This window comes from Bufo bufo, chromosome 11, assembly GCF_905171765.1.
Source record: "Bufo bufo chromosome 11, aBufBuf1.1, whole genome shotgun sequence".
Taxonomy (NCBI): Eukaryota; Metazoa; Chordata; class Amphibia; order Anura; family Bufonidae; genus Bufo; species Bufo bufo.
Window position 1 is genome coordinate 100675394 of NC_053399.1, and position 144179 is coordinate 100819572.

At 46.7% G+C, this 144179-nt stretch overlaps 7 protein-coding genes across 13 annotated transcripts; 5 read left to right on the forward strand and 2 right to left on the reverse strand.

Annotated features, from left to right (window-relative positions):
- Positions 1 to 8291: 8291 nt before the first annotated feature.
- Positions 8292 to 23550, reverse strand: LOC120982201. Its single transcript, XM_040412199.1, has 5 exons — positions 23457 to 23550; positions 22915 to 22969; positions 22281 to 22561; positions 21457 to 21628; positions 8292 to 8896 (listed from the first exon to the last, which is right to left on the reverse strand). Exons 2-5 carry the CDS (start codon positions 22963 to 22965, stop codon positions 8741 to 8743), a joined length of 660 nt encoding a protein of 219 aa, XP_040268133.1. The 5' UTR covers positions 22966 to 22969; positions 23457 to 23550; the 3' UTR covers positions 8292 to 8740.
- Positions 23551 to 55678: 32128 nt separating this feature from the next.
- Positions 55679 to 76583, reverse strand: LOC120982558 (protein S100-A13-like). Of its 4 annotated transcripts, none has more exons than XM_040412801.1 (3): positions 76480 to 76583; positions 56109 to 56267; positions 55679 to 55920 (listed from the first exon to the last, which is right to left on the reverse strand). In XM_040412801.1, exons 2-3 carry the CDS (start codon positions 56256 to 56258, stop codon positions 55789 to 55791), a joined length of 282 nt encoding a protein of 93 aa, XP_040268735.1. In that variant the 5' UTR covers positions 56259 to 56267; positions 76480 to 76583; the 3' UTR covers positions 55679 to 55788. The 4 variants fall into 4 exon arrangements, with proteins under 4 accessions (XP_040268735.1, XP_040268733.1, XP_040268736.1 ...); XM_040412799.1 differs by lacking the exon at positions 76480 to 76583 and adding an exon at positions 58598 to 58754 and having other exon boundaries at positions 56109 to 56264; XM_040412802.1 differs by lacking the exon at positions 76480 to 76583 and adding an exon at positions 58236 to 58248 and having other exon boundaries at positions 56109 to 56264.
- S100A1 (S100 calcium binding protein A1) lies at positions 63172 to 67115 on the forward strand. Of its 2 annotated transcripts, XM_040412804.1 has the most exons (3): positions 63172 to 63436; positions 65644 to 65815; positions 66891 to 67115. In XM_040412804.1, the coding sequence occupies exons 2-3, from the start codon at positions 65675 to 65677 to the stop codon at positions 67032 to 67034; spliced, it is 285 nt and encodes a 94-aa protein (XP_040268738.1). In that variant the 5' UTR covers positions 63172 to 63436; positions 65644 to 65674; the 3' UTR covers positions 67035 to 67115. The 2 variants fall into 2 exon arrangements, with proteins under 2 accessions (XP_040268738.1, XP_040268737.1); XM_040412803.1 differs by lacking the exon at positions 63172 to 63436 and having other exon boundaries at positions 65186 to 65815.
- Positions 76584 to 76637: 54 nt separating the features above from the next.
- LOC120982557 (chromatin target of PRMT1) lies at positions 76638 to 83276 on the forward strand. 2 transcript variants are annotated; one of them, XM_040412798.1, is made up of 6 exons: positions 76650 to 76805; positions 79087 to 79168; positions 79801 to 79951; positions 82071 to 82254; positions 82329 to 82460; positions 82546 to 83276. In XM_040412798.1, exons 2-6 carry the CDS (start codon positions 79104 to 79106, stop codon positions 82746 to 82748), a joined length of 735 nt encoding a protein of 244 aa, XP_040268732.1. In that variant the 5' UTR covers positions 76650 to 76805; positions 79087 to 79103; the 3' UTR covers positions 82749 to 83276. The 2 variants fall into 2 exon arrangements, 1 of the variants encoding a protein (XP_040268732.1); XR_005774941.1 differs by lacking the exons at positions 82329 to 82460; positions 82546 to 83276 and having other exon boundaries at positions 76638 to 76805; positions 79801 to 80287; positions 82071 to 82190.
- Positions 83277 to 93750: 10474 nt separating this feature from the next.
- On the forward strand, positions 93751 to 103316 carry LOC120981775 (mothers against decapentaplegic homolog 4-like). Of its 2 annotated transcripts, none has more exons than XM_040411481.1 (13): positions 93751 to 93769; positions 94930 to 95044; positions 97248 to 97496; positions 99472 to 99646; positions 99725 to 99745; positions 99831 to 100055; positions 100968 to 101123; positions 101231 to 101335; positions 101455 to 101508; positions 101593 to 101776; positions 101858 to 102026; positions 102135 to 102273; positions 102473 to 103316. In XM_040411481.1, the coding sequence occupies exons 3-13, from the start codon at positions 97260 to 97262 to the stop codon at positions 102682 to 102684; spliced, it is 1677 nt and encodes a 558-aa protein (XP_040267415.1). In that variant the 5' UTR covers positions 93751 to 93769; positions 94930 to 95044; positions 97248 to 97259; the 3' UTR covers positions 102685 to 103316. The 2 variants fall into 2 exon arrangements, with proteins under 2 accessions (XP_040267415.1, XP_040267414.1); XM_040411480.1 differs by having other exon boundaries at positions 93759 to 93799.
- A 5680-nt stretch (positions 103317 to 108996) lies between these two features.
- Positions 108997 to 112940, forward strand: SNAPIN (SNAP associated protein). Its single transcript, XM_040411793.1, has 4 exons — positions 108997 to 109134; positions 112048 to 112094; positions 112179 to 112297; positions 112377 to 112940. Exons 1-4 carry the CDS (start codon positions 109031 to 109033, stop codon positions 112461 to 112463), a joined length of 357 nt encoding a protein of 118 aa, XP_040267727.1. The 5' UTR covers positions 108997 to 109030; the 3' UTR covers positions 112464 to 112940.
- Positions 112941 to 133517: 20577 nt separating this feature from the next.
- On the forward strand, positions 133518 to 137861 carry ILF2 (interleukin enhancer binding factor 2). Its single transcript, XM_040412087.1, has 15 exons — positions 133518 to 133638; positions 134801 to 134857; positions 134947 to 134989; positions 135064 to 135168; positions 135295 to 135372; positions 135474 to 135576; positions 135676 to 135741; positions 135822 to 135938; positions 136382 to 136460; positions 136760 to 136847; positions 136923 to 136984; positions 137064 to 137178; positions 137272 to 137362; positions 137441 to 137607; positions 137706 to 137861. The coding sequence occupies exons 1-14, from the start codon at positions 133634 to 133636 to the stop codon at positions 137596 to 137598; spliced, it is 1167 nt and encodes a 388-aa protein (XP_040268021.1). The 5' UTR covers positions 133518 to 133633; the 3' UTR covers positions 137599 to 137607; positions 137706 to 137861.
- Positions 137862 to 144179: the final 6318 nt, after the last annotated feature.

Sequence of the window (144179 nt, forward strand, 5' to 3'; positions counted from 1 at the left end):
AGGGGCTGCATGCTCCTCAGATCTACAACACCTTGTCATGTATTTATAGGGGGATAAGATGTTATGAGTGGTATGGACGGTCTCTCAGGTAAGTGTCGGGTCCCTGCTCTCACTACTTCTGTTCTGCACCCTGAGATCAGAATCTTATTTCTGGGTGGAGAAGTCTTATATTCAGCCCCCAGCAGAATATCTCTCCAGAATGCTCAGCTTTGTATACACAGCAAACAGACTGCATTATGATGACTACCACAAGCATTACTACTACTACTACTACTATTAGCACTATTACTACTACCACAATTACTGTTACTACTACCACCACCACTATTACGGAGTACTGTGTGGCTGGCACTGTTATGGTGGCATTCTGCGGTCACTTCCTGGGGTGCACTGGGAGCTGTTAGGAGCCCTACATGTTGACACCTCACACACCTATTAGTACATACTGTCCAAATACCAATAATGTATCAGATCGGCCCCTTGCACAATCTGACTGTGGCCCTCAGACCCCCGATATACATACAGCAGGGTCAAATGGATGACCCCTGCTCATACACTGCTTGATCTTCTGCCTGTGGCTCTGGGATGTAGGATTCAGGTTATTAACAGATCACAGGGAGCCAACGCCCGTCAGGGAGACACCCAGAAGCTGTCCCCTGCCACTCCTCGCCCTCTGGCCTCCTATAAGAGAAGTCAGCTGGGGGCGACTATACCGGGGTAAGGTTACTGTTAGGCTGGTTTCACACGGGCGTTGCGGATTGGGGCCGGATGCGTTCAGTGAAACTCGCACTATTTTGCAAGCAAGTTCAGTCAGTTTTGTCTGCGATTGCGTTTAGTTGTTCAGTTTTTTCCGCGCGGGTGCAATGCGTTTTGATGCGTTTTTCATGCGCATGATAAAAAACTGAATGTTTACAAACAACATCTCTTAGCAACCATCAGTGAAAAACGCATTGCACCCGCACTTGCTTGCGGATGCAAAGCGTTTTTCCCGCAGCCCCATTCACTTCTATGGGGCCTGGGCTGCGTGAAAAACGCAGAATATAGAACATGCTGCGATTTTCACACAACGCAGAACTGATACGTGAAAAACAACGCTCATGTGCACAGACCCATTGAAGTGAATGGATCAGGATTCAGTGCGGGTGCTATGCTTTCACGTCACACATTGCACCCGCGTGTGAAAGGGACCTTAGGGGTCTGGTTATACTGGGGTATTGTCACGGGGTTCCGAAGGTGCACTCGGTCCCCCATCGCCCGCAGACCTGTTGCTTAGCTTTTGGAATGAGGTTCTGTGTTTGACCTCATTCCCAGGGCGGCTTTACTAGCTGTGTGGCTCCCTGCTCCTAGTCTGCCTTGAGCGCCGAGCTGATCACTCGGTGCTCGACTGGTTGGTCTGTCGGTCATGTGACGCTGGCCACGTCACATGACCCTCACTCCCCACTATAAATACAGGCAGCCTGCTGGCTACAGGTTGCCTGTTAATTTCTAGGTTCCTGGCTATTTGTTGGACTGCTGAATACTTACCAGATCCTGTTCCATGACCATCCTTTAGCCTGCTCCTCCTGTACTGCGCTTCCGTCCTGGTATTGTGACCTCGGCTCCCACCTGACTACTCTCTTAGGACTCATCTTGTACTTCTCTGCTCTCCTGGTATTTATGACCCCGGCTTCTCCTGACAATTCTCTGCTTTCTCCATTTGTACTTTGCAGCTTTCCTGGTATTGACTCGGTCCGTTCACGTCCTGTTGTTTGTCTGTCTGTCATCCCTGCACTTATTCCAAGTTAGGGATTGCCGTCCAGTTGTCCCCTGTCATTAGGACTCGCGAGGCAAGTAGGCAGGGCCAGGGGTAAGGGTGGAGCGCAGTGGTCACTTCCCTCCCCCCTGTGTGTGTGTGTACGCGACCGTTACAGATTAACAGGCCCAATAACCACTGTATTATGAATCCTCTGGTGACCCTGACTGACCATGTCTCTAATCTGACGCAGAGGGTGCAGGAGTTAGGGGAAAAACTCAGTTCTTTTGAGTTAGGGCAAGGTTTATCCACTCCTCAGCCCTCCAGTCCGCATTTTGAGCCCCAGATTAAGCTCCCAGAACCCTTTTCTGGAGACCGGAGGAAGTTTCTCTCTTTTAAGGAGAGTTGCAAACTTTACTTCCGTTTGCACCCCGTGTCCTCTGGCCCCGAGAGTCAATGCGTGGGCATTATCATTTCCCGATTACAGGGTGATCCCCAGGACTGAGCGTTCTCTTTACCTGCTGGCACCAGTTGTTTATATTCTGTGGAGGGGTTCTTTCAGGCCTTGGGTACCCTCTATGATGAACCAGACAGGGCTCTAGTAGCCGAGACGGCTCTAAAGGCACTGGTCCCATATCTTGATGGACTTTATAACTGACCTACCGCTGGCGGAGGGTAAGACTGTGGTTTGGGTAGTGGTCGATAGGTTTAGCAAGATGGTTCATTTCATTCCCCTGTCTAAACTTCCGAATGCTAAAACCCTGGCATCTATTTTTGTGAGAGAGATTGTTCGTTTACATGGCATCCCGGAAAATATTGTTTCTGACAGGGGTGTGCAGTTTGTGTCCAAATTCTGGAGGGCCTTCTGTCAAAGATGTAAAATTTCATTGTCTTTTTCTTCCGCCTACCATCCTGAGAGTAATGGGCAGACTGAACGCCTTAATCAGTCTGTGGAACAATTCTTGAGGTTGTATGTTGCTGATGACCAGCAATTATGGGTCAAATTCCTTCCGTTGGCTGAATTTGCTTTGAATAACCGTGTCAATTCTTCTGCTGGGGTCTCCCCTTTCTTTTGTAACCATGGTTTTCATCCCCGTTTTCATTCTGGGTCGTCCGTCTCCTCCTCTAACCCTGAAGCGGATAAACTCTCCTCCGAACTGTGCACAGTTTGGGCCCGGGTTCAATCGAACCTAGAAAAGGCTCAATGTTCTCAAAAACTCAAGGCCGATAGGAGACGTTCAAGGGGGGTAAACTTTCAGGTTGGGGATAAAGTATGGTTGTCCTCCAAGAATCTATCTCTCAAGGTAACTTCTAAAAAATTTGCTCCTCGTTTTATTGGACCATATAAGATCACGGAAGTGATTAACCCGGTATCTTTTAGGTTGGAGCTGCCTGAGTCATTCCACATTCATAATGTGTTCCATAAATCTCTGCTTAAAAAATATTTTGAACCGGTAGTACCATCAAAAGCCTCGCCTCCGCCGGTTCTTGTTAATGATGCTGTCGAGTATGTGGTGTCTAAAATAGTGGATGTCAGGAAGGTGCGTAATTCCTTGCAGTACCTGATTCACTGGAAGGGGTATGGACCTGAAGAGAGATCTTGGGTACCTGCCAGGGAGGTTCATGCTCCTAGACTTGTTCGTAAATTTCATTTAGAACACCCTGAAAAGCCATCGCCTGAAGTCTTGGGTCCGGTGGCCCCTCGTAAAAGGGGGGGTACTGTCACGGGGTTCCGAAGGTGCACTCGGTCCCCCATTGCCCGCAGAACTGTTGCTTAGCTTTTGGAATGAGGTTCTGTGTTTGACCTCATTCCCAGGGCAGCTTTACTAGCTGGGTGGCTCCCTGCTCCTAGTCTGCCTTGAGCGCCGAGCTGATCACTCGGTGCTCGACTGGTTGGTCTGTCGGTCATGTGACGCTGGCCACGTCACATGACCCTTACTCCCCACTATAAATACAGGCAGCCTGCTGGCTACAGGTTGCCTGTTAATTTCTAGGTTCCTGGCTATTTGTTGGACTGCTGAATACTTACCTGATCTTGTTCCATGACCATCCTTTAGCCTGCTCCTCCTGTACTGCGCTTCCGTCCTGGTATTGTGACCTCGGCTCCCACCTGACTACTCTCTTAGGACTCCTCTTGTACTTCTCTGCTCTCCTGGTATTTATGACCCCGGCTTCTCCTGACAATTCTCTGATTTCTCCATTTGTACTTTGCAGCTTTCCTGGTATTGACTCGGTCCGTTCACGTCCTGTTGTTTGTCTGTCTGTCATCCCTGCACTTACTCCAAGTTAGGGATTGCCGTCCAGTTGTCCCCTGTCATTAGGACTCGCGAGGCAAGTAGGCAGGGCCAGGGGTAAGGGTGGAGCGCAGTGGTCACTTCCCTCCCCCCTGTGTGTGTGTGTACGCGACCGTTACAGGTATGGTTACTGTTAGCGGTCTGGTTATACTGGGGTATGGTTACTGTTAGGGATCTGGTTATACTGGGGTGTTGTTACTGTTAGTGGTGTGGTTACTGTAGGGGTCTGCTTATACTGGGGTGTGGTTACTGTTAGGGGTCTGGTTATACTGGGGTATGGTTACTGTTAGGGGTCTGGTTATACTGGGGTATGGTTACTGTTAGGGGTCTGGTTATACTGGGGTGTTGTTACTGTTAGTGGTGTGGTTATACTGGGGTGTGGTTACTGTAGGGGTCTGGTTATACTGGGGTGTGGTTACTGTTAGGGGTCTGGTTATACCAGGGTATGGTTACTGTTAGGGGTCTGGTTATACCAGGGTATGGTTACTGTTAGGGGTCTGGTTATACTGGGGTGTTGTTACTGTTAGTGGTCTGGTTATACTGGGGTGTGGTTACTGTTAGGGGTCTGGTTATACCGGGGTATGGTTACTGGTAGGGGTCTGCTTATACTGGGGTATGGTTACTGTTAGGGGTCTGGTTATACCGGGGTGTTGTTACTGTTAGGGGTCTGCTTATACTGGGATGTGGTTATTGTTAGGGGTCTGCTTATACCGGGGTGTGGTTACTGTTAGGGGTCTGCTTATACTGGGATGTGGTTATTGTTAGGGGTCTGCTTATACCGGGGTGTGGCTACTGTTAGGGGTCTGCTTATACCGGGGTGTGGTTACTGGTAGGGGTCTGCTTATACTGGGGTGTGGTTACTGGTAGGGGTCTGGTTATACCGGGGTGTTGTTACTGTAGGGGTCTGCTTATACTGGGGTGTGGTTACTGTTAGTGGTGTGGTTATAGTGGGGTGTGGTTATTGTTAGGGGTCTGGTTATACCGGGGTATGGTTACTGTTAGGGGTCTGCTTATACCGGGGTGTGGCTACTGGTAGGGGTCTGGTTATACCGGGGTGTTGTTACTGTAGGGGTCTGCTTATACCGGGGTGTGGCTACTGGTAGGGGTCTGTGGCGAAACCAACCTCGCCACTGGGTTTTGGAGAGGCCTGGCTGCTGGCCTCTTGCCCCAGGATTATGGGCCATATACTAACTTTTAAACCCCTGAACCTATTCAAGTGAATTTTGGATAGGTTTGTCCCTAAGTTATACTGTTTAAATTAATGTAAGTTATATGTATGGCCAATGTAAACTCACAAAGTTGTAACAATTTATAATAAGTGTAACTTGTCAGCTTGGGAGGAAAATGCTGGGTGTGTTTCTATTGTGCCATTGTCCCATTGTGTGTTTAAATGGTGATGTCTGTCCTGTTGTCTGCACATGTGTATTGGTGACTTCTCTTTGTCTTGAGAGATAATTGGATTACGCCTCGGGTGTCTCCAGGGCAGAGAGGAGGAAACCATGATGCATTGTGGGGATGTGTTGTGTCTGTGTGTCCTAAGTGCTGTTTATCTGTCCTATGTCACAGTCTTCATTCTGGTCCCCTAGGGGCGTGTACACCAGATGGGCTTGGTTGTTTTATACCTCCCTGTGGGCGGACCTGTAATTGCAACAACTGTAATAAAAACCAGGCTGGGTGTGCCAGCACCTGAGACCACTGCTTGACCCTCAACACGGAGCCTTGTCTCGTTATTGGGGGGATCCGCTGTATGCTGTTAGAGACTGATTGCCAGGAGTGTAAGCTGATTCCTGTTCGTCTGCTAGCAGCTATTCGTGAGGTTCCAGTTTGGAGTGCTACTTTGTATCCAGTTCGGGACATTGGTGTTCTGCAGTAGCGGGGCCTGTCTCTCAAAAAAGGGGCATATCGCCTAAACGGATTTTAACCCCTTGTCTGCTGAAACGGTCCGTTACAGGGTCTGGTTATACCGGGGTGTGGTTACTGTTAGTGGTGTGGTTATACCTGGGTGTTGTTACTGTTAGTGGTGTGGTTATACTGGGGTATGGTTACTGTTATGGGGTCTGCTTATACTGGGGTGTGGTTATTGTTAGGGGTCTGGTTATACCGGGGTATGGTTACTGTTAGGGGTCTGGTTATACCGGGGTGTGGTTACTGTTAGTGGTGTGGTTATACCTGGGTGTTGTTACTGTTAGTGGTGTGGTTATACTGGGGTATGGTTACTGTTAGGGGTCTGGTTATACCGGGGTGTGGCTACTGGTAGGGGTCTGGTTATACCGGGGTGTGGCTACTGGTAGGGGTCTGGTTATACTGGGGTCTGGTTACTGGTGGGGATCCGGATACTGTTAGGGTCTGGTTACGATTAACGACCTGGTTATCATTGGATGTGCAGTTATTATTGGGGGACTGATTACTATTGGGGGTTCAGTTGGTATTCTTGGTCTGGTTACTTTTGGGGATTGCTCAGTTTTGGGGGTTCGCTGTTAAGGGCCTGGTTACTATTGGGGATCCATTTACTATTAGACATCTGGTTGCTAGAGGAAAGAGGGACATGAACGTGATTACGCGCCGGTCCCTGCATAATGGGGGTCAAGGGCTAACGGCAATTGGCCAACTGAAGACATTGGCCCCACCCCTGACTCTTCTTAAGCAGGACTCCTTCAACTGCGATCTCTCTCAGCTCTGATGAGTGGCTGGGGGGACTCGCAGAGGCGGGGGCCTCATGTGACAAGCTATTTCTAGACTTTGGGGATCACTTTGGGCGCAGTTACCACCACTTAGAGATGACTTGAAAGGCCCGATCCTGGCAGTGAGCTCACCTTAAGAAATGGCAGACAAGTAAATATTGGAAGCATATAAGTCAGGGGTCAGCTCCTGTCCTACCAGAGACCCCTGTGTAACCCCTAATGTACATGCTGCACCCTCCATTCCTGAGGCACCAAGTAGAAGAAGCGACTGCTAAGCAAAGCAGGGATTTGTGTTGGCAGCAAGGTGCGGCCGCATTGTGCCCGCTGTTTACTCAGTATTCCGCAAATAGATTAGCTAATCCCAAACAAGTTTATCCTGAAATCGGAGCTGATCCTGAGATCAGGGCGACGCACAGAGGATACAGACCACACGAAAACCCCAACCTCATCAGTGGAGGCTCACCTCTACTGTAAATGAAGCAGAAAGGAAAATGAGCGGTTACTCAGGGGCGTAGACTCAGGAGGGTGGGCTATAACACAGCCACGCCTCCCAGGGGATTTCCTCTCTTAATAACCACCCCTGAAATTCTTTTAGGTGGGGCTCCAAGACTGAAAGAGGCACTGTAGTGACTAAACAGAGGCTGGAGCGAGGGCCCACATGAATTTCTTACACAAGGGCCCCAACTGCCCCTCAATGTATAATGAAGAGTAGACCCTAGTGTGTTTTAGAAAGTCCCGTATACAACATTCAGTGACGATATTTCTCCCTTTATTGACATGATGTACATTCACGCCACTTGAGAAAACAATCGCCAAATGGATGCTAACAGGGGGCCCTGACCATGGTGGCACTGTTACTAAGTGATAAGCCCCATATAGTGGCCCTCACCATGACTGCGCTGATCACCTTGTATGAGCAGCAGAATCCCATGAGTTGTCACATGCTCGGGGCAACGTATAATGTATAGGTATAATCTGACTGTAATCTGTGGTATTACAGGTTCTGCGGCTTCTACATCATTATTAGGTCAGTAAATTAACATATCTTCCCTGGAAACAGCGGACAGACGGTGTGGCGCTCTACACAACAGCCACACACCCCTGACAACACCCCAGGGCTCCAATACCGAGTAGGTGGCTCCATTTCAGGTAGTAACCATTCTGCAGTGAACTGGTTAACTAGAACACAGCAGAGCCACCTAGTGGTTACAGTCAATATGAAGCTGAACACTTGCTCCACCCAGTGGTCATATTATAGAGTGCACTATACTACTTGAAAGTAGCTAGGAACAACAGCACCACAGAGTGGTAACTATAGAGAATGCATGATACTAAGAAACTTCAGCTAAGAACACTAGTGCCCCCAGTGGTTATATTGTAGAATGCAGGATACTGATTAATTACAGGGCGACACACACAAAAAGAAAGAACTTTCTACCATGACTTCCAGCTCTGCATGTGAGTGCTGAGCCCGGTGACTCCATACGATATGTGGGTTACATTCAGGGATTGTAGCACCACCAGTGGTGACCACATAAAATTGCATCCTGCCAGGTACACAGCGCTAAACACATCAGCACAGCATCAATTACAATATATTTATATATTAACGTATGCCACAGTCATGTTCTACCACAATTCCCCACTAGGTGGCGATGTCCTTTGGCTTACAATTTAAACATCAAAATACAGTAAAAAAAAAATTGGTCAAAATGATGTTTGTTCATACAATCGGATACACAGGACATAGTACACATAAATTCAGCATACTGGTTACTCCCATCATCTGCTGAGAGGAGGAACACCCAGCGTGGCACTGGCAGCACAGGATGGATTCCTGACACCATGTCCGCTGCAGCGAGGCCTCCCACATGTAGTCACCTCACACATTTGTTCCTTGGCTCAGATAACACAGTTTGTGAAGGATTCTAGGAGTAAGACGGTTATAACATAACAGTCAGTGCTGTCCCCTAATACGTGGCTTCATCTCATCAGTCGTCTGCCCCCTGCTGGACGGATGGCAGAACAAGCCTTCAGTGTCGCTCCTGGTACTGCATCGCCATCTGTTGGCTCAGCTTCAGGGCGATCTCCCCGATCAATGTCCAATACTCATCAAAACTAATCTTCCCATCCTCGTCCAAATCCAAGGACTGGATCAGCTTGTTCGCTGCCTCCTTGTTCTGTGTGTTCTGGAGTGAAGAAGAGGAAATATGGAAAGAACTGCCATTAGTATCTGCAGTGTAATACTGATGGCGAGAAATCCGCACATACTGTATTACATCTCGTACATAGGAGGCAGTATTATAGTAGTTATATTACTGTACATAGGAGCAGTATTATAGTAGTTATATTCTTGTACATAGGTGCAGTATTATAGTAGTTATATTCTTGTACATAGGAGGCAGTATTATAGTAGTTATATTCCTGTACATAGGAGGCAGTATTATAGTAGTTATATTCTTGTACATAGGAGGCAGTATTATAGTAGTTATATTCCTGTACATAGGAGGCAGTATTATAGTAGTTATATTCTTGTACATAGGAGGCAGTATTATAGTAGTTATATTCTTGTACATAGGAGGCAGTATTATAGTAGTTATATTCTTGTACATAGGAGCAGTATTATAGTAGTTATATTCTTGTACATAGGAGCAGTATTATAGTAGTTATATTCTTGTACATAGGAGCAGTATTATAGTAGTTATATCCTTGTACATAGGAGCAGTATTATAGTAGTTATATTCTTGTACATAGGAGGCAGTATTATAGTAGTTATATTCTTGTACATAGGAGGCAGTATTATAGTAGTTATATTCCTGTACATAGGAGCAGTATTATAGTAGTTATATCCTTGTACATAGGAGCAGTATTATAGTAGTTATATTCTTGTACATAGGAGCAGTATTATAGTAGTTATATTCTTGTACATAGGAGCAGTATTATAGTAGTTATATTCTTGTACATAGGAGCAGTATTATAGTAGTTATATTCTTGTACATAGGAACAGTATTATAGTAGTTATATTACTGTACATAGGAGGCAGTATTATAGTAGTTATATTCTTGTACATAGGAGCAGTATTATAGTAGTTATATTCTTGTACATAGGAGGCAGTATTATAGTAGTTATATTCCTGTACATAGGAGCAGTATTATAGTAGTTATATTCCTGTACATAGGAGGCAGTATTATAGTAGTTATATTCTTGTACATAGGAGCAGTATTATAGTAGTTATATTCTTGTACATAGGAGCAGTATTATAGTAGTTATATTCTTGTACATAGAAGCAGTATTATAGTAGTTATATTCTTGTACATAGGAGGCAGTATTATAGTAGTTATATTCCTGTACATAGGAGCAGTATTATAGTAGTTATATTCTTGTACATAGGAGCAGTATTATAGTAGTTATATTCTTGTACATAGAAGCAGTATTATAGTAGTTATATTCTTGTACATAGGAGCAGTATTATAGTAGTTATATTCTTGTACATAGGAGGCAGTATTATAGTAGTTATATTCCTGTACATAGGAGGCAGTATTATAGTAGTTATATTCTTGTACATAGAAGCAGTATTATAGTAGTTATATTCTTGTACATAGGAGCAGTATTATAGTAGTTATATTCTTGTACATAGAAGCAGTATTATAGTAGTTATATTCTTGTACATAGGAGCAGTATTATAGTAGTTATATTCTTGTACATAGGAGCAGTATTATAGTAGTTATATTCTTGTACATAGGAGCAGTATTATAGTAGTTATATTCTTGTACATAGAAGCAGTATTATAGTAGTTATATTCTTGTACATAGGAGCAGTATTATAGTAGTTATATTCTTGTACATAGGAGCAGTATTATAGCAGTTATATTCTTGTACATAGGAGCAGTATTATAGTAGTTATATTCTTGTACATAGAAGCAGTATTATAGTAGTTATATTCTTGTACATAGAAGCAGTATTATAGTAGTTATATTCTTGTACATAGGAGCAGTATTATAGTAGTTATATTCTTGTACATAGGAGCAGTATTATAGTAGTTATATTCTTGTACATAGGAGGCAGTATTATAGTAGTTATATTCCTGTACATAGGAGCAGTATTATAGTAGTTATATTCTTGTACATAGGAGCAGTATTATAGTAGTTATATTCTTGTACATAGAAGCAGTATTATAGTAGTTATATTCTTGTACATAGGAGCAGTATTATAGTAGTTATATTCTTGTACATAGGAGGCAGTATTATAGTAGTTATATTCCTGTACATAGGAGGCAGTATTATAGTAGTTATATTCTTGTACATAGGAGGCAGTATTATAGTAGTTATTTTCTTGTACATAGAAGCAGTATTATAGTAGTTATATTCTTGTACATAGGAGGCAGTATTATAGTAGTTATATTCTTGTACATAGGAGGCAGTATTATAGTAGTTATATTCTTGTACACAGGAGCAGTATTATAGTAGTTATATTCTTGTACATAGGAGCAGTATTATAGTAGTTATATTCTTGTACATAGAAGCAGTATTATAGTAGTTATATTCTTGTACATAGGAGCAGTATTATAGTAGTTATATTCTTGTACATAGGAGGCAGTATTATAGTAGTTATATTCCTGTACATAGGAGGCAGTATTATAGTAGTTATATTCTTGTACATAGGAGGCAGTATTATAGCAGTTATAGTCTTGTACATAGGAGCAGTATTATAGTAGTTACATTACTGTACATAGGAGCAGTATTATAGTAGTTATATTCTTGTACATAGGAGCAGTATTATAGTAGTTATATCCTTGTACATAGGAGCAGTATTATAGTAGTTATATTCTTGTACATAGGAGCAGTATTATAGTAGTTATATCCTTGTACATAGGAGCAGTATTATAGTAGTTATATTCTTGTACATAGGAGCAGTATTATAGTAGTTATATTCCTGTACATAGGAGCAGTATTATAGTAGATATATTCTTGTACATAGGAGCAGTATTATAGTAGTTATATTCTTGTACATAGGAGGCAGTATTATAGTAGTTATATTCTTGTACATAGGAGGCAGTATTATAGTAGTTATATTCTTGTACATAGGAGCAGTATTATAGTAGTTATATTCTTGTACATAGGAGCAGTATTATAGTAGTTATATTCTTGTACATAGGAGCAGTATTATAGTAGTTATAGTCTTGTACATAGGAGCAGTATTATAGTAGTTATATTCTTGTACATAGGAGCAGTATTATAGTAGTTATATTCTTGTACATAGGAACAGTATTATAGTAGTTATATTCTTGTACATAGGAGCAGTATTATAGTAGTTATATTACTGTACATAGGAGGCAGTATTATAGTAGTTATATTCTTGTACATAGGAGCAGTATTATAGTAGTTATATTCCTGTACATAGGAGGCAGTATTATAGTAGTTATATTCCTGTACATAGGAGGCAGTATTATAGTAGTTATATTACTGTACAGAGGAGCAGTATTATAGTAGTTATATTCTTGTACATAGGAGGCAGTATTATAGTAGTTATATTCTTGTACATAGGAGGCAGTATTATAGTAGTTATATTCTTGTACATAGGAGCAGTATTATAGTAGTTATATTCCTGTACATAGGAGCAGTATTATAGTAGATATATTCTTGTACATAGCAGGCAGTATTATAGTAGTTATATTCTTGTACATAGGAGCAGTATTATAGTAGTTATATTCTTGTACATAGGAGGCGGTATTATAGTAGTTATATTCTTGTACATAGGAGCAGTATTATAGCAGTTATATTCTTGTACATAGGAGCAGTATTATAGTAGTTATATTCTTGTACATAGGAGGCAGTATTATAGTAGTTATATTCTTGTACATAGAAGGCAGTATTATAGTAGTTATATTCTTGTACATAGGAGGCAGTATTATAGTAGTTATATTCTTGTACATAGGGTAGTATTATAGTAGTTATATTCTTGTACATAGGAGCAGTATTATAGTAGTTATAGACTTGTACATAGGAGCAGTATTATAGTAGTTATATTCTTGTACATAGGAGCAGTATTATAGTAGTTATATTCTTGTACATAGGAGCAGTATTATAGTAGTTATATTCTTGTACATAGAGGCAGTATTATAGTAGTTATATTCTTGTACATAGGAGCAGTATTATAGTAGTTATATTCTTGTACATAGGAGCAGTATTATAGTAGTTATATTCTTGACAATTTTCTTTTTATTGAAAAGTAGCAAAAAGTTGTTACATCAGTGACCTTGCATCATAGTAATAAGGCAAAAAGAATGTACCTTTGCTAAACCAGGGTGGATAGGCACATCCCCCAAACAGGTTTAAGCAGTATTAATAATGCAATTAAACAGACCAGAGATATAGCATGAGGCAAAGATAATACAGCATAACATCCATATGATAGGCCCTAGTTGATCCTTGTGGGGGCACGCCTTGGACATACATTAGTGTGTACTTGTGTCGGTCACATGGTTTACAGGGACGATTTATCTAATTGGTGAACAGCAAGGCAACGGCCTCACAAAAAACATTCATAACCGTAACGTAAATCTCTAAGCACATCTTGTAGAAGTATAAGGCAATCTGGTGTTGGAGGTAAAGTGAAGTAGTTCAGATCGTAAGGGTCAGATGACCTTTATTGAGTAACTGATGTTTGTGACAAGCGATAACGTAACCAAGGGTTCCACATTTTAGCATGCTTCTCATGAGATCTATTCTCCCAGCTGGCTAGTTCCTCCAGGCGCTGTATATGATCTACCTTATTCATCCAATGGGTTAAAGTGGGGGGGTCTGCGCTCAGCCACCTTTGTGGAATGATCAACCTTGCCGCTTGAATCAGTTGAGTGGCTAAGCTATTCTTAGAAGGGGAAAGATCTTTGGTGGGTAACCATAGAAGGACCAACTCAGGAGACAAAGTTATCCTCTTGTGTGTAATAGAGTTAATGGCCTTAGATACCGTCGCCCAAAACGGCTGTATCAGCGGACAGGACCAAAAGATATGTGAAAGTGTACCCACACCATCTTTACATCTCCAGCATTGATCACTGGGGCTCAAACCCCTGAGGAACAACTGTTTCGGTGTCATATACCATTGGGTGAGTACTTTAAAAGAGTGCTCTTGTACCTTGACGCACCTGGAGAAGCCGTGTGAGTGTGCATATAATCTAAGAACCTCCGTCTCAGTGAAGGACCTATTTAATTCTGACTCCCAGGTTTTCAGAAACAGAGGAGTGTCATTAGCTCTGGGAACGTTTAGGCCTAAATAGAATAGGGAGATCAATCTACTGTGTGGCGAGCTGGAGGACAGGATTTTCTCGAACCATGTTTGATCCTGTTTATGGATCTGTTTATCTATTAGAGTCTTACTAACTGCCTTAAAGTCAGCCAAGCTCAGAAAGTTAGAGGACTGCATGGCTAGGTGAAAGGGATGGTCAGCTGGTAGACTGCCTAGAGCAGCATCCAAAAACTCTTTGATAGTGAACTCCCTCAGGGAACTCCACGCTGGGGAAGTGCTTGCTAATGTAGGTCTTGCTGCAAAGGGGGCTAAGTCTGCTGGCATAACTAGTGAGGGGGCGCCTAACAAGCCGCGATCTTTGTTAAGTTGCTTAATCACCATACTTGTGCCTTTAAGTAGTGTATGGTTATGCAGAGATGTGGTAGTCAGACCCCACAATGCTGCTCTTTGTGGTTGAGAGAGTTGGAGTAACTCCAAGGCACCACCCAACGTTGAGCAGTTAGAAGCATGTAATTGCATCCAGCGTCTAAGGTGGATTGCCCTATAGTATAACTGAACATCCGGCAGTGCAAACCCACCCTGAGTCTTCCTCAGAATCAGTCTACTGTAAGCTATCCTGGCTCCCCTCCCCCCCCACAGATATGTAGAAAATAATCTCCGGATCTGCGTGAAAAAGGAGGAGGGAAGGAAGACAGGCAGCATCTGCATGACATATAATATCTTAGGTAACACAAAGGCCTTCAGCAGATTCTTTCTCCCCATCCAGGAGGTGTAGGGGATGCGGAGAGATCCTAATAATCTTTGTATATCGGATAAAAGGGGGGTATAATTCAGCTGGAAAATGTTCTCCAGTTTAGACGGAATATTAATTCCCAGGTAAGTGATGTGAGAAGTCTGCCATATAAAGGGTGTTGTAGCTTTGAGGGAAGATACACTTTTTGATGGGGCTGTAATATTCATAACCTCCGACTTAGTGTAATTTACCTTGTAATTAGAGACCGCACCGAACAGTTCAAATAAGGAGAGGAGATGCGGGAAGGCCTCGACCGGGTTGGACACCATCACCAAGAGGTCGTCTGCATAGGCGACGTTAATATATTCAATTGTGTCTTTCTTGGCCCTAACCCCTCTTATACCAGGGTGGTCTCTAATGGCTTGGAGAAGGGTCTCCATCACTAAAATATATAGCGCAGGAGATAATGGACAACCTTGCCGGGTGCCATTATAGATGGGAAAGGAAGGTGAAAGGGTGCCGTTTACTCTAATTTTAGCACTCGGATTGGTGTAGAGAGTCATAATGGCTTTCTGAAATTGATCAGGGATACCAAACCTCTGCAATGTTCTCTCCATGAAGCTCCATTTAACCCGGTCGAAGGCCTTCTCCGCATCTACACTTAAAAGGATTAGTGGAGTACTATGCTTCTTAGCCCACTGGATTGCCGTGACGACTCTGCAGGAGTTATGGTTCCCCTCCCTTCCTGGTACAAAACCAGCTTGGTCAGGGTGGATCAGTTTGGGAAGGAAGGAACTAAGCCTGGTAGCCAAGATTTTGGCCCAAACCTTTACGTCGACGTTCAGAAGAGATATGGGCCTGTAACTCCCGCAGAGCGTGTGGTCTTTCCCAGGTTTAGGCAGTATGGTCACATTAGCTTCTAAAGATTGAGCAGGAAGATGCCCACCTGTAAGGAGAGAGTTGCACCAATTCGTGAGATGAGGACATAAAATATCCGCAAATTTCTTGTAATATCCTACCGGAATTCCGTCCGGTCCTGGGCATTTTCCCAAGGGCATTGACCTCAGCACTTTCCCTACCTCTTCCTCTGTTACCGGAGCAATCAGTGAGGACCCCTCTTCTCTACTAAGTTGAGGCAAATTTAAGTTAGACAGAAAATCCTCCATCATAGAATTTGCTATTGGGTCTGGGCTAATAGAGCTTTTATCTAACCCATAGAGCTCCTGATAGAAATTTTTAAATTCCTTTGCTATGTCTACAGTTCTATGCAGTAATTTACCATCCGAAGCTTTTATACTGGGGATAAACATAGAATCTTTCCGTTGTTTTATAAGCGATGACATCAGCTTCGAACCTCTGTCCCCATGAGAAAAAAACCGAAACTGCGCATATTGATACGCTTTGGCGTGGCAAATGTTTAGATGGTCCTTCAGTTTCGTTCTCAGGAGGAGGAGTTCTTGCTGTATTTTCAGAGCTTTAGACCTCTTATGAGTGGCTTCAAGATCTGAAATCTGCTTGAGTAAGGAATGGAGTGTTTGCTGTCTCTCCCTTTTAATTTTACACCCCAGGGCTATAAATTCTCCTCTCATGACAGATTTATGCGCCTCCCACACTATAGTCTGGGAAACCTCTGGAGTTAGGTTTTCTGCAAAATACCATGACAGCTTCTTTGATAAGGCCTCTACTGCCTCCCTTCTATCTAGTAAGGTTTCATTCAGTCTCCACTGCCTGCACTGGGAGGGTAGACCGGCAATATGTATAACCATCGATACAGGGGCATGATCAGAAATAGTGATAGGGTCGATCACCGTCTGTTCCACCATGTCTATGCAGGAATTTGATATCAGAAGATAATCTAGTCTTTTGTAGACATTATGTGCAGCAGAGTAAAAGGTGTAATCCCTGTCTGTGGGATGCGTCAGACGCCAGGCATCAGTTAAGTTAGCATCAGCAATGTGTGCATTAATGCAGCCCAAGGTCCTCTGTGTTTGCTGAGTGGATCCGTCCGAGGTATCAATACTGGGATTCAGGGCCACATTAAGGTCTCCACCTACAATACAGATCCCCTCAGCAAAAGCCTTAAGTACCTGCATTGTCTTAGAGATCCATTCTTTCTGACCTCTGTTGGGACTATATAAACTCGCTAAGGTTACAGGTTGGGTGCCTATTAGCCCTTTCACCAAGATGAATCTACCTTCAGCATCTGTCTGGGTGGCTGTCATCTTAAAAGGTATACGTTTTGCTATGGCAATACCAACCCCTCTTTTGGCTTTGTCAAAAGTGCTCAGGAACCAATTATTAAAGTATCCCTTCTGCAGCGTGGGGACATTCGTGGTTCTGAAGTGCAGCTCTTGAAAAAAGCATATGTCTGTGCGGTACTTCCGTAGCAAACGAATGACTTGTGATCTTTTTTGCGGAGTATTGAACCCCCTTACGTTAAAGGATGTACATTTAATCAGCGACATCTTTTATGTGTGCATAACCCTCCTACAGCAGCCCAATATATTGTGCACAAGAGATTGAAAACTGTACATAACTGAGTATAACTGAACCCGGCCATTATTCCTTACAGAACTTAGGAACATGGCCACAGAACAGAACTTGGAGTGGGTACATCTGACAACTCCTAACAAGGAGCATACAGTCAGTATGCCGTCCACCCAGCTAATGCGCTGACACCAGGACTGCGCTAGTTTACCCCTGATGTAAGATATATGGGGGGGACCTACAGATCTTGTACAGAACATAGGTAACCAGCAGATCCAGCTAACCTGGTGCAGTACAATTAAGAATCTGGATGACATAACTCATCATACGAGCTTGTATACATTTTGACCACATATATGGGGACATGTATAACCGGAGCGAGACAGGAGCGTGACCGGAGCATATATATCAGGTTAACACACACAACCTCATCCTGTCAGCAAATATACAGAACATAGTAATACTTGCAGGACTGATAAAACAGATATATATATTCGCCTCAGCTCAATATATTACTCACGGCTTAAACAAATGTGAATTTAAGGCAAGCACTTAAGTCACAATATTCATGTGTCCCTGGATCTAGGGCCAATCTTCCTTCTTGGCATTGCTTTGGACCATCTCTGTACTCCTGGCAGGTCCGGCAATGGGACTCCGACCTCAGACGATGGCAGCCAGGACGGAATGTCTAACGGATCGGTCTGGAGTAGCTCCCAAGCTGCTGCTAGGTCTCCTGGAACCCGGATGGTGCATCTTCTGCCCCCGACCGCAAACGTAAGACCAAAAGGAAATAACCATTTATATGGGATCTTGATGTGCCTCAGATGGTCCGTCAGGGGTCGGAGGGCTCTCCTTTTGTTTAGCGTCGTTGGCGCCAAGTCCTGAAACAGCAGGATCGTAGCGCCCTCATGAGTGAGGTTTTTCTTTTCTCTGGCCGCTCTCAGTATGGCTGCTGTATCTGTGTATTTCAGCAGGCCACAGATGACATCCCTAGGGTTTTCACCCTCTTTTGGCTTTGGTCTGAGTGACCGATGGATGCGCTCTATTTCAATTCCTTCCGTGCTCTCTGCTCCCAGGAGACTGGCAAAGATGGCCGCCGCTGCTTCAGGTAAATCCTCGTGTTGGAACTGCTCTGGGAGACCGCGCAGCCGAATATTTTTCCGCCTGCTGCGGTTCTCCTGGTCCTCGATGAGTGAGAAGGCATTATCCAGGGAATCCATGCAAGCTGCTGTATTATCTCCTAGCGTGCGTGCAAAGGAAATTATGGCTGCTTGATTCCCCTCCAGCGTCTCCACTCGGTGCCCTATTTGCTTAATATCTACTTTTATCTCCTGGAGCTCACTTAGTACTGGGGCAATAGCTGCTGAGAGAGCCTGCTGGAGAAATTTCTGTGATATAGGGGCTATGCCTGCCGGTTGCAGCCCTTCCTCTAGATCTCTGGTGGCACTTTCAGCTTCTTGTGACCAGTCGTCTGGTTCATGCGGCGCCATCTTAGCTGCCTCCCACACAGCACCGGAGGTCTTCTTTTGCAGGTATTTCTCCATATCTGATGAACCTCTGTCCGGCTTCGGAGAGTCGGTCTTATCTTTAGGGAGGTATCTGCCAACTTTCCCCATACTTTGATGAGTTATGGTGCAATATAAACCAGGATGCTGGAATGCATGCAGAGGAGCTTCTCCTACATGCGTCTGCTCAGGTCAGCAGTCAGACTCCGCCCCCTCTAGTAGTTATATTCTTGTACATAGGAGCAGTATTATAGTAGTTATATTCTTGTACATAGGAGGCAGTATTATAGTAGTTATATTCTTGTACATAGGAGGCAGTATTATAGTAGTTATATTCTTGTACATAGGAGCAGTATTATAGTAGTTATATTCTTGTACATAGGAGCAGTATTATAGTAGTTATATTCTTGTACATAGGAGGCAGTATTATAGTAGTTATATTCTTGTACATAAGAGCAGTATTATAGAAGTTATATTCTTGTACATAGGAGCAGTATTATAGTAGTTATATTCTTGTACATAGGAGCAGTATTATAGTAGTTATATTTTTGTACATAGGAGCAGTATTATAGTAGTTATATTCTTGTACATAGGAGGCAGTATTATAGTAGTTATATTCTTGTACATAGGAGCAGTATTATAGTAGTTATATTCTTGTACATAGGAGGCAGTATTATAGTAGTTATATTCTTGTACATAGGAGCAGTATTATAGTAGTTATATTCTTGTACATAGGAGGCAGTATTATAGTAGTTATATTCTTGTACATAGGAGCAGTATTATAGTAGTTATATTCTTGTACATAGAGGCAGTATTATAGTAGTTATATTCTTGTACATAGGAGCAGTATTATAGTAGTTATATTCTTGTACATAGGAGCAGTATTATAGTAGTTATATTCCTGTACATAGGAGGCAGTATTATAGTAGTTATATTCTTGTACATAGGAGCAGTATTATAGTAGTTATATTCTTGTACATAGAGGCAGTATTATAGTAGTTATATTCTTGTACATAGGAGCAGTATTATAGTAGTTATATTCTTGTACATAGGAGCAGTATTATAGTAGTTATATTCTTGTACATAGGAGCAGTATTATAGTAGTTATATTCTTGTACATAGGAGCGGTATTATAGTAGTTATATTCTTGTACATAGGAGCGGTATTATAGTAGTTATATTCTTGTACATAGGAGGCAGTATTATAGCAGTTATATTCTTGTACATAGGAGCAGTATTATAGCAGTTATATTCTTGTACATAGGAGCAGTATTATAGCAGTTATATTCTTGTACATAGGAGGCAGTATTATAGTAGTTATATTCTTGTACATAGGAGCAGTATTATAGTAGTTATATTCTTGTACATAGGAGCAGTATTATAGTAGTTATATTCTTGTACATAGGAGGCAGTATTATAGCAGTTATATTCTTGTACATAGGAGCAGTATTATAGTAGTTATATTCTTGTACACAGGAGCAGTATTGTAGTAGTTATATTCTTGTACATAGAAGCAGTATTATAGTAGTTATATTCTTGTACATAGGAGCAGTATTATAGTAGTTATATTCTTGTACATAGAAGCAGTATTATAGTAGTTATATTCTTGTACATAGGAGCAGTATTATAGTAGTTATATTCTTGTACATAGGAGGCAGTATTATAGTAGTTATATTCTTGTACATAGGAGCAGTATTATAGTAGTTATATTCTTGTACATAGGAGCAGTATTATAGTAGTTATATTACTGTATATAGGAGGCAGTATTATAGTAGTTATATTCTTGTACATAGGAGCAGTATTATAGTAGTTATATTACTGTACATAGGAGCAGTATTATAGTAGTTATATTCTTGTACATAGGAGGCAGTATTATAGTAGTTATATTCTTGTACATAGGAGGCAGTATTATAGTAGTTATATTCTTGTACATAGGAGCAGTATTATAGTAGTTATATTCCTGTACATAGGAGTAGTATTATAGTAGTTATATTCTTGTACATAGGAGCAGTATTATAGTAGTTATATTCTTGTACATAGGAGCAGTATTATAGTAGTTATATTCTTGTACATAGGAGCAGTATTATAGTAGTTATATTCTTGTACATAGGAGCAGTATTATAGTAGTTATATTCTTGTACATAGGAGCAGTATTATAGTAGTTATATTCTTGTACATAGGAGGCAGTATTATAGCAGTTATATTCTTGTACATAGGAGCAGTATTATAGTAGTTATATTCTTGTACATAGGAGCAGTATTATAGTAGTTATATTCTTGTACATAGGAGCAGTATTATAGTAGTTATATTCTTGTACATAGGAGGCAGTATTATAGTAGTTATATTCCTGTACATAGGAGCAGTATTATAGTAGTTATATTCTTGTACATAGGGGTAGTATTATAGCAGTTATAATCTTGTACATAGGAGCAGTATTATAGTAGTTATATTCTTGCACATAGGAGGCAGTATTATAGTAGTTATATTCCTGCACATAGGAGCAGTATTATAGTAGTTATATTTTTGTACATAGGAGCAGTATTATAGTAGTTATATTCTTGTACATAGGAGGCAGTATTATAGTTATATTCTTGTACATAGGAGCAGTATTATAGTAGTTATAGTCTTGTACATAGAAGGCAGTATTATAGTAGCTTTATTGTTGTACATAGGAGGCAGTATTATAGTAGTTATATTCTTGTACATAGAAGGCAGTATTATAGTAGCTTTATTGTTGTACATAGGAGGCAGTATTATAGTAGTTATATTCATATTACTTACAGTCAGGACGTGTGGCAGCTCCTTCGCCACCATCTCACGAAATTCCTTCTTGTTCATCTTGTCATGCTTCCCTTTCCTCTTGGCATAGTCATAAAATTTCCGGACCAAAATCTCAATAGCTGATTCTAGCTCGCTGCAGCCTGATGCCATGTGTGCACAGTGCTGGGCTCCCCTTGATAGAGAGTACAATTATGTCAGAGAAATCGTCTGCACTGTAAAGTGTAAGCTCTTGGGATGTAATGTATTCTAGCATAGTTTGGTATACATGTGCATCTCAATAAATTTGAATATCATCATTAATATAATGATCACTGGCCTTGAATTACTGAAGTGTTGGCTGTTAGAAGTTTGCCCCTAGTGTTGCTGTAGATGCCAGCTGGAATTGGGGGCATTGGTTCCTTAGAAATAGCACAGGCACTAGCTTGACGGCTCGGGGAGTTAGTTCCTTACTGTATTGGGTGACTTGAAAATATTTTGTAGCCTTTGACACTAATAGTATATGACACTGGATATATGACAGCTGCATTATTGATGCTGGATGCGCACTCGAATACATAGCTGCATGAAATGCAACACCGTCATTATAGTGTGTCCACGTTTTTGGTCTCCTTATTAAGGGCCAGTGTGTTTTATTACTATATTGTTCATGTGTTTATGGTCTTTTAAGGGCATATCTATAAAGTTTGAACATTTTATTTTTATTCACATCCACTCATCAGTGAATAACATTTACATTTTAGATGGACTTACTCTTATGAAAGTGAACTGAAATGCAAAACAGGACTTGGAGCGCTGATCAGCAGTCCAGTCCTTTTCCTCCTTACCCCAGGGAAGACGCTTCTGACGTTGTCTCTGGGTCATGAGTGGCTTGACACAAGGAATGCAAGAACTTGTAGCTAATGTCCTGGATTCGTCTGTGTGTGGTGGCCCTTGAAGCATTGACTCCAGCCGCAGTCCACTCCTTGTGAATCTCCCCCAAATTCTTGAATGGCCTTTCCTTGACAATCCTTTCAAGGCTGCGGTTATCCCTGTTGCTTGTGCACCTTTTTCTACCACACTTCTTCCTTCCACTCAACTTTCCATTAATATGCTTGGACACGGCACTCTGTGAACAGCCAGCTTCTTTAGCAATGACCTTTTGAGACTTACCCTCCTTGTGGAGGGTGTCAATGACAGTCTTCTGGGCAACTGTCAAGTCAGCAGTCTTCCCCATGATTGTGTACCCCACTGAACCAGACTGAGGGACTTATTAAAGGCTGATTGGAATGTGATACCATGAGTCTACAATATTCTACTTTTCTGAGATGCTGACATTTGGGTTTCATTAGCTGTAAGCCATAATCATCAACATTAAAAGGAATAAACACTTGAAATCCATTACTCTGTGTGGATCTATTTGAGTTTCACTTTCGGAAATAAATTACCTTTTCGATGATATTGTAACTTATTGAGATGCACCTGTATTATGACATTGGTCGTTTCTTCAATCTTCAGCTTTTCTCTCTGCATTTACCTAGAGAGGAAATACAGAAAATAAGATGCATTTCTAAATCGGAGGTGAATGGCGCTCCCTCCGCTATCGTCGTCTTACTATCAGGGGATGATGATGATTTTCCTGTCTTTGTCCTTCCTGAGGATTTTAAGGACTGAACAGGAAAGTGGCGGGGTCTCCTGCACACAAAGGCTGTATGCCCTGTACTATAACCGAGCGGTTAATCCAATACAATGTCTCTCCATTCTGTGGGGCGTGCAATCACAGTGAGGCAAAAATGCCTGATTATACGTGTATTACCTGTCCTGCCCATGACCTTGTCCATGAGACCTGCTCCCACCAGGAACCCTCCATACACCCCATTATATCATGCTGCACTCCACCTGTCAGCCTCCTCCCCCTGCTCTCATACGTGTCTCCACACAGATCATACTGCAGCCGGCAGAACATGTCATGTATGTATAGTGTGTGCAGTGTATGTATAGCGGCTGTACATATATAGCATTACCTGATGGCACCCACCGGCTCTCCTCCTCTGTAGCTGGGATCTTTCTCCTTCCTCCTTCTCCCTGATACTGGTTTCTGTTTCCTGTCCGACCCTCAGACCCTCCCCCCGGCTGCTCCCAATGCTCAGAACACAGGAGTATGGGAGTAGTTGTCTGTCCTCCCAGCCATGTGTGTATGTATACAGATGTAGCAGAGCTGAGCTGTGGTACAGTTCATATTTATGTCTGTTTTTTTGTGGTGTTACATAGGACTGCAGGTGACACTTATGATCACATAGGACACAACATCTCAATAGAATGATACATTTATGACCATCTACAGTCGTGGCCAAAAGTTTTGAGAATGACACAAATATTAGTTTTCACAAAGTTTGCTGCTAAACTGCTTTTAGATCTTTGTTTCAGTTGTTTCTGTGATGTAGTGGAATATAATTACACGCACTTCATACGTTTCAAAGGCTTTTATCGACAATTACATGACATTGATGCAAAGAGTCAGTATTTGCAGTGTTGGCCCTTCTTTTTCAGGACCTCTGCAATCCGACTGGGCATGCTCTCAATCACCTTCTGGGCCAATTCCTGACTGATACAACCCATTCTTTCATCATCACTTCTTGGAGTTTGTCAGAATTAGTGGGTTTTTGTTTGTCACCCGCCTCTTGAGGATTGACCACAAGTTCTCAATGGGATTAAGATCTGGGGAGTTTCCAGGCCATGGACCCAAAATATCAACGTTTTTGTCCCCGAGCCACTTAGTTATCACTTTTGCCTTATGGCACGGTGCTTCATCGTGCTGGAAAATGCATTGTTCTTCACCAAACTGTTGTTGGATTGTTGGAAGAAGTGGCTGTTGGAGGGTGTTTTGGTTCCATTCTTTATTCATGGCTGTGTTTTTAGGCAAAATTGTGAGTGAGCCCACTCCCTTGGATGAGAAGCAACCCCAGACATGAATGGTCTCAGGATGCTTTACTGTTGGCATGACACAGGACTGATGGTAGCGCTCACCTTTTCTTCTCCGGACAAGCCTTTTTCCAGATGCCCCAAACAATCGGAAAGAGGTTTCATCGGAGAACATGACTTTGCCCCAGTCCTCAGCAGTCCATTCACCAGACTTTCTGCAGAAGATCAATCTGTCCCTGATGTTTTTTTTGGAGAGAAGTGGCTTCTTTGCTGCCCTTCTTGACACCAGGCCATCTTCCAAAAGTCTTCGCCTCACTGTGCGTGCAGATGCGCTCACACCTGCCTGCTGCCATTCCTGAGCAAGCGCTGCACTGGTGGCACTCTGATCCCGCAGCTGAATCCTCTTTAGGAGACGATCCTGGCGCTTGCTGGACTTTCTTGGACGCCGTGAAGCCTTCTTAACAAGAATTGAACCTCTTTCCTTGAAGTTCTTGATGATCCTATAAATTGTTGATTGAGGTGCAATCTTAGTAGCCACAATCTCCTTGCCTGTGAAGCCATTTTTATGCAACGCAATGATGGCTGCACGTGTTTCTTTGCAGGTCACCATGGTTAACAATGGAAGAACAATGATTTCAAGCATCACCCTCCTTTTAACATGTCAAGTCTGCCATTTTAACCCAATCAGCCTGACATAATGATCTCCAGCCTTGTGCTCGTCAACATTCTCACCTGAGTTAACAAGACAATTACTGAAATGATCTCAGCAGGTCCTTTAATGACAGCAATGAAATGCAGTGGAAAGGTTTTTTTGGGATTAAGTTAATTTTCATGGCAAAGAAGGACTATGCAATTCATCTGATCACTCTTCATAACATTCTGGAGTAGATGCAAATTGCTATTATAAAAACTTAAGCAGCAACTTTTCCAATTTCCAATATTTATGTAATTCTCAAAACTTTTGGCCACGACTGTACACTATATGGAGAAAGGTACATGGACCCTCCACATTTCAACTCCAACATCTTTTATGACATCTCATTGTACATCAATAGGCATTATAATTGAGTCCCGTCCCCGTCCCCCTCGGGGAAAGCTTTCTACAAGATTTTGGAGGATGTCTGTGGGAGTTTTTGCCCCTTCCACCAGAAGGTTATTTGTGAGGTCAGACCCTGATGATGGAGGAGAGGACCCGCTCTGCAGTCTCTGGTCTGGTGCTGTATGGGGCTGATATCAGGGCTCAGTGTGGTAAGTCACGTTCTTTCAGACTCCCCCAACCATGCCTTTATGGAGCTTCTGCACTGGGGCACAGTCATGGAGAAGCAGAAAAGAGCTTTCCCCAAACTGTTCCCACAAAGTTGTTTGCATACAATTGTGCACAATGTCTTGTCTGCTGAAACATTACAATTTCCCTTATATGGAACTAAGGGGCCAAAGCCAACCTCTGTCAAAGAGCAGCCGGGCAGGTAATGCTCTCCTGGTCTGCACCAGACTAGTCCATCAGATAGAGAAGTGTGATTGGTCACTGCACAGAAGACGTCTCCACTGCTCCAGAGTCCAGTGGTGGCATGCCCTACACCGCTCCATCCCGCGCCTGGAATTGTGCTTGGTGATGTAAGGCTGGCATGCAGTGGCCATGGAGACCCATGCCATGGAGCTCTCGGCACAGTTTTTGTGTTATTGGCAGAGGAGGTCTGGAGTCTGCAGTTATAGAGTCAGCAGAGCGGTGGTGACTTTTATGCATTTGCTCCTCAGCACTCGGTGACCCCGCTCTGTAACTTTACATGGTCTCCGTGGCTGATTTGCTATGGTTCAATCCACTTTCCAATAATACTGCTCACAGGTAATGGTGGAATATCTAGGAGGGAAGACATTTCAGGAAGTGAATTGTGGCAGCAGTGGAATTCAGGGAGCTCTTTACAATCAGCCATTCTGTCACCAATGTCTGTAAAGGTGACTGCTTAGCCAGGGCTAGATATTATACACTGTGGTAATGGCAGACTGCATGGCTAGAGGCTGGATGTTATACACTGTGGTATTGGTAGACTGCATAGCTGGAGGCTGGATGTTATACAAGTGTGGTAATGGTAGACTGCATGGCTAGAGGATGGATGTTATACACCTGTGGTAATAGCCGACTGCATGGCTAGAGGCTGGATGTTATACACCTGTGGTAATGGTAGACTGCATGGCTAGAGGATGGATGTTATACACTGTGGTAATGGCAGACTGCACGGCTAGAGGCTGGATGTTATACACCTGTGGTAATGGTAGACTGCATGGCTAGAGGATGGATGTTATACACTGTGGTAATGGCAGACTGCACGGCTAGAGGCTGGATGTTATACACCTGTGGTAATGGTAGACTGCATGGCTAGAGGCTGGATGTTATACACTGTGGTAATGGTAGACTGCATGGCTAGAGGCTGGATGTTATACACTGTGGTAATGGTAGACTGCATGGCTAGAGGCTGGATGTTATACACCTGTGGTAATGGTAGACTGCATGGCTAGAGGCTGGATGTTATACAGTGTGGTAATGGCAGACTGCATGGCTAGAGGCTGGATGTTATACACTGTGGTAATGGCAGACTGCATGGCTAGAGGCTGGATGTTATACAGTGTTTTAATGGTAGACTGCATGGCTAGAGGCTGGATGTTATACACCTGTGGTAATGGTAGACTGCATGGCTAGAGGCTGGATGTTATACACCTGTGGTAATAATGCTGAATGGTTGGCACCCCACCAATTTTTTGAGCCTGGTGCTCTGTAATGGGGTAGTGTCCCAAACTTGTAGTATACAAAAATTCACGGCACTCGGTTATAGAATGCAAATCAATCCAATATTTATTTCATCCAAATTGTTTTTACTGTAATTGGCCTACGTTTCGGTCCATCCTGGACCTTGTTCAATGCCTATAAAATATATATAATATACATAGACATAAGTCCATTTGGACAATTGATACATATATCATTATCAGTGAAAACTGAATGTAATTGTCAAGCTCAATAGAAATAGAAGTGAAAATCAAACGATGTCGTTGTCACGGTGGGGAGTGGGGGAAACCCCCCACCGTGCGGTGTCAAAGGGTAAAAGGGGATCAGCCTGGCCAAAAGGAGTAATAATGGAGCAGGTCAGCTCCTACAGCGTCCCTAATCCTCTCCCTGACTCCTCACCGTATGAGCGGACCTCGATGGTAGGACGACTCATACTCAGGATTCCTAGAGACCCTAAGTCACCCTGGTAATCCCTCACCAAGGAGCAGGGAAGAGACGACCTGTTCATCCCAGTAATGGAGGAACAGGAGTCTCTATCTGAGGCCAGGCTGCAAGGAGAGGGGAACACATACAGCATAAGGCCTCATGCACACGACAGTGTTTTTTCACTGTCAGTGATTTGGCTTCAGTGGTCCGCGTCCGATTTTGCTTCAGTTGTGTTTCCTTGTGTCTTCCTTTTTTTTTGTCTGACAGGTGGAAAAAAGGAAGGTTAATGAAAAGTGTAATTTTGTTGCACCAAGGTCACGGATGACATACCAGTTGTGCATCCGTTTTTTTTTTTACGGACCCATTGATTTGAATGGGTCCGTCCTCCGTTTTCCACTGACAAGAATAGGACAGGTTATATTTTTTTGACGGACTGGAATCACGGACGTGGAGAAAAAACGGAGGACTATCAGTTTTTTTTCACGGCTCCATAGAAATGAATGGGACCTCCGCTAAACTGTGAAAAATGACGGAACGGACGCGGATGCACACAACGGTGGTGTGCATGAGGCCTAAGGAGATGGCAGGTAAGCGAAACCAATAACACACTTACCTGCCACAGACACACTGACTGGAACCCGTGCACTAGTGCTGGTGTCCACACCATCAGTAAAGGACACAACACACACCACAAACCACACAGGAACCCAGGACAGCCATAGCTGCTATAACATGAGACAGGGGAATGTCTAGCAAACATGGTGGACACCAAACACCACCAGACATGTAACACCAAACTAGACATACAAATACCCTGAACACAGCCCACTCCATACAAATAGGGACAGGAAGGGAAGGAGACACCGGGGTGACATTGATGACCACAAGGGTGGCCCTCACTGGACAGATGGAACACCCTGGACTGGAGCAGAGCTCCAGCACCACCAACAGCTGAAGTACAACTGACTCCAGCCAGGAAACCACAGAAGATATAAGATGACCACACCCAGTCAGGGAGTTAACCCTTACAGCACCAGACAGAGGGAGGCTACAACTTAAAGGGGAAGTGCACACACAAGCATACTAAACCACACGTTACCACTGGCAACAGCATGCGTGGCAACAGTGTCACAGCAATCATCCAGAAGGCCATAACACTGCCACCGCATGCTCTCACAGCAACAGTGTGTGGCAACAGTGTCACAGCGCAAATCAAAGGCCGTGACAGTCGTGTGTCATTACATACATATTACCCACTGCATAAAGTCACAGAAAATTCTAGTGACTTGGTGGTAAAAAGCAGTAATAGGCTTTTGAGTGGATAGAAATTCGAGCAGAGAATGTGTGGCAAGTACTGTAGAGGAACCGTAGTAGAGGTGGCATGGGTATCGGTGGCTTATAGCGTTAGATATAGCCATAGGCACTTCCATGTATAATGTACTGTATAACAGAACACACTATATTCAACCCAGACATAGGTAAATGCAGGAGGAAACCACCATGAATTATACCATATTGAGATGTACCACAGGAATGGAATTCGATAATAAATATGGTAGTAAAGAGTATATATGAGAAGAGCGCTTAAATGTGAAGCCAGTAACGAGTATAATACTAGAGAGCATATATAGAGAAGGAGCGCTTTAGTACATATGGATATATATATAGTAATGAATGTAGAGCATATACAGTAAGAGCTCTTTAGTACATACCTAAAGGTAAATGGAGTCATGGAATCGGGTGGCGTCCTGGCGATAGAGTGCGCATGCTCCGCCTATGTAGGATGAGGAAGGCGCGACTTGAGCTTCAGGCGTCCGACGTATGATGTCAGCAGAAGTGCGAGCAGGTGCAGTAATCAATTATGGGCAAAGCACCAAATTCAATGCCAATACACGACTAAAGCAACAGCAGTTGTATAATGTGGCTCTCTGGAGATCGCATACAGCACTCTGGGGGTCTCAGGAGGCAGGAAATTAAGGGCATAGGGTAACTTAAAGGGTAACTCATATTATTTTTTTGTGCTAGTTTATTCGAGCTCGGCATGTGAACCTGAGTTAGTCTGTCAATGATTGTCAGAAGATCTGTAATTACCTTATAATAACAGCTTTCATTAATGTCCTCTGTCCCCTTCCACTGCTCCATTAAATGTCTGTCTCTGGCTAAGAAGACAGAAGGGCGGTCCTTCACACTGCAGACCTGCATTAGGCTTCAGAGTGAGGAGGCGTGTCTCTCAGTAATCCAATCTGATTGGCTGGCAGGGAGCTGCTGGCCACAGCAAGTGTGTATGGGAAGTGAGGGAAAGGAGTTTTGGCCTCAGAGAACTGGCAGAGGAGCCATCTTGAGAAGGTCCTCATATTGTAAATGTTTAAACACCCATAACTATGGGAAAAACTCAAGGAAAACAAGAAGAAACTAAAGATTGCTTTATGCATAATGCTGCTGCAGCAGTAACATATGCTAAAACCCTAAAACATGACAGTTACCCTTTAAACTGAAATAACAATCAGAAGAAAATCAATTGCTACGTAGAGTATATAAGTATTGTTAGTATTGTATATACATTATCACAGAGTTAGTCCAATACTGTACATTGCCACAGAGTTAGTTGAATAAAATAAATACTAAATACTACTGTACCTGCAGATTGCTATCATCTAGTCTGTGGGGAGGAGAGAGGGAAAGGAGAGAGTTAGAATGTGGAATCAAATGACTTAGTCAAAATTGCGATTGAGGCCCATTGGAGACAGGGTTTTTAATTCATGTATCCAATAGGCCTTACTAGGTCGCTTCAATAATAATTTGTGATTGCCACCCCTCCGTGGGGCTGGGACCTGTTCAAGTACCTGAAATTTCAGTTGACTAATTTATTGTTTGATGTTAATAAAATGTTGTGGTATGGGAAGTTCAGATTTATTGCACCGTATGTCAGACTTGTTTACTGATGCGGTCCCACACACATATGCGAAACCGCATGGACACTTTATCAAATAGACAAAAAAGGATGTGGCACAAGTGTAGAAACCTCGTATGTGATACATCCTGACAGTGGATGAGTGAACGTATTACCCTTCATAACATTGGTGCATTGTCCACAGTTTACACGTGGAAAAGTGTACTTTATCGATTACAGAATATACAGTAAAGATTCAAAACCTTTATGATCCGAGTTACTTGATTCTATGAACAAAGAAAACAAAAACAAATAACAATAATAGGAGTGGTAGGAATGTGCGGCCCATTGTACCCATGGTTTTTTTAGTACCCGGGATGTATTAGGTATAAGGTGAGTCTCTTGGAGGCATATTATACTGTATGTGGATTAGCATTTCTGATAAAAGTATGCACCATTGATCTTTTTTGCGGAGTGCCTAATCCTCTGAAATAATTTTCAATTCAGCCATGGAATTTTGGGCCTATATGTAACCTCGCGGAGTAAACACATTGCAACAGTCATGGTAAAACTAGACAGGTTTGAATAAGTAACCATAAAAGTATTAACAGTAGCAACTAGACCTAATATACTTTCAACTCTTAACAACGCATTATAAGTTGGGTAATTGTTATGCCTGGTATAGCAATCTATCTACCAGGCTTTGGACCAGTAAAACCTCAGATGCCTCTGTCTTTGGTATTGATATGACAGGGGCAGCCCGGCTACAGCAACTGCCATGAAATTTCTATCTAAGCATAGAAGTATAGTAGGTGCGACCCTGGATACATGGATAACTGAGACTTGTATAGTTCTAAACCCGAAGCTAAATAAAAGAATGTGAGGTGCATATGAACTTAGCCTAGCCAATCCTCTGGTAACATCAGGTGACTCCTCTGCAGATGTTTTAAGGACTTCATCGTCTTGGTGACCTTCTTCGCAGGGCTAGCTACTCATTCACTTCTCCAGGGGAGGTGAAGAAGACCGCTCTATCACCGTCTATTATACATAGCTTCGCTGGGTAGCCCATGGAGTAGGGTATCTTGGCCTCTCTCAGTCGTCGCTTGACATCCATAAAGGTGGCACGCTGTTTTTGCAGTCCCATGGAGAAGTCCAGGAATATGGAGACCTTGGTATTATCAAATTTAATTTCTTGTCGTCTTCTGGCGAATGCCAATACTTTATCTCTATCTTTGCAATTTAGAAACCTTGCAAGCATAGGTCGGGGTGAGGCTCCAGGAGGCGGCGATCTAGCTGGTACTCTGTGGGCCCTTTCTACTGCGTATGCCACGAAGAAGTTTGCATCTGGGAAAAGCTCTTTTATCCATTTTTCTATGAACTCATCTGGTGACCGGCCCTCTGCTTTTTCTGGCAAGCCGATGATTCTTATATTGTTTCTACGGAGCCTGTTTTACAAGTCGTCCGCTTTTTGCCTCCAGAGTTATGCTTTGGTGTTGAGTTCAGAAATAGACCAAGGTAACACTGGCCGAGGCGTCCTCTATACGGGATATACGTTCTTCCGTATGATGGACTCTGTCTCTCAAATTGTTCATGACTTGTCTGAGGAGCCCTAAGTCAATTTTGACCTCATCTAGTTTTCCTGTTAGAGATGTCTTGCAGGCAGTGATGGCTTCCAGAACCTGTCCTGTTACTTGTTTAACAGTGGGTTCATCTAGAGCCTCCTCAGGTGTCATAGCAGGGACTGCATTGTCCGACGCTGTACTGGCTCTAGTATGCATATTTCTCTGCAGTAAAGGGGACCGTGGCGCCTCTTCTGGTTGTCTGGCAAATTCTTCCAGCTTATCTGCTGCACTTTGAGCTTTTTGAGGCCCCATTAGTCAGTTATTTTTGAAGGGTTAATATAGCTAATGTGGAGTACAACTCCTCTTGTGTATCTTGTAATGGGTCTTCCTTCAGTAGTGTATGCAGTCAGGAGGGACTGCAGAGGTTGTGTAGGAATACTATTAGGACTCTTATAGCAGGTTTCTGAGATCCCTGTAGCAATTAGTGCCGGTGACAAAATTTTCAGTGCACTCTGTGGGACTCTGAGGTCTCCTGTGCTGCTGGATACCGCAGTTTGTTGAAGCTCTTCTCTCCACCCTTATGCCAGCTGGCGGCTTGCAATATGGCCTACCGGCGGGAAAGTCAGCGAGCGTGCCGTGCCTTCTGCTAAACACTCTCCCGCGCTCCCCTCATCGGAGCCGGTTTTCTCCCTGCTCTCCTCACCTCAGTCCGGGGCACCACCGTGCTGGGAGTGCTTCGGGCCGGAGACCTGTCCCGTCACACGTGCGGGCAATATGCGCGCCGCTCCTCCGGAGTTCTGTGGGGCAAGTCGAGCGGTCTTTGATATGGCTCTTCTGCCTCTGGATGGAATCAGGGCGCTAACTTGTATTTCTCTGCTGCTGTGGAGGTATATACAAATCAGGATTTATCCCGCAGCGGATACGGAGCTCCACTCAGACACATCTATCCATCTTGGCTGCTGGCCACGCCCAAGCCGTCATATTTTTATTTTATTTGCTAGTTTATTAGAGCTAGGCATGTATACCTGAGTTAGTCTGTCAGAAGATCTGTAATTACCTTATAATAACAGCATTAATGTCTCCTTTCCACTGCTCCCTTAAAAGACAGTCGCTATGGCTTGTCTGTCTCCGGCTAAGAAGACAGAAGGGCGGTCCTTCACACTGCAGGCCTGCATTAGGCTTCAGAGTGAGGAGGCGTGTCTCTCAGTAATCCAATCTGATTGGCTGGCAGGGAGCTGCTGGCTACAGCAAGTGTGTATGGGCAGTTTTGGCCTCAGAGAACTGGCAGAGGAGCCATCTTGAGAAGGTCCTCATATTGTAAATGTTTAAACAGCCGTAACTAAGGGAAAAACTCAAGGAAAACAGTGGTATGTGAAGAAACTAAAGATTGCTTTATACATAATGCTGCTGCAGCAGTAACATATGCTAAAATAGATTTTTTGCTGAAAACATTAAAGTTATCCTTTAAATTGATAGTCCTCCGTATCCCATTTGAACTTTGATCTCTTTGTTAGTTCTATATATTTCTTTGGTCCTTTTTTTAAGGTCGGTCCACTCCTGAAGTGGAATTGGTGAAGTAAGTTGTGTCTCAACTGTTGCTAACCTTTCCCGAGAATATTCAATGGATTTTTGAAGAACTTCTATGCTTAGCATGATAATATCCAATTAGCATTTGTTGATAATGGTTTCAAATTGATCACAATAGACTTTATCAGTCCCTTTATCAGACTCCTGCATTTTTATAATATTCTGCTAGTGTAGTGCAATGCAATTCTGATTAAATAAATTTTTTGATTCTCCCAATCACATGTGCGATACTCGCTATGGGATAAATGAAGAAAGTCACTGGAGGTTTTTACTTGAGAGATGATCCCTTCAGCCGTAGTGGTGTCTTAGGAGAAGGTAGATGCAGACATGGGTGGGTGCTCAAACACAAAATCAATATACAAAATAATGCTAGATGGTTGGCACTCCACCAATTTTTGAGCCCGGTGCTCTGTGATGGGGTAATGTCCCAAACTTGTATTATACAAAAAAAACACGACACTCGGTTATAGAATGCAAATTAATCCAATATTTATTTCATCCGAATTGTTTTCACTGTAATTGGCCAACATTTCGGTCCATCCCAGACCTTGTTCACAGCCTAAAAAACATATATAATGTACATAGACATAAGTCATCCTACATAAGCGGAGCATGCGCACTACGATGGCCAGGACGCCATCCGATTCCATGATTCCATTTACCTTTAGGTATGTACTAAAGAGCTCTTAATGTATATGCTCTACATTCATTACTATATACAAACCGGATTCCAAACAAGTTGGGACACTATACAAATTATGAATAAAAACTGAATGCAATGATGTGGAGGTGCCAACTTCTAATATTTTATTCAGAATAGAACATAAATCACGGAACAAAAGTTTAAACTGAGAAAATTTACCATTTTAAGGGAAAAATATGTTGAATCAGAATTTCATGGTGTCAACAAATCCCCAAAAAGTTGGGACAAGGCCATTTTCACCACTGTGTGGCATCTCGCCTTCTTCTTAAAACACTCAACGGACGTCTGGGGACCGAGGAGACCAGTTTCTCAAGTTTAGAAATAGGAATGCTCTCCCATTCTTGTCTAATCCAGGCCTCTAACTGTTCCATCGTCTTGGGCCTTCTTTGTTGCACCTTCCTCTTTATGATGCGCCAAATGTTCTCTATAGGTGAAAGATCTGGACTGCAGACTGGCCATTTCAGTACCCGGATCCTTCTCCTACGCAGCCATGATGTTGTGATTGATGCAGAATGTGGTCTGCCATTATCTTGTTGAAAAATGCAGGGTCTTCCCTGAAAGAGATGACGTCTGGATGGGAGCAGATGTAGTTCTAGAACCTGAATATATATTTCTGCATTGATGGTGCCTTTCCAGACATGCAAGCTGCCCATGCCACACGCACTCATGCAACCCCATACCATCAGAGATGCAGGCTTCTGAACTAAGCGTTGGTAACAACTTGGGTTGTCCTTGTCCTCTTTGGTCCGGATGACATGGCGTCCCAGATTTCCAAAAAGAACTTCGAATCGTGACTCGTCTGACCACAGAACAGTCTTCCATTTTGCCACACTCCATTTTAAATGATACCTGGCCCAGTGAAAACGCCTGAGCTTGTGGATCTTGCTTAGAAATGGCTTCTTCTTTGCACTGTAGAGTGTCAGCTGGCAACGGCGGATGGCACGGTGGATTGTGTTCACTGACAATGGTTTCTGGAAGTAATCCTGAGCCCATTCTGGGATTTCCTTTACAGTAGCATTCCTGTTTGTGGTGCAGTGTCGTTTAAGGGCCCGGAGATCACGGGCATCCAGTATGGTTTTACTGCCTTGACCCTTATGCACAGAGATTGTTCCAGATTCTCTGAATCTTCGGATGATGTTATGCACAGTTGATGATGATAGATGCAAAGTCTTTGCAATTTTTCGCTGGGTAACACCTTTCTGATATTGCTCCACTATCTTTCTGCGCAACATTGTGGGAATTGGTGATCCTCTACCCATCTTGGCTTCTGAGAGTTATATTCTTGTACATAGGAGGCAGTATTATAGTAGTTATATTCTTGTACATAGGAGGCAGTATTATAGTAGTTATATTCCTGTACATAGGAGCAGTATTATAGTAGTTATATTCTTGTACATAGGAGCAGTATTATAGCAGTTATATTCTTGTATATAGGAGCAGTATTATAGTAGTTATATTCTTGTACATAGGAGGTAGTATTATAGTAGTTATATTCTTGTACATAGGAGGTAGTATTATAGTAGTTATATTCTTGTACATAGAAGGCAGTAATATAGTAGTTATATTCTTGTGCATAGGAGCAGTATTATAGTAGTTATATTCTTGTACATAGGAGAAGTATTATAGTAGTTATATTCTTGTACATAAGAGCAGTATTATAGTAGTTATATTCTTGTGCATAGGAGCAGTATTATAGTAGTTATATTCTTGTACATAGGAGAAGTATTATAGTAGTTATATTCTTGTACATAAGAGCAGTATTATAGTAGTTATATTCTTGTACATAGGAGCAGTATTATAGTAGTTATATTCTTGTACATAAGAGCAGTATTATAGTAATTATATTCTTGTACATAGAAGCAGTATTATAGTAGTTATATTCTTGTACATAGGAGCAGTATTATAGTAGTTATATTCTTGTACATAGGAGGCAGTATTATAGTAGTTATATTCCTGTACATAGGAGCAGTATTATAGTAGTTATATTCTTGTACATAGGAGCAGTATTATAGTAGTTATATTCCTGTACATAGGGGCAGTATTATAGTAGTTATATTCTTGTACATAGGAGCAGTATTATAGTAGTTATATTCTTGTACATAGGAGCAGTATTATAGTAGTTATATTCTTGTATATAGGAGCAGTATTATAGTAGTTATATTTCTGTACATAGAAGGCAGTATTATAGTAGTTATATTCTTGTACATAGGAGCAGTATTATAGTAGTTATATTCTTGTACATAGGAGCAGTATTATAGTAGTTATATTCTTGTACATAAGAGCAGTATTATAGTAATTATATTCTTGTACATAGAAGCAGTATTATAGTATTTATATTCTTGTACATAGGAGTATTATAGTAGTTATATTCTTGTACATAGGAGGCAGTATTATAGTAGTTATATTCCTGTACATAGGAGCAGTATTATAGTAGTTCTATTCTTGTACATAGGAGCAGTATTATAGTAGTTATATTCCTGTACATAGGGGCAGTATTATAGTAGTTATATTCTTGTACATAGGAGCAGTATTATAGTAGTTATATTCCTGTACATAGAGGGAAGTATTATAGTAGTTATATTCTTGTACATAGGAGCAGTATTATAGTAGTTATAGTCTTGTACATAGGAGGCAGTATTATAGTAGTTATATTCTTGTACATAGGAGCAGTATTATAGTAGTTATATTCTTGTACATAGGAGCAGTATTATAGTAGTTATATTCTTGTACATAGGAGCAGTATTTGTCACCAACAGACATCTGAGAAGCTCTGACAGACGTCCTTCAGAACCTCCTCCTTGAGGTTCCTTTTGTTTTGCTTTCATTTTCTCATCTCATTAGCCTCTCTCAGCTGTCATGTAGTTGCACTGATTGCATCCCTTTAAATCCCTTCCCATACTGCTTCACTTTGCGGTTTATACAACTTCCTGGAGTGTATGCATGCTGGATGCTACTACTGAGTCTTCTACAGATAAGTTTTGTTCATTTATTTGTATTTTCCTGTTTACTGGATCCAGGTGACCCTGACTCCCTCCGTATCTAGTGTAGGGAGCTGGTGGTCGTGTCCCCTCACTATTATAGGGTGTCTGGCTCCCTCTAGCCAATAGCGCCATTCCTCAAAAGCCAACATGATGGCCAACAACTCCCTATCTCCCACATCGTAATTTCTCTCTGGGGAGGAGAGTTTCTTTGAGAAAAAGGCACACGGTCGCCATTTGGCAGGAGAGGGACCCTGAGATAAGACCGCACCCACACCCACCTCAGAAGCATCAACCTCAACTATGAAGGGTAGAGAAATATCAGGTTGTACCAAGATGGGAGCGGAAGCAAAACTCTCCTTGATATTAGAAAAGGCATTACGCGCCTCTACCGACCAGGAGGAAAAATCTACCCCCTTTCTAGTCATATCAGTGAGTGGTTTAACAACAGAGGAATAATTCAAAATAAACTTCCTGTAATAATTGGCAAAACCCAGAAAACGCATCAGCGCCTTCTGATTCTCAGGAAGCTCCCACTCAAGCACAGCGCGGACCTTCTCGGGGTCCATGCGAAAACCAGAAGCGGAGAGAAGAAACCCCAGAAATTGAATTTCTGGAACTGCAAACACACATTTTTCCAGTTTAGCGTACAATTTATTCTCCCGCAGGATGAGCATGTCCTAACGTAAATGTTCCTTATGAGTTTTGAAATCAGGAGAAGAAATCAAAATGTCATCCAGACACCCTATTACCGCGTTTACTGACCATAAGAATCTGGCCTACTTGGAGTCAGCCAAGCGTCTGAACCCAAGACAGGCCAGATGGTCTTTGTACTTTTCAAGGTTTAATTTTGTTGTCACCTTCCGCCCTGGGGTTAAGAATGTGAAGGCGGATGCCCGGTCACGTTGTTTTCCGGGAGGTGGGAATTTTGAAGACCCGGGTCCCATTTTGGCTGAAGGTGTGGTGGTCTCTGCTCTATATCCTGAATTGGAGGCAGAGGTTCAGGTAGCCCAGTCAGAGGCTCCTGATCTTTGTCCTCCTGGGAGGTTGTTTGTGCCTCTCGCTTTAAGACACAAGATTTTTAAGGAGCACCACGATACTGTCCTTGCTGGGCACCCGGGGGCAAGAGCCACAGTGGATCTCATCGCTCTGAGATTCTGGTGGCCGGCGCTTCGTAAGTCGGTTGAGGGTTTTGTGGCAGCCTGCGAGACCTGCGCTCGTGCCAAAGTCCCTCATTCACGGCCATCAGGTCCTCTCCTTCCGTTACCCATTCCTTCCCGTCCTTGGACACATCTGTCCATGGACTTCATTACGGACCTGCCTCGTTCCTCAGGGAAGACTGTGATTCTGGTGGTGGTGGACCGTTTTAGCAAAATGGTGCATTTCATTCCTTTTCCTGGCTTGCCCAATGCTAAGACGCTGGTGCAGGCATTTATTGATCACATTGTCAAATTGCATGGTATTCCTTAAGACATAGTCTCTGATAGGGGCACACAGTTTGTTTCCAGATTCTGGAAGGCTTTCTGTTCTCGTTTGGGGGTTCGGTTGTCATTCTCTTCTGCTTTCCACCCGCAGTCGAATGGTCAGACAGAGCGCGTCAATCAGAATCTGGAGACATATCTGCGCTGTTTTGTGGCGGAGAATCAGGAGGATTGGTGTTCTTTTTTGTCCCTTGCTGAGTTTGCTTTAAATAACCGTCGTCAGGAGTCCTCTGATAAGTCACCATTTTTTGGTGCATATGGGTTTCATCCGCAGTTTGGGACATTCTCTGGAGAGGGGTCTTCTGGTTTGCCTGATGAGGACAGATTCTCCTCATCTTTGTCATCGATTTGGCAAAAGATTCAGGATAATCTAAAGAGCATGAGTGAGAGATATAAGCGTGTGGCGGATAAGAGACGTGTGCCTGGTCCGGACCTGAATGTTGGTGATCTGGTGTGGTTGTCTACTAAGAATATCAAATTGAAGGTTCCCTCCTGGAAGTTGGGTCCTAAGTTTATTGGGCCTTACAAAATCTTGTCCGTCATCAATCCTGTTGCCTACCGTCTTGATCTTCCTCAGACTTGGAAGATCCATAATGTTTTTCATAAGTCCTTTTTAAAACCTTATGTCCAACCCATTGTACCCTCGTCTTTGCCTCCTCCTCCGATTGTGGTTGATGGTAATCTTGAATTTCAGGTCTCTAGGATTGTGGATTCTCGCGTTGTCCGCGGTTCTCTCCAGTACCTCGTTCATTGGGAGGGTTATGGTCCTGAGGAGAGGATGTGGGTCCCAGTGACGGACATTAAGGCCACTCGTCTCATCAGGGCTTTCCATAAGTCCCATCCTGAGAAGGTGGGCTCTGAGTGTCCGGAGTCCACTCGTAGAAGGAGGGGTACTGTCACCACCAGACATCTGAGAAGCTCTGACAGACGTCCTTCAGAACCTCCTCCTTGAGGTTCCTTTTGTTTTGCTTTCATTTTCTCATCTCGTTAGCCTCTCTCAGCTGTCAAGTAGTTGCACTGATTGTGTCACAGCCAGACAGCTGAGAAGCGCTCACAGGAGCTTCTCAGATCCTCCTCCTTGAATTTCTTTGTTTTGGTTTAGTTTCTAAAATGGGGTCACTGTTTTTAAGTTTTCACTCTAGGGGTGCATCAGGGGGTCTTCAAATGTGACATGGCAGATTAAAATTATCCCAGTGAAATCTGCCTTCCAAAAACCATATGGTGTTCCTTTCCTTCTGCGCCCTGCCGTGTGCACGTACAGCAGTGTCACGGATGGTGTACAGGAAACAAGACAATACCATATAAACAATGTCTCTCTGGATCCACAACTAAGGAACAAAGGGAGACCCCTGCAATAGAGCTGCCGCTCTCCCTCACTGCTCAGCCTATGCGAACACCCCAAAGGTGGATGGCCGCATATCCACGTTCCTCGGCTATCTATTACCTGAAGACCCTACAATAGTGAAGGGACACGACCACCGGCTCCCTACACTGACACGGAGGGAGTCAGGGTCACCTGGATCCAGTAAACAGGAAAATACAAATAAATGAACAAAACTTATCTGTAGAAGACTCAGTAGTAGCATCCAGCATGCAAAAACATAAATACATAAACAGCACTTATCTGCAGACGACTGACGACTGGGAACAGCATGCACACACACTCCAGGAAGTTGTATCAGCCGCACACTACTGCATTATGGGGAGGAACTTAAAGGGTAGCGATCAGTCTGACTGCATGACAGCTGAGATAGACTAACGAGATGAGAAACTAAACCAAAACAAAGAAATTCAAGGAGGAGGATCTGAGAAGCTCCTGTGAGCGCTTCTCAGCTGTCTGGCTGTGACAGATTGCATCCCTTTAAATCCCATCCCATACTGCTTCACTTTGCGGTTTATACAACTTCCTGGAGTGTATGCATGCTGGATGCTACTACTGAGTCTTCTACAGATAAGTTTTGTTCATTCATTTGTATTTTACTGTTTGCTGGATCCAGGTGACCCTGACTCCCTCCGTATCAAGTGTAGGGAGCCGGTGGTCGTGTCCCCTCACTATTATAGGGTGTTCAGGGGTTATACAGTCGAGGTACGAGGATATGCGATCTTCTACCATTGAGAATTTTGCATAGGCTGAGCAGTTAGGGAGAGAGCCAGGTCTGTTGCAGGGCTATCCCTTTGGTTCCTTAGGTTTGGATCCAGTCAGTCGGATCTTCCTTTTGTGTCTTCTAGTTTGCTGTACACCTTCCGTGACAGTATTATAGTAGTTATATTCTCGTACATAGGAGCAGTATTATAGTAGTTATATTCTTGTACATAGGAGGCAGTATTATAGTAGTTATATTCTTGTACATAGGAGCAGTATTATAGTAGTTATATTCTTGTACATAAGAGCAGTATTATAGTAGTTATATTCTTTGAAAATTCTCTTTTTATTGAAAAGTATATTGAAAATACATACTACAACATTATGCAGTGACATATACAAAGTGGTTGATATCGTACATTGCTTTGAGTATACATAACAGCTTGAAGGACTGTAGATATGGACCTAAACAGAATTCCGTATATAAATAACAGGACAATACTAATTTCCCATTTTTCACATATAGACAGAATAATCATATCCCATTATACAAGTATTATGCAAAGGTTACAGATGCATCTTACCAGTATATAAAGGTCTTGTAGTATGACTGGTGAACATAATGACGCAGAAATAGAGGAAAAAGGGGAGGGGAAGGATATGGGGATAGGGACAAGGAATAGGGGGGAGGGAAGGATAAAGAGGAATAACCAAAAAAAAAGTAGTTATATTCTTGTACATAGAAGCAGTATTATAGTAGTTATATTCTTGAACATAAGAGCAGTATTATAGTAGTTATATTCTTGTACATAGAAGCAGTATTATAGTAGTTATATTCTTGTACAAAGGAGCAGTATTATAGTAGTTATATTCTTGTACATAGGAGGCAGTATTATAGTAGTTATATTCCTGTACATAGGAGGCAGTATTATAGTAGTTATATTCTTGTATATAGGAGCAGTATTATAGTAGTTATATTCTTGTACATAGGAGCAGTATTATAGTAGTTATATTCTTGTACATAGGAGGCAGTATTATAGTAGTTATATTCCTGTACATAGGAGCAGTATTATAGTAGTTATATTCTTGTACATAGGAGCAGTATTATAGTAGTTATATTCCTGTACATAGGGGCAGTATTATAGTAGTTATATTCTTGTACATAGGAGCAGTATTATAGTAGTTATATTCTTGTACATAGGAGCAGTATTATAGTAGTTATATTCTTGTACATAGGAGCAGTATTATAGTAGTTATATTCTTGTACATAAGAGCAGCATTATAGTAATTATATTCTTGTACATAGAAGCAGTATTATAGTAGTTATATTCTTGTACATAGGAGGCAGTATTATAGTAGTTATATTCCTGTACATAGGAGCAGTATTATAGTAGTTATATTCTTGTACATAGGAGCAGTATTATAGTAGTTATATTCCTGTACATAGGGGCAGTATTATAGTAGTTATATTCTTGTACATAGGAGGCAGTATTATAGTAGTTATATTCCTGTACATAGGAGCAGTATTATAGTAGTTATATTCTTGTACATAGGAGCAGTATTATAGTAGTTATATTCCTGTACATAGGGGCAGTATTATAGTAGTTATATTCTTGTACATAGGAGGCAGTATTATAGTAGTTATATTCTTGTACATAGGAGGCGGTATTATAGTAGTTATATTCTTGTACATAGGAGCAGTATTATAGTAGTTATATTCTTGTACATAGGAGCAGTATTATAGTAGTTATATTCTTGTACATAGGAGCAGCATTATAGTAGTTATATTTTTGTACATAGGAGCAGCATTATAGTAGTTATATTCTTGTACATAGGAGGCAGTATTATAGTAGTTATATTCTTGTATATAGGAGCAGTATTATAGTAGTTATATTCTTGTACATAGGAGGCAGTATTATAGTAGTTATATTCCTGTACATAGGAGGCAGTATTATAGTAGTTATATTCTTGTACATAGGAGCAGTATTATAGTAGTTATATTCTTGTACATAGGAGGCAGTATTATAGTAGTTATATTCCTGTACATAGGAGCAGTATTATAGTAGTTATATTCTTGTACATAGGAGCGGTATTATAGTAGTTATATTCTTGTATGTAGGAGCAGTATTATAGTAGTTATATTCCTGTACATAGGGGCAGTATTATAGTAGTTATATTCTTGTACATAGGGGCAGTATTATAGTAGTTATATTCTTGTATATAGGAGCAGTATTATAGTAGTTATATTCTTGTATATAGGAGCAGTATTATAGTAGTTATATTTTTGTACATAGGAGCAGTATTATAGTAGTTATATTCTTGTACATAGGAGGCAGTATTATAGTAGTTATATTCTTGTATATAGGAGCAGTATTATAGTAGTTATATTCTTGTACATAGGAGGCAGTATTATAGTAGTTATATTCTTAACCATATTTCTTTTTATTGAAAGAAAAATTCAGGGCCGTGACCCACACAAGACATTACATTGATGACAATATGGTACCAAATAGTATCCAGCATACATGTCAAGTGTAAGCAATACAAAACAGTTATTATCATTGACCCTAGAGTGATATCCAAGAAAAGGAAGGGGGAGGGGGAGATCAGGAAGGGAAGGAGGGGAGGGAAACAAGGAGGTGATAAATTTCTGCTCTATTATGTAAAGTTTCTATAGGCTTTCCATGGAGACCACAATTTTAGGAAGCGAGAGCGTGAGTTATTTTCCCAGTGCGCTAGCTCCTCAAAACGGTAGATCTGGTCTACTTTATCAGTCCACATAAGGAGAGTAGGTGGGGAGTCATTCTTCCACAAGAAGGGGATAAGTAATTTAGCTGCTGTGAGCAGCATCGTTGGAAGGTCATGTTTGGTGGGTGTGAGGGATTTGTTCGGACACCATAGCAAGATAAGCTTAGCATCCAGTGATATCTTAGTATTGCATATTTGATTAACTAAATCCTCAATTAAGGTCCAGAACGGTTGAATCTTTTGGCAGAGCCACCAAATATGTGACAAGGAGCCAGTGTCCAGGCCACATCTCCAACATTTTTCAGAAATTTCTGGGTTCAATTTATGCAAGAATTCAGGTGTTTTGTACCATCTACACAGGAGTTTAAAGGAATTCTCCTGAATCCTCACACAACGATTAAAGCCGTGTGAATGAGCTAATATGAACGCTTTCTCTGGCTCTGTAAGGGATATGGAGAGCTCCCGTTCCCATGAGGCCACAAAACGAAGCTCCGGGGGCAGGGAGGAAAGCATTTCTTTATACATCTGAGATAATGGCCTAAGGGGGGGTTTTGTTGCCAAGACCTTCTTTTCAAGCCAGGAGGGCGAACTACTATCAGAAAATGGTCCGATACACAATTTGGTATCTCTTTGGAAATTTGCTAGGTGGAAAAAGGGTGCTGTTTTGACCTCAGGGAGGTCCATTACTGAATCCCATTTTAAACAGCCATCCGGGAGAAGGACATCCCGCAGAGGAATATCAGCGAGCTTAGACCAAATCCCGGAGGGGTTTAACACCGTTGGATGGATGTGGCTTTGTAGTAGTCTAAGCGGCATACCAGTGTTAGGGAAATTAAAGATACGGGACTGAACCATTTTGGACCATTCCACCAACATGCCTTTCCAAACCGGGGACGTATAACAGTGATTAGCAGAGATAGGCCTAATACCCCATAAAGTAAGTAATTCTTGGTTAGACAATAGTGCATTTTCAAGACGGGAGCAAAGAGAGCTAGATTGGTGAGACATAATAGTTACGCATCTGCCTAGTTGTACAGCAGTATAATAAAGCTTCACATCTGGCATCCCAAAGCCTCCGAACCTTCTATCCCTTGTGAGGACAGAGTAAGCAATACGTGGTGACTTGCCATTCCAAAGAAAGCGTGTGAATACCCTACGTATTTCAGTAAAATATGAATTTGGAAGCCAAATAGGGAGGGATTGTAGCAAATACAGAAATTTGGGAAGGATAAAGGTCTTGATGTAATTTTTTCGTCCTACCCAAGAGACAAATGGGAGTTTCAGGTTTTGAAGATGTGTCCGGACCGTTTGAAGGAGCGGCAGGTAGTTAAGGGAAGCCAGATCTTGGACATTAGCCGAAACATGAGTACCTAAATACACAATGTCTCTGGAGGCCCAAGTGAATGGAGTAGCACGTTTAAGATCATTAATCACTGCTTGTGGACAAGAGATATTGAGAGCCATGGATTTCCCATAGTTAATTTTAAAATTCGATATAAACCCAAAATCTTCAAATATGAACAGCAATCTGGGCAAGGCTTCCCTGGGGTTTGAGGTCATGATTAAAAGGTCATCCGCGAATGCCGCAGCAACGTGTGTACAAGATCCTATTTGTAAGCCCTTTATCTCTGGGTCCATTCTTATTCTACATAAAAGGGTCTCCATCACTAAGATGAATAGTGCAGGAGATAAAGGGCATCCCTGCCTTGTCCCGTTAGTGATGTGAAATGGTGGTGACAGTGTTCCATTAACTTTGACCATGGCAGAGGGGGTCGAGTATAACGTATAAATGGCAGTAATAAATTGGTCAGGTAGGCCAAATCTCAACAGGGTCCGCGACATATAATGCCAACTGACCCTGTCGAAGGCCTTTTCCGCGTCCGTACTTACTAGCACCAAGGGCTTAGATGATCTTTTAGCCCAATTTACAAGATGAAGAAGCCTTATTGTATTTTCTGACCCCTGTCTGCCATGGACAAAACCCACCTGTTCCCCATGGACGATGTCAGGCAGCACATCCTGAAGCCTAGTGGCCAAGATCTTCGCCCACCACTTCACATCACAGTTTAGTAGAGAGATCGGCCTATAGTTGCTGCAGCATGTCGGATCCTTATTCTCCTTATGTAGGACAGTAATGTGTGCCAATAAGGAATGGGGGGCAAGGGAGCCACCAGTGAGAAGATGATTGCACAGGTTCCTGAAGCGGGGAATTAGAATATCTTTGAAGGATTTATAATAAGTGATGGGGAACCCATCTGGTCCTGGGCTTTTGCCCGAGGGGATGGACATGAGTACTTTGTGAATCTCTAGATCAGTGACAGGTCTAGTCAATTGAGATGCCTTGGCCGGGGCTATAGAAGGGAGATCTAAATTCTGTAGGAATTTATCAGTAGCTTCTGAGAGATCACTAACAGATGCACCATCTGGGGGGGGGGTAGATTGTATAGGGTCTCATAAAAAGCACAGAATGCCTTAGCTATATCCGGGGTAGATTTATGTATTTTACCTTTGGGGTCCTTAATAGAGGAAACAAAGGAGTCAGAGAACTGCTTCTTGGCAATCGCCGACATCAGTCTGTTTCCTCTATCCCCATGTGCATAGGCTTTAAATCGTGAGCGTAGGATCAGCTTTGCAGAGGTTATATTTAATAGGTTTTTTAAGTGTACTCTGGCTTCAGTTAGTTCGGTCAGGGTGCGCTTAGCCTGTGATTCCTTGTGAGAGGATTCAAGGCGAGCAATCTTCGCTAGCAAAGCGTCTAATGCCTGCGTTCTTTGCTTTTTTACATAGGCCCCTAGTGCAATTAGTTCCCCCCTTATAACTACCTTATGGGATTCCCATAGTATGGAAGGAGAAGGCGGGGAATCTGGTGTATCATTTAGCGCAAAAAATTCGGAAAGCGAGGCCTTGATTTTGCACGCGTGGGTGGGGTCCAAAATCAAGGTGTCGTTCAAACGCCATAGGCGTTCTTTTCTCTGTGGTCCGGACAGGGAGAAGTTAATGATAACAGGGGCATGATCGGATAACGTAATACTACCAATCCGGGCTCCAGAGACATTACGAATATGTGAGTCAGACAAGAACAAATAATCTAATCTATGGAATGACATCTTGGCATGTGAATAAAATGTGTAGTCTCGGCCATTGGGGTTTATAGTACGCCAAACATCAAGGACCCTCAGTTTTCTCAGGGAAGTTTTAAGCCTTTTCAAAAGCTTATAGGACACAGACGGTCTCCCCACTGACGTGTCCACTGCCGGTTCTAGAGCGACATTGAAGTCGCCTCCCAAAACTAACAGTCCATCAGAAAAAGATGACAATAAAGCGAGGGTCTGAACGAGCCATGGTACTTGGCCTCTATTAGGCGCATATAAATTGGCAAATGTAACTGGAGAGTCACCAACTACCCCCTTTACAAAAATATACCTGCCCTCAGGATCCGCTGAAGTAGCGGTATGCTTGAAGGGAAGGTTTTTGTGTATAGCTACACTGACACCTCTACTGGCGGATTCATGTGTACTATGAAACCACTGAGCAAACTTCCTGGGAGGAAGATTAGGGATTTTATTTGTCCTAAAATGTGTCTCTTGCAGGAAGGCTACCGAGACTTTATCCCTCAGAAGGAGAGAGATGGTTTGAGACCTTTTGCATGGCTCGTTCAGCCCGTGTGCGTTTAGAGAGGCGACTACAATTGAGGACATGACAATATATATACTAAGGAGAAAAAGCACATATTATCCATGGAAATATCTGAGAGAGCATAGCATATATGAGCAGGATGAGGAAAGGAGGGGAAAGGGGAACAAGTAAAATAGAATAAAATAAAATAATATAAAATGAGAAAGATAACCAACAACATGTCAGGCTGGTATAAAACCAGCTCAGATGAAATATTCATCTAGAGAAAAGTAGGTGCCTACCTATCACCATCCAAGACAGGGTTGGATTGGCGAGGGGGCAGGTAAAGCACCTTTTGGTCTACAACAAAAAGGGGAGACCAACAACAAAAAATACTTCCAGCACCGGAATCTATCCGGACATTACCCTGCAAATAGGGAAAGAAAAAGTTGCCTTCATGGAGGCAGAGTTCCAAAACAGCAGAAGAGTGTCCCGGTTAAGGTCTGACGTCTCATACATAACTCTAAGCCAAAAGTAAAAAAGTAAAAAATTGGCTCAAAAACAGAACAATCGTGAACAGGCCACTACCTTCCGCATAAAACACTATGCCGAGGGGCCGGGAGACAGTCATCTCTTATAGTAGAAAAATGAGGTAGGACCTAATATTGGCAGTCCATGTTAGCAGACAAATAGTACCAATGTCACCTTGGTTTGAGCTCAGGTAAGGGCTCCGTCCATCCTGCTGCGACTCAAACGATCTGACTTGTTTGCAGATGCCGTCTGCCAGGAGGACACACGTGGCGGGATAGGCAGGGGGCCATCTTGATCGGCTGGTAGCCACGAGGGGATCTCCACCGGAGGGACATCCAGGGACCTCCAAACTGACTCTAGGTCTGCGGGAGAGCGAACTGTAAGCAGCTTTCCATTCCTGGAGATCGCCAGCCCAAAGGGATATAGCCATCTGAACGGGGTCGACGTCTTCCTGAGGACTTCCAGTAAGGGCTTAAATAAGCGCCGCTTAGCCAGGGTAGATGGCGCTAGATCCTGGAACATCTGAATCGGCGTATTCTCATATTCTAGTACCTCCATTTCTCTTTGCCTTTTCAACAGTGCCGCGGTATCTACAAAACTTAGTAGGCCGCAAATCACGTCACGTGGCGGTTCTTGAGGTTTGGGCCTAGGGCGCAGCGCCCTGTGTATGCGCTCCACCACTATTCCCTCTGCTCTTTCCGGTTCAAGCATCATGGAAAATAACTCACGCGCCACTGTCGGCAAGGCCTCCGTCGCAATAGATTCAGGTAGGCCGCGGATGCGTATGTTGCGCCGGCGACTCCGGTTCTCCTGGTCTTCCAGTTTCAAGAAGGCATCGTTCAATAGGGCCTTGTGAGATGCTAGCACCTCTGATGCTTTGCCTTCATAGGTCAAAATGGCTTCTTGCGTGCCTTCTAATGTGACCACTCTCTGGCCTAGATGTTTTATGTCGTCTTTGATGTCCGCCAGATCTTGTTTGAGAGGCGTAAGGGCCGATTCAAGAACCCGGCGAAGGGTCCGCTCCGATAGAGGCGGATCTCTGGGCCTTCTATCTGAAATATCAGAGCCGCTGCCCGCATCAGAGAGTTCTCCTGCGTCGGAGTCATGAGCATTAGACGCCGCCATATTGGCGCCTTTCTGTGTGGCAGCTCTCGGCGTTTTCCGGAGAAACTTCTCCATCTCTGGCTGTTTGGAGTGCCGTGGGGTCGACTCTGAACTTCCTCTGATCTTCTCCTTGCCAGGTTTCCCCATAATAAAGTAAATTATAGGCTTATATAGGGTTAGTGAGCCGGAATGCTGGAGGAGCTCAAGCTCGTGCGGCCATTCAGCTGTGTGGCTAGGCTCCGCCCCCTATAGTAGTTATATTCTTGTACATAGGAGCAGTATTATAGTAGTTATATTCTTGTACATAGGAGCAGTATTATAGTAGTTATATTTTTGTACATAGGAGCAGCATTATAGTAGTTATATTCTTGTACATAGGAGGCAGTATTATAGTAGTTATATTCTTGTATATAGGAGCAGTATTATAGTAGTTATATTCTTGTACATAGGAGGCAGTATTATAGTAGTTATATTCTTGTACATAGGAGCAGTATTATAGTAGTTATATTCTTGTACATAGCAGTATTATAGTAGTTATATTCTTGTACATAGGAGCAGCATTATAGTAGTTATATTTTTGTACATAGGAGCAGCATTATAGTAGTTATATTCTTGTACATAGGAGGCAGTATTATAGTAGTTATATTCTTGTATATAGTAGCAGTATTATAGTAGTTATATTCTTGTACATAGGAGGCAGTATTATAGTAGTTATATTCCTGTACATAGGGGCAGTATTATAGTAGTTATATCCTTTTACATAGGGGCAGTATTATAGTAGTTATATTCCTGTACATAGGAGGCAGTATTATAGTAGTTATATTCTTGTACATAGGAGGCAGTATTATAGTAGTTATATTCCTGTACATAGGGGCAGTATTATAGTAGTTATATTCTTGTACATAGGGGCAGTATTATAGTAGTTATATTCTTGTATATAGGAGCAGTATTATAGTAGTTATATTCTTGTATATAGGAGCAGTATTATAGTAGTTATATTTTTGTACATAGGAGCAGTATTATAGTAGTTATATTCTTGTATATAGGAGGCAGTATTATAGTAGTTATATTCTTGTACATAGAAGTAGTATTATAGTAGTTATATTCTTGTACATAGGAGGCAGTATTATAGTAGTTATATTCTTGTACATAGGAGCAGTATTATAGCAGTTATATTCTTGCACATAGGAGCAGTATTATAGTAGTTATATTCTTGTACATAGAAGCAGTATTATAGTAGTTATATTCTTGTACATAGGAGCAGTATTATAGTAGTTATATTCTTGTACATAGGAGGCGGTATTATAGTAGTTATATTCTTGTACATAGGAGCAGTATTATAGTAGTTATATTCTTGTACATAGGAGCAGTATTATAGTAGTTATATTTTTGTACATAGGAGCAGCATTATAGTAGTTATATTCTTGTACATAGGAGGCAGTATTATAGTAGTTATATTCTTGTATATAGGAGCAGTATTATAGTAGTTATATTCCTGTACATAGGAGGCAGTATTATAGTAGTTATATTCTTGTACATAGGAGGCAGTATTATAGTAGTTATATTCCTGTACATAGGGGCAGTATTATAGTAGTTATATTCTTGTACATAGGGGCAGTATTATAGTAGTTATATTCTTGTATATAGGAGCAGTATTATAGTAGTTATATTCTTGTATATAGGAGCAGTATTATAGTAGTTATATTTTTGTACATAGGAGCAGTATTATAGTAGTTATATTCTTGTACATAGGAGGCAGTATTATAGTAGTTATATTCTTGTACATAGAAGTAGTATTATAGTAGTTATATTCTTGTACATAGGAGGCAGTATTATAGTAGTTATATTCTTGTACATAGGAGCAGTATTATAGCAGTTATATTCTTGCACATAGGAGCAGTATTATAGTAGTTATATTCTTGTACATAGAAGCAGTATTATAGTAGTTATATTCTTGTACATAGGAGCAGTATTATAGTAGTTATATTCTTGTACATAGGAGGCAGTATTATAGTAGTTATATTCTTGTACATAGGAGGCAGTATTATAGTAGTTATATTCTTGTACATAGGAGCAGTATTATAGTAGTTATATTCTTGTACATAGGAGCAGTATTATAGTAGTTATATTTTTGTACATAGGAGACAGTATTATAGTAGTTATATTCTTCTACATAGGAGCAGTATTACAGAGTTTGATTGTGGTGGGTGGTTGGAGCCATTGGCCACTACATAAGGACAGGGTTTGGTCACATTCAACAGCCAGGCCGTCTGTTCTTACTTTGAAAGGGGTATTCCCATCTGGACATAAATAGCATATTGACAGGATATGCCATACATGTCCGATAGGTGCAGGTCTCAAGAATTGAGCCCAGTCTAGTGGCCACTGTGAATAGAGGCATGGCCGAACTACATCAGGCACATCCAAAACACCCAAAATAACAGCATCTCCTTTAAATAACTGGTTATCACTGTCCCTAATTTGCCACAGAGGGCAATATATTGCACCAATTCTAAACAAAATTCCCTCTTTAGTTTGCATGTGTCCAGCTCTTTGTAATTTGTGTTACAGTTGATTTCAGACATGATCTCTGACATGAAGGCGACTCCACTAAAGCTTCTTTGTACACTGTTCTGCATCCTTAGATGCACCACTTTGTTACTGCACTCATGTCACAATTCACAGAGGTGTTTCCTTGAAAGATAGTGCCTGCAGTCTTGTGTAGGACCCCAATGTAAAGTTTCTATTAAGCTCTGCCTAAGAAAGGGCTCGATAGGAACATAGTGATGTACCATAGACTGCAGTGGTAAACTATTAGACTCTATGGTACATAAGCGATCTAATGATCACATGATCAAACCCCCTATTCCCCTGGGGAGAGGGGGGGGGGCTAAAAATTGTTTACAAAAGTAAAAAAAAGTGTTTTCAAAATACTCAAAAAAATGAAAAATCACTCCACTTTCCATATAAAAGTAGAAATGGTAAAAAAAAATGATACACTACCTTCATTCTACAGTGATACCAAATCTAGACATGGTGTTTTTCTTATGCTTTTAAAAAATGTAAATACATTTCTTTGCATACCCATATTCTGACACCCACCCATTGTTCTATTTCTGTCTACGGAGCTGTGTGACTGCTTTTATTTGGCAGGGTGATATGTAGTTTTTTATTGATACCATTTTAGGGTATGCATGACCTTTTCATCACTTTTTGTTCCTTTTTTTGGAAGCAAAACATTGAGAAAAAAAAGCAATTTGGCGGTGTTGATTTTATTTTGAGATAATATTTTCATACTTTAACAGTCATGCATCTTCAGAGGTTGTGATACCAATGATATATATCTGTTTCCACCCAATGAATGCTGTAAATATAAAACCCGCAAAACAATGGTGCAATTGTGGCACAATGCTGGAATGCTATGTGTGAACTTAACCTATGCTGCTCCGTATCTGCTCAAGATCTGACAGCAACACCGGGTCCAAACTGCAGTGACTATCTAAACAAAGACAATCCTACTTCAGCAGTATAGGTGAACCACGTGGCAAAAGAAGATGCACACCTCGGTCTTACTGCACTTGTGTCATGGTGGAAAGAGTAAACTGCTACTAAATACATGTATTCATTTGGCGAGTTGCCGCAAACGCTGCTCCTATGCTAATGAGAACCCACCCTATTTAATCCACACCTGGTTAGGCCTCATTCACACATACGTGGATTTTCACGGACTACGGTCCTGCCCAGTACACAGCGTTATTGGTTACTATGACGCCGTGCACTCAGCAGGACGTATTTTGGTCCGTGAAAATACACGTATGTGTGAATGAGGCCTTAGCAAAGAACAAATAGGCTGGGTTTCTATGGGGCCACTGGGCAGTAGTATGCCACATGACTGAGATGGTTTCCAGTACAGTAAAGCTCATGGTATGTAGGTGCTTCACCACAGCAGTCAGCGTTAAAGCACATATGTTTAGCTTGGTTTGGCCGTACTGTGTACGAGAACCCTAATAGCATACTTAATCCTTCAAGGACGAGGCCTAAAAGAGGACCTGTCACTAGATTTCACTATACAAACTGCATACATGATTACATGAATCTCTTAGACCTGATGAGGCCGGTTTACTTACTTTGAAAATCTATCTCAAAATGGCTATACAGTATAAGAAATAGACCGGTGCTCACTCGTATCTAGCAACTTCTTCAAGGTTTATTTTAACGTAGGTAGACATCACAACGTAGTGCGTCTCAGCTCTTTACGAACCTCTATTGGAACCTAGGTTTCAATATTGTATAGAGTGTTTGGGGGCAGGTAGTTAGACATTTTTTAGTCTGATAGTAGATGTACATTTAGAAAATCTGTCCTCCGTACGTACACTGCTTCCCTTATATAAAGAAGTCCACAGGGACATTTCACTAAACACACAACTTAATGACTATCACACGATTAGACACCTTTTCTAGGAAATGCTTCCCATGTGGGTGGCTGATGACATTTTTCTCGAGCATTGAGCTCAGTGTAAACAAGAATATGGGCCCATCTTACGAGTAGATACAAAACCTTTGTTGGGATTTGGTCCCAATGCTAAATGTGCCCATGAGTGTCCATTATATAAACGGAAGTCAAAAGAGGGTCTTTCGTCCACCATCTGGCCGGTATATGTCAATATACCACAAAATAAAATATGGAAATGCACAGTAAACTAAGCTTATCTGCTCTGTTGTGTGCCCTCCCTGCACTGTTCATATACGGTGTTGTGTGCCCTCCCTGCACTGCTCATGTGAGGTGTTGTGCGCCCTCCCTGCACTGCTCATGTGAGGTGTTGTGTGCCCTCCCTGCACTGCTCATGTGAGGTGTTGTGTGCCCTCCCTGCACTGCTCATGTGCAGTGTTATGTGCCCTCCCTGCACTGCTCATATACAGTGTTGTGTGCCCTCCCTGCACTGCTCATGTGCGGTGTTGTGTGCCCTCCCTGCACTGCTCATATACAGTGTTGTGTGCCCTCCCTGCACTGCTCATGTGCGGTGTTGTGTGCCCTCCCTGCACTGTTCATGTGCAGTGTTATGTGCCCTCCCTGCACTGCTCATATACAGTGTTGTGTGCCCTCCCTGCACTGCTCATGTGCGGTGTTGTGTGCCCTCCCTGCACTGTTCATGTGCGGTGTTATGTGCCCTCCCTGCACTGCTCATATACAGTGTTGTGTGCCCTCCCTGCACTGCTCTTATACGGTGTTGTGCGCCCTCCCTGCACTGTTCATGTGCTGTGTTATGTGCCCTCCCTGCACTGCTCATATACAGTGTTGTGTGCCCTCCCTGCACTGCTCATGTGCAGTGTTGTGTGCCCTCCCTGCACTGCTCATGTGAGGTGTTGTGTGCCCTCCCTGCACTGCTCATATATACGGTGTTGTGTGCCCTCCCTGCACTGCTCATGTGCAGTGTTGTGTGCCCTCCCTGCACTGCTCATGTGAGGTGTTGTGCGCCCTCCCTGCACTGCTCATATATACGGTGTTGTTTGCCCTCCCTGCACTGCTCATGTGCGGTGTTGTGTGCCCTCCCTGCACTGTTCATGTGCGGTGTTATCTTCCCTCCCTGCACTGCTCATATATACGGTGTTGTGTGCCCTCCCTGCACTGCTCATATATACGGTGTTGTGTGCCCTCCCTGCACTGCTCATATATACGGTGTTGTGTGCCCTCCCTGCACTGCTCATATATACGGTGTTGTGTGCCCTCCCTGCACTGCTCATATATACGGTGTTGTGTGCCCTCCCTGCACTGCTCATATATACGGTGTTGTGTGCCCTCCCTGCACTGCTCATATATACGGTGTTGTGTGCCCTCCCTGCACTGCTCATATACGGTGTTGTGTGCCCTCCCTGCACTGCTCATGTGAGGTGTTGTGTGCCCTCCCTGCACTGCTCATGTGAGGTGTTGTGTGCCCTCCCTGCACTGCTCATGTGAGGTGTTGTGTGCCCTTCCTGCACTGTTCATATATGGTGTTGTGTGCCCTCCCTGCACTGCTCATGTGAGGTGTTGTGTGCCCTCCCTGCACTGCTCATGTGAGGTGTTGTGTGCCCTCCCTGCACTGTTCATATACGGTGTTGTGTGCCCTCCCTGCACTGTTCATATATGGTGTTGTGTGCCCTCCCTGCACTGCTCATGTGCGGTGTTGTGTGCCCTCCCTGCACTGCTCATGTGCGGTGTTGTGTGCCCTCCCTGTACTGCTCATGTGAGGTGTTGTGTGCCCTCCCTGCACTGCTCATGTGAGGTGTTGTGTGCCCTCCCTGCACTGCTCATGTGAGGTGTTGTGTGCCCTCCCTGCACTGCTCATGTGAGGTGTTGTGTGCCCTCCCTGTACTGCTCATGTGAGGTGTTGTGTGCCCTCCCTGCACTGCTCATGTGAGGTGCTGTGTGCCCTCCCTGCACTGCTCATGTGAGGTGCTGTGTGCCCTCCCTGCACTGCTCATGTGAGGTGCTGTGTGCCCTCCCTGCACTGCTCATGTGAGGTGTTGTGGCTGCCATAGATGCAGTATTGTTACAGATTATAATCTCAAGCAGGGCACACATCAGAGGAATGATAACCTCTTACCCCTTTGTCCCGATAGAGGCTAGTTGGCATTACTAGATGTGGCCATACACTTTCATTAGCTGTCAACCACCCCCCCCCCCCCCCCAACTCACACGTACACACTAGATAGATGAATACGTTATTTTTGACAGCTTCAGTCGACAATACACTGTGTACGGAGACCCATAAGAGACAATTTGGCCACATAATATCCCTCCCCATCGCACCTCTGAGAATCCTAGTCTATTATAAAAAAAAGCCACCAACAGACTATAGGATAATAAGGTTAGTCTTTAATGTCATAGGACAGAAATGACAGCACTGTGCACTGGATGTGAGCACTGCACCCTGGATGACTGCGGCATCATCCCGGTGACGTCTCTATTTCTTTGGTTTGATCTCTTTCTTAATCTGCTTGCTCAGCTCGCCCATCAGCCGCCAATACTCGTTAAACTTCAGCTCATTGTCCTGATTAATATCCAGCTCCTTCATCTTCTCCTCTAAGGAGACGTCCTAAGGGAAAGGAAAATTTTGTGTGAAATCTAGCTCAAGACACCCCTCACCCACAATGTGACGCAGTGGGGAAGAGACTGAGGTCAATAACATCTCTACCAAAAATATTTTAAAAAATTATTATATAATTATATAAATAATAAGTTCCCCCCCCAAACCCTCCCTGATTTCTGAACGTGGAGACTTACCTTCATCAGGTGTGGGAGCTCCTTGCTAGAAAGGCTCACAAATTCACTGATACTCAGAGTCTCTTTCTTGCCCTCCTCTCCGGCGTGGTCAAAGAAGCATTTCACTATGGTCACAATGGCACGTTCCACTTCAGTCTGGGAGGACGCCATCTTGTGCTGAGGAGAACAGTGGCATTAACGTTTCTGCACCAATGACGAAGAAGCTTAAGCAGTGGCGGGCAGAAGACACAGAGATAAGCGGGAAAGGGACAAAGGAAGAGGGAGCAGAGGACCAAGCAATGCAGATCAGGGCACCAAGAGATGGTGAGCTGGGGACCCAGCCATGGTGAGCAGAGCACGCAGAGATGGTGAGCTGGGGACCCAGCCATGGTGAGCAGAGCACGCAGAGATGGTGAGCTGGGGACCCAGCCATGGCGAGCAGAGCACGCAGAGATGGTGAGCTGGGGACCCAGCCATGGCGAGCAGAGCACCCAGAGATGGTGAGCAGAGCACCCAGAGATGGTGAGCTGAGGACCCAGCCATGGTGAGCAGAGCACGCAGAGATGGTGAGCTGGGGACCCAGCCATGGCGAGCAGAGCACCCAGAGATGGTGAGCAGGGCACTCAGAGATGGTGAGCTGGGGACCCAGCCATGGCGAGCAGAGCACCCAGAGATGGTGAGCAGAGCACCCAGAGATGGTGAGCTGAGGACCAAGCCATGGTGAGCAGAGCACGCAGAGATGGTGAGCTGGGGACCCAGCCATGGCGAGCAGAGCACCCAGAGATGGTGAGCAGAGCACCCAGAGATGGTGAGCAGAGCACCCAGAGATGGTGAGCTGAGGACCCAGCCATGGTGAGCAGAGCACGCAGAGATGGTGAGCTGGGGACCCAGCCATGGCGAGCAGAGCACCCAGAGATGGTGAGCAGAGCACCCAGAGATGGTGAGCTGAGGACCCAGCCATGGTGAGAAGAGCACGCAGAGATGGTGAGCTGGGGACCCAGCCATGGCGAGCAGAGGATGCAGGCTGAATGAGACGGAGGACGTTACCAGCTCACACACGGGCTCGCACTGCTCTGGCTCTGCTCACTCACACAGATGTAACTATGTACCAACTCCAACACGCCCTTCAGTCTTGGCACCAGAACAGCCCCCCAGTGTACTGCCGAGAGGAGTGACCCTCACCACCCACCTCAACCAGCCAACACTGAGTCAAATTTTTAACCCTTCTAAAGTCTAGGGATATTGGATCGCACACGTCATATACGCCACACCCAAACTGCATGACCCTCATTAATCTGGTGACATACGATGCAACTGGTGGTGACTAAATGGCGACATCACAAGAGAGTTCATCGACACATCACCACGACTGTTTAAAAGACGCCTTTTTACGCCATTGGGTGAGGAACTGTTTGTTTCGGATCGTTGCCCCCTGTGAACATCCTGCTGATCAACAGATAAACCTTGCAAACATTCTCTGATCAAATCTTTCATGAAGCTATAAGATGCTTATTTTTTGCCTGTTTGCACTAGATGTGCCGCCGTGCCCCAACCCCCCTAATGTAAAATGTCCCATTATAAAGGAGGGTTGTCCTACTACCAGAACTCATCCCCTATCAGCAAGTATCTGATGGTCGGGGGTCCAACTGCTGGGACCCCACTGACCAGACCAGTGTTCCCCATTAGACCCACCAGAGGTTACCCTGTAGAAGACCCACACAGCAGATTCCTGGTTGGTGGAAGCTTGAGAACCAGACACATAATGCAGATGGTTACTGGTTATTGTGAGGGTTTTGTAAAGAATGTGTAGAACATGGGGGAGTCATGACAAACCAGTCTAACCACCATGTGCATCTAGTCATGAATAATGGCCAACCCCTTTAAGCATTTTGGCTGACCTACACTTTTTAGTCACGCTACAATAATTGCAGTGAAATCACTTTCTATAAGAAAGGCACAGAGTAGCCTGAAAACCACTTCCAAATCGCTGCCGCCACGTGAGCTGGGAAAGGCCCTTTTACATGGATCGATGTCACCGGCAACCATCGGGAAGACACTGAACATAACTGCCTGATCGTCAGCAGAGGTGAAGCTGCATTTACAAGGAGCAATCACAGGAATGAGCATTTCTACAAACATTACATCCACACATTAACCCCTGCTGGATACATGTAACCGCTGGAAAGGAAGCAGAGTCTTTCTTGGTTCTCTTTGGAGAAATTCAGTAGTTTCAAAAACGCTCTGATATCTCAGCATGTGGGGCTCAAATAAACCTGCCTGCTCCTCACGTGTCTCAGAGACTTGGGAGAGATTTTCCAGACATTGACTGTATTTGGACAGATAGTGGCAGCAGGGACACATGAGATGTAGCCCTCCGTCAGCTCCCACCCTGCAGCCATGTTCCTGAAGCACACTGCACCGTGCAGGGACAGGGCAGGGTCGTACATATGAGGGAAGCAGAGGGTTAGCGCATAAGGAATTAGTAAGCACAGTTCTCTCCTACTACTTACATCGGACATACACCTTTAAGACATTCCTACCCTCAGGATAACAGGATGTTTGGGAAGTCTGTGGCAGGAGGAGGTGGGACCCTGACAGCAGCTTCTCATAAGGGAGGTCTGAGTCATGGATGGGACTTTCCAGCCGTCAGCTGTAATACCCCTCAGCAGCAACAGAGGGCAGCACTGAGCCACATGTGGTTGACAGTGGACAGGAGATGGAACCTTCATTATTTACCGGCCACAAGCAATGGTCCTGTCAGCACAATGCGGCTCACGAGAGCGCAGTCTAAAGGACACTGGACCGAGGAGCTTACAAGGTGCAGGTCTGCTGCAGACCACACTGCGCAATGTGCTTGCACTCTAGAGCCTGTACTGTATAATGACAGAACGGGAGTCTGGTAATGGAAATGGGTGTCCTAGGAGCTAGCAATCTAGTGCTGGAGCAGTCACGCCTTCCCCACCTGCGCTTACGTAAATGAAGACGGCAGCGAGATCTGTAATCAGATCTGTGACAACAGGAGCCGAGATCAGTGTCACCTACCGAGGGCGAGGAGGGAGCCGAGCCAATGAGAGAGAGGGGAGGATTAGATACACTGACTGATGGCATCGTGTTGTAGGATTAGATACACCGACTGATGGTATCACATGTGGTAGGATTAGATACACCAACTGATGGTATCGTGTTGTAGGATTAGATACACCGACTGATGGTATCGTGTTGTAGGATTAGATACACAGCTCAGCAGGCAGTATCACACAGGATAGGATTAGATACACAGCTCAGCAGACAGTATCACACAGGACAGGATTAGATACACAGCTCAGCAGACAGTATCACACAGGATAGGATTACATACACAGCTCAGCAGTCAGTATCACACAGGATAGGATTAGATACACAGCTCAGCAGTCAGTATCACACAGGATAGGATTAGATACACAGCTCAGCAGACAGTATCACACAGGATAGGATTAGATACACAGCTCAGCAGACTGTATCACACAGGATAGGATTACATACACAGCTCAGCAGTCAGTATCACACAGGATAGGATTAGATACACAGCTCAGCAGTCAGTATCACACAGGATAGGATTAGATACACAGCTCAGCAGACAGTATCACACAGGATAAGATTAGATACACGGCTCAGCAGACAGTATCACACAGGATAGGATTAGATACACAGCTCAGCAGACAGTATCACACAGGATAGGATTAGATACACAGCTCAGCAGACAGTATCACACGTCTCAGGATTAGATACACAGCTCAGCAGACAGTATCACACAGGATAGGATTAGATACACAGCTCAGCAGTCAGTATCACACAGGATAGGATTAGATACACAGCTCAGCAGACTGTATCACACATGATAGGATTAGATACATAGCTCAGCAGTCAGTATCACACAGGATAGGATTAGATACACAGCTCAGCAGACAGTATCACACAGGATAGGATTAGATACACAGCTCAGCAGGCAGTATCACACAGGATAGGATTAGATGCATAGCTCAGCAGACAGTATCACACAGGACAGGATTAGATACACAGCTCAGCAGACAGTATCACACAGGATAGGATTACATACACAGCTCAGCAGTCAGTATCACACAGGATAGGATTAGATACACAGCTCAGCAGTCAGTATCACACAGGATAGGATTAGATACACAGCTCAGCAGACAGTATCACACAGGATAGGATTAGATACACAGCTCAGCAGGCAGTATCACACAGGATAGGATTAGATGCATAGCTCAGCAGACAGTATCACACAGGATAGGATTAGATACACAGCTCAGCAGGCAGTATCACACAGGATAGGATTAGATGCATAGCTCAGCAGGCAGTATCACACAGGATAGGATTAGATACACAGCTCAGCAGTCAGTATCACACAGGATAGGATTAGATACACAGCTCAGCAGTCAGTATCACACAGGTTAGGATTAGATACACAGCTCAGCAGACAGTATCACACAGGATAAGATTAGATACACGGCTCAGCAGACAGTATCACACAGGATAGGATTAGATACACAGCTCAGCAGACAGTATCACACAGGATAGGATTAGATACACAGCTCAGCAGACAGTATCACACGTCTCAGGATTAGATACACAGCTCAGCAGACAGTATCACACAGGATAGGATTAGATACACAGCTCAGCAGTCAGTATCACATAGGATAGGATTAGATACACAGCTCAGCAGACTGTATCACACATGATAGGATTAGATACATAGCTCAGCAGTCAGTATCACACAGGATAGGATTAGATACACAGCTCAGCAGACAGTATCACACATGATAGGATTAGATACACAGCTCAGCAGGCAGTATCACACAGGATAGGATTAGATACACAGCTCAGCAGACTATCACACAGGATAGGATTAGATACACAGCTCAGCAGACTGCATCACACAGGACAGGATTAGATACACAGCTCAGCAGACAGTATCACACAGGACAGGATTAGATACACAGCTCAGCAGGCAGTATCACACAGGATAGGATTAGATACACAGCTCAGCAGTCAGTATCACACAGGATAGGATTATATACACAGCTCAGCAGACGGTATCACACAGGATAGGATTAGATACACAGCTCAGCAGACAGTATCACACAGGACTGGATTAGATACACAGCTCAGCAGACAGTATCACACAGGAGGGGACTAGATACACAGCTCAGCAGACAGTATCACACAGGATAGGATTAGATACACAGCTCAGCAGTCAGTATCACACAGGATAGGATTAGATACACAGCTCAGCAGTCAGTATCACACAGGATAGGATTACATACACAGCTCAGCAGACAGTATCACACAGGATAGGATTAGATACACAGCCCAGCAGACAGTATCACACAGGATCGGATTAGATACATAGCTCAGCAGTCAGTATCACACAGGATAGGATTAGATACACAGCTCAGCAGTCAGTATCACACAGGATAGGATTAGATACGTAGCTCAGCAGTCAGTATCACACGTCTCAGGATTAGATACACAGCTCTGCAGACAGTATCACACAGGATAGGATTAGATACACAGCTCAGCAGACTGTATCACACAGGATAGGATTAGATACACAGCTCAGCAGACAGTATCACATAGGATAGGATTACATACACAGCTCAGCACAGTATCACACGTCTCAGGATTAGATACACAGCTCAGCAGACTGTATCACACAGGATAGGATTACATACACGGCTCAGCAGACAGTATCACACGTCTCAGGATTAGATACACAGCTCAGCAGACTGTATCACACGTCTCAGGATCAGATACACAGCTCAGCAGACAGTATCACACGTCTCAGGATTGGATACACAGCTCAGCAGACAGTTTCACACGTCTCAGGATTAGATACACAGCTCAGCAGACAGTATCACACGTCTCAGGATTAGATACACAGCTCAGCAGACAGTATCACACGTCTCAGGATTAGATACACAGCTCAGCAGACAGTATCACACGTCTCAGGATTAGATACACAGCTCAGCAGACAGTATCACACGTCTCAGGATTAGATACACAGCTCAGCAGACAGTGTCACACAGGATAGGATTACATACACAGCTCAGCAGACAGTATCACACAGGATAGGATTAGATACACAGCTCAGCAGACCGTATCACACAGGATAGGATTAGATACACAGCTCAGCAGACAGTATCACACAGGATAAGATTAGATACACAGCTCAGCAGACCGTATCACACAGGATAGGATTACATACACAGCTCAGCAGACAGTATCACACGTCTCAGGATTAGATACACAGCTCAGCAGACAGTATCACATGTCTCAGGATTAGATACACAGCTCAGCAGACAGTATCACACGTCTCAGGATTAGATACACAGCTCACAGTACAGTGCGTGTCTTATGTGGGTTGGTGGGTGTGAAGTTACATACTCCGGATCAGGTTTAGCCCGGCTTTATAATCACTCCATTCATTTCTGTTTTTCCGTTTTCGTCACTCCGAGCTTCTCTTGGTTTACTTCTACACTGGAGGGGATTGAGGTTTATTATGTGGGACCTGAGACCAATGTGAACATCTCAAAGGGGTATTCTGGTAGGTAAAAGTTATCCCTATCACAGGATAGATGATAACTATCAGATCGGAGGGGTTGCTACCACTGGGATCCCCACCAATCATGAGAACAGGGGGCTGGTACCCCCCCGCAGCCCCCCTAAAATGACTAGAGCAGCTGGATGCACATGTGTGCGGCCGCTCCATCCATTTCTATGGGAGTTCCAGAGACAGCCATGTACAGCGCTCCATTATCTCCGAAACTTTCATAGAAATAAATGAAGCGGCTGCGCACATGTGCGACTGGCTGCTCCGGACATTTTAGTGGGCCTTTTTATTGTGATCAGTGGGGGTCCCAGCGGTAGTAGTCCCAACGATCTGATAGTTATCCCCTATCCTGTGGAATACCCCTAATCCTAATGATGCAATGCTGGCTCCATTGTACAGTAAGCAGTATAAGAATAATTAATGACAAATTAACACCACCACCCAATGAATATTAAAACTGCTAATTACAATTTGTAGAGTTTGGTTTCAGGGAGTCATGTGACCAGCGTCCCCGTTTTCGTGCACCTGTTAGGTCTGGTTTCAGTGGTCTCCAGGGTGATGCATCTGAGGTCATCGGTGATTTATGGATGGGTGACTGGTGATACCTGAGAGGAAACGTGCCATTGTTTGACATGTAATGAATCCAGTGGAGAGAGATGAAAAGGAGACTGACTCTTGGACAACAGACCAGTCTACACAAGCCGCTGAGGAGGAGCAGCCGCTGAGAAGTCACAGTCTGGTGAGATACCTCAGTTATACCCCACTGCCCTTGTATCTGCACCTACATTGTGTTTTGTAATCCCTTATCTAAGATTTCCCAATCTTTCTAACATCCCAATCCTACGCATTTTTCCCATAAACGTAACGCCTACTCCTCATCCTGAGCAGAGACATAACTCCTAGTCCTCATCCTGAGCAGAGACGTAACTCCTAGTCCTCATCCTGAGCAGAGACGTAACTCCTAGTCTTCATCCTGAGCCGAGACGTAACTCCTACTCCTCATCCTGAGCAGAGACGTAACTCCTAGTCCTCATCCTGAGCCGAGACGTAATTCCTACTCCTCATCCTGAGCACAGACCTAACTCCTAGTCCTCATCCTGAGCAGAGACGTAACTCCTAGTCCTCATCCTGAGCAGAGACATAACTCCTAGTCCTCATCCTGAGCAGAGACATAACTCCTAGTCCTCATCCTGAGCACAGACGTAATTCCTACTCCTCATCCTGAGCACAGACGTAACTCCTAGTCCTCATCCTGAGCCGAGACGTAACTCCTAGTCCTCATCCTGAGCAGAGACGTAACTCCTAGTCCTCATCCTGAGCCGAGACGTAACTCCTAGTCCTCATCCTGAGCCGAGACGTAACTCCTAGTCCTCATCCTGAGCCGAGACATAACTCCTACTCCTCATCCTGAGCACAGACATAACTCCTACTCCTCATCCTGAGCACAGAAATAACTCCTACTCCTCATCCTGAGCACAGACATAACTCCTACTCCTCATCCTGAGCAGAGACATAAGTCCTACTCCTCATCCTGAGCACAGACATAACTCCTAGTCCTCATCCTGAGCACAGACGTAACTCCTAGTCCTCATCCTGAGCAGAGATGTAACTCCTAGTCCTCATCCTGAGCAGAGATGTAACTCCTAGTCCTCATCCTGAGCACAGACATAACTCCTAGTCCTCATCCTGAGCAGAGACGTAACTCCTACTCCTCATCCTGAGCACAGACATTACTCCTACTCCTCATCCTGAGCACAGACATAACTCCTACTCCTCATCCTGAGCACAGACATAACTCCTACTCCTCATCCTGAGCACAGACATAACTCCTACTCCTCATCCTGAGCACAGACATAACTCCTACTCCTCATCCCTCGAAGAGATATAACCCGCAATCATATATCTCACAAAGAGATATAACTCATTCCCCTCAACTTAAATTCATACTCTTAATCCCACAAAGAGATACAACTCCTTCTATTGCCAGTCCTTCAGTGGACTGGCAATAGACCCCACAGGGATACTTCCCAGTGGGCTGATGCCCAGGGCCCGCCTGAGCCCTTCTCATGGCTGCCAGGCAGGTAAGTATTGATCTAATGCTTCCCTCCTGGTTCCTGAATTCCAAAGTATTGCCATCCTGAGGCAGCTGGCATTGGCCACCGCAGAGGGGAAGTTTTGGGGGATTTATTGTGTAATGCACTCTGGTAATTGGCTCTGCTAGGGTGGCATAATGTGCTGCAATATGGTATTGCTGGCCCCAGCTATCTGTGTTGAACCTGCCTTCTGTCAATTTGGACCAGACTCCAAAACGGGGCCACTTTTAGTTTTTATCCAGGGCCACTTTAAGTTCCCAGTCTGCCCATGCCTACTCCTCATCTTGAGTAGAGACATAACTCATAGTCCTCATCCCACAAAGAGATATAACTTGTACTCTTCATCTAACAATTTGTACTCTTCATCCCAAGAAGTCCACCAGTTGTGGTGTCAGTCTCATGTACAGCTCTTGTGTCTAAATAAATTGAGGATTAAGTTCCGTCTGTGTCCGTATATTTGTTCTGGGAAATAACTTTAACTCCCATCCATTATTCCCAAACATTTCCCAGAATAGTTCCCTCTCTTACCAATCCTTCTATAGGGAGATATTTGCTAAGACATCTTCATATATTGCCTATCCTTTTGTGCCACCATAAATGACATCTACATATTTCCATCAACCGGTGTCCAGCCTTTACTAGCACTTCAGCTTATGCCATCATACTACCATCTCTTAGCCATCACTCTGTGTACCTTCATCATCACAACTCTTCTCCATCCTTCTGTGTCAACACATTTTTATCCCTGATGTATCTAGAAATCCGCTCTACTTTCCATCTTTACCCAATCTTCTACTGCCCCTACTCAACTTTTTATACTATTCTGCAATTATGTCCTCTCTCCTTTACATAGTTTGCAGTTCATCAACCAGAAATCTTCGGAAATGTCTTCACAACTGGAAGAAGCCATGGAGACACTTATCTCTGTATTCCACACATACTCAGCTCGGGAAGGTGACAAGCACAAGTTGAGTCGAAGAGAGTTGAAGGATCTTCTACAGAATGAACTCGGGGAGTATCTGGAGGTAAGAAACAACGAATTTTATCTTGATAGTGAGGTAACATCAGATGTCGGTCAAATATCAGTTCTTGGACACTCCTGGGGGCCCCTATATTGTCCTAAATCCTATATAGTCATAAAGCAGGGACAGCCCACTTATACTTTCAGTAACGTGACCACCTGTCGAGCCTCCACTGATCTATATAATATATTTTTGCTGGCCAAAGTCTGTAGCTGAAGTCAGGAGAAGACGTACACTTACAGCTGGCCTCCAGACTTAGCCTCATTGCTCTAAGAGCCTTCGTATTATATGTATGGCTAAATTAAAAGGGCATTCCAGAACAATAAAAACCTCTATGATCGTCTGCAAATGCTTTAAAAAAATTAACATTGCATCAACAATCCCCAGCTGCTATCGTTACAAAGATGCCCGGCTGATGCTGAGCTCCACTTCTTGCTCCTGTCCTGACACGACAGGAAATGGCTGAGAATTGTTTATAATGAGACCAGACACACTAGGTGGTTTCATGAAAGCATCTTCTCATCTTCCCTGAGCCATGGTAGAAGAGACCCTTTATTCACAGTACATTGACTTAAATAGCAGACATGACATCACAAAAGGGGTGTTCCTTAAGAAGAGACTATTCGCTCCTTAACCTGATAGGAGTGGTTTAGGTAGATTTGAAAACTGTAATGTAATCCCCTCTTCCCCCTCCCTTATTGACCTTCTCATACATATGGTTTGCGGCCATCTAGTGGACAAAAATGTGTACTATAGAATGTTCGCATTATATATGCATAGAATAATAAATCCATCTCTCACAGAATGTCGCTCATCCAATCACTGGCTGTGGCAGCTTTGGGTTTTTTCTTAAAGTATTTGCAGCGCAGTGCAAAGGTGTTTATTCCACTGGTATGCCCCCTTAAAGACTACAGTCGGGAAGATGTCTCTAAAACAACACTAAAGTATCTTTGTATGCATTTGATGACAGAAAATTATTTTTTGATCTGGAGGTAAAATTTCAGAGCCCATGTACCTTGTCATACCAAGATTATGACAATTGATCATCTTCCTCGTATCCAATCTTGATTCTTTATAGACCCAGAAAGATGCTGGCGCAGTGGACAAGATCATGAAAGAATTAGATGAGAACGGAGATGGAGAAGTCGACTTCCAAGAGTTTGTCATCTTGGTGGCATCTTTGACTGTAGCATGTAATACCTTCTTCTGTGAGAACAGCTGAGCTCCCTGGAGTCCACCAGTTATAGTGTTGTCAGTCTCATCTACAAACTCTTGTCTCTGATTAAACTTGAGGATTAAGTTCCGTAGGTGTCCGTGTCTTTGTTCAGGGAAATAATTTGTCTTGGGCTCCAGAAGAGTTATCAGATAAGCATCATGTTGACCATTTTCTGTAGACCATCGGTACCTGTTCATGACCAAATGAGTGTGACAGAAGCTAAACAATGAAATATATATAGAAAAGTTCATCTGCTGGGTACTTGTCATCAGTTACTGTAGGTGAAAAGTTGTCCATGCCAAATGACAGATCTGCCCCCCACTAATGGCACCCAGATGAGGCCACAGATCACTAAAGAGGTCAACTGGTTATTTTGTACAAACTGCTAATTTACTTTACGGGTTTGTCATCCCAGATGACAATCTTCACAGACCAACTAATAATGAGATGTTCGCAAAACAGATGTGTGGCCTGCTGTAGTCAACGTGTATTTCCTTGGCATCCAAGGTTCTCCCTTGGAACATGGTACACACTGATCTACATTAGCTTCTATGACTCAGCTATTACATTTGAATCTAATAAACTGAAAGCCTTGAGGTTCCCCCATTACTTGAAATAGGATGGAAAGTACATTCATACATAAAAAACTACTGCCCCCATCCAGATAGAAATGTCAGATTGGTGCAGAACTTGGCCTGCAGATGTGTCGTCAATTACAGGGGTGATCTTGCCAAAAGATCTAAACTTCTGTAAAAGTGCTTCCCTATATATATAAAAAATAAAATAAAATAAAAAGCTCACAGAGGCTACTTTTGGGTAGTAGTGTACCTCTTGGAGAGAGATCACTGACTGCTAGACACTCCTCTACGAGACACTTGACAGACGTTGAGAGGAGGCACATCATTGGACTGAGAGAAGAAGGTAGTAGTTAGGAGGCGTTTGGGAGCAGTGGTTACACAAGGGCATGGAAACACGGCGAACACGCTTCAGATGGGTCAGACAGACCACCAGTACAGAGGCTTGTTTGATCTGCTGACAAACAGCTCCCACCTTTTCGTTGTCCACCATCCAGACACGGGTGGCACCTTCGTTACACACCCCTGTCTCTGCACCAGTCTTCTGGCATTAGTTTTGAATTTTTTTCAGCATTTTTCCTTTGCATTCACATATAATACTTTTATCAAGTGCTCATTCACATTTGGCAGCAGTTCTGTCTTTTTAATTTGTGTTCACGTGTAACATGATTATCAGGTGCTCGTTCACGTTTGGAGCCAGTTTTGTCTTGTTTTTCTGCGTTTTTCCTTTGTGTTCACATGTAATACTATTATCGGGCACTCCTTCACATTTGGCAGCAGTTCTGTCATTTTTCTCTTTGTGCTCACATGTAGTATTATCAGGGGTAGGGGTATTCTCCACTTTTCCTTTTTATTCACATGTAGTATTAACAGGGCTCATTTGGCACCAATTTTGTATTTTTTTTTGCAATTTTCCTTTTTCTTCACATGCAATATTATTATCAGCGCTCATTCACATTTACCACCAGTTTTGACAATTTTCTTCTCCATTTTTCCTTTGCGTTCACATATAACACTATTATTAGGTCTTCCCTTCATGTTCGGAAGTTGAGTGCGGTCGTTGTTTGTGTTGTGCTCACGTGCAATATTGTCAGACGTTCGTGCACATTTGGATGCAGTTTTTTGGGATTTTTCTTTTTTCCATTTGCGTTGCTTGTTCACCTTTATTTTCAGTTTTGTCTTTTTTTCTGCATTTTTGTCTTTGTGTTCACATATAAAACTATTATCAGCGACTCGTTCACAACTGGTGCCAGTTTTGTCCTTTCCGGCACCAGAAATACTATTATCAGTGGCTCATTCACATTGTCTTTTTTTCTGCATTTTCCTTTGTGTTCCCATGTCATATTATTTATCAGGAGCTTCTTCACATTTGGCAGCAGTTTTGTTGCATTCTGTGAATGTGTTCACATGTAAGACTATTATGAGAGATTTTTCCACATTTGCCAGCAGATTTGTTTTCATTTTTTACGTTCACGTGTAATACTATTATTAGGCCCTGCTTTCCTTCACATTTGGCGGTTTTGTTGTATTTTTTATGTTCACGTCATGCCATTATCAGACAATCCTGCATGTTTGGTGTCAGTTCAGTCATTTTTTTTCTTTCTGTTCACATGTAATACTATTATCAGGTGCTCTTTCAGATTCGGTGCCTGTTTTGACAATTTTCTTCTGCATTTTTTCTTTGTGTTCATATGTAAAATTATGGTCATGGGCGTCTTCACATTTGGCAGAAGTTTAGTTGTATTTTTCCATAGCTTTTATTTGTCTCAGTTACAAATAGTAATGTGTTATAGAAGAGACGTGTCAGTAAGGATGGAGGAAACGTCTGCTGGCAGGTAATGAGGGAAGCTGTGTGTATCTGAGGTGGCCATACACATCAGATAGACGTTGGCTGATGAAAAGCATAGGAACAATCGTCTGGTGGACATTTCTTTCACACATTTTTGTCCATATTCAATGTTCGGTTCATGTTCAATGAAATTGGGCGATGGACGAAAAATCTATCATTTACAAAGAATCTTTTTTTAGATCTTTTGTCCGATAGTAAATATTAAACACAACCAATATTATTTTCAAAAGATATTGGTCATCAGTCGGGTAAAGCGATTATTATTAAATTTCACCTGGCGAAAGTTCACTTTGGTTGAAATTGTCAGTTTTGATCAACTTTAGGCCTCATGCACACGACCGTGCCTTATTTTGCGGTCTGCAAACCGCGGATCTGCAAAAAAACGGAAGTCGCCCGTTGTAGACATGCCTATTCTTGTCCGCAAAACGGACAAGAATAAAAGACATGCTATATTTTTTTTTGCGGGGCCTCGGAACGGAGCAACGGATGCGGACAGCACACAGAGTGCTGTCCGCATCTTTTGCGGCCCCATTGAAGTGAATGGGTCCGCATCCGAGCCGCAAAAACTGCGGACCATAACTACGGTCGTGTGCATGAGGCCTAATGCTTTATTCACACGTCAGTGATTTCCATCAGTGATTTTGACCAAAACCAAGTGCGGCTCTAAACACAGAACAGGTGCAGATCTTTCACTTATGTCTGTGGAGGCTCCAATCCTGGTTTGGCTCAGGGCTCATGTACACGACCGTATGTATTTTGCAGTCCGCAAAAAATACAGCTGACGTCCATGTGTATTCCGAACGGAACAGCCGGCCATCAATAGAGCAATACTATCCTTGTATGTAATAAGGACAATAATAGGACATATTCTATTTTTTTGCGGAACGGATATACAGACATGAAATGAATGGTTCCGCATACGGTCTGCAAAAAAAACAGAACAGACAGGGAAATAAAATACGTTTGTGTGCATGAGCCCTCACAATCACTGATGTAAATCACGGACGTGTGAATGAGGCTTAAAGCGTATGACCACCTAAGGCGGAGGTCAGGCTGATTAGCTGCAGATATGGTGCGTTCCTTTGTTGCTGACATTCTGCAGATTTAATTCTTTGAATTGGAAATGGTGGATTCATAGTTGAAATCCACGGTAGAAACGGACATGCTGCAGTTTTACACACTAATAGATGATCGGGCTGCCGCCTTAAGGGCGACCCAATCAATTACACAGTTCATCTGTTGATTGATCAGGAGGAGAGGCAGAGTAAAGCTGTGGTCATACATAGTAAAAGGAGGCTACCCATAGCCTCACAGACAGCAGCATGTCAGGATAGCACAATGGGTCCAGGCCCAGGAAGCCACGAATTTATATAAACAGCACCGCCCCCTGGAGGAGGGGCTCCACAGAGTACCTGCCAGTAAGGCGCTGCTTTTACTGCAGGTCCCTCCCCTGTCGCTTCATTAATCATGGAGGGACCCCTAAATGGCTATCTGAAACTATGGGGATGGAGTCATTCCAGTGTCGCTATGGTGACAAGAGTCAGGTGTGCTTCAATGCATGGGCATAGTGAGGAAGAGGAGGGACACGTCTGAAGATAAGAACTTGGGGTGAGTGAATACATTTCTGATGAGAGCGCTCCGTACAGTATTAGAATGTATTTGCTCCGATGAGCCGAAGCTATTACTTTGCGAAGTCTCGAGAGAGACTTCGCATAATAACTTCAGAAATTGATTTAGGCTCCATTCACACGTCCGCATCCGTTCCGCAATTTTGCAGAACGGGTGCGGACCCATTCATTCTCTATGGGGACGGAATGGATGCGGACAGCACACAGTGTGCTGTCCGCATCCGCGGAGCGCGGCCCCGATCTTCGGGTCCGCAGCTCCGCAAAAGATAGAACATGTCCTATTCTTGTCCGCAGCTTGCGGAAAAGAATAGGCATTTCTATAGGGGTGCCGGGCGGGTGTGTTACGGATCCGCAAAACACCACAGACGTGTGAATGGAGCCTTATACTGTAAAAAACCATTTCTCGAACTCGGGTTCGGTTACAAGTGGTACCTTAGAACTAAACCAGAGTTCGGTAAAAGGTTTTTTACAGTATAAATAATTTTCTAAAGTTATCACAATACTTTTTTATGATTCTAATCAAAATTTTGGTATCGTGACAACCCTACTCACGGCACCATGCTTTACACTACCACACCCTTCTGTCTGTCAGCTTGTATTGCAGCAGTGTAAGGGCAGTAAACACTTCTACAACATGTGCCACCATGCTTTACACTGCCACATGTCTCTCTCTCTCAACGTCAGCTTTTATTGTGGCAGAGCAAGTATCTATTCATATGTATGAAGCGCACAGTGAGGTACATATAACGTGATATGTATATCGCGAGGTAATATATAATGTGAGATGTATATCCTGCGGTAATATATAATGTGAGATGTATATCCTGAGGTAATATATAACGTGAGATGTATATCGTGAGGTAACATATAATGTGAGATGTATATCCTGAGGTAACATATAATGTGAGATGTATATCGTGAGGTAATATATAACGTGAGATGTATATCCTGAGGTAATATATAATGTGAGATGTATATCCTGAGGTAACATATAATGTGAGATGTATATCCTGAGGTAATATATAACGTGAGATGTATATCGCGAGGTAATATATAATGTGAGATGTATATCCTGAGGTAATATATAATGTGAGATGTATATCCTGAGGTAATATATAACGTGAGATGTATATCGCGAGGTAATATATAATGTGAGATGTATATCCTGAGGTAATATATAAGGTGAGATGTATATCCTGAGGTAATATATAAGGTGAGATGTATATCCTAAGGTAATATATAACGTGAGATGTATATCGCGAGGTAATATATAATGTGAGATGTATATCCTGAGGTAATATATAAGGTGAGATGTATATCGCGAGGTAATATATAATGTGAGATGTATATCCTGAGGTAATATATAAGGTGAGATGTATATCCTGAGGTAATATATAACGTGAGATGTATATCCTGAGGTAATATATAACGTGAGATGTATATCCTGAGGTAATATATAACGTGAGATGTATATCGTGAGGTAATATATAAGGTGAGATGTATATCGTGATGTAATATATAAGGTGAGATGTATATCCTAAGGTAATATATAACGTGAGATGTATATTGTGAGGTAATATATAATGTGAGATGTATATCGTGAGGTAATATATAATGTGAGATGTATATCGTGAGGTAATATATAAGGTGAGATGTATATCGTGAGGTAATATATAAGGTGAGATGTATATCGTGAGGTAATATATAAGGTGAGATGTATATCGTGAGGTAATATATAAGGTGAGATGTATATCGTGAGGTAATATATAAAGTGAGATGTATATCGTGAGGTAATATAACATGTGAGATGTATATCGTGAGGTAATATATAAGGTGAGATGTATATCCTGAGGTAATATATAACATGAGATGTATATCGTGAGGTAATATATAAGGTGAGATGTATATCGTGATGTAATATATAAGGTGAGATGTATATCCTAAGGTAATATATAACGTGAGATGTATATTGTGAGGTAATATATAATGTGAGATGTATATCGTGAGGTAATATATAACGTGAGATGTATATCCTGAGGTAATATATAAGGTGAGATGTATATCCTGAGGTAATATATAAGGTGAGATGTATATTGTGAGGTAATATATAACGTGAGATGTATATCCTGAGGTAATATATAAGGTGAGATGTATATCCTGAGGTAATATATAAGGTGAGATGTATATCCTGAGGTAATATATAACATGTTTAGGGTTCCATTATGGATTCCGCTATCACTACCACGGACTATAATTTATGGTCCGTGGTAGCGGAATCCATAACAGAATTCTTAGATAACCTGAACCTTGTAGCCCGAACTTGAAATACAAGTTGGCTCATCCCATGAGGAGACGTGTACTGTGTGGTAATATATAATGTGAGGAGACGTATATGGTGAGGTAATATATATTATGAGGAGACGTATATGGTGAGGTAATATATAATGTGAGGAGACATATATGGTGAGGTAATATATAATGTGAGGAGTCGTATATTATGAGGAGACGTATACTGTGAGGTAATATATAATGTGAGGAGACATATATGGTGAGGTAATATATATTATGAGGAGACGTATACTGTGTGGTAATATATAATGTGAGGAGACATATATGGTGAGGTAATATATAATGTGAGGAGTCGTATATTATGAGGAGACGTATACTGTGAGGTAATATATAATGTGAGGAGACATATATGGTGAGGTAATATATAATGTGAGGAGACATATATGGTGAGGTAATATATAATGTGAGGAGACATATATGGTGAGGTAATATATAATGTGAGGAGACATATATGGTGAGGTAATATATAATGTGAGGAGACATATATGGTGAGGTAATATATATTATGAGGAGACGTGTACTGTGTGGTAATATATAATGTGAGGAGACGTATATGGTGAGGTAATATATAATGTGAGGAGATGTATATGGTGAGGTAATATACCGTGCGAGGAGTCGTATACTGTGAGGTAATATATAATGTGAGGAGATGTATATGGTGAGGTAATATATATTATGAGGAGACGTGTACTGTGTGGTAATATATAATGTGAGGAGACGTGTACTGTGTGGTAATATATAATGTGAGGAGACGTATATGGTGAGGTAATATATATTATGAGGAGACGTATATGGTGAGGTAATATATAATGTGAGGAGACGTATATGGTGAGGTAATATATAATGTGAGGAGATGTATATGGTGAGGTAATATATACCGTGCGAGGAGTCGTATACTGTGAGGTAATATACCGTGCGAGGAGTCGTATACTGTGAGGTAATATATAATGTGAGGAGACATATATGGTGAGGTAATATATAATGTGAGGAGACGTATACTGTGTGGTAATATATAATGTGAGGAGACGTATATGGTGAGGTAATATATAATGTGAGGAGATGTATATGGTGAGGTAATATATATTATGAGGAGACGTATATGGTGAGGTAATATATAATGTGAGGAGACGTATATGGTGAGGTAATATATAATGTGAGGAGACGTATATGGTGAGGTAATATATATTATGAGGAGACGTATATGGTGAGGTAATATATATTATGAGGAGACGTATATGGTGAGGTAATATATAATGTGAGGAGACATATATGGTGAGGTAATATATAATGTGAGGAGACGTATATGGTGAGGTAATATATAATGTGAGGAGACGTATATGGTGAGGTAATATATAATGTGAGGAGACGTATATGGTGAGGTAATATATATTATGAGGAGACGTATATGGTGAGGTAATATATAATGTGAGGAGACGTATATGGTGAGGTAATATATATTATGAGGAGACGTATATGGTGAGGTAATATATAATGTGAGGAGACGTATATGGTGAGGTAATATATATTATGAGGAGACGTATATGGTGAGGTAATATATATTATGAGGAGACGTATATGGTGAGGTAATATATATTATGAGGAGACGTATATGGTGAGGTAATATATAATGTGAGGAGACGTATATGGTGAGGTAATATATAATGTGAGGAGACGTATATGGTGAGGTAATATATAATGTGAGGAGACGTATATGGTGAGGTAATATACCGTGCGAGGAGTCGTATACTGTGAGGTAATATATAATGTGAGGAGACGTATATGGTGAGGTAATATATATTATGAGGAGACGTATATGGTGAGGTAATATATATTATGAGGAGACGTATATGGTGAGGTAATATATAATGTGAGGAGACGTATATGGTGAGGTAATATATAATGTGAGGAGACGTATATGGTGAGGTAATATATATTATGAGGAGACGTATATGGTGAGGTAATATATAATGTGAGGAGACGTATATGGTGAGGTAATATATAATGTGAGGAGATGTATATGGTGAGGTAATATATAATGTGAGGAGACGTATATGGTGAGGTAATATATAATGTGAGGAGACGTATATGGTGAGGTAATATATAATGTGAGGAGACGTATATGGTGAGGTAATATATAATGTGAGGAGACGTATATGGTGAGGTAATATATATTATGAGGAGACGTATATGGTGAGGTAATATATAATGTGAGGAGACGTATATGGTGAGGTAATATATATTATGAGGAGACGTATATGGTGAGGTAATATATATTATGAGGAGACGTATATGGTGAGGTAATATATACCGTGCGAGGAGTCGTATATGGTGAGGTAATATATAATGTGAGGAGACGTATATGGTGAGGTAATATATAATGTGAGGAGACGTATATGGTGAGGTAATATATAATGTGAGGAGACGTATATGGTGAGGTAATATATAATGTGAGGAGACGTGTACTGTGTGGTAATATATAATGTGAGGAGACGTGTACTGTGTGGTAATATATAATGTGAGGAGACGTATATGGTGAGGTAATATATAATGTGAGGAGACGTGTACTGTGTGGTAATATATAATGTGAGGAGACGTATATGGTGAGGTAATATATAATGTGAGGAGACGTATATGGTGAGGTAATATATATTATGAGGAGACGTATATGGTGAGGTAATATATATTATGAGGAGACGTATATGGTGAGGTAATATATATTATGAGGAGACGTATATGGTGAGGTAATATATATTATGAGGAGACGTATATGGTGAGGTAATATATACCGTGCGAGGAGTCGTATACTGTGAGGTAAGATATAACATGAAGAGATGTATATCATGAGCAAAGGTATATTGTGAGGTAATATATAAAATGAGGTGATTAAACCATAACGTGAGGCAATGTATAACCTGAGATAACACGATGTATTGTCGTGACATGTCACATAATACGAGGTGATTATTTTTATCGTGACATATTGTGTAGTGTGAGGCACAACATGAGGTGCTGAGGTATATAGTGAGGTAACCTTTCTGCCGTCACTCACCTCAGCATTCTCCTCGTACACGCGGATTGTCGCCGGCCTCCGTCTCCATGGAAACTACAGGACGTGCTCACTGCTCGTGGGGCGGTTATTACGTGCTCGTGACACGGGGCGGGGTCTGACGTGCGCGCTGACGACAAAGGCAGACGTGCTTTGAAGACGCCTCCATTTTGAGGCTGAGGGCTTGCAGTGCCTCCATTTTGTTGCTGTAGTTATTGTGGGGTCTTTCAGGGCGCAGTGTGAGTGCCGGTGACCCAGCAGCCCCCATCCACCTGACTCTTCTCATCCGGCACACAGAACAGGCCGCAGCGTCGGTTACAGGGACGGCAAGTAAGTGTCCTGGGAGATAGGAGGGGCCCCTGCCGGTGTAGTGCCAGGACATCTAGGGGCCCATGTGCTTTTTCTTGGGGACGTGTGACCTGGGATCTCTGGGTGTAGACTACTAGATGTAGAGGCCTAATATGGGAGGAGAGTGTGGGGTGTCAGTACAGTGGGGGGGCAGCAGCACTGTGGGGGTGTCAGTACAGGGGTGGGGGGGGGCAGGAGCAGTGTGGGGGTGTCAGTACAGGGGTGGGGGGGCAGGAGCACTGTGGGGGTGTCAGTACAGGGGTGGGGGGGCAGGAGCACTGTGGGGGTGTCAGTACAGGGGTGGGGGGCAGGAGCACTGTGGGGGTGTCAGTACAGGGGGGGGGGGGGGCAGGAGCAGTGTGGGGGTGTCAGTACAGGGGTGGGGGGGCAGCAGCACTGTGGGGGTGTCTGTACAGGGGGTGGGGGGGCAGGAGCACTGTGGGGGGTGTCAGTACAGGGGTGGGGGGGCAGGAGCACTGTGGGGGTGTCTGTACAGGGGGTGGGGGGCAGGAGCAGTGTGGGGGTGTCTGTACAGGGGTGGGGGGCAGGAGCACTGTGGGGGTGTCTGTACAGGGGGTGGGGGGCAGGAGCAGTGTGGGGGTGTCAGTACAGGGGTGGGGGGGGGGGGAGGCAGCACTGTGAGGGTGTCTGTACAGGGGGGGGGGGCAGGAGCACTGTGGGGGTGTCTGTACAGGGGGGGGGGCAGGAGCAGTGTGGGGGTGTCAGTACAGGGGGGGGGGGGGGAGGCAGGAGCACTGTGGGGGTGTCTGTACAGGGGGGGCAGGAGCACTGTGGGGGTGTCTGTACAGGGGTGGGGGGCAGGAGCACTGTGGGGGTGTCTGTACAGGGGGTGGGGGGCAGGAGCAGTGTGGGGGTGTCAGTACAGGGGGGAGGCAGCACTGTGAGGGTGTCTGTACAGGGGTGGGGGGCAGGAGCACTGTGGGGGTGTCAGTACAGTGGGGGGGGGCAGGAGCAGTGTGGGGGTGTCAGTACAGGGGTGGGGGGGGGGAGGCAGGAGCACTGTGGGGGTGTCTGTACAGGGGGGGCAGGAGCACTGTGGGGGTGTCTGTACAGGGGGGGCAGCAGCACTGTGGGGGTGTCTGTACAGGGGGTGGGGGGGCAGGAGCACTGTGGGGGGTGTCAGTACAGGGGTGGGGGGGCAGGAGCACTGTGGGGGTGTCTGTACAGGGGGGGGGGGGCAGGAGCAGTGTGGGGGTGTCTGTACAGGGGTGGGGGGCAGGAGCACTGTGGGGGTGTCTGTACAGGGGGTGGGGGGCAGGAGCAGTGTGGGGGTGTCAGTACAGGGGTGGGGGGGGGGGGGAGGCAGCACTGTGAGGGTGTCTGTACAGGGGTGGGGGGCAGGAGCACTGTGGGGGTGTCTGTACAGGGGGGGGGGCAGGAGCAGTGTGGGGGTGTCAGTACAGGGGGGGGGGGGGGGGGCAGGAGGACTGTGGGGGTGTCTGTACAGGGGGGGCAGGAGCACTGTGGGGGTGTCTGTACAGGGGTGGGGGGCAGGAGCACTGTGGGGGTGTCTGTACAGGGGGTGGGGGGCAGGAGCAGTGTGGGGGTGTCAGTACAGGGGTGGGGGGGGGGGGGGGAGGCAGCACTGTGGGGGTGTCTGTACAGGGGTGGGGGGCAGGAGCACTGTGGGGGTGTCAGTACAGTGGGGGGGGGCAGGAGCAGTGTGGGGGTGTCAGTACAGGGGTGGGGGGGGGGAGGCAGGAGCACTGTGGGGGTGTCTGTACAGGGGGGGCAGGAGCACTGTGGGGGTGTCTGTACAGGGGGGGCAGGAGCACTGTGGGGGTGTCTGTACAGGGGGGGCAGGAGCACTGTGGGGGTGTCTGTACAGGGGGGGCAGGAGCACTGTGGGGGTGTCTGTACAGGGGGGGCAGGAGCAGTGTGGGGGTGTCTGTACAGGGGGTGGGGGGCAGGAGCACTGTGGGGTGTCTGTACAGGGGGTGGGGGGGGGAGGCAGCACTGTGGGGGTGTCAGTACAGGGGTGGGGGGCAGGAGCACTGTGGGGGTGTCAGTACAGGGGTGGGGGGCAGGAGCACTGTGGGGGGTGTTAGTACAGGGGTGGGGGGGGGGCAGGAGCACTGTGGGGGTGTCAGTACAGGGGTGGGGGGGAGGCAGGAGCACTGTGGGGGTGTCAGTACAGGGGTGGGGGGCAGGAGCACTGTGGGGGGTGTTAGTGAGGGGCAGGAGCAGTGTGAGGCCATGTGGGGTGACTGTCCTCGGTCCTGACCTCCCCCTTGTCTTCCAGGTGGTCCAGGAGTAACGATGGCCTCTCCCTCAGCATCTAAAGTTGTACTTAAGAGCACCACCAAGCTGTCGCTGAACGAGCGGTGAGGAAGCTGCCCATCATCTGCGTAACATACCAAAATGTAGAGCGTGCCCCCTGGCGCTGTCCTTCCTGGCAGCCATGTTGCACTGTGTAGAGGAGTTTGTCAGTGGGGTGTGGTAATGCACAGTGATGGGGGCGCCCTCCCCCCTTCTTCCACCTGTTTATACATGGGTTCTGGCAGCAGCCTGGTAGCATGTTACCTGTGCTGCGTGACGCCCGCTGCTGTGTCCAAGGCTGGCGCACGCCTGTGTGGCCGGAGCTGTAAGAGGCCTGATGCGGGTCACACCCTTTGCCCGAAGCCCCTTTGGGGGTCTTGTAAGAGGCGTCTGCTCTGCCGTCTTCCTTCTGTCTCCTCCAGTCCTGTGTGTGTTCCCCCCCCCCCCCCCCCCCGCCTTGTAAGTCTTCCCCCTCCCCCGGCTCCCCTCTGCCCCCCGCTCTTTCTGCTTCGCACTGTGGGTTTCTCTGTTAGTGCTGTGCATATGTGGAAGTTGCGGAGGATAGATCATGGGCACACACATGCCAACCATATGGCTAAAGAAATAAACTGACAACTCCTCTGGGGGGCCTTGAGGTACGCGGTGGTGTCTGTTGAAACTTATTTAAACCCTCCCCCCATTTTGTTCGACCTTGAAGCTTTACTAACATGCTGAAGAACAAACACCCGATGCCAGTGAATGTCCGCGCCACGATGCAGCAGCAGAGCCTGGCCAGTGCCAGGAACAGAAGACTGGCGCAGCAGATGGAGAACAGGCCGTCTGTGCAAGCCGCTCTGAAGCTCAAGCAGGTGAGACTCCGCCTCCAGGCGGGCGTGGCTATGATTAGCGGGATCTCAGCAGCTGCTAGCCGCCATATTGGACTGACCATGTGCCATCCAGGTGACTATGTGGAGGGGTGCCGTCGGTGAATGAGGCCAGTTCTGCGGAGGAATACTTGCCTGATCCAGCCCCATTGTTCGCCAATGCTACGTCTGGTCCCTGCGTACCAACATCCACGTTGACTGCTCCTGCACCCCCTCCATATCATGTCACCCATTGGCATGGCGCAAGGGGCACTTACCACCACTGCATGTTGACACGCAGGGCAGTGAACGAGGAGCCCGATCCTGTGGTGTGTCGGAGAGGTAAGAAGTTGGGGTTGGTGGGGGTCTGAGCACTGAGACCCCCACTAGGATGAGGATAAAGCAGCACTCTAGTATCTCGGATAGAACCTGACTGGGGCCGTCTCCTGCAGCGAGGGGTGTGCGATGTGCGAGCAGTGATTTGTGGGGGTCTCTCTGCTCAGACGCCCACCAATCAAGACTTTTAATCTTTCTGAAAAATGTAAAACTCATTGACCCTTTATAGGGGCTTTATGAGAGGTTTTTGATTTATCTTTTGTTAACTGATGACCCATCCTCAGGAAAGGTCATCCGTATCTGATGAGTGGGGGTCCGACACTCGGGGCCTCCGCCTATCAGCTTTTTGAGGTGCTCATACCGCCAAGGCCTTCTCTCAGCTCGCCAGGCACAGCGCCGTCTATTGTGTAGTGGCCGTGCTTGGTATCGCAGCTCAGCCCTTTCACTTCAGTCAGGCTGAGCTGCTCCTAGGCCCCAGGGATCAGCAACCTTCGGCACTACAACTCCCAGCATGCATACGTGCTCGGCTGTTCTTCTTACTCACATAGAAGTGAATGAAGCACTCTGGAGTGCCGGAGGTTGCTGATCCCTGTCCTAGGCCACGTGACTAAGAAAAGCTGAGTGAAGGCCTTCTCAAACATCTGATCGGCGGGGATCCAAGATGTCGGACCCCCACTGATCAGTAAAACATTAGGAAAACCCCTTATATGTATGCTGCTTTCACTGGAGAGGGCTGCTTAAAAGACCTCCAAAGATGGAAAACCCCTTCAGGGCTTTACATACATTGATACAGTACCGCTTGCATTACTGTCGTACTTCACACTGCATGTGACTGTAACAAACCCTCAGCATTGGTCAGTGAAGAGGCATTTTCCTTTAAAGATTCGTCACAGAGAAAGCTGCGGTGGAACTCAAAGCATTAAAGGGGTTGTCCAGCCAACAATACCGATGACCTATCGTCATGGAGCGTCAAACAGCTGATTGGCGGGGGTGTTGGTGTCAGGCCCCCACCCATCAGATATTGATGACCTATCCTGACAGCTGGACAACCCCTTTAATCTTGTACTCATCAGGAGTGGTCATGTGATATTCCCAGTAGTGTTCAGAGCTGCATTCATAATTCTGCGTACGTACGACAATATGAACCCTGGCCCATAGGCCTCTGGGGCTATACACATGTGTCCGTGCCATGAAAAACATCTGGAGTTGGACCTGCAGAGTGCGGTTTAGATCCACAGCAAAAATACGTGAAATATACCGTGAATCCACCACAAAATCTGCAGCCATCTTTTTCCCAGTATGTGTGGGTGTACCGTTATCTCATCTTGGACATCAGTGGGTGCGGGACCGTTATCTCATCTTGGACATCAGTGGGTGCGGGACCCCTGAAGTGAGAGGAGAGCAGTTGCGCATGTGCGACGTGCTTTCCATTAATTTCTATAGGAGTTGTGTAAATAGCGGAGCCCGCCGCCCATTCTGGAGATGGTTGTGGTCCCACACCCATCTGACATTGGTGGAATAGCCTAGCTTAGTGGCCCTCTAAGTCCCAGATGAAACCACTCCATTAAAGGGGTGGCGAGACCATCTAACTGGTGAGATGGACCTTGTGCTGCTGCGGCTGGACTCGCCTGAGGGGTCCGTCCTCTGGAAGCCCTGTTAATTCTGCTGGATTTGTGCCGCCCCCCCGGTGTGATTGGAGGGGGGCAGTGGCCCGTAGCGCTGTAACATTACAATTGTCCTGTGTTTTCTGCCATTTCTTGTGAGTAATTTGTCTGATTTCTCCTGCTAGAGCTTAAAGCAGCGGCTCGGTAAGAGCAATATCCAGGCCCGGTTAGGGCGACCGATGGGAGGGCTTCAGCGAGGGGCCGGCGGAATGCGCGGAGCTGGGATGGGGCTCCGGGGGTCTCAGCGGGGAGTCATGCGCATTGGCCGGGGAGGCAGAGGAATGCAGCGGGGCGCCATGGTCATGCGAGGTGGGTCACGTCTCCATTTCCCAGTTCACTCCCTCTTGCCTGTTGTCCTCTTCTGAAGTAATGTCGTCTTCTAGGTCAAAACCTGCGAGGCCGAGGTGGTGCTATCAGGATGGGGCTGAGGAGAGGAGGCATGCGAGGTCGTGGAGGCCCCGGCCGGGGCCTCATGAGAGGAGGGGCGATGGGCCGAGGAGGAATGGGTGGACGAGGTCAGTGCCTACTATTGGGGGTCACACGTTCATCTCAGATTTCTCTTCCCATGTAGTTTTTTTGACTCTGTCCTTGTCTCCACAGGTCGCGGAGGGGTGATGGCTCGGGGCAGAGGAGGCTTCGGCAGAGGGAGAGGCCGCGGTAGAGGAAGAGGACCTACCCGGCCCACACTGACCAGAGAGCAGCTCGACAACCAGCTGGACGCCTACATGTCCAAGACGAAAGGTCACCTGGATGCAGAGCTGGACGCTTACATGGCTCAGGCCGATCCTGAATCCAATGACTGATATCAACAGCGTTTCTGTAAGGACCTGCGTTCTCCCACGCTCGGACTGGCACCGGCTCATCACCTCGGTTTAGAGGTCCTTTTACTTTTTGATACTTAGGACAACTTTGTTTCTTTCGGTTTGATATTTTATGAAATGTATGGAGGCGGCCATCGTGTGGTTCTTGCTGCTGGATCTCCACGCTTCTCCGTGCCCTATGTTTTTAGTGACATTTGGCCCAAGCCTGCATTTTGCAGGGTGCCCCATAATTCTGATGCGTCTCCATGACTAGGACTCGGCAGCAGCGGGCAGTTTGCCGGCTGCTTGATGTTACTGTGCAGCATTCATTAAACACTTTACAGTCTGAGGACACCTGACCTTGCCAATTACTCAGTGTTTGGGGGAGGGGGTTGAAGAGCAGCGGCGGGACCCCAAGTAGTTCCGTTGTAGATGGACTTGGCGGTATCTGATGGCTGATTGTCTACACCTGCAGCTGGATTCTAGGATCGGTCGTCCGGATCGGCAGGGGTCTGACTCCCAGCACCCCGGACAACCATTACGTTCAGATAGCTGATCGGCGGGGTGCCAGCAGTTGGGCCCCCACTGATTTGATACGGATAACCTATCCTGAGGAGAGGAAATAGGGGAAAGGCAGCAAAAAAAAAAGACCCACCCTTAAACGTGAGATTACAAAATAGGGGCACCAGAGGTGCTAACACTTGTCAGTTAGAGCCCCCCTTTAAGTAATGTCTGTAACAGTCCTCTTGGTGGTGAGCCCATTCTATAGATGCAGTGGGAGCTGTCACCGGTCTACCTGGACCCTTACCTTGTGTTAGAGGGATTGCCCAGGTTAGACTGGAACAGCAAAGTGTGGCCATGTTGCGATCGTCTGCAGATCCTGTGGCTCTAATGCTCTGAAATCCCCTCCGACTCCCTATTAGTCCCGCTGGCGTGGGCCCATGTTATGGGTGTCTGAATGCGGCCCGAGTTCACACGCAGCAGGTTTGTTGCAGTACCTCTGGATGGGGCTTTTAGAATCTTATGCTGCAGAAATGTTCTGCCTTGTCGTCCATATTCCTCCCCCTGCTGATCAGATTTCTGCCACCAGGTGGCGCCACTTCAGTGTGACTACAGCCATACGGAATACAAAGGTTTTACTACTTTTACACCATAAAATCCCTTAACATTTTTGCATTCTCACATCCCAGCCTGTACAATGTTTTTTTAGTGGGGTGATTGTGTTTTATTTTTTGAATTTTTATTTAATAAAACTATTTACTAGTCCAACAAGGAGACTTTTTTTTTAATAGTTTGCTGTCTAAAGTGAAGACAAATAAGTCACAGGGGCCTGATGAGATACACCCAAAATTATTAAAAGAGCTTAGTGGTGAGCTGGCAAAACCGTTAACAGATTTATTTAACCAATCATTAGTAACAGGAGTCGTCCCGGAAGATTGGAAATTGGCAAATGTCGTGCCCATTCACAAGAAAGGTAGTAGGGAGGAATCGAGCAACTATAGACCAGTGAGTCTGACATCAATAGTAGGCAAATTAATGGAAACCCTATTAAAGGATAGGATTGTGGAACATCTAAAATCCCATGGATTGCAAGATGAAAAACAACATGGGTTTACTTCAAGGAGATGATGTCAGACTAATCTTATAGATTTTTTTGACTGGGTGACTAAAATAATAGACGGTGGAGGTGCAGTAGACCTCGCTTATCTAGATTTTAGTAAGGCTTTTGACACTGTCCCACATAGAAGACTTATCAATAAACTGCAGTCATTGAGCATGGACTCCCATATTGTTGAGTGGATTAGGCAGTGGCTGAGTGACAGACAACAGAGGGTTGTAGTCAATGGAGAACATTCAAAACAAGGTCATGTTACCAGTGGGGTTCCACAGGGATCTGTACTGGGACCAATTTTGTTTAATATCTTCATAAGTGATATTGCAGAAGGCCTCGATGGTAAGGTTTGTCTTTTTGCTGATGACACAAAGATATGTAACAGGGTTGATGTTCCTGGAGGGAAACGCCAAATGGAAAAGGATTTAGGAAAACTAGAAGAATGGTCAGAACTCTGGCAACTGAAATTTAATGTGGATAAGTGCAAGATAATGCACCTGGGGCGTAAAAACCCAAGGGCAGAATATAGAATATTTGACACAGTCCTGACCGCAGTATCTGAGGAAAGGGATTTAGGAGTAATTATTTCAGAAGACTTAAAGGTAGGCAGACCATGTCCTAGAGCAGCAGGAGATGCTAGCAGAATGCTTGGATGTATAGGGAGAGGTATAAGCAGTAGAAAGAGTGAAGTGCTTATGCCGCTGTACAGAACACTGGTGAGACCTCATCTGGAGTATTGTGCGCAGTACTGGAGGCCATATCTCCAGAAGGATATAGATACTCTAGAGAGAGTTCAGAGAAGAGCTACTAAACTGGTCCATGGATTGCAGGATAAAACTTACCAGGAAAGGTTAAAGGACCTTAATATGTATAGCTTGGAAGAAAGAAGAGACAGAGGGGATATGATAGAAACTGCTAAATACATAAAGGGAATCAACTCGGTAAAAGAGGAGAGAAGATTTAAAAGAAGAAAAACTACCACAAGAGGACACAGTGTTAAATTAGAGGGGCAAAGGGTTAAAAGTAATATAAGGAAGTATTACTTTAGTGAGAGAGTAGTGGATGCATGGAATAGCCTTCCTGCAGAAGTGGTAGCTGCAAATACAGTGAAGGAGGTTAAGCATGCATGGGATAGGCATAAGGCTATCCTTCATATAAGATAGGGCCGGGGCTATCCATAGTATTCAGTATATTGGGCAGACTAGATGAGCCACATGGTTCTTATCTGCCGACACATTCTAGGCTTCTATGTAGACCTTTTGATTGCTTATGCACTGCAGAGAATTAGACTGTCACTAGGAGGCTGCGCCTTAGAGGTGGAAAACCCATATTGCTGGTCCTTAAGGGGTTAAAATGCCACCGATATTGTCCCTCTTGGGGCTTTTCAAAAGTTGGGAGATATGTAGCCGAGCCCAGCACTGATTGGATGATAGCAGACTGTAGGGACACGCCTCCTTTTGGTTACACCCAGGTGGATCGACAGAAATGGACTTTAGTCCTCTAGATAGACGTCACTATGTATCGTTCACAATGTCTCAAAAAATAGTGTTTTATTGGTTATTTAAAACATAACTTTTACTTATGAAATTAAGCCCAAAATATAGATATGATAAAATTGTCAGAGCGGCGATATAACAGGTCAATGTGCACGGCGGCACCCATTCAATAGATGAAAAAAGGTGCTCGGCGGCACCTATAATGAAACCCGTACTCCTACCGCTCTGTCGTCAACGTCCAGGATGCGTCCTGATGACACCAAAGTGAATGGCTCCAATCCGGACGCTCGGCTGCTAGGGACGGCGGGGTCCAAGACGACCCTAATATGACCCTATAGAGTGGTCTAAGGCTTGCCCTAATGACTAATTAGGGGTAGCGGCCTAACCACAGGGCACAGATGATGCCCGTACTTTGGCTGAGGAGCGTTATCTAGTACTCCCTCCAGCAGTCCACATAGTTTACAGACCATCGTATGGGTGTTATACCTGGTATCACCCCTTATAAGGACGAGTGCCCTGTGGTTAGGCTGCTACCCCTAATTAGTCATTAGGGCAAGCCTTAGACCACTCTATAGGGTCATATTAGGGTCGTCTTGGACCCCGCCGTCCCTAGCAGCCGAGCGTCCGGATTGGAGCCATTCACTTCGGTGTCATCAGGACGCATCCTGGACGTTGACGACAGAGCGGTAGGAGTACGGGTTTCATTATAGGTGCCGCCGTGCACATGGACCTGTTATATCACCGCTCTGACAATTTTATCATATCTATATTTTGGGCTTAATTTCATGAGTAAAAGTTATGTTGTAAATAGCCAATAAATCACTATTTTTTGAGCCATTACACCCAGATGGACCATTACTGAACATTGCTAGGAGTTGTATAACATCCAGCCTCTAGTCATGCACAATGCCAAAAGTGGTGTAGACCACGCCGCCACTGGACACGTCTTCTGTGTGGTGACCAATCGCACTTCTATATCCGATGAATGGCAGGACAATGTGGTGGTGGGTTCGGGGTTGGCCTCGGAATCTTAGTTCCAGTGAAGGACCTCATAAATGGTGTCCTGGATGAACCAATCCCTCCAAGATCATGTAGAAAGCCTGCCAAGCGGGGCTCCATATTTTAACCCTTTGGCGACCTCCAGGAGTCACTTTTAGGCCTCGCACACGACCGTATGGCTTTTTCAGTGTTTGCGGTCTGTTTTTCACAGATCCATTCTGTTTTTTGTTTCCATTTCTTTTCCGTATACAGTAATTACATAAAAAAATTGGGCTGGGCATAAAATTTTCAATAGTTGGTTCCGCAAAAATGGAACGGATATGGAAGACATACAGATGCATTTCCGTATGTGTTCCGTTTTTTTTTTTTTTTTTTTTTGCGGACCCATTGACTTGTATGAAGCCACTGAACGTGATTTGCGGGCAATAATAGGACATGTTCTATCTTTCAACGGAACGGAAATACAGAATGCATACGGAGTACATTCCCTCTTTTTTTTGCTGAACCATTGAAATGAACGGTTCCAAAACGGGGGAAAAATAATGGTCGTGTGCATGAGGCCTTATAAAGATGGTGCTCTCTTGCACAGCAGTTGTCATAGCCGCTGGGAACCAAAACGGATGTGTGCGATCGGCCTTGTGTGACCACAGGATTTGAGCGGTCTGGAAGCGGAAGCTGTGTGCTCCAGTAACTGTGTTCCTCAGGTGAGATCGGGGAAGTGGTTACATTACAGTAATAGCCTGAAGCCTCAAGCAGGCTTCGATAGCTATTATTAGACTATACCAATACAGGCCAGCAGGTGGCAGCACTGTATTGGTATATTGCAGAAATGGCCAACCTGTGGCTCTCCAGCTGTTGCAAAACTACAACTCCCAGCATGCCTAGACTGCTTACAGCTTTCAGCCTACAACAGGGCATGGTGGGAATTGTAGTTTTGCAATAGCTGGAGAGCCACAGGTTGGCCAGCCCTGGTATACTGTAAAGGGAGATTTCTGTGACCGCTGTATAGCCCTCCTAGAACACAATGGGCAAGCTAATGTTCGCCAGTTATAGTCACCCCCGTGACAAAAAAAAAGTTAATATAAAGTGTTCAAATCACCCTCTTTTTCCCCAAAAATCAAAATACATAACCAATTTAAAAAAAACAAGGGCATCGCCGGTTGCAAAAACACCCGTACTATTAATATACACTCACCTAAAGAATTATTAGTGCCCCCATACTAATACGGTGTTGGACCCCTTTTGCCTTCAGAACGGCCTTAATTCTACGTGGCATTGATTCCACAAGGTGCTGATAGCATTCTTTAGAAATGTTGGCCCATATTGATAGGATAGCATCTTGCAGTTGATGGAGATATGAGGGATGCACATCCAGGGCATGAAGCTCCCGTTCCACCACATCCCAAAGATGCTCTATTGGGTTGATATCTGGTGACTGTGGGGCCATTTTAGTCCAGTGAACTCATTGTCATGTTCAAGAAACCAATGTGAAATGATTGGAGCTTTGTGACATGGTGCATTATCCTGCTGGAAGTAGCCATCAGAGGATGGATACATGTTCTCATTCTGTTTACCCCAAATTCGGACTCTACCATTTGAATGTCTCAACAGAAATCGAGACTCATCAGACCAGGCAACATTTTTCCAGTCTTCAACAGTCCAATTTTGGTGAGCTCGTGCAAATTGTAGCCTCTTTTTCCTATTTGTAGTGGAGATGAGTGGTCCCCGGTGGGGTCTTCTGCTGTTGTAGCCCATCCGCCTCAAGGTTGTGCGTGTTGTGGCTTCACAAATGCTTTGCTGCAGACCTCGGTTGTAACGAGTGGTTATTTCAGCCAACGTTGCTCTTCTATCAGCTTGAATCAGTCGGCCCATTCTCCTCTGACCTCTAGCATCCACAAGGCATTTTTGCCCACAGGACGGCCGCACACTGGATGTTTTTCCCTTTTCACACCATTCTTTGTAAACCCTAGAAATGGTTGTGCGTGAAAATCCCAGTAACTGAGCAGATTGTGAAATACTCAGACCGGCCCGTCTGGCACCAACAACCATGCCACGCTCAAAATTGCTTAAATCACCTTTCTTTCCCATTCTGACATTCAGTTTGGAGTTCAGGAGATTGTCTTGACCAGGAGCACCCCCCTAAATGCATCAAAGCAACTGCCATGTAGAGTGCTATCACATTTGTATTTTCCGTTTGTATATGTATTTCGCCATAGTGATGTGCACCTACATACAGGTTGTGCTGACCCAATCCCCCACATTAATGTAATCGTACTGACCCGGAGAATGAAGGGAACGCTGTAAAAACACCCATAAAACTATAAAAAATGTGGTATCACTCTAATCGTACTGACCCAGAGAATGAAGAGAACAGGTCAGTTTTATCTCATAGGGAACGCTATAAAAACACCACTCATTAAACTATATAAATGTGGTATCACTGTAATCATACTGATCCGGAAAATAAAGAGAACAGCTCAGTTTTATCTCAGAGAACGCTGTAAAAACACCCATAAAACTATATAAATGTGGTATCACTGTAATCGTACTGACCGGAGAATGAAGGGAACAGGTCAGTTTTATCTCATAGGGAACGCTGTAAATACAAAACCCATAAAACTACACTGCTCAAAAAAATAAAGGGAACACAAAAATAACATCCTAGATCTGAATTAATTAAATATTCTTCTGAAATACTTTGTTCTTTACATAGTTGAATGTGCTGACAACAAAATCACACAAAAATTAAAAATGGAAATCAAATTTTTAACCCATGGAGGTCTGGATTTGGAGTCACACTCAAAATTAAAGTGGAAAAACACACTACAGGCTGATCCAACTTTGATGTAATGTCCTTAAAACAAGTCAAAATGAGGCTCAGTAGTGTGTGTGGCCTCCACGTGCCTGTATGACCTCCCTACAACGCCTGTGCATGCTCCTGATGAGGTGGCGGACGGTCTCCTGAGGGATCTCCTCCCAGACCTGGACTAAAGCATCTGCCAACTCCTGGACAGTCTGTGGTGCAACGTGACGTTGGTGGATAGAGCGAGACATGATGTCCCAGATGTGCTCAATTGGATTCAGGTCTGGGGAACGGGCGGGCCAGTACATAGCATCAATGCCTTCGTCTTGCAGGAACTGCTGACACACTCCAGCCACATGAGGTCTAGCATTGTCTTGCATTAGGAGGAACCCAGGGCCAACAGCACCAGCATATGGTCTCACAAGGGGTCTGAGGATCTCATCTCGGTACCTAATGTTAGCGCAATTCATGCGCTTCTCCTTCTTCTTTGTGTGGTGCCAAATCAATTAGAAGAATAAGTATGTGTACACCATACTGCTTTATAATGAGACCAGACACTCTAGGTGGTTTCATGAAAGCATCTTCTCATCTTCCCTGAGCCATGGTAGAAGAGGCAGGCGAGAGCCTTTTATTCACGGTACATTCACTTAAATAGCAGACATGACATCACAAAAGGGGTGTTCCTTAAGAAGAGACTATTGGCTCCTTAACCTGATAGGAGTGGTTTCAGCAACCTCAACTGAGTTTATAGGTGTATTTGAAAACTGTAATGTAATCCCCTCTTCACCTTCTCATACATATGGTTTGCGGCCATCTAGTGGACAGAAATGTGTACTACAGAATGTTCTAATTATATATGCATAAAATAATAAATCCTTCTCTCACAAATCCCTCCTATTGCGGGAAATAGACCAGAGGTGAACAGGCAAAGTGAGGTACTCTCCCAACGCCCTAAACAGCAAAGAGCTGGACTTTCCTTATTGCTTCACCAGGTCCCCTCAACTCCCTTTCGGGTTTGCCTTCACCTTGTCCTATTTACCCCGCAACCACCAACAAGGTTTTATTTACTTAAGGATGGAATAATCTTTGTCTTTGACAGGGGCACAGCACATATACATAGTGTGGGCATGGATGTATTATACATTTTCAAAAACAATTTTCCTAAAATGTAGAACTATATGACAGCCTGTTAAAACCAAATTCTAATAACATTGTCATCGCTGAACCAGTTCCCAAAACATTATTCTGGCCATGATATTAATTTCAGAATTTTTCCCATCAGTTCATTTGATAAAGTTCATCAGTTTCTTCAGATCCTTGGTGATCCTTCCATCAGTTTCTTCAGATCCTTGGTGATCCTTCCATCAGGGGCAGTGTTGTCCGGGATGTAGATGCAGCAGTTCCTGTAGACCCCTCCTTTTTCTGCTGTCAAGGACCAGTCGGTTCTGTAGAGTCATCACTGGAAAAGAGCTCAGTTGTTCCACCATTCCCTTAACAGCATCACAGATATAATTCACAAATCTCTGTTGATGACAATAGATATGTTAATCCAATCAACAAAAAAATAAAAAATTTATTTTTACTAATCATGGGAGTTAATGACTCAAATCCTGCAACTATCTGACTTTTTGCCTTAAATTAATCAGAAACTCTTCTACAGATTCCTATGGCATCCATGTATAAACGTGAGTCAAAGGATGTAGGGAGTGACCTCCTTATGGCAGTCGGGCTACCTCTGGCGAGCACATGGAGGGCTGTGCGGCCCTCCAAAGAAATGCCACCCCACACCATTACTGACCCAATGCCAAACCGGTCATGCTGGAGGATGTTGCAGGCAGCAGAACGTTCTCCACGGCGTCTCCAGACTCTGTCACGTCTGTCCCATGTGCTCAGTGTGAACCTGCTTTCATCTGTGAAGAGCACAGGGCGCCAGTGGCGAATTTGCCAATCTTGGTGTTCTCTGGTAAATGACAAACGTCCTGCACGGTGTTGGGCTGTAAGCACAACCACCACCTGTGGACGTCGGGCCCTCATGGAGTCTGTTTCTGACCGTTTGAGCAGACACATGCACATTTGTGGCCTGCTGGAGGTCATTTTGCAGGGCTCTGGCAGTGCTCCTCCTGTTCCTCCTTGCACAAAGGCAGAGGTAGCGGTCCTGCTGCTAGGGTGTTGCCCTCCTACGGCCTCCTCCACGTCTCCTGATGTACTGGCCTGTCTCCTGGTAGCGCCTCCATGCTCTGGACACTACGCTGACAAACCTTCTTGATACAGCTCGCATTGATGTGCCATCCTGGATAAGCTGCACTACCTGAGACACTTGTGTGGGTTGTAGACTCCGTCTCATGCTACCACTAGAGTGAAAGCACCGCCAGCATTCAAAAGTGACCAAAACATCAGCCAGGAAGCATAGGAACTGAGAAGTGGTCTGTGGTCACCACCTGCAGAACCACTCCTTTATTGGGGGTGTCTTGCTAATTGCCTATAATTTCCACCTGTTGTCTATCCCATTTGCACAACAGCATGTGAAATTGATTGTCACTCAGTGTTGCTTCCGAAGTGGACAGTTTGATGTCACAGAAGTGGGATTGACTTGGAGATACATTGTGTTGGTTAAGTGTTCCCTTTATTATTTTGAGCAGTGTATATAAATGTGGTATCACTGTAATCGTACTGAGCGGAGAATGAGGAGAACAGGACAGTTTTATCTCATAGGGGACGCTGTAAAAACCCCAGGAAACTATAACTGTATAAGTGTTTTCCGCGCTCCACTACATCATATGCACTATCACAGAGTAGTGCCATCAGAAAGTACAACTTGTCCTGCAAAAAACAAATTATGCGAATGGAAAAATAAAAAAGTCATGGCCCTGGGCAGGCAGGGAGTCAAAAATGAAAACGGAAAATCACCAGGTCCTCTAAGGCCGCTTTCACACGGGCAAGAATTCAGCGCGGGTGCAATGCGTGAGGTGAACGCACTGAATCCGGACCCATTCACTTCTATGGGGATGTGCACATGAGCGGTGATTTTCACGCATCACTTGTGCGTTGCGTGAAAACCGCAGCGTGTCCTATAATTATTTAGCCTTTTTCACACAAATCCACATGGCACCCCCATAGAACTGCCTATACTTGTCCGCAATTCTGCGGAACGGGTGCCCGCCCATTCATTCTCTATGGCAGGCGCGCTCAACCTGCGGCCCTCCAGCTGTTGTAAAACTACCACTCCCATCATTCCCGGACATCCTACAGAAGGGCATGGTGGGAGTTGTAGTTTTACAACAGCTGGGAGGCCGCAGGTTGAGCGTCCCTGCTCTATGGGGACGGAACGAATGCAGAGCGCGCGCCATGTGCTGTCCGCGGCTCCGGAATAAAATAGAACATGTCCTAGTCTTGTCCGCCATTGCGGGGTGACGGCCGGGTGTGCTGCGGATCCACGTGTGAACGGACCCTTGGGTGTAGGATGGGAGGTGATGAGGCCCCGGAGGGGGAGGGGGTCCCATACTTCTCTCCCATCACAGAGACTGTTCCAGAACGCACCGCCGCCGTGTGACCGAGGCTCTACCGTCCCCGTCGGACCCGCAGTCGGGATTTCAGCACATGAAGCCATGTATATACCATGACTTGGGGTCACACTGATACACTGCACCAAAATTACAGTTGTAAAAGGCCAAGCCACACTCAGCGACCAGGAAGCCCCAGAAAACGCAACTGACACTATTTTGTGAGCGGAAATCCGAGGTGATATAATCTGCGGCCAGCAGCCACTACCCCTCCCAGCAGACACTCCCCCGGACAGTGGGGGTTGTAGTCCCTCCCCCGGACAGTGGGGGTTGTAGTCCCGGCCCCAGACACAACACGCGCCGCCGGTCCACCTCACTAAAGTAAACAAGCGCAGCAGACCAGCCCGGCAGGCAGCGCCCGCGAGAGACGAGCCCTGCCATTGGACGGAGGGAGGGCTCGCCCATACAAGCCGCGCCGCCATTGGCTGCTGCCGCTAGCGAAGCGCATGACGTCATCGCCGGCTTCGCCTATTGTTATAACGGAGCGAAAACAAGTTCTGGAGAGGGAAGAACTGAGAGAAGAAGTGAAGGACAGAGGCGGGGGCATCAGCGACCACAGGGGCAGAGGAGAGGGCATCAGCGACCGCAGGGGCAGAGGAGAGGGCATCAGCGACCACAGGGGCAGAGGAGAGGGCATCAGCGACCGCAGGGGCAGAGGAGAGGGCATCAGCGACCGCAGAGGAGAGGGCATCAGCGACCGCAGGGGCAGAGGAGAGGGCATCAGCGACCGCAGGGGCAGAGGAGAGGGCATCAGCGACCGCAGGGGCAGAGGAGAGGGCATCAGCGACCGCAGGGGCAGAGGAGAGGGCATCAGCGACCGCAGGGGCAGAGGAGAGGGCATCAGCGACCGCAGGGGCAGAGGAGAGGGCATCAGCGACCGCAGGGGCAGAGGAGAGGGCATCAGCGACCGCAGGGGCAGAGGAGAGGGCATCAGCGACCGCAGGGGCAGAGGAGAGGGCATCAGCGACCGCAGGGGCAGAGGAGAGGGCATCAGCGACCGCAGGGGCAGAGGAGAGGGCATCAGCGACCGCAGGGGCAGAGGAGAGGGCATCAGCGACCGCAGGGGCAGAGGAGAGGGCATCAGCGACCGCAGAGGAGAGGGCATCAGCGACCGCAGGGGCAGAGGAGAGGGCATCAGCGACCGCAGAGGAGAGGGCATCAGCGACCGCAGAGGAGAGGGCATCAGCGACCGCAGGGGCAGAGGAGAGGGCATCAGCGACCGCAGGGGCAGAGGAGAGGGCATCAGCGACCGCAGGGGCAGAGGAGAGGGCATCAGCGACCGCAGGGGCAGAGGAGAGGGCATCAGCGACCGCAGGGGCAGAGGAGAGGGCATCAGCGACCGCAGGGGCAGAGGAGAGGGCATCAGCGACCGCAGGGGCAGAGGAGAGGGCATCAGCGACCGCAGGGGCAGAGGAGAGGGCATCAGCGACCGCAGGGGCAGAGGAGAGGGCATCAGCGACCGCAGGGGCAGAGGAGAGGGCATCAGCGACCACAGGGGCAGAGGAGAGGGCATCAGCGACCACAGGGGCAGAGGAGAGGGCATCAGCGACCACAGGGGCAGAGGAGAGGGCATCAGCGACCGCAGGGGCAGAGGAGAGGGCATCAGCGACCACAGGGGCAGAGGAGAGGGCATCAGCGACCGCAGGGGCAGAGGAGAGGGCATCAGCGACCGCAGGGGCAGAGGAGAGGGCATCAGCGACCACAGGGGCAGAGGAGAGGGTTTTAGAACAGACCACGGAGGGAGGAGCTGCAGTCAGGGTGACAGGTGGGACCCGGGGAAAGGGCGATGCTCAGGGACCCCAACATCACCCGCTGCATCTGAGGCAGACGTAAGTATAGAGTATGTGTGATAGAGCTGTGTGTGCCCCCGTCACCCTCCGACCACCCATCTTATTCTCCCCCCAGTTACCCACTGACCCCCACATCTGTGACCCCCATAACCCTCCGACCCTCACATCAGTAGCCCACCCAACCACACATCTGTGACCCCCATAATCCGCCTGACCACACATCTGTGCCCCCCATAACCTACCCAACCACACATCTGTGCCCCCAATAATCTGCCTGACCACACATCTGTGCCCCCATAACCCACCCGACAACCACACATCTGTGCCCCCATAACCCACCCGACAACCACACATCTGTGCCCCCCATAATCCGCCTGACCACACATCTGTGCCCCCATAACCCACCCGACAACCACACATCTGTGCCCCCCATAACCCGCCCGACCACACACCTGTGCCCCCCATAACCCACCCGACAACCACACATCTGTGCCCCCCATAACCCGCCCGACCACACACCTGTGCCCCCCATAACCCGCCCGACCACACACCTGTGCCCCCCATAACCCGCCCGACCACACACCTGTGCCCCCCATAACCCGCCCGACCACACACCTGTGCCCCCCATAACCCGCCCGACCACACACCTGTGCCCCCCATAACCCGCCCGACCACACACCTGTGCCCCCCATAACCCGCCCGACCACACATCTGTGCCCCCCATAACCCGCCCGACCACACACCTGTGCCCCCCATAACCCGCCCGACCACACACCTGTGCCCCCCATAACCCGCCCGACCACACACCTGTGCCCCCCATAACCCGCCCGACCACACATCTGTGCCCCCCATAACCCACCCGACCACACATCTGTGCCCCCCATAACCCGCCCGACCACACACCTGTGCCCCCCATAACCCGCCCGACCACACACCTGTGCCCCCCATAACCCGCCCGACCACACACCTGTGCCCCCCATAACCCGCCCGACCACACACCTGTGCCCCCCATAACCCGCCCGACCACACACCTGTGCCCCCCATAACCCGCCCGACCACACACCTGTGCCCCCGGTAACCCAGCCACCCCCGCCTCTGTCCTGTACTCTGCCAGCCACACAGCTAACTTGACTTCCTGTCTGTGCCTCTGAAGGGTTAAGCACAGTCATGTGACCAGATTGAGGGGGCGGGGCTCTTCTACCCCCAATCTCCCAGGAGTGTAATGGGGCTCATCCCAGCGGGCAGCGGGCCCCCCACTGTAATGCTGAGCGCAGTGTGCGAGGCTCCAGATTACTGAGGCCACGCCCCAGGTGTCTGAAGGGTTAAATATCCCCAGGGGAGGATTGGCTTCAGCTGGGCCCAGTTGAGGCCTGTGCTGGAGGTTACATAGGATCCCCACTGGCAGCCCCATGTAAGGCAGTCCTCCAGCCTGGCCAGTTATAATGGAGTACATGGGGCTGGACGATGGGGTGTCCCCGGTCCCCGCAATGTGCTCTGATGAGGAGATATTTGGGGAAGGACTCTCTGAAGGGGTGAGGAGCCTCTGTACATCTATGTCGTGTTGTAGCAGTGCATGCTGGGAGTTGTAGTTTGTCCTTAAAGTCACCCATCCCCCCCCTTTTTTTTATTCTGGGGGTTGGGGGGACCCATCCCAGCTCTCTGGAGAACTACAGCACCCAGCATTCAGGTCATCCTGGTAGTTGTGGCAGAGCATGCACCCTTCACCGCCTGCTGTGGGTGTGTGGGCACAGCTGGCACCGCTGTAGTCACCCTCGCTTGCCGGCTCCTCACTGTCACTTCTCCTGCAGGTGTGTGGGCACAGCTGGCACCGCTGTAGTCACCCTCGCTTGCCGGCTCCTCACTGTCACTTCTCCTGCTGGTGGGTGTGTGGGCACAGCTGGCACCGCTGTAGTCACCCTCGCTTGCCGGCTCCTCACTGTCACTTCTCCTGCTGGTGGGTGTGTGGGCACAGCTGGCACCGCTGTAGTCGCCCTCCTCTGCCGGCTCCTCACTGTCACTTCTCCTGCAGGTGTGTGGGCACAGCTGGCACCGCTGTAGTCGCCCTCCTCTGCCGGCTCCTCACTGTCACTTCTCCTGCAGGTGTGTGGGCACAGCTGGCACCGCTGTAGTCGCCCTCCTCTGCCGGCTCCTCACTGTCACTTCTCCTGCAGGTGTGTGGGCACAGCTGGCACCGCTGTAGTCGCCCTCCTCTGCCGGCTCCTCACTGTCACTTCTCCTGCAGGTGATCCCCACCATGTCCCTTACCCCCCCGAACAGCAGCGACGCCTGCCTCAGCATCGTGCACAGTCTGATGTGCCACCGCCAGGGAGGGGACAATGAGGGCTTTGCCAAGCGTGCCATCGAGAGCCTGGTCAAGAAGCTGAAGGAGAAGAAGGATGAGTTGGACTCTCTTATAACCGCCATTACCACAAACGGGGTGCACCCCAGCAAGTGTGTTACCATCCAGCGGACCCTTGATGGGAGGCTGCAGGTAGGTGGCAGGGGGAACGAGCGGGTGCACTGCTGTCAATCTGGATCGGGCGTCTCTTCTCCGAGCTCTTGTTCTGTTCTCACTGTTCAGAAGGTGTCTCTGAACATAGTCTCTGTTGCTCGCCACCTGTCTCTCTCGGGCATGCGCGTCTGCTCGCCGTCTGTCTCTCTCGGGCATGCGCGTCTGCTCGCCGTCTGTCTCTCTCGGGCATGCGCGTCTGCTCGCCGTCTGTCTCTCTCGGGCATGCGCGCCTGCTTGCCGTCTGTCTCTCTCGGGCATGCGCGTCTGCTCGCCGTCTGTCTCTCTCGGGCATGCGCGTCTGCTCGCCGTCTGTCTCTCTCGGGCATGCGCACCTGCTTGCGGTCTGTCTCTCTCGGGCATGCGCGCCTGCTTGCGGTCTGTCTCTCTCGGGCATGCGCGTCTGCTTGCCGTCTGCTCGCTGTCTGTCTCTCTCGGGCATGCGCGTCTGCTTGCAGTCTGTCTCTCTCGGGCATGCGCGTCTGCTCGCCGTCTGTCTCTCTCGGGCATGCGCGTCTGCTCGCCGTCTGTCTCTCTCGGGCATGCGCGTCTGCTCGCCGTCTGTCTCTCTCTGGCATGCGCGTCTGCTCGCCGTCTGTCTCTCTCTGGCATGCGCGTCTGCTCGCCGTCTGTCTCTCGGGCATGCGATTATTCTCGCTGTCTGTCTCTCGGCCATGCACCTTTGCTACTCTGATATTTTTGCTCTTTCTCTTGTTTTTACTTTCTATCGGTTTCTCCTCTTTTTATTCTCTTTCTGTCTCTCTCTTTTTCTCACTCTCTCTTTCTGGCTCTTTTTTGCGCTCTCTCTCTCTCTCGGTCTGCCCTGTCTTGCGCCTCCTCTGCTTGCTGTGCTGATGAGTCACTGTCTGGCAGGATGGGGGGGGGGGGTATGTTTTGTCTGCGCGGAGTCCTCCAGGGAGCGGAGGGGGATGGAGCGTCTCCTACAAACAGTACACGAGCCGCTATTCCTGCATTCCTGGAGGCTGCGCGCTCTGCACTCCTTGCTGTACGAATAGGAGCAGGTACTTACCGTGTACTCACCTTCCATAATGCCGTAAACCGTTATGTGTCTGTACTGTACCCCAACTGTGACCGGGCCCAACATCACTAGAGATCAGCGGTGACATCACTGAGAATGCAGCCTATCCATCACTAGAGATCAGCGGTGACATCACTGAGCATGCAGCCTGTCCATCACTAGAGATCAGCGGTGACATCGCTGAGAATGCCGCCTATCCATCACTAGAGATCAGCGGGGACATCACTGAGAATGCCGCCTATCCATCACTAGAGATCAGCGGTGACATCACTGAGCATGCAGCCTATCCATCACTAGAGATCAGCGGTGACATCACTGAGAATGCCGCCTATCCATCACTAGAGATCAGCGGTGACATCACTGAGAATGCAGCCTATCCATCACTAGAGATCAGCGGTGACATCACTGAGAATGCCGCCTATCCATCACTAGAGATCAGCGGTGACATCACTGAGAATGCCGCCTATCCATCACTAGAGATCAGCGGTGACATCACTGAGAATGCAGCCTATCCATCACTAGAGATCAGCGGTGACATCACTGAGAATGCAGCCTATCCATCACTAGAGATCAGCGGTGACATCACTGAGAATGCAGCCTATCCATCACTAGAGATCAGCGGTGACATCACTGAGAATGCAGCCTATCCATCACTAGAGATCAGCGGTGACATCACTGAGAATGCCGCCTATCCATCACTAGAGATCAGCGGTGACATCACTGAGAATGCAGCCTATCCATCACTAGAGATCAGCAGTGACATCACTGAGAATGCAGCCTATCCATCACTAGAGATCAGCGGTGACATCACTGAGAATGCCGCCTATCCGTTCACTAGAGATCAGCGGTGACATGACTGAGAATGCCGCCTATCGGTTCTGTCCTGCCCCCTCGTTGACCCTGCGTTCTCTCTTGTAGGTGGCTGGCAGGAAGGGCTTCCCCCATGTGATTTATGCCCGGCTGTGGCGCTGGCCGGACCTCCACAAGAACGAGCTGAAACACGTGAAGTTCTGCCAGTATGCGTTTGACCTGAAGTATGACAGCGTGTGTGTGAACCCCTACCACTACGAGCGGGTGGTGTCGCCAGGCATCGGTGAGTGTGGGCAGCAGGGGGCGCTGCACAGCGGAGGCTCCTGTGTGATACTTACGCTGTCATCTCCTTGTGTTGCAGGACTGAGTATCCAGAGCTCGGGTGAGTTTCCGTCTTGTCCTTCCCACGTCTCTTTCATTTGCTCCACACTTTCCGCTGACTGTTCTCCCGTCTTGGCGTTTCTAAGGCACTCCATGCCGGCCGGTGAAGGAGGAGTTTTCAAATGACTGTGAGATGGACATCCCTCCATGCCTCTCAGCGTCCCAGGAACTGCAGCAGTCCATGAACCATGCCTCTCTACCTCCGATGCCTCCTTCAGACTCTTACCGACCTACTCTTCCTCCTCTTACTTTGCCTAAAAGTCCTCAAACAGCAGTTGGCATGTACCCCAGTATACCCATGTCACCCTCAGGTAAGTGTTTGCTGTCCGTCCACTGTCACTGATGAGAGGTCTTCTGGAGTAGCAGGAAAATAGGGAACAGTAAGCATCCAAGTGACTTTGACAAGGTCCATATTGAGATGTGTAGATAGATCATCTCCAGAACAGCTGGTCTTCTAGGATGTTCCTGGTATGTAGTGGTTGGTACCTACCAAAAGTGGTCCAAGAAAGGACAACTAGGGAATCGGTGACAAGGTTACATTATCGGCCATGTGGCCGTAGACCAGTCAGAGCACTCGTATGAGCTCTGTCCACCACGTCTGCATCAGAACTGGAGCAAAGGAAGAAGGTAGCCCAGTGGGATGAATCGCATGCGGCCAGCCAGGTACATGTGCGTCACTTGCACGGTAAAGAGATGACACCGGGTGCACTGTGGGAAGAAGGCGGCCTGGCACTCGGGTGCAGGTGCATCATTTACATGGGGAAGAAAAGAGCTTGTGGAGGCCGTGTGAATGTGACATGTAAAACTTGCCTAACCATTGCAGAGACAAGTGTCCCCTTCATGGCAGTGGCGCCCCCCTAATAGTCTCTTTCAGCAGAATAATGCCCATCCACACTGAGGAACAGGACAATAAGATAAAGGTTTTGACTTGTCTCCAAATTCCCAGATCTCAAGCTAGTCTTCATCTTTGGGATCCATGGAAGCTGTAATGAGAGACCTTGGAGGCCATGAAGGGTCAGAGAGGCTTGAGAAGCTAATATTAGGCAGATGGTCTTAACGTCATGACTGATCAGTGTCCATCACTGTTGAGGTGTAGTAAAGCCCAGTGAGTCTCCAGGGCATTGAGCAGTGATATCACCGCTTACATGGGGTTTTAGGATGTGACGTAGGCCATTGTCAGGTATCATCTGCTTGGTTATATTGACGTTCTCATTTCTGTGCAGTGGCCCCTGGTTGCCCCATTTCTTCACTGACACATAATGAGGGCCTTTTACCAGTCTTACCGCCTCAACAGATGGTCTCCCCATCTCCCCCTTCTACTCCAAACCACAACTCGCAGAGTAATGGGTACCCGTCACCCCCCAAGCAGCCTTTCCACAGTAAGTATAGCACGTGGCATGGGCCTTCTTACAGATGCTTTTGAGTAACGCTGTGAATTCTGACAACTCCTTGTCCCACTGTCCTCTCCTCACTTGCTTTTCCACAGCTGCTTGGACAGGAAACAGCACAGCATCCTATTCCCCCAGTCCTGCACCCCAGCCTAATGGGAGGGGAAGCCAACAGCCACCGCTGCACCACCCAAACCATTACTGTACGTCTGTTGCTCCACCCGGCTGGCACCGCTATAAGCCACAGAATGACACCATAACCAAGTCGTCCTTCTTTCCGGTAGCTGTAATTAACCATGTTCTCCTACCTCGCACCCTACAGGGCCTCACCATCAGAGCTCTCCCCAGTACTCTCACCCGGTCTCCAATCACCCAGGTAAGTCACCCCTGAAGCTTCTCACCTTTGTAGATTTCACCCCCCTCCATTTTTCTACGTTTTAACCATTCTCATTCCTGGCAGGCCCGGAGTTTTGGTGTTCAGTCGCATACTTTGAAATGGATGTTCAGGTGGGAGAGATCTTTAAAGTGCCCTCGAACTGCCCAGTGGTGACTGTGGACGGATACGTAGACCCATCAGGAGGAGACAGGTTCTGCCTCGGGCAGTTGTCTAACGTGCATCGTACAGATACCAGTGAACGAGCGAGGTGAGACAAGGGTGGCAACTGCCATGCCACTTGTGCAGCGCATACTACAAGCATCGGCAAGGCATCTGTCTTTCTCCTCAGGTTGCACATCGGAAAAGGTGTCCAATTAGAGTGTCGTGGAGAGGGAGATGTCTGGATGAGGTGCCTCAGTGACCACGCTGTCTTCGTGCAAAGCTACTACTTGGATAGAGAGGCCGGCAGAGCGCCAGGGGACGCCGTGCACAAGATTTACCCCGGAGCTTATATTAAGGTATCTGCTCCACATGTCCTTCTTGGTCTTCTTTTACCGGAGAGCTATGTTAACATGACTTTGAAAGTAACCCATCTGCTGGAAGTGACTTTAAAATACTTTTCTTAGGTGTTTGACCTGCGGCAATGTCATCGACAAATGCAGCAACAGGCTGCCACAGCGCAGGCGGCAGCAGCTGCCCAGGCAGCGGCAGTAGCTGGAACAATCCCGGGCCCAGGATCTGTGGGTGGCATCGCCCCCGCTGTCAGTAAGTACGATGAGAGGAGGAGGAGCACTATTTAAAAGCTCTTCAACCACAGTAGAAGGTCCACGTTAAGTACGTAAAGTCTTCAGTGTCTTGCTATGAGTCCAATCTATGGCAGCGAAGGTGGAAACTTGTAGGAGAGGGGATCGCTTTCGTCTGGTGCTTGGTGTTTTGTCAGCATTTCCTTATGTTCTCTGCACAGGTCTGTCCGCAGCTGCCGGTATTGGCGTTGACGATCTCCGTCGCCTCTGCATCCTCCGTCTCAGTTTTGTTAAGGGATGGGGCCCTGACTACCCTCGTCAGAGCATCAAACAGACACCGTGCTGGATAGAAGTTCACCTCCACCGAGCGCTGCAGCTTTTAGATGAAGTTCTTCATACACTGCCAATGGCGGATCCTAATTCGGTCAATTAGCATGGAGGGGTGCCAGAGAAGAGACATGGACGGTACAAGTGGCTCCTTAATGCCAAATTTAACCTGTGCAGTGTTAAACCCAAATACCAAGGAGGATCCAGACACCTTCTACGGTTTTCTTCCTCGTTGACTTTGCTGGCAGACTATGGCTTCCCAAGGTGACAGTCTTGGGATAAATCTTGCCCTTGGTTAGTCTTGCTTGGCAAAGTCTATAGAGAATCCATTGTTTGGGATTAACCTCGGGGTGCGGACAGTATAACACATTGTGGGATGGTTTAATGTAACTCTGTAGTAGTTGCACATGAAGATGGAATCCCCTACTGTTGTGGCACAATTCGGAAGACTGGTGGCAAGCCAGAGAAGCTTTAGATGGTCTCCTACTTGTGAGACTGTTCCATGGCTACCTCACCTGCAGGATCCGTGGAAATGTGACAATCAGGACCTTTTTTATGTTGGATTCAGAAGGACAGAGCAGGGACGACGTCTTAATAAGAAAAAATAAAAATCTGTGCAAGGCCAAAAATAACAAAAACAGTAAAATGGGGGCACGACAAGAGGAGTAGACTGCTTTTTGATAGGATTTCCATGTAAAAACCAAGTTATATTAAATAAAATATTTATGTAAAACAGGTTATAAACCTCGTGCTCTGTATGTGCGCCTAGAACAGTGAGGACGAACCTGTGGCATGGGTGCCAGAGTCGGTAATTGGAGCCCTCTCTGTGGGCACCCGCACCCTGGAAAAAGTCTACGGTGTACCAATATGCCCTAGATTTTCCCTGCCATTCATCAACTCGGTGCACTATGAACAGCGCAGGGTACACTATGTACGGCGCAGGGTGCACTATGTACGGCACAGGCAGCGCAGGGTGCACTATGTACGGCACAGGCAGCGCAGGGTGCACTATGTACGGCACAGGCAGCGCAGGGTGCACTATGTACGGCACAGGCAGCGCAGGGTGCACTATGTACGGCACAGGCAGCGCAGGGTGCACTATGTACGGCACAGGCAGCGCAGGGTGCACTATGTACGGCACAGGCAGCGCAGGGTGCACTATGAACAGCACAGGCAGCGCATTGACTGTAGGCAGGATATTATAGCTACATGATGAACTACATGGAGGATATACTATATGGGACTAGTATTCAGATTAAATTGCACTGTTGGCACTTTGCGATAAAAAAAGTGGGTTTGAGGTTGCCGTTTGGCCACTGTCTCTAAAAGGTTCGCCATCACTGGTGGTGAAGAAGGGAAAATGGTTAACAGCACAGCTCTATATAATCCTCACACGTCTCTTCTATATGTGACCACAGCTCTATATAATCCTCACACGTCTCTTCTTCATGTGACCACAGCTCTATATAATCCTCACACGTCTCTTCTTCTTCATGTGACCACAGCTCTATATAATCCTCACACGTCTCTTCTTCATGTGACCACAGCTCTATATAATCCTCACACGTCTCTTCTTCATGTGACCACAGCTCTATATAATCCTCACACGTCTCTTCTTCTTCATGTGACCACAGCTCTATATAATCCTCACACGTCTCTTCTTCTTCATGTGACCACAGCTCTATATAATCCTCACACGTCTCTTCTTCATGTGACCACAGCTCTATATAATCCTCACACGTCTCTTCTTCATGTGACCACAGCTCTATATAATCCTCACACGTCTCTTCTTCTTCATGTGACCACAGCTCTATATAATCCTCACACGTCTCTTCTTCTTCATGTGACCACAGCTCTATATAATCCTCACACGTCTCTTCTTCATGTGACCACAGCTCTATATAATCCTCACACGTCTCTTCTTCATGTGACCACAGCTCTATATAATCCTCACACGTCTCTTCTTCTTCATGTGACCACAGCTCTATATAATCCTCACACGTCTCTTCTTCATGTGACCACAGCTCTATATAATCCTCACACGTCTCTTCTTCATGTGACCACAGCTCTATATATTCCTCACACGTCTCTTCTTCTTCATGTGACCACAGCTCTATATAATCCTCACACGTCTCTTCTTCTTCATGTGACCACAGCTCTATATAATCCTCACACGTCTCTTCTTCATGTGACCACAGCTCTATATAATCCTCACACGTCTCTTCTTCATGTGACCACAGCTCTATATAATCCTCACACGTCTCTTCTTCTTCATGTGACCACAGCTCTATATAATCCTCACACGTCTCTTCTCCTTCATGTGACCACAGCTCTATATAATCCTCACACGTCTCTTCTTCATGTGACCACAGCTCTATATAATCCTCACACGTCTCTTCTTCTTCATGTGACCACAGCTCTATATAATCCTCACACGTCTCTTCTTCTCCTTCATGTGACCACAGCTCTATATAATCCTCACACGTCTCTTCTTCATGTGACCACAGCTCTATATAATCCTCACACGTCTCTTCTTCATGTGACCACAGCTCTATATAATCCTCACACGTCTCTTCTTCATGTGACCACAGCTCTATATAATCCTCACACGTCTCTTCTTCTTCATGTGACCACAGCTCTATATAATCCTCACACGTCTCTTCTTCTTCATGTGACCACAGCTCTATATAATCCTCACACGTCTCTTCTTCTTCATGTGATCACAGCTCTATATGATCCTCACACGTCTCTTCTTCTTCATGTGACCACAGCTCTATATAATCCTCACACGTCTCTTCTTCATGTGACCACAGCTCTATATAACCCTCACACGTCTCTTCTTCTTCATGTGACCACAGCTCTATATAATCCTCACACGTCTCTTCTTCATGTGACCACAGCTCTATATAATCCACACACGTCTCTTCTTCATGTGACCACAGCTCTATATAATCCTCACACGTCTCTTCTTCTTCATGTGACCACAGCTCTATATAATCCTCACACGTCTCTTCTTCTTCATGTGACCACAGCTCTATATAATCCTCACACGTCTCTTCTTCATGTGACCACAGCTCTATATAATCCTCACACGTCTCTTCTTCATGTGACCACAGCTCTATATAATCCTCACACGTCTCTTCTTCTTCATGTGACCACAGCTCTATATAATCCTCACACGTCTCTTCTCCTTCATGTGACCACAGCTCTATATAATCCTCACACGTCTCTTCTTCATGTGACCACAGCTCTATATAATCCTCACATTTCTCTTCTTCATGTGACCACAGCTCTATATAATCCTCACACGTCTCTTCTATATGTGACCACAGCTCTATATAATCCTCACACGTCTCTTCTTCTTCATGTGACCACAGCTCTATATAATCCTCACACGTCTCTTCTTCATGTGACCACAGCTCTATATAATCCTCACACGTCTCTTCTTCATGTGACCACAGCTCTATATAATCCTCACATGTCTCTTCTTCTTCATGTGACCACAGCTCTATATAATCCTCACACATCTCTTCTTCTTCATGTGACCACAGCTCTATATAATCCTCACACGTCTCTTCTTCATGTGACCACAGCTCTATATAATCCTCACATGTCTCTTCTTCTTCATGTGACCATAGCTCTATATAATCCTCACACCTCTCTTCTTCTTCATGTGACCACAGCTCTATATAATCCTCACACGTCTCTTCTTGATGTGACCACAGCTCTATATAATCCACACACGTCTCTTCTTCTTCATGTGACCACAGCTCTATATAATCCTCACACATCTCTTCTTCTTCATGTGACCACAGCTCTATATAATCCTCACACGTCTCTTCTTCATGTGACCACAGCTCTATATAATCCTCACACGTCTCTTCTCCTTCATGTGACCACAGCTCTATATAATCCTCACACGTCTCTTCTTCTCCTTCATGTGACCACAGCTCTATATAATCCTCACACGTCTCTTCTTCTTCATGTGACCACAGCTCTATATAATCCTCACACGTCTCTTCTTCATGTGACCACAGCTCTATATAATCCTCACACGTCTATTCTTCTTCATGTGACCACAGCTCTATATAATCCTCACACGTCTCTTCTTCTTCATGTGACCACAGCTCTATATAATCCTCACACGTCTCTTCTTCTTCATGTGACCACAGCTCTATATAATCCTCACACGTCTCTTCTTCTTCATGTGACCACAGCTCTATATAATCCTCACATGTCTCTTCTTCTTCATGTGACCACAGCTCTATATAATCCTCACACGTCTCTTCTTAATGTGACCACAGCTCTATATAATCCTCACACGTCTCTTCTTCATGTGACCACAGCTCTATATAATCCTCACACGTCTCTTCTTCATGTAACCACAGCTCTATATAATCCTCACACGTCTCTTCTTCATGTGACCACAGCTCTATATAATCCTCACACGTCTCTTCTTCTTCATGTGACCACAGCTCTATATAATCCTCACACGTCTCTTATTCATGTGACCACAGCTCTATATAATCCTCACACGTCTCTTCTTCTTCATGTGACCACAGCTCTATATAATCCTCACACGTCTCTTCTTCTTCATGTGACCACAGCTCTATATAATCCTCACATGTCTCTTATTCATGTGACCACAGCTCTATATAATCCTCACACGTCTCTTCTTCATGTGACCACAGCTCTATATAATCCTCACACGTCTCTTCTTCATGTGACCACAGCTCTATATAATCCTCACACGTCTCTTCTTCATGTGACCACAGCTCTATATAATCCTCACACGTCTCTTCTTCTTCATGTGACCACAGCTCTATATAATCCTCACACGTCTCTTCTTCTTCATGTGACCACAGCTCTATATAATCCTCACACGTCTCTTCTTCATGTGACCACAGCTCTATATAATCCTCACACGTCTCTTCTTCATGTGACCACAGCTCTATATAATCCTCACACGTCTCTTCTTCATGTGACCACAGCTCTATATAATCCTCACACGTCTCTTCTTCTTCATGTGACCACAGCTCTATATAATCCTCACACGTCTCTTCTTCATGTGACCACAGCTCTATATAATCCTCACACGTCTCTTCTTCTTCATGTGACCACAGCTCTATATAATCCTCACACGTCTCTTCTTCTTCATGTGACCACAGCTCTATATAATCCTCACACGTCTCTTCTTCTTCTTCATGTGACCACAGCTCTATATAATCCTCACATTTCTCTTCTTCATGTGACCACAGCTCTATATAATCCTCACATTTTTTCAGATGTTTCTCCACTCCTGTATAGAAGTCTATGTAAAACACACTTTCTAGAGCCTGTTTCATTTTGTACAGTATTCCATGCACCCTAAAAATATTCAAAAAGTGAAGGGGAAACAAAAACACAACCGCCTCTGCCATACTGGAATTGGATGCACCACATTTATTAGATGGCGTGTGCCTCTTATCTGGTACCCAACATTCACCAAGATCTTGGGTCTTTAAAGATGGGCCTCCTCCGATGCTGCAGGACTCTGACTATACTTCCGTCCGTCTGTCCATCTCTCGCACCTGTGCTTGCCATAGTAAAGGTCTTCTCGCGCTGTCCGTGTGGCAGGTAAACTGCTGGTCTATGGTATGAGTGCTCTAATAATAAATATAATATTACGACACGGCCGGTAATTTAGAGGCGGTAATTATTTTCCTGTGCGGACTGCTACTAATGAGCACTTTCACGGCGGAGCACTCATTAGTGCAGCCTTTACCCCCTTCCCCTTTTTCACTAATGGGGGAATTATTAATTCTGGGGGCACTAATATTATTGGGAGCCACAGTATAATAGTGTTAAGCCACTCCCCCCCACAACCACACCCCCTTTAGGGTGTGGCTTAACTTGGCAACCCTATTCACGCCCCAAAAGGATATCAATGAAACGTACAGGTCGCCATGCCACAAATGAGCCCTCACATGGCTCCGCAGACGTAAATATAACAATGATATAGGGGGCAGAATATGCCAATGCTGCGTCCGGTCCCACCCACTTTTCGGTGACTACCAGTTTCCAGGAATAGAAGCAGTAATGTGTTTGGTCACTTTCTGTGTAACATAATGGAGGGTGGCCATGGACAGCTCATACCCAGAGCATGGTTTCCATGGTTACAAGGTGTAGGCTATGGCAGCGGTTTCCTTTAGGTAATCTGTATCATGTGACCGGGGAAGGACCAGCCACGTGACTACGTCAGAGACGGCGCCTGTACGTAGAGTTCCGTCTTCAGTGTCCGCCATGTTCTCGGAGCCTGTGTGGTACAGTGCACGGGCGTCCGGCCCCGGGAAGATGGCGGACGGCGACACTCTGCATCTCGCCCTCTTGCGGCCGTATCCGTTTCATCATTGTATAAATCGTCGGAACAACAGGGTGGGGGGATTATGACGTCACTTCCTTATCGGTGAAGGATGGCGGCGTCGGTGTCTCCGGGGCGGGATGTGTTCGCTGAGGGGCTGCTGGAGCTGCTGAAGCCGGCGGTGCAGCAGCTGGATTCCCATGTTCATGCCGTGAGGTGCGGGGGATTCAGCGTCCTCCTGAGATTATACTGCCCCCTACTGAGCAGCGGGCTGTCCTCATGGGCTGCAGGGACCCTTCATGTAGAGGGGCCCCTTCACTCAAAGTGGGATGCACTAGTAAGAGGCCCCAAAGTGTACAAGCCCCACAGCATAAAGGGGCCCTGCACCCCATGTCCTCACCTACAGCCCCCCCTCTGTGTCCCCTGTAATGAAGAGCGGGGCTGTAGGGGTGATTCCTGGGGTGCGGTGTCCCCTGTAATGAAGAGCGAGGCTGTAGGGGTGATTCTCGGGGTGCGGTGTCTCCTGTAATGAAGAGCGGGGCTGTAGGGGTGATTCCTGGGGTGCGGTGTCCCCTATAATGAAGAGCTCGGCTGTAGGGGTGATTCCTGGGGTGCGGTGTCCCCTGTAACGAAGAGCTCGGCTGTAGGGGTGATTCCTGGGGTGCGGTGTCTCCTGTAATGAAGAGCTCGGCTGTAGGAGTGATTCCTGGGGTGCAGTGTCCCCTGTAATGAAGAGCTCGGCTGTAGGGGTGATTCTCGGGGTGCGGTGTCCCCTGTAATGAAGAGCGGGGCTGTAGGGGTGATTCCTGGGGTGCGGTGTCCCCTATAATGAAGAGCTCGGCTGTAGGGGTGATTCCTGGGGTGCGGTGTCCCCTATAATGAAGAGCGGGGCTGTAGGGGTGATTCCTGGGGTGCGGTGTCCCCTGTAATGAAGAGCTCGGCTGTAAGGGTGATTCCTGGGGTGCGGTGTCCCCTGTAATGAAGAGCTCGGCTGTAAGGGTGATTCCTGGGGTGCGGTGTCCCCTGTAACGAAGAGCTCGGCTGTAGGGGTGATTCCTGGGGTGCGGTGTCTCCTGTAATGAAGAGCTCGGCTGTAGGAGTGATTCCTGGGGTGCAGTGTCCCCTGTAATGAAGAGCTCGGCTGTAGGGGTGATTCTCGGGGTGCGGTGTCCCCTGTAATGAAGAGCGGGGCTGTAGGGGTGATTCCTGGGGTGCGGTGTCCCCTATAATGAAGAGCTCGGCTGTAGGGGTGATTCCTGGGGTGCAGTGTCCCCTATAATGAAGAGCGGGGCTGTAGGGGTGATTCCTGGGGTGCGGTGTCCCCTGTAATGAAGAGCTCGGCTGTAAGGGTGATTCCTGGGGTGCGGTGTCCCCTATAATGAAGAGCGGGGCTGTAGGGGTGATTCCTGGGGTGCGGTGTCCCCTGTAATGAAGAGCTCGGCTGTAGGGGTGATTCCTGGGGTGCGGTGTCCCCTGTAACGAAGAGCTCGGCTGTAGGAGTGATTCCTGGGGTGCGATGTCTCCTGTAATGAAGAGCTCGGCTGTAGGGGTGATTCCTGGGGTGCAGTGTCTCCTGTAATGAAGAGCGGGGCTGTAGGGGTGATTCCTGGGGTGCGGTGTCCCCTGTAATGAAGAGCGAGGCTGTAGGGGTGATTCTCGGGGTGCAGTGTCTCCTGTAACGAAGAGCTCGGCTGTAAGGGTGATTCCTGGGGTGCGGTGTCCCCTATAATGAAGAGCGGGGCTGTAGGGGTGATTCCTGGGGTGCAGTGTCTCCTGTAATGAAGAGCTCGGCTGTAGGGGTGATTCCTGGGGTGCGGTGTCCCCTGTAATGAAGAGCTCGGCTGTAAGGGTGATTCCTGGGGTGCGGTGTCTCCTGTAACGAAGAGCTGGGGTGCGGTGTCCCCTGTAACAAAGAGCTCGGCTGTAGGGGTGATTCTCGGGGTGCGGTGTCCCCTGTAACAAAGAGCTCGGCTGTAGGGGTGATTCTCTGGGTGTGGTGTCTCCTGTAACGAAGAGCGGGGCTGTAGGGGTGATTCCTGGGGTGCGGTGTCCTCTGTAACAAAGAGCTCGGCTGTAGGGGTGATTCTCGGGGTGCGGTGTCCCCTGTAACAAAGAGCTCGGCTGTAGGGGTGATTCTCTGGGTGTGGTGTCTCCTGTAACGAAGAGCTCGGCTGTAGGGGTGATTCCTGGGGTGCGGTGTCCTCTGTAATGAAGAGCTCGGCTGTCGGGGTGATTCCCGGTGTGCGGTGTCCCCTGTAATGAAGAGCTCGGCTGTAGGGGTGATTCCTGGGGTGCGATGTCTTCTGTAATGAAGAGCGGGGCTGTAGGGGTGATTCCTGGGGTGCGATGTCCCCTGTAATGAAGAGCTCGGCTGTAGGAGTGATTCCTGGGGTGCGGTGTCCCCTGTAACGAAGAGCTCTGCTGTAGGGGTGATTCCTGGGGTGCGATGTCTTCTGTAATGAAGAGCTCGGCTGTAGGGGTGATTCCTGGGGTGCGGTGTCCCCTGTAACGAAGAGCTCTGCTGTAGGGGTGATTCCTGGAGTGCGGTGTCTCCTGTAACGAAGAGCTCGGCTGTAGGGGTGATTCCTGGGGTGCAGTGTCTCCTGTAACGAAGAGCTCGGCTGTAGGGGTGATTCCTGGGGTGCAGTTTCTCCTGTAACGAAGAGCTCGGCTGTAGGGGTGATTCCTGGGGTGCAGTGTCTCCTGTAACGAAGAGCGGGGCTGTAGGGGTGATTCCTGGGGTGCAGTGTCTCCTGTAACGAAGAGCTCTGCTGTAGGGGTGATTCCTGGAGTGCGGTGTCTCCTGTAACGAAGAGCTCGGCTGTAGGGGTGATTCCTGGGGTGCAGTGTCTCCTGTAACGAAGAGCTCGGCTGTAGGGGTGATTCCTGGGGTGCAGTGTCTCCTGTAATGAAGAGCTCGGCTGTAGGGGTGATTCCTGGGGTGCAGTGTCTCCTGTAACGAAGAGCTCGGCTGTAGGGGCGTGGTGTCTCCTGTAAGGAAGAGCGGGGCTGTAGGGGTGATTCTCGGGGTGCACTGTCTCTTGTAGTGGAGTGGGTCTGTAGGGGAGATTCTTGGGGGCTGTCTTTCTTGGTGAGGACCCCCTTTCATCTCGGGCCCTCTTGTTGCAGGGAGAGCCAGGTGGATCTGCGGGAGCACATTGACAGTCTGGCGTCAGGTGAGTGGGAGGAGCTTGCTGTGATGACATCACTCAGAGGGTTTTGTCGCCCGTTTTCCGATCCTCTCATCTATCCCTCCGCAGAGCTGTGTAGGATTAACGAGGATCAGAAGGTCGCTCTGGACCTGGACCCGTATGTGAAGAAGCTGCTGAACGCCCGTCGCCGTGTGGTCCTGGTGAACAACATCCTGCAGAACGCCCAGGTGACAGGGAGCCGCTGATATTTGGGTGGGCCGCTCGCCCTGTGTGCCCCCGCTCATATTGTCTTCTGCTCTGTCGCAGGAGAGGCTGAGGCGCCTCAATCACAGCGTGGCCAAGGAGACGGCCCGCAGGAGAGCCATGCTGGACTCAGGAGCCCATTCCCAGTGAGGAGGCGCAGTAGGAGCTGAGCTACGCCTGACATCGGCATATGAGGTTTCCGGAAGCCCTGGCGTTGTGGGCGTCGCCTTCCGGGATCTAAATCCAGCACAGCCACCAATGAGGCTCCAGGTGCCTCCTCGCTCCGCCCTCCAGTCTTTCATAGCTGCCATGCATGAACCGTAACCATGTAGCAGGGCCCCCAGCCGAGGGGCCACGTCTGTAATCTACTGCCCACGGGTTTTTTGTGGCATTACATTAGCTAATCTCCAGCAATCGATATGCAGGGGGTTGAGCTTCAGAGCCGTTATAGCGGCGTCTTCGTGAAGCCATTGAAGCGTTACTGTCCGGTGACGATGTGGAGACATCAATCTGGGCGCGGGCACTGTCTGAGGGGGACGGGTTAAGTTTTGTAAAAATGCTTTATTATCTCATTTGTGCCGCTATCTCTTGTAGTCTGCAATAAACGTTCTGTGTTTTGGCTTGTGACATCTCCTCCCGAATGTATCATAACCCTCGTCCTGTTACTACTTGTCGGGGAGAGGCTTTGTCATGATGGGGGTGATGGTGGTGAACAGCACCATCTAGAGGTCTTTTGTGGAGCACCGCCTTGGAATGGTAAGACTATGGTGAAAGAGGGGTTGTCGGTCTCAATGTAAAGAATAACGCTGTCCCCTGCAGCTTTTAGCAGCGCTGGGGTAGTCCCATCAGAGAATGTGCCCCCCTGGTATGGTCGACTGCAGGCTCTAGGTCTGGCTCGTGGCCTGCTGACTTCACCGCGGTCTTACGGGATTTTCACCGGCTGTTATGGCTTCAGCCCACAAGAAGGGGATCTTCTCCTCCATGACTAAGAGGGTAGCATTGTGCTGGAGGAGGTCAAGAAGTGGGACATCATGATAGGCCAGGTGCATATCTGTAACCTGCAGCTTATGGACTAAACTATACCTACCCTGATAACATCAACCCTACCCAAATGGCTGATAACAGGGGGCAATAGTCTGTATTCTGTCCTACAGTCATCCTCTCCCCTGAAATGGCTGATAACAGGGGCAATAGACTGTATTCTCCTGTCCTACAGTCATCCTCTCCTCTGAAATGGCTGATAACAGGGGGCAATATACTGTATTCTCCTGTCCTACAGTCATCCTCTCCCCTGAAATGGCTGATAACAGGAGGCAATAGACTGTATTCTCCTGTCCTACAGTCATCCTCTCCCCTGAAATGGCTGATAACAGGGGGCAATAGACTGTATTCTCCTGTCCTACAGTCATCCTCTCCCCTGAAATGGCTGATAACAGGGGCAATAGACTGTATTCTCCTGTCCTACAGTCATCCTCTCCCCTGAAATGGCTGATAACAGGGGGCAATAGACTGTATTCTCCTGTCCTACAGTCATCCTCTCCTCTGAAATGGCTGATAACAGGGGGCAATAGACTGTATTCTCCTGTCCTACAGTCATCCTCTCCTCTGAAATGGCTGATAACAGGGGGCAATAGACTGTATTCTCCTGTCCTACAGTCATCCTCTCCCCTGAAATGGCTGATAACAGGGGGCAATAGACTGTATTCTCCTGTCCTACAGTCATCCTCTCCCCTGAAATGTCTGATAACAGGGGGCAATAGATTGTATTCTCCTGTCCTACAGTCATCCTCCCCCCTGAAATGGCTGATAACAGGAGGCAATAGATTGTATTCTCCTGTCCTACAGTCATCCTCTCCCCTGAAATGGCTGATAACAGGGAGCAATAGACTGTATTCTCCTGTCCTACAGTCATCCTCTCCCCTGAAATGGCTGATAACAGGGGGCAATAGACTATATTCTCCTGTCCTACAGTCATCCTCTCCCCTGAAATGGCTGATAACAGGGAGCAATAGACTGTATTCTCCTGTCCTACAGTCATCCTCTCCCCTGAAATGGCTGATAACAGGGGGCAATAGATTGTATTCTCCTGTCCTACAGTCATCCTCTCCCCTGAAATGGCTGATAACAGGGAGCAATAGACTGTATTCTCCTGTCCTACAGTCATCCTCTCCCCTGAAATGGCTGATAACAGGGGGCAATAGATTGTATTCTCCTGTCCTACAGTCATCCTCCCCCCTGAAATGGCGGATAACAGGGGGCAATAGACTGTATTCTCCTGTCCTACAGTCATCCTCTCCCCTGAAATGGCTGATAACAGGGAGCAATAGACTGTATTCTCCTGTCCTACAGTCATCCTCTCCCCTGAAATGGCTGATAACAGGGGGCAATAGACTGTATTCTCCTGTCCTACAGTCATCCTCTCCCCTGAAATGGCTGATAACAGGGAGCAATAGACTGTATTCTCCTGTCCTACAGTCATCCTCTCCAGCCTGAAATGGCTGATAACAGGGGGCAATAGACTGTATTCTCCTGTCCTACAGTCATCCTCTCCCCTGAAATGTCTGATAACAGCGGGCAATAGACTGTATTCTCCTGTCCTACAGTCATCCTCTCCCCTGAAATGGCTGATAACAGGGGGCAATAGACTGTATTCTCCTGTCCTACAGTCATCCTCTCCCCTGAAATGGCTGATAACAGGGGGCAATAGACGGTATTCTCCTGTCCTACAGTCATCCTCTCCCCTGAAATGTCTTTTAACAGGGGGCAATAGACTGTATTTTCCTGTCCTACAGTCATCCTCTCCCCTGAAATGGCTGATAACAGGGGGCAATAGACTGTATTCTCCTGTCCTACAGTCATCCTCTCCCCTGAAATGGCTGATAACAGGGGGCAATAGACTGTATTCTCCTGTCCTACAGTCGTCCTCTCCCCTGAAATGGCTGATAACAGGGAGCAATAGACTGTATTCTCCTGTCCTACAGTCATCCTCTCCTCTGAAATGGCTGATAACAGGGGGCAATAGACTGTATTCTCCTGTCCTACAGTCATCCTCTCCCCTGAAATGGCTGATAACAGGGGGCAATAGACTGTATTCTCCTGTCCTACAGTCATCCTCTCCCCTGAAATGTCTGATAACAGGGGGCAATAGATTGTATTCTCCTGTCCTACAGTCATCCTCCCCCCTGAAATGGCTGATAACAGGAGGCAATAGATTGTATTCTCCTGTCCTACAGTCATCCTCTCCCCTGAAATGGCTGATAACAGGGAGCAATAGACTGTATTCTCCTGTCCTACAGTCATCCTCTCCCCTGAAATGGCTGATAACAGGGGGCAATAGACTATATTCTCCTGTCCTACAGTCATCCTCTCCCCTGAAATGGCTGATAACAGGGAGCAATAGACTGTATTCTCCTGTCCTACAGTCATCCTCTCCCCTGAAATGGCTGATAACAGGGGGCAATAGATTGTATTCTCCTGTCCTACAGTCATCCTCTCCCCTGAAATGGCTGATAACAGGGAGCAATAGACTGTATTCTCCTGTCCTACAGTCATCCTCTCCCCTGAAATGGCTGATAACAGGGGGCAATAGATTGTATTCTCCTGTCCTACAGTCATCCTCCCCCCTGAAATGGCGGATAACAGGGGGCAATAGACTGTATTCTCCTGTCCTACAGTCATCCTCTCCCCTGAAATGGCTGATAACAGGGAGCAATAGACTGTATTCTCCTGTCCTACAGTCATCCTCTCCCCTGAAATGGCTGATAACAGGGGGCAATAGACTGTATTCTCCTGTCCTACAGTCATCCTCTCCCCTGAAATGGCTGATAACAGGGAGCAATAGACTGTATTCTCCTGTCCTACAGTCATCCTCTCCAGCCTGAAATGGCTGATAACAGGGGGCAATAGACTGTATTCTCCTGTCCTACAGTCATCCTCTCCCCTGAAATGTCTGATAACAGCGGGCAATAGACTGTATTCTCCTGTCCTACAGTCATCCTCTCCCCTGAAATGGCTGATAACAGGGGGCAATAGACTGTATTCTCCTGTCCTACAGTCATCCTCTCCCCTGAAATGGCTGATAACAGGGGGCAATAGACGGTATTCTCCTGTCCTACAGTCATCCTCTCCCCTGAAATGTCTTTTAACAGGGGGCAATAGACTGTATTTTCCTGTCCTACAGTCATCCTCTCCCCTGAAATGGCTGATAACAGGGGGCAATAGACTGTATTCTCCTGTCCTACAGTCATCCTCTCCCCTGAAATGGCTGATAACAGGGGGCAATAGACTGTATTCTCCTGTCCTACAGTCGTCCTCTCCCCTGAAATGGCTGATAACAGGGAGCAATAGACTGTATTCTCCTGTCCTACAGTCATCCTCTCCCCTGAAATGGCTGATAACAGGGGGCAATAGACTGTATTCTCATGTCCTACAGTCATCCTCTCCCCTGAAATGGCTGATAACAGGGGGCAATAGACTGTATTCTCCTGTCCTACAGTCATCCTCTCCCCTGAAATGGCTGATAACAGGGGACAATAGACTGTATTCTCCTGTCCTACAGTCATCCTCCCCCCTGAAATGGCTGATAACAGGGAGCAATAGACTGTATTCTCCTGTCCTACAGTCATCCTCTCCCCTGAAATGGCTGATAACAGGGGGCAATAGACTGTATTCTCCTGTCCTACAGTCATCCTCTCCCCTGAAATGTCTGATAACAGGAGGCAATAGACTGTATTCTCCTGTCCTACAGTCATCCTCTCCCCTGAAATGGCTGATAACAGGGAGCAATAGACTGTATTCTCCTGTCCTACAGTCATCCTCTCCCCTGAAATGGCTGATAACAGGGGGCAATAGACTGTATTCTCCTGTCCTACAGTCATCCTCTCCCCTGAAATGGCTGATAACATGCGGCAATAGACTGTATTCTCCTGTCCTACATTCATCCTCCCCCCTGAAATGGCTGATAACAGGGGGCAATAGACTGTATTCTCCTGTCCTACAGTTATCCTCTCCCCTGAAATGGCTGATAACAGGGAGCAATAGACTGTATTCTCCTGTCCTACAGTCATCCTCTCCCCTGAAATGGCTGATAACAGGGGGCAATAGACTGTATTCTCCTGTCCTACAGTCATCCTCTCCCCTGAAATGGCTGATAACAGGGGGCAATAGACTGTATTCTCCTGTCCTACAGTCATCCTCTCCCCTGAAATGGCTGATAACAGGGGGCAATAGACTGTATTCTCCTGTCCTACAGTCATCCTCTCCTCTGAAATGGCTGATAACAGGGGGCAATAGACTGTATTCTCCTGTCCTACAGTCATCCTCTCCCCTGTAATGGCTGATAACAGGGGACAATAGACTGTATTCTCCTGTCCTACAGTCATCCTCTCCCCTGAAATGGCTGATAACAGGGGGCAATAGACTGTATTCTCCTGTCCTACAGTCATCCTCTCCCCTGAAATGGCTGATAACAGGGGGCAAAAGACTGTATTCTCCTGTCCTACAGTCATCCTCTCCCCTGAAATGGCTGATAACAGGGAGCAATAGACTGTATTCTCCTGTCCTACAGTCATCCTCTCCCCTGAAATGGCTGATAACAGGGGGCAATAGACTGTATTCTCCTGTCCTACAGTCATCCTCTCCCCTGAAATGGCTGATAACAGGGAGCAATAGACTGTATTCTCCTGTCCTACAGTCATCCTCTCCCCTGAAATGGCTGATAACAGGGGGCAATAGATTGTATTCTCCTGTCCTACAGTCATCCTCTCCCCTGAAATGGCTGATAACAGGGAGCAATAGACTGTATTCTCCTGTCCTACAGTCATCCTCTCCCCTGAAATGGCTGATAACAGGGGGCAATAGATTGTATTCTCCTGTCCTACAGTCATCCTCCCCCCTGAAATGGCGGATAACAGGGGGCAATAGACTGTATTCTCCTGTCCTACAGTCATCCTCTCCCCTGAAATGGCTGATAACAGGGAGCAATAGACTGTATTCTCCTGTCCTACAGTCATCCTCTCCCCTGAAATGGCTGATAACAGGGGGCAATAGACTGTATTCTCCTGTCCTACAGTCATCCTCTCCCCTGAAATGGCTGATAACAGGGAGCAATAGACTGTATTCTCCTGTCCTACAGTCATCCTCTCCAGCCTGAAATGGCTGATAACAGGGGGCAATAGACTGTATTCTCCTGTCCTACAGTCATCCTCTCCCCTGAAATGGCTAATAACAGGGGGCAATAGCCTGTATTCTCCTGTCCTACAGTCATCCTCTTCCCTGAAATGGCTGATAACAGGGGGCAATAGACTGTATTCTCCTGTCCTACAGTCATCCTCTCCCCTGAAATGTCTGATAACAGCGGGCAATAGACTGTATTCTCCTGTCCTACAGTCATCCTCTCCCCTGAAATGGCTGATAACAGGGGGCAATAGACTGTATTCTCCTGTCCTACAGTCATCCTCTCCCCTGAAATGGCTGATAACAGGGGGCAATAGACGGTATTCTCCTGTCCTACAGTCATCCTCTCCCCTGAAATGTCTTTTAACAGGGGGCAATAGACTGTATTTTCCTGTCCTACAGTCATCCTCTCCCCTGAAATGGCCGATAACAGGGGCAATAGACTGTATTCTCCTGTCCTACAGTCATCCTCTCCCCTGAAATGGCTGATAACAGGGAGCAATAGACTGTATTCCCCTGTCCTACAGTCATCCTCTCCCCTGAAATGGCTGATAACAGGGGGCAATAGACTGTATTCTCCTGTCCTACAGTCATCCTCTCCCCTGAAATGGCTGATAACAGGGGGCAATAGACTGTATTCTCCTGTCCTACAGTCGTCCTCTCCCCTGAAATGGCTGATAACAGGGAGCAATAGACTGTATTCTCCTGTCCTACAGTCATCCTCTCCCCTGAAATGGCTGATAACAGGGGGCAATAGACTGTATTCTCATGTCCTACAGTCATCCTCTCCCCTGAAATGGCTGATAACAGGGGGCAATAGACTGTATTCTCCTGTCCTACAGTCATCCTCTCCCCTGAAATGTCTGATAACAGGAGGCAATAGACTGTATTCTCCTGTCCTACAGTCATCCTCTCCCCTGAAATGGCTGATAACAGGGAGCAATAGACTGTATTCTCCTGTCCTACAGTCATCCTCTCCCCTGAAATGGCTGATAACAGGGGGCAATAGACTGTATTCTCCTGTCCTACAGTCATCCTCTCCCCTGAAATGGCTGATAACATGCGGCAATAGACTGTATTCTCCTGTCCTACATTCATCCTCCCCCCTGAAATGGCTGATAACAGGGGGCAATAGACTGTATTCTCCTGTCCTACAGTCATCCTCTCCCCTGAAATGGCTGATAACAGGGAGCAATAGACTGTATTCTCCTGTCCTACAGTCATCCTCTCCCCTGAAATGGCTGATAACAGGGGGCAATAGACTGTATTCTCCTGTCCTACAGTCATCCTCTCCCCTGAAATGGCTGATAACAGGGAGCAATAGACTGTATTCTCCTGTCCTACAGTCATCCTCTCCCCTGAAATGGCTGATAACAGGGGGCAATAGACTGTATTCTCCTGTCCTACAGTCATCCTCTCCTCTGAAATGGCTGATAACAGGGGGCAATAGACTGTATTCTCCTGTCCTACAGTCATCCTCTCCCCTGAAATGTCTGATAACAGGAGGCAATAGACTGTATTCTCCTGTCCTACAGTCATCCTCTCCCCTGAAATGGCTGATAACAGGCGGCAATAGACTGTATTCTCCTGTCCTACAGTCATCCTCCACTGAAATGGCTGATAACAGGGGGCAATAGACTGTATTCTCCTGTCCTACAGTCATCCTCTCCCCTGAAATGGCTGATAACAGGGGGCAATAGACTGTATTCTCCTGTCCTACAGTCATCCTCTCCCCTGAAATGGCTGATAACAGGGGGCAATAGACTGTATTCTCCTGTCCTACAGTCATCCTCTCCTCTGAAATGGCTGATAACAGGGGGCAATAGACTGTATTCTCCTGTCCTACAGTCATCCTCTCCCCTGTAATGGCTGATAACAGGGGACAATAGACTGTATTCTCCTGTCCTACAGTCATCCTCTCCCCTGAAATGGCTGATAACAGGGGGCAATAGACTGTATTCTCCTGTCCTACAGTCATCCTCTCCCCTGAAATGACTGATAACAGGGGGCAATAGACTGTATTCTCCTGTTCTACAGTCATCCTCTCCCCTGAAATGGCTGATAACAGGGGGCAATAGACTGTATTCTCCTGTCCTACAGTCATCCTCTCCCCTGAAATGTCTGATAACAGGGGCAATAGACTGTATTCTCCTGTCCTACAGTCATCCTCTCCCCTGAAATGGCTGATAACAGGGGGCAATAGACTGTATTCTCCTGTCCTACAGTCATCCTCTCCCCTGAAATGGCTGATAACAGGGGGCAATAGACTGTATTCTCCTGTCCTACAGTCATCCTCTCCCCTGAAATGGCTGATAACAGGGGGCAATAGACTGTATTCTCCTGTCCTACAGTCATTCTCTCCCCTGAAATGGCTGATAACAGAGGGCAATAGACTGTATTCTCCTGTCCTACAGTCATCCTCTCCCCTGAAATGGCTGATAACAGGGGGCAATAGACTGTATTCTCCTGTCCTACAGTCATCCTCTCCCCTGAAATGGCTGATAACAGGGGGCAATAGACTGTATTCTCCTGTCCTACAGTCATCCTCTCCCCTGAAATGGCTGATAACAGGGAGCAATAGACTGTATTCTCCTGTCCTACAGTCATCCTCCCCCCTGAAATGGCTGATAACAGGGGGCAATAGACTGTATTCTCCTGTCCTACAGTCATCCTCTCCCCTGAAATGGCTGATAACAGGAGCAATAGACTGTATTCTCCTGTCCTACAGTCATCCTCTCCCCTGAAATGGCTGATAACAGGAGGCAATAGACTGTATTCTCCTGTCCTACAGTCATCCTCTCCCCCCTGAAATGGCTGATAACAGGGGGCAATAGACTGTATTCTCCTGTCCTACAGTCATCCTCTCCCCTGAAATGGCTGATAACAGGGGGCAATAGACTGTATTCTCCTGTCCTACAGTCATCCTCTCCCCTGAAATGGCTGATAACAGGGGGCAATAGACTGTATTCTCCTGTCCTACAGTCATCCTCTCCCCTGAAATGGCTGATAACAGGGGGCAATAGACTGTATTCTCCTGTCCTACAGTCATCCTCTCCCCTGAAATGGCTGATAACAGGGAGCAATAGACTGTATTCTCCTGTCCTACAGTCATCCTCTCCCCTGAAATGGCTGATAACAGGGGGCAATAGATTGTATTCTCCTGTCCTACAGTCATCCTCTCCTCTGAAATGGCTGATAACAGGGGGCAATAGACTGTATTCTCCTGTCCTACAGTCATCCTCTCCCCTGAAATGGCTGATAACAGGGGGCAATAGACTGTATTCTCCTGTCCTACAGTCATCCTCTCCCCTGAAATGGCTGATAACAGGGAGCAATAGACTGTATTCTCCTGTCCTACAGTCATCCTCTCTCCTGAAATGGCTGATAACAGGGGGCAATAGATTGTATTCTCCTGTCCTACAGTCATCCTCCCCCCTGAAATGGCTGATAACAGGGGGCAATAGACTGTATTCTCCTGTCCTACAGTCATCCTCTCCCCTGAAATGGCTGATAACAGGGAGCAATAGACTGTATTCTCCTGTCCTACAGTCATCCTCTCTCCTGAAATGGCTGATAACAGGGGGCAATAGACTGTATTCTCCTGTCCTACAGTCATCCTCCCCCCTGAAATGGCTGATAACAGGGGGCAATAGACTGTATTCTCCTATCCTACAGTCATCCTCTCCCCTGAAATGGCTAATAACAGGGAGCAATAGATTGTATTCTACTGTCCTACAGTCATCCTCTCCCCTGAAATGGCTGATAACAGGGGGCAATAGACTGTATTCTCCTGTCCTACAGCCATCCTCCCCCCTGAAATGGCTGATAACAGGGAGCAATAGATTGTATTCTACTGTCCTACAGTCATCCTCTCCCCTGAAATGGCTGATAACAGGGGCAATAGACTGTATTCTCCTGTCCTACAGTCATCCTCTCCTCTGAAATGGCTGATAACAGGGAGCAATAGACTGTATTCTCCTGTCCTACAGTTATCCTCTCCCCTGAAATGGCTGATAACAGGGGGCAATAGACTGTATTCTCCTGTCCTACAGTCATCCTCTCCCCTGAAATGGCTAATAACAGGGAGCAATAGATTGTATTCTACTGTCCTACAGTCATCCTCTCCCCTGAAATGGCTGATAACAGGGGCAATAGACTGTATTCTTCTGTCCTACAGTCATCCTCTCCTCTGAAATGGCTGATAACAGGAGGCAATAGACTGTATTCTCCTGTCCTACAGTCATCCTCTCCCCTGAAATGTCTGATAACAGGGGGCAATAGACTGTATTCTCCTGTCCTACAGTCATCCTCTCCCCTGAAATGGCTGATAACAGGGAGCAATAGACTGTATTCTCCTGTCCTACAGTCATCCTCTCCCCTGAAATGGCTGATAACAGGGGGCAATAGACTGTATTCTCCTGTCCTACAGTCATCCTCTCCCCTGAAATGGCTGATAACAGGGGGCAATAGACTGTATTCTCCTGTCCTACAGTCATCCTCTCCCCTGAAATGGCTGATAACAGGGAGCAATAGAATGTATTCTGTCCTACAGTCATCCTCTCCCCTGAAATGGCTGATAACAGGGGGCAGTAGACTGTATTCTCCTGTCCTACAGTCATCCTCTCCCCTGAAATGGCTGATAACAGGGGCAATAGACTGTATTCTCCTGTCCTACAGTCATCCTCTCCTCTGAAATGGCTGATAACAGGGAGCAATAGACTGTATTCTCCTGTCCTACAGTCATCCTCTCCCCTGAAATGGCTGATAACAGGGGGCAATAGACTGTATTCTCCTGTCCTACAGTCATCCTCTCCCCTGAAATGGCTGATAACAGGGGGCAATAGACTGTATTCTCCTGTCCTACAGTCGTCCTCTCCCCGGCCTGATGCTGCCGCTCATCCCCCAGGCCCCTGCAATCCATCACTCAGGTTGCTTCCCCCCTTTGTCTTGCTGGCACTTGTAGTCCACGCTCGCCTTGCTCCCTGCATTGTAATGACTGTGTATTAATATCGTGGCAGTTGGTGGCGGTTGCCATTGAGTGGAGCTGATTGCGTCTCCGCATGGCTGCACACGTCCTGGCTCCTGCGTCGCTTATCTCCATGCTCTTAATGAGTTCTCTCAAATCTTCATTTGGCTTCATTGTGGTTGTCAGAGCCGGATGTTGGGGCAGCGTTGCCTCATGCAGACGGGTGCATTGTACCTGTGATTAACCGTCTGTACTCCAGATCTGACACCCAGACAATGACCGTTAAACCTCTACAGGTGTCAGATCCAGAATACAATGGCCACCGAAAGGAGACCATGTATGTTATTTCAAGGGTGACTCCACTCATCCTCAGCTGTGATAGGACCGGAGGGCGGGGAGAAAGCATAGAAGGTCGTCGTTATCCGGCACGTCACAGAAAATGAACTACAAGTGATAAACCTTTCTGCATCTTTGTAATCTGGGCAACTGATTAATGTATTGAAAAGGGGTCTAACCTTCTCCCCTAGCTGTCACTTCGATCTCTATAATACAATTCTAGATGTCAATAGCCTCGCGCGCAACTTTACATTAAGACGGCACTTCCAGGAGGTGTCTTGTGAGGATGTCCGTGATGATGTGTGCCACTACCTTACGACACCTATTGAATGTATAACGTCCTCACATGACAACCCGTCTGTGTTAAAAGTTCCAACTGAATGTAATAACATGAGTTTTTAGGGAAATGATACATACTTGTAATTTACAGGATTTGCGCGCAACACGTGGGGACGGTGATTTGATTAATATCTTTTACCATTTTTATACAACGAATCAGGACTTTTACCCTATCCAATCAAGATCCTCCGTGTTAGATCGCGATCAAGAAATGGTGGAGAGGGACCTTGTTCAGCTAAATAAAAAAGTTAAACCCAGAGGTGCGAATCCGGAATATGACGAGGAAGGAGTTTCAAGCCTTGAGGGAGTTGAAGGACAGAGACGACATTGCGATAAAACAAGGTGATAAGGGGGGAGCGGTTGTTGTGCTTGACGGTGGAGTGTATAAATCTCAGATTGAAACCATGTTAGGTGACACTGATGGCTATGCTCGTTTCATAAGAACGTTTTTCCTCCTCCACTCAGACCCACTGGGGCAGGAATAGGGTCTTTTTCCGAAAGACTGTCACAATGGGTGGATTCACTTCTCCGACCAATAGTGAGGCATATTCCAGGTTTTCTACAAGATACACGTTTCGTGTTACAGGCCGTCAGTAAAATGGAGCGGTCTGCACAATAGGCGAGAGATATAACCAGTAGGCGAGAGATATAACCAGTAGGAGGTCACCAGTATACCCTCAGAATAAACCAGATAACATGGAATCTCTTGTGCCTCCTATGAATAGGCCCCAAAGCACTTTTGTGACACAATACAGGGTTGAATTTCCAGAAATCTCCCAATATTAGCGTATGATAAACAATGGGTGGAAATCGCCCAAGGAGGTGTAAGGTGTGCAGCCCGAAGGGCCCCTACCATAGCAAACTCCGCTAGGCCCAGTCTGTATCAGGATGGAAAGAAGTTCCAATCTACATGGCTGACTACTAAGGGCTGCTTCACACGAGCGAGTCCATTGCGGGAATCACGCATCGGTTGCACGACCAATGCGATAAAAGTGAGGCCACGCAGACACATATCTGACGTGCCACACCGTGGGAGCCGCAATGTGTCAGCAGTCAGTCTGCATTTTGCGGTGGCTCATGGTGGGGACACGTCAGGTATGTAAGCTCTTACCTGTGCCTGCGCCGCGAGCCGGGAGCAGGCAGTTCCGAGAACAGCCTGATGAAGGCCCCCGGCGGCTGTTCTCAGAACTGCCTGCTCCCGTTGACCGCATTTGATTTCTGACCGTCTCCCGACACAGGTAAGGGCTCACCTGTGCATCGCGGGACGGGTGAGTCAAGATGGCAGCCCGCATGTGTTCGTTGGCGAACACTGCGAACTGATCCTCCGTATGTCGTCAGTCAGGGCAGACATCAGCCCGAAACCGGCAGACGAGCATTTAGTTTAACGGCTGAAATAAAGCACGGTCTGCGTATTGAGCTGGATCTCCCTGCTGCCATTGTAATGTGTGGGGGGTGATCTGCATCTCCATCAGAGCGGGAGGGGGTGACACCAGGGGACAATAGCAGCAGGGGGACCGTAAACAGCGCCTCATGAATAATTCAGGAGCCGCCTGCAGAGCAGACATCAGGGGCCCTCAGGGCCTGCCAGTAACTGCAGAGAGAGGACGGGGCCCCTGTGTGTGCGAGCGTGGCACTGCAGACTGCATCACACAGGACAGGATGAGATACACAGCTCAGCAGACAGTATCACACAGGACAGGATTAGATACACAGCTCAGCAGACAGTATCACACAGGATAGGATTAGATACACAGCTCAGCAGACAGTATCACACAGGATAGGATTAGATACACAGCTCAGCAGACAGTATCACACAGGATAGGATTAGATACACAGCTCAGCAGACAGTATCACACAGGATAGGATTAGATACACGGCTCAGCAGTCAGTATCACACAGGATAGGATTAGATACACAGCTCAGCAGACAGTATCACACAGGATAGGATTAGATACACAGCTCAGCAGACAGTATCACACAGGATAGGATTAGATACACAGCTCAGCAGACTGTATCACACAGGATAGGATTAGATACACAGCTCAGCAGACAGTATCACACAGGATAGGATTAGATACGTAGCTCAGCAGTCAGTATCACACAGGATAGGATTAGATACACGGCTCAGAAGACTGTATCACACATGATAGGATTAGATACACGGCTCAGCAGTCAGTATCACACAGGATAGGATTAGATACACGGCTCAGAAGACTGTATCACACAGGAGAGGATTAGATACACAGCTCAGAAGACTGTATCACACAGGAGAGGATTAGATACACAGCTCAGAAGACTGTATCACACAGGAGAGGATTAGATACACGGCTCAGCAGACTGTATCACACAGGAGAGGATTAGATACACGGCTCAGCAGACAGTATCACACAGGAGAGGATTAGATACACGGCTCAGCAGACAGTATCACACAGGATAGGATTAGATACACAGCTCAGCAGACAGTATCAAACAGGACAGGATGAGATACACAGCTCAGCAGTCAGTATCACACAGGACAGGATGAGATACACAGCTCAGAAGACTGTATCACACAGAATAGGATTAGATACACGGCTCAGCAGACTGCATCACACAGGACAGGATGAGATACACAGCTCAGCAGACAGTATCACACAGGGTAGGATTAGATACACAGCTCAGCAGACTGCATCACACAGGAGAGGATTAGATACACAGCTCAGAAGACTGTATCACACAGGAGAGGATTAGATACACAGCTCAGAAGACTGCATCACACAGGATAGGATTAGATACACAGCTCAGCAGACAGTATCACACAGGATAGGATTAGATACACAGCTCAGCAGACTGTATCACACAGGACAAGATTAGATACACAGCTCAGCAGTCAGTATCACACAGGACAGGATTAGATACACAGCTCAGAAGACAGTGTTACATAGGATAGGATTAGATACACGGCTCAGCAGACAGCATCACACAGGAGAGGATTAGATACACAGCTCAGAAGACTGTATCACACAGGAGAGGATTAGATACACGGCTCAGCAGACTGTATCACACAGGATAGGATTAGATACACGGCTCAGCAGACTGCATCACACAGGACAGGATGAGATACACAGCTCAGAAGACTGTATCACACAGGATAGGATTAGATACACGGCTCAGCAGTCAGTATCACACAGGACAGGATTAGATACACAGCTCAGAAGACAGTGTTACATAGGATAGGATTAGATACACGGCTCAGCAGACAGCATCACACAGGAGAGGATTAGATACACAGCTCAGAAGACTGTATCACACAGGAGAGGATTAGATACACAGCTCAGAAGACTGTATCACACAGGAGAGGATTAGATACACAGCTCAGAAGACTGTATCACACAGGAGAGGATTAGATACACGGCTCAGCAGACTGTATCACACAGGAGAGGATTAGATACACGGCTCAGCAGACAGTATCACACAGGAGAGGATTAGATACACGGCTCAGCAGACAGTATCACACAGGATAGGATTAGATACACAGCTCAGCAGACAGTATCAAACAGGACAGGATGAGATACACAGCTCAGCAGACAGTATCACATAGGATAGGATTAGATACACAGCTCAGCAGACAGTATCACACAGGATAGGATTAGATACACAGCTCAGCAGTCAGTATCACACAGGACAGGATGAGATACACAGCTCAGAAGACTGTATCACACAGAATAGGATTAGATACACGGCTCAGCAGACTGCATCACACAGGACAGGATGAGATACACAGCTCAGCAGACAGTATCACACAGGGTAGGATTAGATACACAGCTCAGCAGACTGCATCACACAGGAGAGGATTAGATACACAGCTCAGAAGACTGTATCACACAGGAGAGGATTAGATACACAGCTCAGAAGACTGCATCACACAGGATAGGATTAGATACACAGCTCAGCAGACAGTATCACACAGGATAGGATTAGATACACAGCTCAGCAGACTGTATCACACAGGACAAGATTAGATACACAGCTCAGCAGTCAGTATCACACAGGACAGGATTAGATACACAGCTCAGAAGACAGTGTTACATAGGATAGGATTAGATACACGGCTCAGCAGACAGCATCACACAGGAGAGGATTAGATACACAGCTCAGAAGACTGTATCACACAGGAGAGGATTAGATACACGGCTCAGCAGACTGTATCACACAGGATAGGATTAGATACACGGCTCAGCAGACTGCATCACACAGGACAGGATGAGATACACAGCTCAGAAGACTGTATCACACAGGATAGGATTAGATACACGGCTCAGCAGTCAGTATCACACAGGACAGGATTAGATACACAGCTCAGAAGACAGTGTTACATAGGATAGGATTAGATACACGGCTCAGCAGACAGCATCACACAGGAGAGGATTAGATACACAGCTCAGAAGACTGTATCACACAGGAGAGGATTAGATACACGGCTCAGCAGACTGTATCACACAGGAGAGGATTAGATACACGGCTCAGCAGACTGCATCACACAGGACAGGATGAGATACACAGCTCAGAAGACTGTATCACACAGGAGAGGATTAGATACACGGCTCAGCAGACTGTATCACACAGGAGAGGATTAGATACACGGCTCAGCAGACTGCATCACACAGGACAGGATGAGATACACAGCTCAGAAGACTGTATCACACAGGAGAGGATTAGATACACGGCTCAGCAGACTGTATCACACAGGATAGGATTAGATACACAGCTCAGCAGTCAGTATCACACAGGATAGGATTAGATACACAGCTCAGCAGGGAGTATCACACAGGAGAGGATTAGATACACAGCTCAGCAGACAGTATCACACAGGATAGGATTAGATACACAGCTCAGCAGACAGTATCACACAGGATAGGATTAGATACACAGCTCAGCAGACAGTATCACACAGGATAGGATTAGATACACAGCTCAGCAGACAGTATCACACAGGAGAGGATTAGATACACAGCTCAGCAGAAAGTATCACACAGGATAGGATTAGATACACAGCTCAGCAGACAGTATCACACAGGATAGGATTAGATACACAGCTCAGCAGACAGTATCACACAGGATAGGATTAGATACACAGCTCCCCAGACAGTATCACACAGGATAGGATTAGATACACAGCTCAGCAGTCAGTATCACACAGGATAGGATTAGATACACAGCTCAGCAGACAGTATCACATAGGATAGGATTAGATACACAGCTCAGCGGTCAGTATCACATAGGATAGGATTAGATACACAGCTCAGCAGGCAGTATCACACAGGATAGGATTAGATACACAGCTCAGCAGACAGTATCACACAGGATAGGATTAGATACACAGCTCAGCAGTCAGTATCACACAGGATAGGATTAGATACACAGCTCAGCAGACAGTATCACACAGGATAGGATTAGATACACAGCTCAGCAGTCAGTATCACACAGGACAGGATTAGATACACAGCTCAGCAGTCAGTATCACACAGGACAGGATTAGATACACAGCTCAGCAGACAGTATCACACAGGATAGGATTAGATACACAGCTCAGCAGGCAGTATCACACAGGAGAGGATTAGATACACAGCTCAGCAGACAGTATCACACAGGACAGGATTAGATACACAGCTCAGCAGACAGTATCGCACAGGACAGGATTAGATACACAGCTCAGCAGACAGTATCACACAGGAGAGGATTAGATACACAGCTCAGCAGACAGTATCACACAGGACAGGATGAGATACACAGCTCAGCAGTCAGTATCACATAGGATAGGATTAGATACACAGCTCAGCAGACAGTATCACACAGGATAGGATTAGATACACAGCTCAGAAGACTGTATCACACAGAATAGGATTAGATACACGGCTCAGCAGACTGCATCACACAGGACAGGATTAGATACACAGCTCAGCAGTCAGTATCACACAGGATAGGATTAGATACACAGCTCAGCAGTCAGTATCACACAGGATAGGATTAGATACACAGCTCAGCAGACAGTATCACACAGGATAGGATTAGATACACAGCTCAGCAGACTGTATCACACAGGATAGGATTAGATACACAGCTCAGCAGACAGTATCACATAGGATAGGATTAGATACACAGCTCAGCAGACAGTATCACACAGGATAGGATTAGATACACAGCTCAGCAGACTGTATCACACAGGATAGGACTAGATACACAGCTCAGCAGACAGTATCACACAGGGTAGGATTAGATACACAGCTCAGCAGACTGTATCACACAGGATAGGATTAGATACACAGCTCAGCAGACAGTATCACACAGGATAGAATTAGATACACAGCTCAGCAGTCAGTATCACACAGGATAGGATTAGATACACAGCTCAGCAGACAGTATCACACAGGATAGGATTAGATACACAGCTCAGCAGACAGTATCACACAGGGTAGGATTAGATACACAGCTCAGCAGACTGTATCACACAGGATAGGATTAGATACACAGCTCAGCAGACAGTATCACACAGGAGAGGATTAGATATACAGCTCAGCAGTCAGTATCACACAGGACAGGATTAGATACACAGCTCAGCAGACAGTATCACACAGGAGAGGATTAGATACACAGCTCAGCAGGCAGTATCACACAGGATAGGATTAGATACACAGCTCAGCAGACAGTATCACACAGGAGAGGATTAGATACACAGCTCAGCAGGCAGTATCACACAGGATAGGATTAGATACACAGCTCAGCAGACAGTATCACACAGGACAGGATTAGATACACAGCTCAGCAGACAGTATCACATAGGATAGGATTAGATACACCGCTCAGCAGACTGTATCACACAGGATAGGATTAGATACACAGCTCAGCAGACAGTATCACACAGGATAGGATTAGATACACAGCTCAGCAGACAGTATCACACAGGATAGGATTAGATACACAGCTCAGCAGACAGTATCACACAGGAGAGGATTAGATACACAGCTCAGCAGGCAGTATCACACAGGATAGGATTAGATACACAGCTCAGCAGACAGTATCACACAGGATAGGATTAGATACACAGCTCAGCAGACAGTATCACACAGGATAGGATTAGATACACAGCTCAGCAGACAGTATCACACAGGATAGGATTAGATACACAGCTCAGCAGTCAGTATCACACAGGACAGGATTAGATACACAGCTCAGCAGACAGTATCACACAGGATAGGATTAGATACACAGCTCAGCAGACAGTATCACACAGGAGAGGATTAGATATACAGCTCAGCAGTCAGTATCACACAGGACAGGATTAGATACACAGCTCAGCAGTCAGTATCACACAGGATAGGATTAGATACACAGCTCAGCAGACAGTATCACACAGGATAGAATTAGATACACAGCTCAGCAGACAGTATCACACAGGATAGGATTAGATACACAGCTCAGCAGACAGTATCACACAGGATAGGATTAGATACACAGCTCAGCAGACAGTATCACACAGGAGAGGATTAGATATACAGCTCAGCAGTCAGTATCACACAGGACAGGATTAGATACACAGCTCAGCAGACTGTATTACACAGGATAGGATTAGATACACAGCTCAGCAGACAGTATCACACAGGATAGGATTAGATACACAGCTCAGCAGACAGTATCACACAGGATAGGATTAGATACACAGCTCAGCAGACAGTATCACACAGGATAGGATTAGATACACAGCTCAGCAGACAGTATCACACAGGACAGGATTAGATACACAGCTCAGCAGACAGTATCACACAGGATGGGATTAGATACACGGCTCAGCAGACAGTATCACACAGGATAGGATTAGATACACAGCTCAGCAGACAGTATCACACAGGATAGGATTAGATACACAGCTCAGCAGACAGTATCACACAGGATAGGATTAGATACACGGCTCAGCAGGCTGTATCACACAGGACAGGATTAGATACACAGCTCAGCAGACAGTATCACACAGGATGGGATTAGATACACGGCTCAGCAGACAGTATCACACAGGACAGGATTAGATACACAGCTCAGCAGACAGTATCACACAGGAGAGGATTAGATACACCGCTCAGCAGACAGTATCACACAGGATAGGATTAGATACACAGCTCAGCAGACAGTATCACACAGGACAGGATTAGATACACAGCTCAGCAGACAGTATCACACAGGAGAGGATTAGATACACCGCTCAGCAGACAGTATCACACAGGACAGGATTAGATACACAGCTCAGCAGACTGTATCACACAGGATAGGATTAGATACACAGCTCAGCAGACAGTATCACACAGGATAGGATTAGATACACAGCTCAGCAGACTGTATCACACAGGATAGGATTAGATACACAGCTCAGCAGTCAGTATCACACAGGATAGGATTAGATACACAGCTCAGCAGACTGTATCACACAGGATAGGATTAGATACACAGCTCAGCAGTCAGTATCACACAGAATAGGATTAGATACACAGCTCAGCAGTCAGTATCACACAGGATAGGATTAGATACACAGCTCAGCAGTCAGTATCACACAGGATAGGATTAGATACACAGCTCAGCAGACAGTATCACACAGGATAGGATTAGATACACAGCTCAGCAGACAGTATCACACAGGATAGGATTAGATACACGGCTCAGCAGGCTGTATCACACAGGACAGGATTAGATACACAGCTCAGCAGACAGTATCACACAGGATGGGATTAGATACACGGCTCAGCAGACAGTATCACACAGGATAGGATTAGATACACAGCTCAGCAGACAGTATCACACAGGACAGGATTAGATACACAGCTCAGCAGACAGAATCACACAGGAGAGGATTAGATACACAGCTCAGCAGACTGCATCACACAGGACAGGATGAGATACACAGCTCAGCAGACAGTATCACACAGGACAGGATTAGATACACAGCTCAGCAGACTGTATCACACAGGATAGGATTAGATACACAGCTCAGCAGACTGTATCACACAGGATAGGATTAGATACACAGCTCAGCAGACTGTATCACACAGGATAGGATTAGATACACTGCTCTGATCAGCACTTTTTTCATGATTATATTCAGACTATTGCGTTTTATTCCATTATTTTTTTTTAAAATGAGACATTTTGTATTGTTCATCCTCACAGCGCCTAATAAAGTTTTTTTTAAATTATCCAAACGGCCGCCATTTCGCTGAATGACGCCAAATGGGCGGGGAGACGGTGATTATTTCTATTGGCCAAATGTTTCGTCAATCTCTCTGACGTAACTCTGTGGCCGCTTTCTACTGGAGGAGAACGGTTGGATGGGCGGGGTTTTTAATAAGGTCCTCTCTGGTTGGCTGCTCGGCCGGCGTTTTATACCCAATAACACGGGCTCTTGTTCGTTCTCTGTCGCAGCCTCGCGGGTCGAGTGGGTGTTCATTGTCCGGCAGCGCGTGCATCTGAAGAAGTGTGAACCATGAGGTAGGAGAGGCTGCGCGGGCCTTCAGAGGCCGGGATGTGGGGGGACTGGAGGGGGCGCTGCCGGATGTGGGGGGACTGGAGGGGGCGCTGCCGGGTGTGGGGGGACTGGAGGGGGCGCTGCCGGGTGTGGGGGGACTGGAGGGGGCGCTGCCGGGTGTTGGGGGACTGGAGGGCGCGCTGCCGGGTGTTGGGGGACTGGAGGGCGCGCTGCCGGGTGCGGGGGCCACTGAGCGGCAGGGGTGTTCTGGGCTGAGGCGACGACCACCACCCCGGGGAGGACAGGGGTATTCACGAGGGACTATTACTCCCAGCATCTCCTGACTGCTGCAGAGTTTGCTGGGACTTGTAGTTCTCTAGGTTTTGTTAGGAGAGGAGGTTTCAGGAGTCTGAACCTGTGGGCTGCTGTGTGTCACAATGTCTGTGCTGGGCAATGGATTGTAATGGGTGATGCTGTGGTCATGTGACGCCATGGCGGCGGGGCCCGGTGGTGGTTAGGGGACCCGGCTGAGATGGGGCCCGGCGGTGGTTAGGGGACCTGGCTGCGATGGGGCCCGGTGGTGGTTAGGGGACCCGGCTGCGATGGGGCCCGGTGGTGGTTAGGGGACCCGGCTGCGAGGGGGCCCGGCGGTGGTTAGGGGACCTGGCTGTGAGGGGGCCCGGCGGCGGTTAGGGGGCCTGGCTGAGGCGGGGCCCGGCGGCGGTTAGGGGGCCTGGCTGAGGCGGGGCCCGGCGGCGGTTAGGGGGCCTGGCTGAGACGGGGCCCGGCGGCGGTTAGGGGGCCTGGCTGAGACGGGGCCCGGCGGCGGTTAGGGGGCCTGGCTGAGACGGGGCCCGGCGGTGGTTAGGGGACCTGGCTGCGATGGGGCCCGGTGGTGGTTAGGGGACCCGGCTGCGATGGGGCCCGGTGGTGGTTAGGGGACCCGGCTGCGAGGGGGCCCGGCGGTGGTTAGGGGACCTGGCTGTGAGGGGGCCCGGCGGCGGTTAGGGGGCCTGGCTGAGGCGGGGCCCGGCGGCGGTTAGGGGGCCTGGCTGAGGCGGGGCCCGGCGGCGGTTAGGGGGCCTGGCTGAGACGGGGCCCGGCGGCGGTTAGGGGGCCTGGCTGAGACGGGGCCCGGCGGCGGTTAGGGGACCCGGCTGTAATGATTGTGCTCTTGTGTTTCAGGGGAGAAAGAGGCCGCGGTCGTGGACGCTTTGGATCCAGGGTTGGTCCTGGTGCAGGGTGAGTATTGTGCTGGTCGTTGTTGCCACGGTGATGTTACTTCAGATGCCGCTTATCTCCATATTTATTACTACTTTTTCCTCTTCCAGGTTCAGACCTTTCGTCCCACACATTCCTTTCGACTTCCACGTGGTGAGTAATTTCCCTCCTCTTCGCCTCCGGCCGCTCGTCTCCATGGTAACTAATGCCGCTTGTCTCTTCCGCAGTGTGAGATGGCCTTTCCCCGAGTGAAGCCCGCAGCCGACGAGACCACCTTCAGTGAAGCCCTGCTGAAACGGAACCAAGACCTCGCCCCCACCCCCAGCGAGCAGGTAAAGTGCCCCCTGAGGACCTCCGCCAGTGACGTCCCCCGTGGGACTGAGCTGTGGTGCCCGGCCACTGCAATGGAGACTCTCCCCTGAGTGATCAGCGGCGCCTGACGTCTCGCTTTCTTTCAGGCTTCCATCTTGTCCTTGGTAACAAAAATAAACAACGTCATCGACAACCTGATCGTGGCCCCCGGGAACTTTGAAGTGGTAAGTACCGGCTGATGGTTACTGGGGGTCCTCGCCACCCCCCAGCGCGGCCCCTCCTGCTCCTTATTGGTTGCATTATGGCCTTATTTATCTCATTGCAGCAAATTGAGGAGGTGCGGCAGGTGGGCTCCTACAAGAAGGGCACCATGACCAACGGGCACAATGTGGCGGACCTCGTCGTCATCCTGAAGATCCTCCCCACATGTGAGTTCTGTCTTGATTTGGGCTCCTTCAGCCCCAACGCTCTAGGGCCCCCCCCCCCTTACCTATTCTGACCCCTCCCCCCCCTCCGGTCTCTTCTAGTGGAAGCCGTGGCCGCTCTAGGAATGAAAGTTGTGGAAACCCTCAGGACACAGGACCCGGCTGAAGGTAGGTCCCCCCTTCCTGCAGTTTATACGGTATGTCCCCTGCTGTGTCGCCACGCTCACCTCTCCTCCTCTTTCCTCCAGTACTCACCATGCTCACCAACGACACCGGATTTGAGATCAGCTCCGCAGACGCCACCGTGAAGATCCTAATCACAACTGTCCCCCCAAATCTGCGCAAGCTGGACGCAGAGCTGCACCGTAAGTGACTCCCACCGTGCCTGGATATGGTGGTCTGGGCTAGAGATGAGCGAAGCAAGCTGGGTGTGCAACATCCGGCGCCGCTTCTCCTTACAGGATTAGAATGTACTCGATGAGGCGCAGTTACTCATCATGTGTAACCGCTGCAGAGCTGAGAACCGCGCTTGGCTTTGCTTCTGATCGGTACCGTGGGACCAGAGTTCGGTTCTAAGGTTTTTCACTGTAATTACCTCCCACGTCTTTGTCATTAACGGACTTTGCCTCATCGGAGCCAATACGTTCTACTGCTGTGAAGAGAAGGATCTCCGTACAGCATTATAACGGATGCGGCCTCGCTGATCTCTAGTCTACGCTCGCTGTACTCCTGGGGGATCCCATATGGCCCGAGTGATGAAGGTACCTACCTCCGCTGCGGTCACTGACGTCTTGCTCTTCTGTTGCAGTGGACATCAAGGTCCTCCAGAGCGCCCTGGCCGCCATTAGACACGCCCGCTGGTTCGAGGAGAACGCGTCTCACTCCACGTAAGTCTGTTGTGGGGTTCTTACTCCAGTCACAGCTCCACAGCTGCACTCACAATTCTGCTTCTGACAAACCCCATGGGAGCCTGCACTTGAGATACAATTCCGTTTTCTGACCCACCCATTTAGAGGCTAGCCATGACGGCAGCTCTAGAGGGTGGATAGCAGCAGTGACTATAGCGTTACGTGGACCCTCTTACTGGGGGGATGGGGGGGCGCTATACATCTGGATGGGGGGGGGTTGTAGTCTTGTGGTGATCCCTAAGTCCTCCTCCTTACCCTGCTTCGGCTTTCTCCACCAGAGTTAAGGTTTTGATCCGCCTTCTGAAAGATCTGATGGGTCGCTTCCCCGGGTTTGAGCCGATGACCCCGTGGATCCTGGACTTGCTGGTATGTCTCCTCCCCGGGAGGCTCTAGGGGCCCCTGTGTGGTTGGGCTCCTACTGACCATTACTGTGTTTTGCAGGCCCATTACTCCGTCATGAACAACCCATCCCGCCAGCCGCTGGCAGTCAACATAGCCTACAGGTAGGCAGCGTGGTAACATTGGGGGAGGGGGGGGTCACAGTGTGGCTATTCCTATTACACTGACTGCTTCCCGTCTCAGGCGCTGCCTCCAGATCCTCGCTGCCGGCCTCTTCCTTCCCGGCTCTGTGGGAATTACAGACCCTTGTGAGAGCGGAAACTTCCGGGTCCACACGGTGATGACCCTGGAACAACAGGTCAGTCATTGGGGGAGGAGTGATGGCGGGGGGGGGGGGGTCACGTGTGCTCTGATGTGTATACTGAGGCCTCGTCTCTTCTGCCCCCTGCAGGACATGGTGTGTTACACAGCTCAGACCCTGATCCGCATCTTATCCCACGGCGGATACCGCAAGATCCTCGGCCTGGAGGGCGACGCAAGTGGTAGGTGCCGTGTTACTGAGCGGGGGGGCGGCTGCGTACTAAGAGGGTCTGTGTCCTAATCACTGTCTGTCTCCACAGCCCTCGCCTCAGAGATGTCCACCTGGGATGGAGTCATCGTCACCCCCTCAGAGAAGGCCTATGAGAGACCTCCGGAGAGGAAGGAGGGGGAGGACGGAGAGGGCCCTGATATTCCTGAGGGAGCTGAGGAGGAGGAGAACATGGAGACCCAGGAGTGACCTGGCCAGGTAGGTGCACGTGAGGCTGATGAGAGTAGTGGTACCTGATGCCCTGGGGGCCAGTATGGTGGGCGCCTTCTAACGGATGACTCTTTCTCTCCCTCTAGATCTTGGTTTTTCTTGCCCCTCGGCCCAGACTCGTGGTTCTCCGCCCGGACCAAGCCCCCGGCTCCGCCATCTTTGTTGTGATGTGACTTTTATTTTATACTGTAGAGAATTTCATTTCATGTCCACAATAAATTTTTATTATGTTCGTTGGTTAATCGCGCTCCTGGTGTCGTTTTTGTGGGTGAGGGGCCTGTAGGGTGCGGGTGTAATGGACGCCTCCCTGTGCGGCTCACCAACAGCACGTGGAAGGGTTAAACCTGTGCTTGCCGTGACCTGCCGTCTTCTCAGCGAGCGTTGTGCGGCTGATTTATGGTTTAATTTGTGGTTCCACGTACGGACCGCCGTGTGTCGTCATAGCAACTCTTGTCCCATTATACCTTCCTCGGCGCTCAGAGGCTCACGACGGACGGCTGACTAAACAATCTCCCTCCTGCGTTCCCCGATCATTGTCTCGTTTCTCTTCGCTGTAATCAAGGTTGTCGCCATTTATTCTGGACCTGAGCCGTCCAGCAGCGGGGCCAAAGGAGCTGACCAAAAGTGTATCTTCTACTGAAACCCTCTGTGCTGCTTCGGATCATGCACCTTACGCTGGGTTACTCTAATCCCCAAAAGATCAGCACACTCCTCTCCTGAAATCCTCTGTGCTGCTGCAGGCTCTTGTGTAACTGCATCACAGCAGTCTTCCCTGCTCTTCCCTCTTTGTCCACCAGAGGGCGACCACGCTGTTGTCCTCCCAGTGCTGAATCCGGTCTTTCCCGCTCAGTTACTGAAACTTTCAGGGTCGCAAGAAAATATATTCTGTATGTGAGGAGAGCAGCGGCGCCCTCAATACTCGGCTGCTAAAAATGTGCAGGTAATAGACGAGCATGTGAAGGGCGGGAAATGGCTGAATCCCAGGCCCCTCCCAAAGCACATGCTGATGTCATGCTGACATCATAAACTCTGTCATCCTTATAGAAACACTTCCGTTTTCTGTATGCAGCTCCTCCACGGACCTGTGTCTCCATGGTAACAGGCTGAGCTTGCAGTCACTCAGCTCCCTCTGCAGGTAGACCACGGAGCTGCAGACACCAAATGGTTACAGACCTTTTTTCTGGATCTACAGTTTTTCTTTGAGATCCCCCTGAAGGGCAGGTTTTCTTCTGCGCATTAGTTACCATTTAAAACTTATATTTTGATACAATAGAATCTCTGCTCCCTGTCAGTGAATGGAACCATCTAGAGGCAGAAAGTTGATCCTAACCTTGTACTTTCCACCACTGGGGGTTTGTTACTAGACTGGAGGAATTGTTCACAGGTCTACACCCGTGTGAAGTTGGCACCCCATGTTCTTAAATTTCAAAAATAAATACACCATTCGTTTGTGCTGCAAAAATGAACGTTTGCGCCGCTTTGGTTTCTGAGATATTGCGCGCTTGATTTTGCTGAAACCCCGCCCACTTTCCACCATGTTTTTAACCCTGACCCTAGACCCCCCCAGGTGTGCTGCAGCTTGCCCTCCCCCCCACAACTTTTTTTTTTGGGGCACAAGCATGTTATTGTTTTTCTACGTACACCGCACACCCCACCGCTGATCAACTTCGGACAGTTGATCAGCGAGTTTGAATAAAAAAAAAATAATTCAAATTTTTTGGCCTTTTTTTGGTCTGTTAGGTTTAGGGTAAGTTCGCGAACACCCGTCCCGTCCCGCCCCCCCCCCCCCCCCACACACACACCAAATAAAGTTTATCACGCACACACACTCCCCTATGGCCCACCAGATGTTCTCGGCCGAGGAGGCATACGCCCAGCCTGCCTCCGAGTCCGAGAGCCCCAGTGAGGATGACCCCACTTTCTTTTTGTCATCCGCGTCCTCATCATCTAGTGATGATGATGATGAGCCCCCAAGGCAGGGGAGACGTCGCCAGGCGGAGCAAGGGGACCGCCGTGCTAGGGACCCTGAGGCCCACACTAGTACGAGAAGCTTTCGGGTTCGTACAAGTTTTCCGGCCACCAGTTAAGTCCACTGGAGCCCCCTGCCGGTGAACTTGTCTGTATTCCCCAGAGCGTTTTGAGCCCGCGATTCCTGATTTTGTAGGCCAACCAGGAATCCAGATTTCCACTGTGGGCTTCACTGAATACGACTACTTTAGTCTTTTTTTCAGTGACCACTTTGTGCATCTGATGGTGGAGCAGACGAACCTGTACGCCCAACAGTTCGTCGCTCAACACCCGGGCTCTCCTTTGGCTAGGCCCGGTGGCTGGACGCCGGTCAGTGCAGCAGATGACGATGTTTTGGGGCCTCGTGCTGCACATGGGCCTAGTCCAAACACCTAGTGTCAGGCATTACTGGAGTGGGGACGTCCTCTACCAGACCCCACTTTACAGTACGGCCATGACACGTACCCGGTTTGAGGCCATCCGGAAATGCCTGCATTATGCAGATAATGCAGCATGTCCCCCCAAGGTGATCCTGCCCATGACCGTCTGTATAAGATACGGCCGGTCATCAATTGCTTTGGGGCCAAATTTGTACAGGCCGATGTGCCTGGAAGGGAGGTCGCGGTTGATGGGTCTCTCATTGCTTTCAAGGGGAGACTCATTTTCAGCCAGTATGTTCCCTCTAAGCGGGCGAGGTATGGCGTGAAGCTGTACACACTTTGTGAGAGTACCTCAGGGTACACTTACAAGTTTCCTGTGTACGAGGGGCGAGATTCCCGCATTCAACCCCCAGAATGTCCCCCCACTCTGGGTGTTAGCGGGAAACTTGTGTGGGACCTTATGTACCTACTGCTAGATAAGGGTTACCACATGTACGTGGATAACTTTTATACTAGTATCCCCTTGTTCAGGTCCCTCGCTGCCAGAGCCACGTCCGCTTGTGGGACCGTGTGGGAAAATCAGCGCGGCCTCCCTGCCCACCCCCTCCAGGTACCTATCTCCAGGGGTGAGACCCGTGCCCTTACCAGTGGAAACCTGTTGCTGGTCAGGTATAAGGACAAGAGGGATGTCCTTGTACTGTCCACAATCCACGGTAACGGCATCACCCCTGTCCCTGTGCGAGGTACCACGGCAATGGTCCTCAAGCCCGATTGTATCGTCGACTACAATCGGTATATGGGAGGAGTTGATCTCTCTGATCAAGTCCTCAAGCCATATAACGCCATGCGTGGGGTACACCAGACAAGTTCACCGGCAGGGGGCTCCAGTGGACTTAACTGGTGGCCGGAAAACTTGTACGAGCCCGAAAGCTTCTCGTACTAGTGTGGGCCTCAGGGTCCCTAGCACGGCGGTCCCCTTGCTCCGCCTGGCGACGTCTCCCCTGCCTTGGGGGCTCATCATCATCATCACTAGATGATGAGGAGGACGCGGATGACAAAAAGAAAGTGGGGTCATCCTCGTCCTCACTGGGGCTCTCGGACTCGGAGGCAAGCTGGGCGTATGCCTCCTCAGCCGAGAACATCTGGCGGGCCATAGGGGAGTGTGTGTGTGTGTGATAAACTTTATTTGGTATCTAATCCTATCCTGTGTGATACTGACTGCTGAGCTGTGTATCTAATCCTATCCTGTGTGATACTGTCTGCTGAGCTGTGTATCTAATCCTATCCTGCGTGATACAGTCTGCTGAGCTGTGTATCTAATCCTATCCTGCGTGATACAGTCTGCTGAGCTGTGTATCTAATCCTGTCCTATGTAACACTGTCTGCTGAGCTGTGTATCTAATCCTATCCTGTGTGATACTGTCTGCTGAGCTCTGTATCTAATCCTATCCTGTGTGATACTGACTGCTGAGCAGTGTATCTAATCCTATCCTGTGCGATACTGTCTGCTGAGCTGTGTATCTAATCCTATCCTGCGTGATACAGTCTGCTGAGCTGTGTATCTAATCCTATCCTGTGTGATACAGTCTGCTGAGCTACGTATCTAATCCTATCCTGTGTGATACAGTCTGCTGAGCTGTGTATCTAATCCTATCCTGTGTGATACAGTCTGCTGAGCTACGTATCTAATCCTATCCTGTGTGATACTGACTGCTGAGCTGTGTATCTAATCCTATCCTGTGTGATACTGTCTGCTGAGCTGTGTATCTAATCCTATCCTGTGTGATACTGTCTGCTGAACTGTGTATCTAATCCTATCTTGTGTGATACTGCCTGCTGAGCTGTGTATCTAATCCTATCCTGTGTGATACTGACTGCTGAGCTGTGTATCTAATCCTATCATGTGTGATACTGACTGCTGAGCTGTGTAACTAATCCTATCCTGTGTGATACTGCCTGCTGAGCTGTGTATCTAATCCTATCCTGTGTGATACAGTCTGCTGAGCTGTGTATCTAATCCTATCCTGTGTGATACTGACTGCTGAGCTGTGTATCTAATCCTATCCTGTGTGATACTGTCTGCTGAGCTGTGTATCTAATCCTGTGTGATACTGACTGCTGAGCTGTGTATCTAATCCTATCCTGTGTGATACTGACTGCTGAGCTGTGTAACTAATCCTATCCTGTGTGATACAGCCTGCTGAGCTGTGTATCTAATCCTATCCTGTGTGATACTGTCTGCTGAGCTGTGTATCTAATCCTGTCCTGTGTGATACTGTCCGCTGAGCTGTGTATCTAATCCTATCCTGTGTGATACTGACTGCTGAGCTGTGTATCTAATCCTGTCCTGTGTGATACTGTCTGCTGAGCTGTGTATCTAATCCTATCCTGTGTGATACTGACTGCTGAGCTCTGTATCTAATCCTATCCTGTGTGATACAGTCTGCTGAGCTGTGTATCTAATCCTATCCTGTGTGATACTGACTGCTGAGCTGTGTATCTAATCCTATCCTATGTGATACTGTCTGCTGAGCTGTGTATCTAATCCTTTCCTGTGTGATACAGTCTGCTGAGCTGTGTATCTAATCCTATCCTGTGTGATACAGCCTGCTGAGCTGTGTATCTAATCCTATCCTGTGTGATACCGTCTGCTGAGCTGTGTATCTAATCCTATCCTGTGTGATACTGCCTGCTGAGCTGTGTATCTAATCCTGTCCTGTGTGATACTGTCTGCTGAGCTGTGTATCTAATCCTATCCTGTGTGATACAGTCTGCTGAGCTGTGTATCTAATCCTATTCTGTGTGATACTGTCTGCTGAGCTGTGTATCTAATCCTCTCCTGTGTGATACTGACTGCTGAGCTGTGTAACTAATCCTATCCTGTGTGATACAGCCTGCTGAGCTGTGTATCTAATCCTATCCTGTGTGATACTGTCTGCTGAGCTGTGTATCTAATCCTGTCCTGTGTGATACTGTCCGCTGAGCTGTGTATCTAATCCTATCCTGTGTGATACTGACTGCTGAGCTGTGTATCTAATCCTGTCCTGTGTGATACTGTCTGCTGAGCTGTGTATCTAATCCTATCCTGTGTGATACTGACTGCTGAGCTCTGTATCTAATCCTATCCTGTGTGATACAGTCTGCTGAGCTGTGTATCTAATCCTATCCTGTGTGATACTGACTGCTGAGCTGTGTATCTAATCCTATCCTATGTGATACTGTCTGCTGAGCTGTGTATCTAATCCTTTCCTGTGTGATACAGTCTGCTGAGCTGTGTATCTAATCCTATCCTGTGTGATACAGCCTGCTGAGCTGTGTATCTAATCCTATCCTGTGTGATACCGTCTGCTGAGCTGTGTATCTAATCCTATCCTGTGTGATACTGCCTGCTGAGCTGTGTATCTAATCCTGTCCTGTGTGATACTGTCTGCTGAGCTGTGTATCTAATCCTATCCTGTGTGATACAGTCTGCTGAGCTGTGTATCTAATCCTATTCTGTGTGATACTGTCTGCTGAGCTGTGTATCTAATCCTATCCTGTGTGATACTGTCTGCTGAGCTGTGTATCTAATCCTATCCTGTGTGATACTGCCTGCTGAGCTGTGTATCTAATCCTATCCTGTGTGATACTGTCTGCTGAGCTGTGTATCTAATCCTATCCTGTGTGATACTGACTGCTGAGCTGTGTATCTAATCCTGTCCTGTGTGATACTGTCTGCTGAGCTGTGTATCTAATCCTATCCTGTGTGATACAGTCTGCTGAGCTGTGTATCTAATCATATCCTGTGTGATACTGACTGCTGAGCTCTGTATCTAATCCTATCCTGTGTGATACTGTCTGCTGAGCTGTGTATCTAATCCTATCATGTGTGATACAGTCTGCTGAGCTGTGTATCTAATCCTATCCTATGTGATACTGACTGCTGAGCTGTGTATCTAATCCTATCCTGTGTGATACTGACTGCTGAGCTGTGTATCTAATCCTATCCTGTGTGATACTGACTGCTGAGCTGTGTATCTAATCCTATCCTGTGTGATACTGACTGCTGAGCTGTGTATCTAATCCTATCCTGTGTGATACAGTCTGCTGAGCTACGTATCTAATCCTATCCTGTGTGATACTGACTGCTGAGCTGTGTATCTAATCCTATCCTGTGTGATACTGTCTGCTGAG

Bases quoted from the DNA above. Each gene is read 5' to 3' on its own strand.
- LOC120982201 (XM_040412199.1), bottom strand. From the start codon at position 22,965: ATGCAGAGAGAAAAGCTGAAGATTGAAGAAACGACCAATGTCATAATA. The intron at 21,629-22,280 runs GTAAGGAGGAAA...CTCTCTATCAAG, and splicing joins TCAGAAGCGTCTTCCCTGGG to GGGAGCCCAGCACTGTGCAC. The intron at 8,897-21,456 runs GTAAGTAATATG...TCTTCACTCCAG, and splicing joins AGCTGCCACACGTCCTGACT to AACACACAGAACAAGGAGGC.
- LOC120982558 (XM_040412799.1), bottom strand. The intron at 55,921-56,108 runs GTAAGTCTCCAC...CCTTTCCCTTAG, and splicing joins AGCTCCCACACCTGATGAAG to GACGTCTCCTTAGAGGAGAA.
- S100A1 (XM_040412804.1), top strand. From the start codon at position 65,675: ATGTCTTCACAACTGGAAGAAGCCATGGAGACACTTATCTCTGTATTC. The intron at 65,816-66,890 runs GTAAGAAACAAC...GATTCTTTATAG, and splicing joins AACTCGGGGAGTATCTGGAG to ACCCAGAAAGATGCTGGCGC.
- LOC120982557 (XM_040412798.1), top strand. From the start codon at position 79,104: ATGGCCTCTCCCTCAGCATCTAAAGTTGTACTTAAGAGCACCACCAAG. The intron at 79,169-79,800 runs GTGAGGAAGCTG...TCGACCTTGAAG, and splicing joins AAGCTGTCGCTGAACGAGCG to CTTTACTAACATGCTGAAGA. The intron at 82,255-82,328 runs GTGGGTCACGTC...GTCGTCTTCTAG, and splicing joins GGGCGCCATGGTCATGCGAG to GTCAAAACCTGCGAGGCCGA.
- LOC120981775 (XM_040411481.1), top strand. From the start codon at position 97,260: ATGTCCCTTACCCCCCCGAACAGCAGCGACGCCTGCCTCAGCATCGTG. The intron at 101,336-101,454 runs GTACGTCTGTTG...CGCACCCTACAG, and splicing joins GCACCACCCAAACCATTACT to GGCCTCACCATCAGAGCTCT. The intron at 102,027-102,134 runs GTATCTGCTCCA...TACTTTTCTTAG, and splicing joins ACCCCGGAGCTTATATTAAG to GTGTTTGACCTGCGGCAATG.
- SNAPIN (XM_040411793.1), top strand. From the start codon at position 109,031: ATGGCGGCGTCGGTGTCTCCGGGGCGGGATGTGTTCGCTGAGGGGCTG. The intron at 109,135-112,047 runs GTGCGGGGGATT...CTCTTGTTGCAG, and splicing joins TCCCATGTTCATGCCGTGAG to GGAGAGCCAGGTGGATCTGC. The intron at 112,298-112,376 runs GTGACAGGGAGC...GCTCTGTCGCAG, and splicing joins ACATCCTGCAGAACGCCCAG to GAGAGGCTGAGGCGCCTCAA.
- ILF2 (XM_040412087.1), top strand. The intron at 135,169-135,294 runs GTAAAGTGCCCC...GCTTTCTTTCAG, and splicing joins CCCCCACCCCCAGCGAGCAG to GCTTCCATCTTGTCCTTGGT. The intron at 135,939-136,381 runs GTAAGTGACTCC...CTTCTGTTGCAG, and splicing joins GCTGGACGCAGAGCTGCACC to TGGACATCAAGGTCCTCCAG.